This window comes from Podarcis liolepis, assembly GCF_965112155.1.
Source record: "Podarcis liolepis genome assembly, chromosome: 8".
NCBI classification, from domain to species: Eukaryota; Metazoa; Chordata; class Lepidosauria; order Squamata; family Lacertidae; genus Podarcis; species Podarcis liolepis.
The window spans coordinates 36,845,883-36,990,061 of NC_139560.1; the positions used below are offsets into that span (position 1 = coordinate 36,845,883).

At 41.9% G+C, this 144,179-nt stretch overlaps 1 protein-coding gene and 1 long non-coding RNA gene across 9 annotated transcripts; one reads left to right on the forward strand and one right to left on the reverse strand.

The window, feature by feature from the left end:
* Positions 1 to 15,042: 15,042 nt before the first annotated feature.
* Positions 15,043 to 58,120, forward strand: CA8 (carbonic anhydrase 8). Of its 7 annotated transcripts, none has more exons than XR_014529342.1 (10): positions 15,043 to 15,306; positions 18,214 to 18,405; positions 21,855 to 21,979; positions 43,593 to 43,688; positions 48,173 to 48,235; positions 48,520 to 48,568; positions 49,228 to 49,340; positions 53,043 to 53,210; positions 55,155 to 55,844; positions 55,877 to 57,122. XR_014529342.1 is itself a non-coding variant. In XM_083518008.1 (9 exons), exons 1-8 carry the CDS (start codon positions 15,231 to 15,233, stop codon positions 53,175 to 53,177), a joined length of 849 nt encoding a protein of 282 aa, XP_083374134.1. In that variant the 5' UTR covers positions 15,062 to 15,230; the 3' UTR covers positions 53,178 to 53,210; positions 55,155 to 57,122. The 7 variants fall into 7 exon arrangements, 4 of the variants coding, with proteins under 4 accessions (XP_083374136.1, XP_083374134.1, XP_083374135.1 ...); XR_014529344.1 differs by lacking the exon at positions 55,155 to 55,844 and adding an exon at positions 57,481 to 58,120 and having other exon boundaries at positions 15,059 to 15,306; positions 56,760 to 57,238; XM_083518008.1 differs by having other exon boundaries at positions 15,062 to 15,306; positions 55,155 to 57,122.
* On the reverse strand, positions 15,835 to 55,221 carry LOC310713625. Of its 2 annotated transcripts, none has more exons than XR_014529354.1 (4): positions 55,131 to 55,221; positions 51,081 to 51,243; positions 40,360 to 40,500; positions 15,835 to 15,923 (listed from the first exon to the last, which is right to left on the reverse strand). It is a non-coding gene; the product is annotated as an uncharacterized lncRNA (long non-coding RNA). The 2 variants fall into 2 exon arrangements; XR_014529355.1 differs by lacking the exon at positions 15,835 to 15,923 and adding an exon at positions 36,995 to 37,020.
* Positions 58,121 to 144,179: the final 86,059 nt, after the last annotated feature.

Below are 144,179 nucleotides of genomic sequence, written 5' to 3' on the forward strand. Positions count from 1 at the left end.
GACAGGGAGAAGTTCAGACTCAGAGGCTGAAGCAGAGGAAGGTGGTCAAGAGGCTGCTGAAGAATCGAGGGTGTGTCCCTCTCCTGTTGTGACAAGCTCTCCTCCCCCTGGGCTTCAAGAACGTGCAGAATAATGAGGAGAGCAGAACGGAGGCGCAAACCATCCTCATGCCTTTTCCCCAAACTTTCAGATAACCCATCTAAGCTTTCCTGGCACCTCTGAGCTGAGCTGGCAGGAAGCCTCAGGTGGAGGTCCAGGTGCAGTTCACCCTTGAGTTCCTTAACTGCCACATCTGCCTGAAATGCAGGTCTAGGATGTGATCTTCACTGGGCACCAGTCTTCCACTTTTGTGCCAACAATGCCAGCTACTTATTGTTCTTCTTCCTTTCCAAGGGCTGGTGGCACCCCAGGTAGGTCTGACTTCCCCATGCCACCTCTGCACATTCCTCAATGTGATCCAGGCTATGGCGACATCAGTTCAAGGCCATGTGGTTTGTGTTCTCAATCTGTGGCTGTTTGTCTACAGCATTTGCCATGTCTCGGCCAAGTTCGTTTCACAGCCCTGCTGCAGTCTTGCTGGGTGAAAGGTGAGTGATTCTTTTATAAAACTGCTTTTATCTTGTACTGAATGTCAATTGTGTGCTAGGTGTTGGTACACAAACGATTTATATATGAATACTGAGCACACACCCACACTCTAATAGCGCAGAAGCAATTTCTAACTAAACAGAAGCACAAACAGCTAAACAAGCATTGCAATGTGAACTGGCAAACTTGCCTTTTTTCCGAAAAACAAGCTTGAATGTGAGTTGTTCTCTGGAGTGTGCTTATGGGGGAGGAATAATCCTCCAAAAATAAAAATAGAAACCTCTGGCACCACTGCACACTAAAAAAACTAATTCCCAGTCAAGTGCACAATTGTGCATATAGGGATTAAGAAGTGGTTGACAATCTGGCTACAAGTTTATTTAAACTTGCTTCTGCCCTCTTAGTCTCTACTGAAAACTTTGTTGGTGTGGGGCACAGAATACGTTGGAGGCTGTAGGGCAAGGATAGGAAAACTGTGGCCATCCATATGCTTCTAGACGACAACTACATTAGCACCAGCTATCTTGGTCTACATTCAGGGATGATGGGAGTTCCACTCCAGCAACATCTGGCGGGCCACTGCTTCTCAATTCCCGGTGTAGCGACATTAGTGATAGACAGCTTTCTGAAGGAGCCCTTCCCTCACTTGAGTGCCTTCTTCACCATTTTATTCCACCCACTGTGGACTCACACCAACCCTGCTTATATATTTTTGTTTATTTGCATGTGCCATTAAACCTTATAGTATGGTGATTTCATTCAGCCCTGTGAAATATGTAAATTAGGAGCTCAGATCTGTGAGTTTTTACAATTTCCACATCTTAAGATGCAAGCAGCGTGTTTTGACAAGGCACGCTGAACATTAGACACACTGTTTTCTTTTGCCTCAGCACACTACAAGAAAAGCAGTGTGTGAAATTAGTGCTTCAAAACAACAAGAAACGGAACAGGCAGGCTTGCAAATGTCAATTTCTCAAAGCTTTCATCACTATTTAGTACAGAATTGTAGCGTAGTTCTCACAGGCAACATGACTGTGGGTATGCTATAGGTGTGTAGAAAGCATCCAGACAGGCAGGACCTCTGCTCAGGCTGCACCCTAAATGACATATATCACACTCTTCCTACCATCCTGTCCCCACCCAGATGGCTATTGGAAAAGCACAGACTAAGTAGCCCCAAAAGGTGAAACACCTGTTGGTTCTTCGCAGCTAATGTTTTATGCTCCCCATTTTACAAGGAGCAGGATGGTTCAAGAAGCAGATTTTTTCAACTTCCATTTCATTATGAGAAGAGAATACAGTAGTACCTCGGGTTAAGAACTCAATTCATTCCAGAATTGTCTGTAACCTGAAGCATCTGTAACCTGAGGTACCACTGTACTGGAATACAATAGTGCTGTTTGTAACATCTGTTACAGAGCTCAGGGGAGGAGACAAGGATTAGCGGAGTAGTGTTAAGTCTTCAAACCAGTGTCAGTTTTTGCCAAAGCAAACAATAAGAGTGTGCACCAACCACAGTGTAGGGTTTAGACTCATCTTTGTCACTTCATGGAGCACTCCAGTTTGGTCTGAGGTGTTTTGAAGTCTGCCCGGGGCCTACGTGAGCCTACTTCATTTCTCAATACGACCTCTGCCACCTTTGGCTGTTGAGAAATCAAAAATAGCTATAATGTTTTTCCTTTTGGCAGAAGATGATAAAATTTGCAGGCAGTGTCTCCCCTTCTAAATACTTGATTTTCCTTTAAGGGTAGTCTATGCAGTGTAAAAAAAAAAAAGAGAGAGAGAGAGAAATAAAAGAAATAACTTAACCTCCCCATGTGTCTTGTGAGCAATTGGTCTGTAAGGTGCCCCTGGAAAAGAAATCTGTCAAATTGCAAGCAGATAGGTCCACAAGCATTTGAACTCAGTTTATTTGGGGTTAGGAGGAACTCAGAGAAATTCACAGTCTGGGTGAAGTCATCCCCCCTTGACTACAAGCCAGGGCTATTAGTTGCAAAGGAGTTCCCCCTCCTGCCTTCTGGTTCTTGTGTTTTCCTTAAACTCCAGATGTAGGTATTAATTTTGCAAAGTTGCTTCCTCCTCCACCCCATTCACACTCTGGTCTTTCCCTCACACAATAAGCTTATAAACTTAGAGACATTGTTTCCCTTTTAGTAGACAGTTGTCTGTAGCTTTTTGGAAAAAAAAGCAAAACGGATTGCCTAAATCACCACAAAGTGCTTCAGGACTTTTCCTGCTTCAACTAGTGAAAAAGCATAAAGATCCTGCTTTGTCTTGGGCCATCCCAAAATCCCTCTGCCTCAGTGCAGGATTTATTTGAATCCTCTATACATCCCTAGTAAACAACATACCCTTGGATCTCCTCAGGCTTCTCCTTGATGGATAGTTGTAAAACACCCCCATGTTTCCTCCATCTTTGCTTTCAGAAACTACAAATTGTATTTCTCCAGCTTCCACTCAAGCAGCTAAGGTGTGCTTGGTAGCTATAAGCTAAAAGAAACTGTTATGTACTGAGAACAATAGGATCCAAATTGCAGCAGTCTGATTAGTCCTAGAACAATAGGATTCAGAATGCAGCAGTCTGATTGGTCCTAGAACAATGCAGCAGTATGATTGGTTGGCAGGAACCACCCAATCCTGCTCCAGATTGAAGTGAATCCACAACCTGATTGGCTTACAGTAGAATTCCGGAATTAGCCAATCATGTGCAGCCCATTGTGTAAATAATGTATATAAAGCAGATACTGTGAGGGGACTTGCATTCATTCCTCCTCACCACCATGAGCTGAATAAAGAGCATGAAATCACTTTGCGACTCTGAGTATATTTCACTGGCGACGAAGGTGGGATCCCGCTGAGCTGACTGCCACACACAGCACCGCAGCACCGCCACCTGCCGCACCGCTGCCTCGCACCGTGTATCCAGGCTTCAGCTCCGGGACACAAGGAACTCAGAATGGCAGCCAACAGCAACTTCTCGCCATTCAACCCAGCATCTGGAGACTGGGAAGCATACGCCTCCCGTTTCACCTTCCTCCTAGAAGCCAAAGGGGTCACCGACGAAGAAGACGCCAAGAAGAGGGCGATATTCTTCAGCGTCTGCGGAGAGGAGACGTTTGAAATCGCCCGGGCTCTCCTTGCGCCTGAAGACGTCGCTACTGTTCCATACAAAACAATAATGGAACAGCTGAAGGGGCACTTTTCGCCGCAGCCCTCAGTGGTGGCTCGTCGAAATGCCTTCTACGCAAAGCGACAAGCCCCTGGGGAAACCATAACTGGGTTTGTGACCTCTCTCCGCCAAGCCGCCCGGTTCTGCAACTTCTCAGAGCTGGAGAACATGCTTCGTGACCGCCTCGTTGGTGGCCTGAAGGATGAGAAGCTGCAACGACGCCTCTACGCCAAGAAGGACCTAACGTTCCAGGTCGCTCTGGAGGAGGCCCTGGCAACGGAAGCTGCCGAGAGGTCGACGCAAGAGGCACGGCCGAGCCTGCCATCCCAACCGAGGGTCCACCACGAAGACCTCACCGACGACTCAGGATCTGACAGGGAGGAGGTGCACCGAGTACAGCAGCGCACTCAAGCAGCGCACAAACCACAGCTGCCTCGACGAGAAGGAGGGAACTGCGCAAGCTGCGGGGAGAGTCACGAGAGGAGGACCTGCCGTTTCCGCAACGCAGAGTGCAGGCAGTGCAGAAAATTGGGACACATTGCCCGGGTGTGTCGGGCTCGGCCCACCCGACACCAGGCATCAGATGACCAACCCAAGAGCCCCAGGTCCCGGGGCCCAACGCACCAAGGCAACTCGACGGAGCTCACGGACTGCCAGGTATACCAGTTGCCCCACCCTAATGTAGAGAAAATTTATGTAGAGGTACAGATAGAGGGGGCCCCATGCCGCATGGAGCTTGACACGGGTTCAACTCTATCCATAATCTCGGCAAAGACCTTAAGGAAACTGTGTCCTACTGGGGGTCCCAAACTCAGGCCGGCCCCATTCACCCTACGGGACTTCCAGAAACGTAAGGTCCCCACAATGGGGGTGGGGACCTTCAGGGTGCAATACCGAGGGCGGACGCGGCAACTGGACTTGCTTGTGGTCAAGGGCCCCTACATTAGCTTACTGGGATTGGCATGGTTTGGACCACTGGGGCTAGCTGTCACCGGGGTGAACCACACTAGCTTACAAGTGGACGTGGACGCCATATGCAAGGAATTTCCAGGGGTTTTCGACGGGAAATTGGGACAGTATACGGGCCCCCCCATTGCGCTACAGCTTGACCCCGCAGTACGACCGGTCAGGCTCAAGGCCCGCCGGGTCCCGTTCGCCTTGAAACCCCGTATAGACGAGGAATTGGACCGACTCGTGGAGCAAGGAGTGCTGGAGCCGGTGCCTAATGCCCCCTGGGAAACTCCAATCGTCACACCTGTCAAGCCTAATGGTTCGGTCCGCATCTGCGCAGACTACAAATGTACCATAAACAAGGCCCTCACGGCCCACGCATACCCAGTGCCAGTGGTCAGCCATGTCCTTGCCACCCTGGCTGGGTCGAAAATTTTTGGCAAGCTGGACTTGGCCCAAGCATATCAACAGCTGCCAGTAGATGAGGCCACAGCAGAGGCACAGACGATTGTGACGCACAGAGGAGCGTTCAGGGTAAAGCGGCTGCAATTCGGGGTCAGCGTGGCACCAGGCATATTCCAGAATCTAATGGACTCTCTCCTTAAAGGGATTCCTGGTGTCACCCCCTTCTTCGATGATGTGTTGATTGCCGGGCCCACACCAGAGGAGTTTGAGGACCGCCTCCGCACCGTTCTGCACCGTTTCCAGACGGCGGGTCTCAAGGTGAAGCGGGAAAAATGTCTACTAGGAGTGCCTCAGGTGGACTTTCTGGGATTTATGGTGGACGCAGAAGGGGTCCACCCGACTGGGGACAAGGTACGGGCTATCTGTGATGCCCCAGCGCCCAAGAGCAAGACTGAACTTCAGGCCTTCTTGGGACTATTGAACTTTTACCATTCCTTCCTTCCCCACAAGGCGGCGGTAGCGGAGCCCCTACACAGACTCCTGGACAAGCGGGCCCCTTGGGTGTGGGGCCAGCGCCAGGAGGCCGCATTCCAGGCAGTCAAGGACTTGCTTGTCTCAAACTCTGTCTTGGCACACTTCGACGAGAGGCTGCCGGTGGTGCTAGCATGCGACGCCTCACCCTATGGCATTGGCGCTGTCCTGGGGCACCAACTCCCGGATGGAAGAGAGGTACCGGTGGCGTACTTTTCCCAGACACTCAACGCAACCGAGCGGAACTACTCGCAAATTGACAAGGAGGGTCTGGCAATCGTGAAGGGAGTAAAAAAATTCCATGATTTCTTGTACGGGCGGCCCTTCACCGTGGTGACTGACCACAAGCCGTTGCTTGGCTTGTTTGCTCCCGAAAAGCAGACCCCCCAAGTGCTGTCTCCTCGCGTCCTCAGGTGGTCAATTTTCCTTGCTAGCTACCAGTATGCACTGATTCACCGACCTGGGAAGGCGATGGGCCATGCGGACGCCCTCAGCAGGCTACCACTACCGGAAACAGGCCCCGACCCAGCACCTGCACAAGAGGTTATGAGCCTGGAGCTGCTTCCCGACCGCCCCATTCAGGCACAAGAAGTTGCACACCATTCCAAGAAAGATAGGGTCATCTCCCGGGTCCTGGACTGGGTGTGGAGGGGATGGCCCAGCAGCAGCCCCGGGCCAGAATTCGCCGGCTACACAACCCGCAAACATGAACTGTCGGCCCACAAGGGGTGCCTGTTATGGGGAAGCAGAGTCGTTGTTCCCCAGCCCCTCCGCAAAAGGGTCCTCACAGCCCTACACGAGACACATCCAGGGGTAGTAAGAATGAAGGCCCTTGCCAGGAGTTATGTGTGGTGGCCGGGGATTGATGGAGAGATAGAGGCCTGGGTCAAACACTGCCAGGCCTGCCAAGAATCCCGCCCAGATCCCCCAAGGGCCCCAGTCCAGTCCTGGGAGTCTGCCCGAGCACCATGGTCACGCCTGCATGTGGATTTCGCTGGCCCCTTTCAGGGGAAAACATTCTTCATAGTGGTGGACTCCTACACCAAATGGCTGGAAGTCGCACTGGTACCGTCCACTTCCACGTCCGCAGCCATCCGTGTACTACGCAGGCTGTTTGCAACCCACGGGCTCCCTGACACTCTCGTCTCAGACAACGGGACTGCATTTACGTCAGGAGAGTTCCAAACCTTCACAGCACAGAACGCCATCCGCCACATCCGTTCGGCGCCGTTCCACCCTGCCACCAATGGCCAAGCAGAACGCATGGTGCGGACCACCAAGGACACCCTCCGCCGCATGACGCAAGGGGACTGGGAGTACCGCCTTGCCACATTCCTTCTAGCACAGCATAGCACCCCCAGCTCAACGACTGGCCGGAGCCCCGCTGAACTACTAATGGGTCGGCGCCTTGCAATCAGATTGGACCGCCTTCACCCCGATAGAGCTCAGGATGAGGTAGTGGTGGGGGAAGGCAGGAACCCCCGGACCTTCGAGGCCCAGGACCCAGTGTACGCAAAGAATTTTGGGGCAGGCCCAGCATGGGTACCCGCCACAGTCACCAGGGTCACTGGCCCAGTGTCGTACGAGGTGCTAACGGATGGGGGGCAATGCTGGCGGCGCCACTGCGACCAGATACGGCGACGATTCCCGGGAGAAACCCAGGAGGAGGACAGGTCAGAGGAGTCCCAAGGGAACAGCGGGGCAGTGAGGCCCATAGAGCAGGAGGGGCCAGCAGGAGAGGCAGAATCAGTAAATACAGAGAGGACCCGTGAGGCCGAAAGGACACCTGAACCAGAACCACGACTGAGCGAGCCGGTTGCACCAGACCAAACAACCCCATCACAGCCAGCATCCTTGGAACACGAGCCAGAACCTGGAGCCCGGTCCAGGGAACACCCCAGGCCGCAACGCACACGTAGGCTGCCGGCATACCTTGAGGACTATGAATGCGACCTCCCGGGCAGGACTGGAACTTAGAGGGGAGGGGTGTTATGTACTGAGAACAATAGGATCCAAATTGCAGCAGTCTGATTAGTCCTAGAACAATAGGATTCAGAATGCAGCAGTCTGATTGGTCCTAGAACAATGCAGCAGTATGATTGGTTGGCAGGAACCACCCAATCCTGCTCCAGATTGAAGTGAATCCACAACCTGATTGGCTTACAGTAGAATTCCGGAATTAGCCAATCATGTGCAGCCCATTGTGTAAATAATGTATATAAAGCAGATACTGTGAGGGGACTTGCATTCATTCCTCCTCACCACCATGAGCTGAATAAAGAGCATGAAATCACTTTGCGACTCTGAGTATATTTCAGAAACCCACTATTGCTTGTTTAACCAAGCCTTTTGTAGTCATCAGTTCCCCATGAACTGACCCTTTTAGCCAGTCAGATCTGCAGAAAGCCCAGAGAAAAGGTAATAGCCTCACTTCAGATTGCCATAGTAATCAAAGTCTTGAGCCTGGCTGAGAACAAAGTGACCCTAGTGGACAGACAGTGTATGGCAGGGGAGTGACAGGTGATAAGAAGTTCAACAGCCCTGGTCCTTGTCCCCATTTGTATTTTAAGACACCTGTCTCACATTCCAGCCCTCCCGCCCCGCCCGCCCGCCTATGACTGGGGGAAAGCTGCATTTAAAGACATGGGTCTGCCACTGTCATGTGTCCCCTAACAACAACTCAGGGTGGGGGAGGGCAAGCATCGACAAAAATAAAACAGGTCATTCACATGCCTATTCATTCCTAGAAATACAGTAACAGATTTGTGGGTTTGTGTTCTGCACTGCTCACACAGATGCTAACAACAATTAAACTATGTTTCCATAGTAGGTTTCTTTGCTTTGTTTTACAGATAAAGAAATTTTACAGACTAACATTTCACCCATTCGTAATCTTGGCTAGCTTGGCAAAGTCTATCAGCACTATGATTACCCCACCCTCCATTAAAGTTTTTTGTGGTTTTTTTTTTTAAGAAAATGCGAGAGAGAGAGAGAGAGAGAGAGAGAGAGAGAGAGAGAGAATGCAGCAGAAAGAAAACAGCTTCAATGAACATTGCCATTTCTTATATTTGTGGCACATGGCTCTTTCTGCCTTTATAGGGGTGTTTTACTGCATTGCCCTTCAGAAAGCTAAGATTTCATTTCAAATTTGTCAACAAGAAGGTTTAATGTCACTTTGGAACTCTGTTCATTAGGGTTTTTTATATTACTTATAAATGCTGAGTACATTAATGTTTTGGAATATAACATCTCATCATCACACAGGCAAATGAAAAGAACCCAAATAAGACTCTCAGTACTTGCAGTTGCTCTAAATTTAAAGCCAGTTAACAAGCTAGAACATGAACAATTAATTATAAATGTTAGCAATAATATCCAGCACTTTAGTATTTTAGAGTGCTCAGAGGTACCAACTAAAATGGAATTTTAAATGCTATACCAATTTACTTTGTTAAAAATCCAAGAATTGGGGATTGAAGTATGAAGAAATGGTGTGCCAGACCAGCTGCAGGATATTCTGCCTCCCTGTTCTACAATCTTCTGTTTAGCATTTTGAGTTGTGCAGAAGCAATTTGTGTTTCACTGATGAAGCAGATGGTCCTCTATAATGATGATCAGGTTCAGAAGTAACACTAAAACATGAATAGGAAACCTGTGGCTTTTCAGAAGTTAGTTTATTACAGCTGCCATCATCCTTGACTATTGGGAATAACAAGAATGAGAGTCTGATAACACTTGGGACAGGTGGGCGTGGGTAATCTTTAGTAATAAAGGTAAAGGGACCCCTGACCATTAGGTCCAGTCGTGGCCAACTCTGGGGTTGCGGTGCTCATCTCGCTTTACTGGCTGAGGGAGCCGGCGTACAGCTTCCAGGTCATGTGGCCAGCAGGACTAAGCCACTTCTGGTGAACCAGAGCAGCGCACGGAAATGCCGTTTACCTTCCCGCCGGAGCAGTACCTATTTATTTACTTGCACTTTGACGTGCTTTCGAACTGCTAGGTTGGCAGGAGCTGGGACCAAGCAACGGGAGCTCACCCCGCCGCGGGGATTCGAATCACTGACCTTCTGATCGGCAAGCCCTAGGCTCTGTGGTTTAGACCACAGCGCCACCCGCGTCCCTAATCTTTAGTAATATGGGGCCCTAAAAAGGTAAAGGACCCCTGACAGTTAAGTCCAGTCACAAACGACTCTGGGGTTGTGGCGCTTATCTCGCTTTACTGGCTGAGGGGGCTGACGTTTGTCTGCAGTTTTTCCAGGTCATGTGGCCAGCATGACTATGCCGCTTCTGGCGAAACCAGAGCAGTGCACGAAAATGTCGTTTACCTTCCCGCTGGAGCTGGACTGAGCAACGGGAGCTCACCCTGTCGCGGGGATTCGAACTGCTGACCTTCCGATCGGCAAGACCAAGGCTCAGTGGTTTAGACCACAGCGCCACCCGCGTCCCTAATATGGGGCCCTATGTGAGGCCAAAATTTTGTGCCCCCAAATAGATCTTCTCAGTTTTGTTCAGCGCCCTGTGTGGGGGAACCGCCTGCACTGCCCTAAATCTGGCGTTGCACCTGAAGAACCACAGGTTCCCCAGCCCTGAGCTAAACCATCGTTTAATGCTGTATGTGTGAGCCTGCTCCCCAATCCCATCTCCTTCAGTGTAGATACAAAGAGGAGATGGGAAGCCTCCACTTCTGCTTTAAACTAACCATTTTGTTGTTGTGTTCAAACTAAAAGCTGTGGTTAGTTTTAACTGAGGTTTATCTGAACAAGGCAGGATCTTGGTTTGGTCTTGGCTTGTTCTAGCAAACCATAGTTCAGATGAAACAACGTTTGCTAGCTTAAAATGGGAGCAGATGGTTCTGATCTCCTACATGCAGAGGAGGAAAAGAGTAGTGGGGGAAACAGAAGAGACTGGGGGTCATGTACATAACATTAAACTGGTTTATCACTGCATATCATTATATGTCCAAGGGCAACTTTTGCACATTAGCAAACAGCCCGATGAGGCAGAAAATGCTTCATTTCAGCTAGGTGGGCCTGATCAGCTTTATACATTACTGTGAAGAACATCATATCTCTATGCTCCCAAGTAATGTCTGAGGAAGCAGGCACCACTGTGAGCTAAATGTCTCCCAATGGAGAAGTGCAAGCCACAACCGGTTCTTACTCAGAAGCATGAAAAGTTGCGTCGCTTTTCGATGCTTCTGTGTTATGTCCTAATAAGCAATATTTACAGGTACTTGATGGGGCATCTCACCCTTGTTCTCACTACCTGTGTTATACCCAAAGTATTTTCCTCTCTTAATATGTTCAACAAGTGGGTTTCCTTCATTAAAAATGGTCAGAGACCATGGCAACTTCGCCATCGCTCTGGGACCCGTTCTGGGGGCTGGGAAGCTCGGGCTTCCCCCACCCCCAGCCCCGCAAGCTCCGAGAGCGATGGCGAAGCTGCGCGCAACTTCGCCATCGCTCTCGGACCCGTTCTGGGGGCTGGGGTCGGGGGAAGCTCGGGCTTCCCCAGCCCCACAAGCTCCAGGAGCAATGGCGAGGTTGCGCAACTTTGCCTTCGCTCCCGGACCGCCAGCCCTGAGGCTAAAAACGAAGCCAGGACAGCGAGCAGGATCCATCCCGCTCGCTGTCATGGCTTCTTTGCTCTTTGGGGCTGGGGGGGAAAAATAATTTCCCCCCTTTTATTCCCCCCCCCCCCAAATAAGTGCGTCCTATGGGCTGGTGTGCCCTATAGGGCAAAAAATACGGAAAGTATTACGTAAACAGACAAAACAGGAGGCAGGCTAGGCAATAATTAATTCTAATATTTGAAATTCATTATTTCATTGGTTTTAAAAACTGCACTTATATTATGTGACCTTTTACTCCAGCCCTTGTTTGTTCACATGAATCTTTAGCTCACTCAGTTACTTTAGGTAATATTTAATTTCTGACCCCACCACAATAAATAAAAAGACCAACTGAAGCCAAGAGTGTCCCAAATGACCTGATTAGTCTCCCTAATTCTTTCAGGAATCCCTTCTGGCTTTCAACCTGATTAAGATTAGGTGAATGATCTTTCAGCACCTCATGACTGCAGTTTTTGTTTAGAAAATCTCATTCTATTCCTTTTATTGAGTTTGAGTTATGGTAAAGGCCATAGCTTAGTGATAAAGCACATATTTTTATTGGAAAAAGGTCTCCAGGTAGGACTGGTGACTCCTGCCTGAAACCTAGGGCAGGTGCTACCTCCAGACAGCATAGACAAGTTACGTGGACCAATGGTCTGATCTGGTACAAGGCAGATCCTGCATCTTTACTACAAAGACATCATGGATGAAATTCAGCATCATGCTATGACAGACATTCCAGCATTTCAGTTTTCCAAACAGAATGATCCTCGCTCTCTTCCCCCTGTGTGTCGTTCTGTGGTTTCTACTGACCCCTGAGCCAATTTAGTGGAAGCCTCTGCACAGGGCTTCCACTGATGGAGCTTGTTTGGTTAATCCTGCTCCATACTGCTATTTCATACCCCTTGTTGTGTGTCAGCCCCTTCCCTTGCTCTGCGTTACAAAGTTCTTGTTTCCTCTTTTGTTTTCCTCTTTGGCTAAATATTTTAGAAAGTCTTTCAACTATCTTGCCAAACTGAATTTTGTTGTAGCTGTAATTTCCCCCCTCCCATAGTGTTCTTCAGATTTAGCATTTCCTTGTTAAACATGGAACTGAATCACTGCTTGTATATATGCATATTGGTAGGTCATCACACACACTATAAAGCAATGGATGTATCCTTCATATTTGATAGCCACCAGGATTACTAGGCTGAGTCTACTAACCAGCAGTCAAACAATGTAAAGATAGCCTAGGGGTGTTTAAAGATAGCCTAGGGGGTAACAGATGCCCCCTTTTCCCCTTTAGAAAAGTAGCTTTGATCGACTGGGATCATGTGGGTCAAGCAGGGAAGATTCACAACCATATGTCTATTCCAAAACTTCCCCTAGTGACTCTCTACCCTTAATGTTCAAAATGAGTGCTTTGTGCAGGCAGTAACACTTCTGAAACCTCTTGGGAGAGCAAAAAAGGGCAATTTGGAGAAGGGTGTTGAGATAATTAAACACTGTTTCTCTCACATACGTAATTCCTCTACTCCCAACCATCTCCTCTCAGAGCTGCTTTTCTTAAAAACAAGTAAAAGTGATGGGTATCTACTATACATAAGTGTACACATTGTGTAACCCATGCTGGTGGGCAGTACAATAAAATTCCCCCTGAGTTCTGGCCCAGAGACAACCTTGAATAAGCAATGTTACCTTCTTTATTATGGAAAACCCCTATTATATAAGGTATGCATTTCTGTTTTTGTTTTTCTGAAAAGTTAATCTTTCCCCCAAGCTTTGTTTACACAGCCTCACTGCCCTTGTGGCCATGTAGACTTATAGTTGGGCACATCCTTGTTTAAAGCAAATGTAGAAAGAGGAATAACCTTCTGGTCCCCAAAGGGTCAAATTAGATTCAGCACATTGACTCACTTCAGAGTCTTGCTCGTTGATCAAAGAACAAACAACAAAGGTCCTGCAAAAAGAAGCTTGTGTTGACATTTCTGTTTCAGGGTTTGGTGTTCTTTGTCTTCTTCCTCTTTGCACCTTCCTCTAATAAAAATGTACAAGCACAAAATGTAGTTCATAATTTGTTCTCCTGTTTCTGAGCACCTTCTGCAGCTGTGTATAATGTGTCTACAATTTTCACTGCCAAGATGCACACTAAGGGAAACTTTGGAAGTCACTCAGGACACTATGCATCACTGCTACGAAACAGCCATGTTGAAATCCACTTTTAAATGATGTTTGTGGCATGTGTAAAGAACTACAGGCAGGGCTTTTTGAAGGGTTCAGCTGGGCTAGTTCAGTACATCAGATTGTGTATGGCAAGCAATGTTGATCTGTTCCACAATAGGTTGACTAATCAGTGGCTTCAGGATAGGCCCACTACCTGCATATTTTATTTACTGTTGCTACTAGGAACTTCTCCTAAATTTCCAGTTTCGTTCCAAGGCATGCACAGCCTAAGATATGGTTGTTAAGGTGTTTTCTTATAAAATTAACCCGAGAAGTCATCCTGCTCTCCACAGTGATCATTACAGGCTGGAGGTTTAGGATAATTGGTACCTAAGTAAAGTCCTGTCAAATTGGACATGCATTTGAGTGTGGCAATTGAGTTATAAGACAATGAGCATATGTCTTGTTCATTCATTCTGATATGTTTGTAGAGCCTTTACACATGTCTTCCTACTAGTCGTTCATTCACCCCACACTTTTTAGTGCATTTTCCAAATGGCAAAAAGTCATGTTTTTTAAAAAAATTAATTTGTTGCAGCACGGTTTTAATCCATTTTTATTACACAAACATAAACTTCAGATATGTACTTGAACCCCTCCCTCAAAACAATGAGAGTCTGGAATGCTTAGTAATAGCATTCTAGGGCATGAAAAAGAAGTAGTCTTCCTTTCTTAAAATGCAAGTGAGTCTAAATCAAGACAGAGCGCTAGGGGCTCTCCAGCATACAGAGTAAAAGTGCTACTCTGGAGTCATGTGGTCAGTGCTTTGGTCATTGTGCCCCGGGACTTTGCAACATATCTTTCACCAGTCTTTCCACATAGCAATACAGTGGTACCTTGGGTTACATACACTTCAGGTTACATACGCTTCAGGTTACACACTCCGCTAACCCAGAAATAGTGCTTCAGGTTAAGAACTTTGCTTCAGGATAAGAACAGAAATCGGGCTCTGGCGGCGCGGCGGCAGCAGCAGGAGCCCCCATTATCTAAAGTGGTGCTTCAGGTTAAAAACAGTTTCAGGTTAAGAACAGACCTCTGGAACGAATTAAGTACTTAACCCGAGGTACCACTGTACTTTGTTCTTTGAACAGATGCATTCTAACATGGGACAGTTCCTGCTCAAATGTCGGCTTAGCTACAAGTCTAGACACAGCTGGACACACACGTCACAGTTCTCCAGTGAGTTGGTTTCAAACAGGGAAGTTGTGGCCCTTCAGATGTTGTTGGCTACAACTCCCATCCTCCCTCTCCATTGGCCATGCAGGCAGGGGCTGATTTGAGTTGAACTCCAAAAACATTTGGGTCCTCACCCCTGTTTTAGAGGCTCCTGGAGGCAAACAAATCCCTTCACCTTGTAGAGCATCTATCTTTCTTCACAGCCTAATTGTTTGCCTTAAATGCCTGGATTTGATTGCTCCACCTACCCACCCATCCCTGTACTGTATTATATTTCATTAACCCATATCATACACTGACTAATAATACCATCACATTTCAGGATTCTCTAGAAATGTATATAAAAGTGACAGGGGCCAAACAAACATCAACCAAGCTTCCTGACTCTCGTATGTGTTTCTCACATGCAGTCATAGACGAGCTGTTCTCCAGTGCAAGTCTCCAGCTCCTGCTTTGCACACACACACACACACACACACACACACACACACACACACAGAGCCTGGCTGCCTGCAGAGAGCAGACTTCCGCAAGGCAGCCTTCCAGAGACAGCCAGAGTGCTCAGAGGGACGGAGCTGCTGGAGAGCGCCTGGGAATGGCTGACAGCTACATTGAGGAATCGGATCTCTTTCCTGAGAAAGAGGAGACTTTGGAGTGGGGTTATGAAGAAGGTAAGGAGGTTGGGGCTTGAAACTGTGAGCTGCTAGGTGGGCTGAGCGAGTGAAGCATTTTCATTGTGTGCCTGAGTGTGCGTGTGTGAGAGAGAAAACTTAAATATAAAGTTCACATTTACTCTTGTCACCAATACGCCTTGGAAGGTGTCATTTTAGCACATTGTGTTTCAATGTGCAAACTATCAGGTTAAGAAAAGCATGTTATTTAATTTTAGGTTAAAAAAACCCCAACCAACACAAAACAGAAACTCTAGAACTGCTTCAGCAGTAAGCCCTTCTCTTTCCGAAGGCAAAGATGCAGCATTTCCACAAATAAGTTGCACATTCCCTCGCTGTGTTTGAAAGTCAAACACTGTAGCTCTGACAGCGCCACTGGCTGTACACACAAAAAGCTGGGTTGCTTTTGTTGCTTTTTACTGTCCAGTGAGCACAGACTGAGGGAAATCAAAAGGGATTTCTAATCTCCTCTCACATTTGATAATCCAAGCTGAATTTAATAACATGGGTACAGAAATGTTTATGGCTAGGACTCACAAATGGCAGCAATGTGTAAATGAAGCAGACAGTTACAGTTGCATATTTAGTTGTGGAAATGATGGTCTTGTGACAGAAGGCTAAGAAAAACAAAAATTGCTGGTTAGATGTGTTAGCCCACTAGCGGGGGATCCTAAAAGATAGCAAGTTAGCAAGTTAGTAATACCTCTTTATTAAAGCCAACTAAACCTTCACGAAGTAGTGGGTGAACTTTCAAGCTTACGGAGTGTGTGTGTGTGTGTGGGGGTATGGGTATTACCCGCAGTGTTGCTTGGATATGGTGAAAAGATCCAAGTCTACAGTTTCTATGATGAAGTGAAGATGTTATGAAAACTTAATGAGATTAGATTGTGTTAAGCAAAATCAAGATCTTGGGTGCAAGCATAGTCCGACATTTTCTTCAATCCGAAGAAGCATTCTGGTGAACACAGATACTTGCTTATTTGCTTCATGATGTTTTATTTGAAACTGATTTTGTCTCAGCAAAAGTTTCTCTTCAAAACCAGAACTGGGTTTCCATGATTTGGGCTTAACTGAATCAGATGCTGGTTGAAAAGACATTGCTGTCCAGTTCAGAGGGGTCAGTGATCATGGCAAGCATTTTACATTTGCTTCTTGGAATATAGAAATGTTAATTTCTTTTTTCAAATATATTTTGTCCCCTAATGAAACTTCTTTGGCATGTCTCACAGCCACCTGGACCAAATTAACTGTGCCCTTTCATTTAATGTGCATGTTTTAAAAAAATATGAACGGCAGGAGCTGGGCTGGGCTGGGCTGGGGGATGATAAATATCAGGACTGCAGTTGATAGGTAGGAGAGAATAACCTGATGAAAATTGCTCTTTGAAGTTTCTGTTTTCATGGCAAATGTAAATTTCCTCCTAATGCAAACAGCAGCTTTCAATGAGTGTTTTCCCATCAGGACTACAGCAGGGGAGGAGAGCGTTAAAATCCACCTCCCTATCTGTTGTGGATCTTATTACTTTTAGCACCCTAACAGTTTTAAAATATAGGCGCAGTAAATGTAAAGATTCACTTAACTAGTAGTGGCTAGGGTGGTGCTGCAGAACCACCCTCCTAACACTGTCATTACTGCCATTTATTTGGATGATGCGGGGAGGCAGGGGACAAGATGTCAGGGCTGTGTTGGCACTGATGGAGTAAATCCTGCACTCCTGCAAATGTGCCCACAAAGCTCCGAACGTCACCACTACCCTGCCGCACCAGTGACACTAGGGTCAGGAGGCCAACAACGCTCCCCGCTATGAGGACAGATTCTGCATTTAATATCCTAGATATAGATATGGATGATATAGATATATAGGTAAAGGACCCCTGACAGTTAAGTCCAGTCACGAATGACTCTGGGTTTGCGGCGCTCATCTCGCTTTGCTGGCCGAGGGAGACGAAGTTTGTCCGCAGACAGTTTTTCTGAGTCATGTGGTCAGCATGACTAAGCCACTTCCGGCGAAACCAGAGCACATGGAAATGGCATTTACCTTCCTGCCGGAGCGATACCTATTTATCTACTTGCACTTTGACGTGCTTTCGAATTGCTAGGTTGGCAGGATCTGTGACCGAGCAATGGGAGCTCACTCACTGGCGGAGCTTCATGCTCCGGCCCCGAGGGGGCAGAGAGCAGGCGGAAGCAGGGTGTGCGGCCGCAGGGGTGTGGTGCCCAGCATGGGAGGGGGCAGCCACGATGGCACCCTGCCGGGATTGCGCTGCCAAGGGCAGTGCATCCCCCCCCCACTCCTCTTCCTCCACCAGTGAGCTCACCCTGTCATGGGGATTCGAGCCCTAGGCTCAGTGGTTTAGACCACAGAGCAACCCGTGTCCCCTAATATCATATATAGTTTGGCCCTGAGCCTAGGACTTGCTGATCAGAAGGTCGGCAGTTCGAATCACCGCGACTGGGTGAGCTCCCATTGCTCAGTCCCTGCTCCTGCCCACCTAACAGTTCAAAAGCACATCAAAGTGCAAGTAGATAAATAGGTACCGCTCCAGCGGGAAGGTAAACGGCGTTTCCATGTGCTGCTCTGGTTTGCCAGAAGCGGTTTAGTCATGCTGGGCACATGACCTGGAAGCTGTACGCCGGCTCCCTCGGCCAATAAAGCGAGATGAGCGCCGCAACCCCAGAGTCGGCCACGACTGGACCTAATGGTCAGGGGTCCCTTTACCTTTACTATTTTGTACTTTGGACATCTAGAAGGAACAGGAAGATTTGGGCGAATCCTTTTAAGAGTTTTAAGAAACTTGCATCAGCATAAGGAAGTAGACGGAATATATTTTAGGGCTCATGATTCGAAGAGCATATAGAAATAGTTTAATTTTTAATTTCAAACAAGTATGTTTTCTTTTGTCCTAGGGGTTGAGTGGGGATTAGTCTTTCCCGATGCTAATGGAGAATATCAGTCTCCTATTAACCTGAATTCAAGAGAAGCAAAATTTGACCCCTTGTTGTTGGAAGTACGTTTATCACCAAACTATGTTGTGTGCCGTGACTGTGAGGTCATCAATGATGGACACTCGGTTCAGATCCTCTTAAAGTCCAAATCAGGTATGCTTTCCTATTCTTTATTGTTTGCTTTGGGATATGTCCAAACCATCATTGCTGTCACATTTTAAAATTATGCTATCCTTATCAACAACAAAAAGCAGACAGTTTCATACACATTAGCTCAATATTCTCACAAGCACCCTGTAAGGTCGGTGTTATTATCCCCATATTACAGGTGTGAAGACTGAGGCTGAGAATGGCTTGCCTAAGGCCACCTAGCAAGTCTACAGCTGAGGTGAGCATTGAACAAGGGACTGACTGACATGCTTCACACTCTTAGCTACTTCAGACACAGGCTCCCGTTCCATTTCATTTTTTTACCTTCATTGTGCAAGTCATAAACCACAGACATACCCTTCTTTTTTCTTTATTGAAAAACTCTCAGAGAAAACTCTGGATGCTTGTTTGTAACATAAAAATGGTCAGATACAAGTCATAAGACTGTGAAGAAGGTCCCAGAAGCGTTCAAGCAAGGAGTGTAATACTTCAAGCATATGTGTTTTCAGCCACTTTCTGCCTGCCTTCCTCTGGTTCAGACACATAAAATAGGGAGAAATAATGCTAGAATTGGCTTCTAACCAACAGAATTGTAATAATCTGTAACAGTGATGGAAACTGGCTTGGCAAAAATGGGCAACACTTAAGATTCCCTCTCCATGTTCTTGGGTCTTCGCGTGCATGTCCCATCCCCAAATTTAAAATTGTCTCTATGGTTGTTTTTTTTTACTTCTATTAAAAAGAGAATTCTCCAACTTGCCACTATATGCTGACATACGACACCAGCATCAAGAACAATAGGAAGAAAGCCTTTTATTTATCATATTCTTGGCAGTGTCTAAATGCTACGAAGCAGCTGGGAGACCACAAGGAAAGTTCTCACTGTGTCTCTAGCTGGCTGGTCAGCAGGAAATATTTGTCAATGGACCCGTACCGGATGCTTGCAACTCTTAGGTTGGGAAGAACACAGGAAGGCGGCTCAGTCCTTTGGTCTATCCAGCTCAGTATTGTCTGCACTTACCAGAAGCAGTTATCCAGATTTTCAGGCAGGGGACATTCAAGGATTGAACCCAGTACCTTCTGCATAGCTCTACCTACTGCTGAGCTATGGCCCTTGCCCACCTGCAGTCCCTACCTGCAGGCTCACAATTGAATAGACATGATACCAAGGGGAAAAGGAATGGGAGGGAAGAGGAAAACCTTTGGTGCAGCTGCTCCTTCAGTGGCCAATGGATAAAGCCAGTTCAGTCTCTCTTCCCCTTGCCAATTTTTTTCCTGAGAGGCAGAGGGTGCTGATGTTACAAGAGCCCTTTATCCCACAGTTGCTGGTGGGGGTATTTGAGGGAGGCTCCCTTTCTGCTGCTCTTCTTAGAGCCACTTAAAATATTCTGCAGAAGTGACAGGAGAGGAAGTACAGTTGACTTGTGCTTCATCTGCCCACACTTGCAGGCCATGTCCAAATTGGAGAAAAGCATCTAACTCGTATGGGAAAATATCTTCAAATTCAGGGCAGAATGCACATCCTCAGGGATGCACATAGATTTTCCCCTAGCAATATTATCTGGAAGCATAGCAGATCATCCTTCTCTTACTTTATGTGGAAAATGTCTGAAATGGTCCATGGTATTTCAATATCAGGAAGAGGGCTATAAAAATCACTAACTTTTTCACTGCTGCTAGTATCTCATGGGAAAAAACCTAACATTTCAGACATTCCTCACTGAAAATGTCCTTACTGCACCTCTAGAACTGATCATTCATGTACAGTATATATCTACTTTTCAGCAGAGATCAAACCATGAATAGATAATATGGGTAGAGTTAACTTTTAATAGCAAAAGAGATGTGTTATATGGTTAAAGGTGGAAATGTGCATATTTTGTCAATATATTCTATGCATGTTCTGGAGGAGTAGCCTTATTACAGTGAAGCAGATGAAGAGTCTTATAGCACCTAAAAGACTATCTGATTTGCTGCAACGTAAGTATTTGACAATGAAAGCCAGTATCCAGCAGTTCCTGCTGCAATAAACGAGTTAGTCTTTGAGGTGCTATAGAACTTCCTTTACCAGTTTGGAAATTTGCATTCAGTTTTCAAAGGGAGAAAAACTATGAAGAGGAAGCTGACTGTCAGCCTTAAAGGTAGCAGTTTTATATACAGGATCCAAGAGAGTCTCGTGTTTTGCCACAGACTCTGCCAGTTTCTGTAACCAGGGGAACACAGGATCACTAATTGCTCATGTAATGGCTTTTCTATAGACCATCCTCTGAGTCCCAGCTCTGAATCTACCGGAAGCCGTCCTGGAAGAAGTGTTTCTAACATGGGACTCATAAAATACCCATTAGAATTGAGAGAAGTTCTTCATAGCCCTATCCCTACTGAGTCTACAGGCATGTGGCAAAATAATGTCTTTTGAAAAGTCAGCCTTGGGAGATCTTCCTTACTTTCTCTGCTCTGAAAGGACTGAATCAACTCTCTGCAGAACGTCATGGTTACTTTTCTATTATCATCCATTCGTATCCCTTCCTTCTGCATATCTCATTACAATCTGTGTCAGTCAAACCTGGGTCACTTTGGTGCTTTTATGTAGACATGTAAAAAACCCACAGTGTTCTTGGCAATATTCCAAATATATAATGCTGTGACTTGTAGATCCAGGCCATATCATTGTAGATCATTCACTCAGTGTTCTAGTTCTTGTATAAATTATATGCAGATATATATTTTGATTTTCTTCATCTGGGCTCTGACATTTGGATATCCTGGGTTTGTGAAAGATTAGCAAGTTTATACTTTTTTAAAAAAGTGAGGCCATAGAATAATAGATAGTTTATTTCATGCCTTAGATGATATTGCTGAGGATTCAAGCTTATCTTATCTATCTATGTCTGTCAGTTAGGACAAGCTGTTAGTTTGTTAGCTGTTATGGGCCCAATTCAGATGAGCATGGATGCAGCACCCATGTTCAGAGCGACCCTGCCAGGCTCAATAGACACATGTTTTCTCCCGACATGCTGGATGGGGAAAACAGGGCTCCATTAATCTCTTTAATGCATACAGGTGCTGTGCCTGCACTTGACTAGACTTGGCCCATATATGACTAAAATGGTTGGGAATTTGTTTTGTTTTTTCATGTTCAGCTTCCTCACAACAAACGTAAGTTACATAGTATGCACAGAACTTCATCAGCTAGTAAAGATGCAGGCCTGATGTATGGATATATACACATTCACACCTAGAAGGGATAAATACAGACAAGCAAATTTATCTTCATGAAAACTGCTCTGCCTCATCAAATTAAGAACGCAACAAGAAGTGTGCAGCCGTGGAGCACAGTTTGTCACATGTGACCTCTCTCTCATTCTCACTAACTATTGTTCTGTTGGCTGAGAAAATCTTCAAAAAATGGCAGGCTATGAATGTCACCTGCTATTATTTGTGTTCTTTTGCAGCGTTAGCAGGAGGACCCTTGCCTCGGGGGCATGAATTTGAACTGCACGATGTCCGGTTTCATTGGGGGAGAGAAAATCAGCGTGGCTCTGAACACACTGTTAATTTCAAAGCTTTCCCCATGGAGGTAAGAGTGGTCTTGCCCTTATCTAGCCTTACACTTTTCCTGTGAATTTGAAACTAATGTCTAAAAACCTGTTGGTTTGATTTTAACTCTGCAGCTTATTGATTTATAGTCACTTTTAAAGGCTGTCATCTTAAGTATGCATTGGGAACTTATAATTAACATGTATAGCATTGTGCCTCTGGTGCAAATTCTACTGCATGATTAATCGGTCATAAAGTTAACCTTCAGCACTATTAACTTCTGCATTAATAATATTCAAACAACCTCTGCTAAACTTAGCATTTCCTTGACTACTAGCTGGAACATGGGCAGAGGCACACAGCTTTCACTACTTAAAAGCAAGGTCTTGAATGGTACTGATCCACAGTGGGTTTCCAGTTTTTAGTGAAAAACAGGTATAGGGTTACTGCAGTCCACAATGTGAGCCATGTGCGGTAGTCCAACTCCATGCGTACATTTACGGTGCTAGTTGGTGATATTCAAGTGTTTCCTCATGCTATGCAGTTAATCTTTTTATATTATAAAAGCTCTTTCAGTGCATATTTGTTTGGCTTTAAATATTTTCATGCTATTTATCTTAATCCCCTTAGAAGCTTGAAAACAAATTTCCTTGCCATTTTAATTCTTTGTGGGATTTGTTACGAAGCACTGAGCTGCTGCGATAAAGGCTTGTTTTTAAGTACTATGCCAAAAGGATTTTGGGCCCACTTCAGACATTAGCTCTGCTCTGTCACTAAAAGGGAAACATTAAAACAGTTGAAAATCTGCACAAAACCTTGAGCAGTTAATTGAGAAAATTAAAAGTGGGAAGGGCCAGTTCTGTTCCTTTAGAACGTCAGGAATTTCATCGTCATTTGTTCTGAAAATGAGCATAAATCACAGTGCAGAGGTCTACTCAGTTGTAAATCCCATTGAGGTCTAGGTAAGTGTGCCTACTCAGAAGTAAGTCTTATTGAATTCAGTGGTGCTTACTTCCAGGTATATGGTGTTAAGATCACATCCTTGGTGTATGAACTCCCTCGGAGCCAGTGTGGTATAGTGGTTAAGAGCGGTAGACTCGTAATCTGGTGAACTGGGTTTGCTTCCCTGCTCTTCCACATGCAGCTGCTGGGTCACCTTGGGCCAGTCACACTTCTCTGAAGTCTCTCAGCCTCACTCACCTCACAGAGTGTTTGTTGTGGGGGAGGAAGGGAAAGGAGATTGTTAGCTGCTTTGAGACTCCTTAAGGGGAGTGAAAAGCAGGATATCAAGTCCAAACTCCTCCTCCTCCTCCTCTAAACATGCATTTTAGGGGAAAACTTTTCTACTGGAACTAAGGAAGTTAAACACAATTTGAATCTTTGTATGATTGTTGTGCAACAATCTGAAAGCACAAGGCAGGCGTTCTCTTACAGAGTTAAGTTCAGAACTGTTTTGTCTGCTCTCGAGCCACAGGTTGCTTCCGGGTGACCTGTTTATTGAGCTTCATTCTGATTTGCTTGTGTGGAAGCTACACAACTTCCCATCAATCGTTATCCCACATTTACTAGTCATGTATGTTCCAATGGGATCAATGGGAGAGGATGCTATTTCTTTTGGCCCAAACATTCTGAATCTTCTGGAGCACATGAGATCTTGCCTCAAATTGGCCGTGATGCTAATGCTGCTTCTCAACTGGTGGTGGAGGTGGCGGGGCTGGCAATGCAGGCAGCAGTGGCAAGATGGCATTTCCCGTTTCGGCTCAAGTGGTGAAACAGGATGCCCTGCTGATCTCAATGGGCACCAGCCCCCATTGCCTAATAATATGAAAGAGAAAACATGCCCTTTAAAAACTGCATGCATAAGGTGGAGTAGCACGATTGGCTTTGGATCTCTGCAACCTATAAATTGCACGTTATCATCACCTACCTCTCAGTGTATACAGTAGACTCATAATATACATGTAGGTGTGTACTCATTAATTTCATAACTTATGAACCTCGGGTCTTCATGTATTTCTGTCTCCTCTAGTTGTACAAAAAATAAAAAGAACATTAGCTTAATTTACAGAATTAAATTTCTAGCTAATACAGCGTAATGTTAAAATACATTTTTAAAATCCTTTTTTTTTTGCCTTGGAAACCTGGAATATATTTTAAAGACTGGAATATATTTTAAAGACTGACAATGAATAATCTGGATAAAGTTTTAAGGAGAAAGCTAATCATGTGGTACAAAAAGAGATTTAGCTAAATCTGTGAACAGCTTTAAGACGGGAACCACAGGCTTTAGCTACTGAATGATGTTAGATATCTAAATCTACTGAAGCCAATGGAGCAAATGACAAAAGATTCTAGCTTTGCATATTCACTTGCTTTTTCATTTTAGTTTCTGCCAGAAAGCTGCAGAATACCAAAAATATATCCGTATAGAAACATTGAGAAGAATGTTATTATTATTATTTCCAATACTTGGAGGAGCTCAATACTGCCAAGTTCCATGTTATTTTTCATTTGTAAAATGAGAATAAAACAACATCCTGTATCTTTAAGTGAAACAATGTAATTTCATTCTTCCTGCATATCTGGGAAACTGGTACTCAAGGTTAGGACTTTTTGGTTCATGGCTTAACAGATTAGCTAACTGGAGGTTTCCAGTATGACCTCTGGAAACTGACATGCTCAAAATTAATTATTGCGTTGTCTTTTGACCAAATCTCCTTATGCAATTCAGAAGTTGTTCTTGGATGTCTTTGTTAACATTCAGTAAAATCTTCACAAAAATGCTCTGGACAGCTGCAGCCAGGCATGGTATACCAGAGGTACGCTGAAGGTAGATTGGAATTTCCTGGTAGACCTCTGGATGACTTGCAGGGAATAGTCAAGGGTTTCTGATTCCCAGTTGCTTGCTCATAGCCACAACTAAAAAAGCTCAGCCCTCTCCACAAAAATCAGCTTGCTGAGAAAGAATGCTTTACTCCTTTGCCCCACTATGGTCCCAATCAAAACTGGGACCCCCAGTGCCTGCTAGTTGCTCCAGGAGGAAAGCTTCCATTCAATGAAAGCTTCCCCCCTGGAAAAATAGCAAAAGCTTGGTGTCCAAATTCAGATTCGAACGGGGGGGGGGGCAAAGGGTTAAAGCTCCTCTCCTCCCCAGGCCATTGTCCCTTTCCCATCCCACCCTCCACCCCTGTTGAAAGGCATTTTTAAAGTCACTAATGTAAGGGCTCATGACACACTTAATACCCCATCTTGTTTGACCCTTAGAGCAGGCATAGAGAACAGCGCAACAGCAGATGTTTCACAGTCTTATGTTCACAGTTGTTAAATGCATTCAATGTTTTCCTAGTAGCAGATTGTAGAGAATGGTAAATTTGTATGCTTTATAAAATTGAAGTCTTATCCTTAACCTTCTGTCACAGAATGAAACGTGTGTGTGTGTGTGTGTGTGTGTGTGTGTGTGTGTGGGAGGGAAGCAGTTGATACCACCCTTAAATACAAAGAAGAGGCATGAGAGCGTAGCAGTTATTTTATTATCTGTTGATAAGGTCTTCAGAATATTGGGTTTGTTTGATCAGGTTTTATTTGATGCAAGTGGTACATTCGCAGGGCCTGAGATGGACTTTGGTTTCAGGTAATTGAGTAATGAGGGTACTGAATACTGCAGCTGCTAATTAACTAAGACATATTAACGACACATATTACTTGCAGATAGAACACTTAACAACTTGGTGCTGCACTGCTGTCATGACCTGGGGCATGTTCAAAAACTGGTCTCCTTTCCTGGGAAATGTTGCAGGAAAAGCTAGGGTGGCCTCAAAAGCTAAGTCATCATCCAAAGAAGAGGACAAGGAGTATACAGATATGTATAATGTGTGTATATATATATATATATATATATATATATATATATATATATGCATCGATGCTAATTTAAAATACTTCAAATAATATTTTAAATAGCAGTATAATAGCATAGTGAAAAAGGCCACGAATTAGGAACCCATCTGCACTATACATTTAAAGCAGTATTATACCACTCAAAGCAGTATCGAACCCTATGGAAGTAAGCAGATCACAGAAGAGCTGAAAGTGAAAAGACGTATCATTTTAAGGCTCCAGGTTCTCCATATTTTCCAGAGCTATTTCTTTGCATAGATATAGACAGATGCTGCAAACCTACAGAGGCACACAGAACAAACAACAGATCCTTCTAACTGCTCTACGGCTACTTTTGAAACAATAACATTAGAATTTTGATTGGAAGTGGTGTTTTTCTTTTGATCTGTTCTGCACATAAATGTAAGACAAGAGAGTGAGAGTGATGCAATTTAAATCTAACACAACAATATTGCCACAGCTAGGCTGCTGAAATATTACAGGGATCTGCAGAGCAGAGATTTAAGGTGGTACTCTCACTGCCCCTCTTTCCCCTCTTCTCAACTTTTTGTGGCACCTCGGATTTCTAAGCAAAACCAGAATAAAAGGGTTTGTGTGTAGGGATTAAAAGGGGTTTGTGGATGAATGAGTCATCTATCCTTCCTTCCTCCAAGTCAGGGCAGCAGGGCAACGGGGATACGTGAATGCAGCTAGTGAAGTGTGCAGACTGGCATGAAAGCATAACCTCTCTGTGATGCACATTCAAAGAGGAAGCCTTTGGTGGTTGGCTGCCCTTCCAGAGGGACTGATTGTTAGGAGTAGGCTTCGTATCCTATCGCCATGCTCAGCGTTATTCCTCTTACATTAGCCGAGGCAGCAATGGGTCTGAAGATAAAGAAAGCAGTGGTGCGTAGCTTCTCATAAGAAGCCACATGGCTTCTGATTGCCTTCCAGAAGTGGATAAGGTGACATGAGACGTTTCATGCTTTGCTGAAAATTAACAGTGTGCTACAAAAGTAGCCGGAACAGATCTACCCCAGGGTGCTTTATTCATTAGACCATGTTGCCTAAGTCAAAAGCATGGTCTCTAATCTCATATTCATGAAAAATAAAATTCCCTCCTGCTACATAGTTTGCTAGGCTGAAAATTCTTTTCCAGCATTACATGGAAGTCCCATTAGGTGTGTGCTGTACAAATTAAGCTGATCCACCCTCAGGAAATGGGAGCTGAGGAAAGGAAACAGATCTTAGGTAGTGCCAGAGAACTGAGACTCTGGAAACCTGTTCCCTGACAAGGTACCTAGTCTGGACTAGCCTGGACTAGCATACAACAGTTTACCATATTAAATCTCTGTCCTTGTGGGAAGTTCTTCTGATAATGCCATACTACTTAAAAAAAAAATTATTCTGTTTGGTTTGAAATGAGGTTACTAACATGTACACTCTTTGATTAAAGTAAAGATATCCCACTTCTACTTTATCTTCCACAATTGTTTCCCTGCACCAGAACTTTTGTTGTTGCTGTTGCAGTTGTTAACATTGTACATAGAACTTTTCCTGAAATGTTAAGAAGAGCGAATGGATCAGGTCAGTTTATTTCTTGAAATCTTTTGAATTTCAGGCAAGCATTCTGTCTGACCATTTGCTCCAAATTCACAACAAATCTTAACTTCATTGCCTGTAAAACTGTTGCAGCTGCTCTGTGGATAGGAATGTGCCCCATTCAATTAAGCATGAAATAATTCCAGTGGTCTCTGAGATTTCCATATCATTAACTATTCATCGTTTCCCCAAAACGAATGTTCTGAACAAACACTGATTTGGCACTATCCCATCAACAAATCCATTCTCTCAAACTGGCCATTTTTCCTATTCAGAGCTTTCCTGCTTTTGCCCACTTTATCATTCCAGACATATAATCAGCTTCATCTCACCGAGTTGCTGCTATGTTTACTGCAATAACATTTCACTGTTAGTTTGAGGCTTGTCTATTGTATTTGCTTGCTATCTCTCATTTCAAGTTGTAAGCTCACTCATGCCTGGCATTTCTGGGTGTGCGCTGCTATCTTTCATAATTTGGCATGTCATGGGCTTAGATCATTATACACGGCTGGGCTTACTTTTCAAGGGGATTTACTCCCAGGTAAGTGGGACGCAGGTGGCGCTGTGGTCTAAACCACAGAGCCTAGGGCTTGCCGATCAGAAGGTCGGCAGTTCGAATCCCTGCGATGGAGTGAGCTCCCGTTCCTCAGTCACTGCTCCTGCCAAACTAGCAGTTTGAAAGCACATCAAAGTGCAAGTAGATAAATAGGTTCTCTGGCAGGAAGGTAAACGGCGTTTCTGTGCGCTGCTCTGGTTCGCCAGAAGTGGCTTAGTCATGCTGGCCACATGACCCGCAAGCTGTCTTCGGATAAACGCCAGCTCCCTTGGCCTATAGAGTAAGATGAGCGTGCAACGCCAGAGTCATCCGCGACTGGACCTAATGGTCAGGGGTACCTTTACCTTTACCTTTAAGTGGGTAAATAGAACTGCAGCCTAAACAGAGTGATCTTTAGCAGGATTTCGTTATAAGTCCTTTGAAAATGGATAGCTTTTATATTCAATGGGGATCCTTTTCCTGAAAAGCTTTCAGTGAGCCAGGAGGCTGAGAACTTGTGGTTCTTTAAGGCAATTATTGGAAAGGGTTTTTGTGGAAGGGGATGGCGACAACCTAGGGGCCACCCCCTCTCCTTACTGCATAGTTGGCACTGAAGCTCGATGCTGCCGTGCCAGAGAGGAACTGGCTGTGAAGCACGCTGCTCAGTCAGCTCCAAACTGGTGAGACACTGTATGCATCTGCTTTATTGTAATGTTTAACTTTTTGTGAGCTGTCTTGGGAGACAAAGTATAAATAAACTGAATAAAATGCATAGCTCTGAGGATGAGCCCCAAAGTGCTGTAGGCTGGCAGGACTGATTGCACAGTAAGCTAGCCATGTACATGAGCAGTAGAGTTTTATCAGAGTTACTTGATCCATCTCTAAGGATGGGGGGAGAAAGTGAAGAACACCGCCTTTCTTCTGCATCAATAGTTTTAACTGTTTCTAATATTCTGTTCTTTTGGGAAGGCTTTGTTCATGTGCATTCCTCGTGACAGTTTGGGGAAAGGTTTGTATATCCTTTTTTAAAAAAATCTATTTTTTTAAAGTGTGAACAATTTTTTGTTCATACCTAACAACTCTTCAAAGGGCTCCTCCATGCTGGTGGTTTTTTGGGTGTGTGTGAGAATTTGGCAACATGTCATTGATGTACATGTGCATTGATGTGCATTAATGGTGGGATTATACTGGACCGTCCACAAATCATTCCGTTAAATTGTTCTGCAATGCTTCCCCAATGAGACAGCATTATTGCTGTCTGGAGGAGGAGCACCATTGTGCTACAGCACAACGAAAGTGGGACAAAAGCACACCCCGAAAATATCTGTGGTATGAAAAGTCGCAGAGTTTCAGCAACGATTGGGAACAAAGCAGCATGTCTACTCTGAAACTTTTATTAGCCAAAAAAGTATTGAAAATAGGATTGCCTAGAATCCACAGGGATGCTCACCACTTCGGAGAGAAATGATGGTGCAACAGAGGAGGTTAGTAGTTCCTGACTGGCAAGGCAAAACTTTGGAGATGGAGTCAAGGTGTTGGTTCAGGATGACCAACTGTGCCCCTGAAGCTGGGGTCAAACATTCAAGTTGTTTTAGTGAGGTCTTGGAGCAACTGGTTGAATTTCTGGCAGGGATACATAGTCATTGACTGGAGGCCTCACTGCTTGACATTTAAAGGGCTGGAACCTTCTTTTGTCATTCTATTGAGGTGGGGAGCTGTGCGGTTCCCATCTCAGGGCTCTCTGGAGCCCCTAAGGCGTCTGTGGACCAGCTCATCAGAGTCTGGTGGCACCAATGTCTCCTCATGGCTCAGAGGAAGGGAGGCAGGCTCTGGTGCCTGCAGACCCACATTGTACAAACCAGGGGGTGGATCCATTTCCTCCTCAGAGCTGCAGCAGTTGAAAGACAGTGCCTCCAAGGAGTCCTGGTCAATGGCCATGACAATGAGCACCTGTACTCATTCAGGATTTGAGCAGAAGCTTGAAATAAATGGAAGCCATGGTGGCATAATATCTTTTGAAAAATTGCCCATAGACTCAATAAATGGCAATTATTTGGAATCAAAGAGACACTTTGCCAGGAATCCAGCTGTAAGGTGGGATGGAGTCAGTCAACCTACTACCCAGAACACTGAAATGTTCAGATCAAAGATTTAGATTGCATAGGATTTTGTTTTCATGAAGTGCATTGAGGTTCAGAGCGGAACAAATTGTCCAGAGTTTAAATAAGATGATTTAGTACCGCTTACGGTAATTCCTTAGGATGACATGGGCTGGAATCTCCATTGTCCAATCAAGCAAAAACCATTCAAATCCTGCTACTTTGAGATGACTATATAAGAATACTTAGATTTAATCAGGTGTTGAACCATGATTCCTTTAATTTCTTTTTCAGTTATTACCACTAACACTAAGATCCATATAATATGTAAGAAATTTCCAATGGTTTTACAGACTGGCAGTGTGATATTATGCTGCCAGTTCAGCTGCTACACTTCAGGGAGGAACTTTGCCCAGTTGCAAGTTACATACAGTGGGCAGAACCCTACAGTTTTTCTCCACTTGCTTGTTGAAAATGCTTTGCTGCGATGCCTTTTCACTGGCACAGTGCAGGCAAGTTCTGGGAAAGTTGCCATGTAATTATCTATTGCAGCTAACAGAACAAAGATTCCCATGGCCAGCTGGGAAAACTAACTAATTTATTGCAGCTTGAACTTTTGTAGAGTCTACAATCAGATGCATCATGCATGGAGGCAGGGGTGCTCCAGTGGCTTTTGGAAAGTTGTAAGGAACTGTTGTTGGCGCTGCAGCTTCCTTCCTTGTCCCATTTCCATGCTCATCTGTGCCATGTAGTTACTTAGATGGACTGCTGCTATAGTAATGCTTGTGGCTACAGCTACACCAGTCTTCTTCTTTAGGGATCACTCGTAGCTGAGTAAGATTGTCTTCCATAAACACAGTTTTAACAGTGAGTCCGTAAGTGACTGTGGAGGCCAATTCTGGATCCACACGTCCTTCCACAGTGGAGGCATAGGTTTCCAGGTGGGAGTTGATGATGGTGAGGGTTTGCCAAGCATGCCTTCTCCCTTTCGTCCTGAGTTTGAGCATCTTCAAAGCCCACGACACCTTTAATAAAGGCTGTTCTCCAACTGGAGCGCTCACAGGCCAGTGTTTCCCAGTTGTTGGTGTTTATACTACATTTTTTAAGATTTACCTTGAGAGAGTCTTTGAACCTCTTATGTTGACCACCAGCATTACGCTTACCAATTTTAAGTTGGGAGTAGTGTAGTTGCTTTGGAAGATGATAATCAGGCATCCGCACAACATGGCCAGTCCAACGAAGTTGATGTTGAAGAATCATTGCTTCAACACTGGTGATCTTTGCTTCTTTCAGTACACTGGCATTAGTTCGTATGTCTTCCCATGTGATGTGTAAAATTTTTCAGAGACACCGTTGATGGACTCTTTCAAGGAGCTGGAGATGACATTTATTAGTGGTCCATGTTTCACAGGCATACAGGAAGGTTGGTAGTAAACAAGCATTTGGTATCCCTGCAAATGTCCTGGTCCTCAAACACTCTGCACTTCAGTCGGGAGAAAGCTGCACTCGCAGAGCTCAGGCGATGCTGGATTTCAGCATCAATGTCTGCCCTTGTGGAAAGATAACTGTCCACATAGGAGAAGTGACCAACATTTTCCAACGTTACACCAGTGTAGGAGGGATAGGGCATATGAACACACAAGAAGCTGCTTTAATCAGACTATTTGCCCAAGCCTGCCGGTAGTTCAGCCTTACCATAAGCCTGACAAAGACCAACATCCTGGGTCAGCACGCTGCCATCACTCCACACACCAGCACTGGTGACCACACGCATGAGGTGGTAGATGATTTTGTCTAATTAGGTTCCACCATAACCAGCAACCTCTCCATTGATGCCAAGCTGGCCAAGTGTTTTGGTAAGGCAGTTACAGCAATGGCTCACCTCTCCAAAAGGGTATGGGAAGAATGTAATGCTAACATCCAATACTAAAATGAAAGTCTATCAGACCTGTGTGTTGAGTATGCTGCTTTATGGAAGTGAGCCATGGGCAACTAACAACTGCTGCGAGCGATGCCTCAGTGCCTTCCATATGTACAGCTTTAGGAAGATTTTGGGTATCACATGGCAGGAAAAAGTCTCAAATGCAGATGTGCGCTCCCAAGCCCACATTCCCAACACTCCTGTCTCAGCGACATCTACACTGGCTTAGTTATGTCCACAGAATAGAAGATGGCAGGATCCCCAAGGATGTGCTCTATGGGGAACTGGCTTCAAGCACCAGGCTTGTTGGCAGACCAACTCTGTTCTACAAAGATGTCTGCAAACAAGACATGAAGGGTGACAACATCAACACTATCATGTGGGAATCCCTTGCAGGCAGCTACAGTGCTTGGAGACAGATACTCAGATTGTGTATCCACAGCAGTGACCAGAGGAGGAATGACCACTGAGAGAAGTGCAGAGAGAACAAGCATCTGCCCCAGCTTCAACAAAACATGTCTCTTCTGTATTGGTCTCTATAGCCAAAGTGAGCACTGGAACTCTTCAATGATTTGACTTCATCCCCAAATGTGCACTCCTCCATTTTCTCCCAAGACAGGCAGATGCTAGCTATAAGGCCTACTATTATCTACCTAGTGTCCCACAGAGAACTTTCCCAATTTTACTGCATTTCAGCTGGAGAGATAATGGACTGAACTTATGAATACAAAGCACATGGTCTACACTTAAGCTATGAGTCCATCACAGCTTAGGAGCTTTGCTGATAATTGGATTCTGTACTTCACCAAAATGAAGGGTCAGGTTACCCAATGGTTATTCTTTCCCCATTTCATAGACCATATGGGCTTCAGTCACAGCCCCCTCTAATGCAACAGAGTCAGTTTTGCTCCCACACCCTGTAAAATATCTGCTGCCATGAAGAAAGGAGAACAGGAAAGACAGCCTACATTTCCCCCAGATTTGCATTTGTTCAGTTTTATTTCTCTTTGGCTAAATTTCACTTTTAAAACATGCATCTTTAGTTCTGCTGAACTCTTGCCCCTTGCCATTCTCCATTTGCTCTTTGATGCAAAATGCTTTTTGTTTTGTTTTGGGCAATGCCAAAATACCACTACACTGTTTTCTTAAGCAGCCCACATACTGATTCTATGAATTTTAATTCTGTTCCTTTCCTCCTCCAGGCGGTTAATGGCTAACATATATTGTTTTAAATCACCTTTATTGAAATTGAATGCTCTAGTATCACCAAGTCAGAATGAACTCCTATGAAGATATGGAGCTCAGTTATCATATCAGGATCCTTAGTGGCTTTCTCAATTGATATAGATAAGTTTTCAACTTGGTACTAATGTAGATTCTTGTAAATTACTAGATGTTATTTTTATTTATAGAAGCTGGTTTTCCAACTTTACATTTTGCTAAAATGTTAAGTAGTTTATAATAGCTATTGATCAACAGATATAGCTTCCCACCATTGCTTCTTTTAGGCTAAATAGCAAAGGCTTTTAAAATCACTGTAGCATTTGTAGGTTCAAGAGGTCATCTAGGTATTACTACTATGCTGAAATCAACTCCTATATTTGGCTCAATAAGCCCCAAAGGTCTCCAAAATGACTTACAATTAAAAACATACCATAGAAAAAATACTGTAACAGAAAACACTAACAGTTCCTACAACATATAAAAAACAATACAACCCCCCCCCCCCAAAGCAATGAGAAGCTCTGACAGCACACTAACAATAAAACAAAAACAACAGTATTTCAAAGTCCTGGGGGAAAGGTAAGATTTTATTTGGCACCAAAAACCTGTTAAAGCTGGACAGCTAAGTCCAGTCGCAGACGACTCTGGGGTTGCGGCGCTCATCTCGCTTTACAGGCCGAGGGAGCCGGTGTTTGTCCGCAGACAGTTTTGCCAGGTCATGTGCCCAGCATGACTAAGCCACTTCTGGCGCAAAGGAACACCAAAACCAGAGCAGTGCACAGAAACGCCGTTTACATTCCCGCCGGAGCGTTACCTATTTATCTACTTACACTTTGACGTGCTTTCGAATACTAGGTTGGCAGGAGCAGGGACCGAGCAACGGGAGCTCACCCTGTTTTGGGGATTCGAACTGCTGACCTTCTGATCGGCAAGCGCAAGAGGCTCTGTGGTTTAGACCACAGCGCCACCTGCGTCCCCTGTGAGGATCGAACTCACGACCCCTAGTTTACAAGACCAGTGCTCTAACCACTGAGCTATGGAGCCACCCATACATGCTGTTAGTGCCCTCCAAAACTCACTGGGGAGAGTATTTCACAGACAGGGAGCTACAGCTGAGGTGGGACCTCTGATGACAATCTAAGGGTTTAGGTAGGTTCATATTAGCACACCATTAAAGTCACTTGTATGCCATGTATTCCCAATTCAACACCTTAACTTACAAAAAACCCAGCCTTATTAGCTCAAATAATAATGCCTATAGTATTAGCATTTATGCATCTACTTAAAATTTATCTGTTCACCTAAGCTTTCCCTGAGGGGTGATCTAGTTACGTTGCTGTATTAATCTGATCCAGTGTTTACATGTGTTTTGTATTTGTTTTATGAATGCAATTGATTTTATGCTGTTCACTGCCACAATTCCCCCCCCCCTTAATGTTGGCAGCACAGAATTTTAAATAAAGAAATTAGAAAACAGAGTGTAAGGCAGGAATGGTGAACCTGTGGCCCTCCAGCTGTTGTTGGACTCCGACTCTAATAAACAAAGCTGGCTGGGGCTGATGGGAGTTGTCAGAACAACATCTGAAGAGCCACAATGTCTCTATCCCTGGTGTAATGATATATACCACAGAATAAATTTACAAACATATTTGTCCAGGTGTGTTTCAGATCTTCCCTATACATTAAAGCACATCTAAGAATCCTGGGAGTTGTAGTTCTTGTTTGTTAAGGGTGCTGGCCAAATGTATTTCTGTAAGGACAAAACTACAGTTCCCAGAATTCTTTGAGAAATGTCATGTGTTTTAAAAGTGCATTGGATGTTCTTTAAATTTTTGTTATGGATCTACCCATCATTTAAACGTATGATGCAAAAGGTAGAAAAATGTTTTGGAGCATCCAGAATTTTGTCATCCTACTTCACAATGGTGTATTTCTCAATTACTGCTTCTTCCTACACCTATAGAACTAAGGCTATAGGTGTAAGTAGGCATACGCAAACTCGGCCCTCCAGATGTCTTGGGACTACAATTCCCATCATCCCTAGCTAACAGGACCAGTGGTCTGGGATGATGGGAATTGTAGTCTCAAAGCATCTGGAGGGTCGAGTTTGCCTATGCCTGGTTTAAGTGTATACATCATACGTTTAAAGCACATCACTTCCCCCAAAGAACCCTGGGAACCATAGTTCCAAACACCCTTAACAAACTACTGCTTCCAGGACTCGGGGGGGGGGAGTCATGTGCTTTAAATGTGCTTTAAAATGAATGCTGAAGGAAATGTGCTTCTAGGAAGAGGAAGGACCTACCATCTGAATCCCTCTACTAGTCTTGGTTTCATGCAATGGGTGCTGAGACCTCTGCTCTAAGCCTCTTCAGTCTGTCTGGACTAATGGCGTGGAATTGCCACAGACTTCCTGTGATGTGCTGGCGTCTGGTGCCCAGATCCAGGGTCACTGTGTCCTTACCAGTTTCTTATACTTCTAGCAAATGATGTGAACTGACCTTTCAAAGGGGGTGGGAGAGAAACAGCTGAACTTATTGAGTCAGCTTCCTACCATAGTTTCTGTTTCATGTCCTGCTCATATACCATAAATGTGATGAAAACTCCTTGAGCTTGGGCCTGAATATGTATACCTCTGGGATTCTTAAAGAAGAGGTAAGCACCAGGACCCCCTGGAGAAGCCCCCCCCCCAGCTTCTTGCCTCCTACTGGCCTTTCCTCCAATACTCATTTTTTCCAGGAAAGGAAAAGGAGGAAGCAAACAAATGAGAAGCAAATGTCTACCCAGGTCTTTTTTTCTTTTTTGGCCTGGGGCTCCTTGGTGGTGGTGATAGTGGGCTGTTTGTCTTCTACCTGTGTTTTTTCTTTCCTTTTGTGTTTTTGCCTGCGGCAATTTCGATTCAAATGTCTCCATTTGAATTGCATCAATGGGGAAAAAAAATCTGCACCCCTTAAAACCATTGTCAGGGACAAATGTCCACACCTAGCGAAAGGGATCGTGAACCTTTGTCCCACACTGTGTGGTTTTCTTTGTGGTAGGCCCTTTCTGTGCACTACTCTGAGCAATCCAGTGTCAAAGCTTTTGAAAGAGAGACCTTATTTGGCTGTACTAACTTGTCCAAAGCTCCCATGATCTCTGGCTGCCTGCAGATTACCGTACTCTGCACCAGGCCCGTGCAAAGCTTGTCTGAGGCCCAAGGAAGGAGTCTTGTTTGAATGCAGTTATAAACTCAAACAGAAAAGCAGCCGGTTAATGGCAGGACCCCCATGGGCTTAGCCCTCTGAGGCCCAGGGCAAGTGTACCTAGGCCTGCTTTGCACTGCCAGGAGATTTCCATCTCCTGCTTGGTGAAGCTGTCCTTTGAGGTGGTAGATCAAATTCAGATTGGCCTGGAAAGGAAGCAAGGCTTTTCCTGCTTTCAGGGGAGAAATGCTTCCACTTGCTTCCAGTCCAATGCAGTGTGAGAGATGAGTGGCTCATCTTTCCCTGGGTACAATCCCTAATTGCAGAGCTAAGTATCAACCTTCTTGCCTTAGTATGCAAATTGCAATATGCTTACATTTGTTTGGGGTGCTGTAGTAAGAGGAAACGAGCTGTGGCTTTTTCACAGGGCATTGCTACATAGAAGCTTGTCACAAATGATGTACTTTTCAAGAATGACGGAAGGAAATGAGAGAGGCGGGGTTCATATTGACCTCATTGCTCTTTGGAGGATATGGTCAGCTAGGAACAGTTTGGAGGAACAAGAGAACTACGTTTCAATCTTCAGTTTGTATTCCTGGATGTCTGAGTTCAGGCACCTGGCTGAGCTTCTTGGTGTGTATTCTGGTAACAGGGTTAAAGTGCATGCTCTTAGATCTTAATATAATATTTCTGTTCTCTGAACTCACAACCTTTGCAAGCCCCACATTAAAAAAATGAAACTTATTTTTCAAAAGCAAATACTGTCTAAATAAGCTTTGTTTTAAATGAGAAAAACTTCCCCTGAAACTTCATCAGTAGTACTGACAGTCCATTTAAAGAACTGCTTTTCTCCAGGCCATTTTCTTTTGATATTGAAAATAATTGTTCTGGTATTCCAAAATACAGAGCCCTTCTAAATGGCTCATCGGATATTGCAAGCAGGTAAGTGGGAGCAGCATTTTTAAACTTGCCATCTTTTCAGAGGGTAAATCCAGATTAAATGGGGGGGGGGGGATGCAGGCTGGCATTTGGATGCCAATGCACCCACAGAAATTCTGCCAAAACACAAAAAACCCTTTCATGCATGAGCAGCACTGATCCTCCAATAAATACTCATGTGGAAGCACCCATAAAAGTCTGAAGTCATAGAACTGTAGAGTTGGAAGAGGTCCCCAAGGGTCATCTAGTCCAACCCCCTGCAATGTAGGAATCTCAACTAAAGCATCCATGACAAATGACCGCCCAACCTTAAAAGGAAGGATTAAAAACCTTCAAGGGAGGAGAGTCCATAATCTCCCCAGGGAACTATGCTATTTGCATGTAATTTTTCTAAAGAAGAAACATTTCCCCCCTTCCTACATTTCCAATTTTGAAATGGAAATTTTCCAATTTCATACCAGCCACAACTGGGATATTTAGTTGCTTAAAATTTCTTATTTCCCTGTATTTTAAACACAAACAACTGTATGGCATAGAAGACCCTCTCTCAAATATTGTAACCATTTTCTGTAAATGTTTGCTGATCCAGCCAAATATTTTTTCCAGAACCCAATCCACTTCTACTTGAAATAATTCAGTAGCACAATAGCTGTGTGGCTTTTTGTGTATGTTTTTGTTCCTTAGTAACTTTGGAGCTACTGTAAATCAAAGTCTTAGACTGAGCAACTTGTACATAACCTTCACTTGTTTTCCTGGTATCTCTGGCTTGTTTGCACTGTGAATGATGGATGACCCAGTGCAACATAATGGCTAATTCCAGGAATCTGAGTCTGCTATTTGAAAAGATGCATGTTCATATTCACATCAGTTATTGATGTTTACTAGCCATACAGTCAAATCAGTGCAATATGTATATGTGTGTATTATATGTGCATAATATAAGTGTATTATATCTCCATGCATCCATGTTGCCCTCCCCCCATCTATTCAAAGATGAATTGGATGATTTCATGAACAGCTGCAACAGGTTAAATATTGCTGTGAATTTCAGAAGCGCTGTACAGCTTAATTATCTAACAGACCCACTATCTAAAAAGAGGTGTTAGGCTAAGCTGTAGTGTCTGACAACCCCTAGAGCTGGTAGGGTGGCCTGTGCCCAAAGTGGCCATGTAGGCAGGGCCAATGGGGTCACATGGGCAGGCCAAAGTTCTGGTTTTCTTCCCATTCTCATTCTATGCAAAGGTGTAGACACTACAGCCCTTAGTGCCTAACTCACCTGAAAAATGTCCAACCTTAACTATTTGAAAATGATTCATAGATGGTACCTAACTCTGAGTAGGTTGGCTATGATATATAAAGTACCATCAGATATGTGTTGGACATGTAAAGAAAAGGAGGGGGCCTTTTTTCATATGTGGTAGACATGTAAAAAAGTAAAAGAATATTGGGAAATGATTTATAATGAGTTGGAAAAAATGTTTACAATTACCCTCCCCAAAAGACCAGAGTCCGTTTTAGTAGGAATAACCCTGACAGAAATTCCTAGGTGTCAGAAAAGCTTATTTATGTATGTAACAACAGTGGTCTGTGTTTTGTTAGCCCCCAAATGGAAAATAAGCGAAATAACCCAGACAAAGAGGATTGGCAACTTAAGATGTTAGGTTATGCAGAACTTACAGGTTTAACACATAGAATAAAAGAACAAGAAGAACTTATGTTTAAAGAAGAGTGGAAAACACTTACTGAATATATGGAAAATAATGATCTCTCTCTCTCTCTCTCTCTCTCTCTGTGTGTGTGTGTGTGTGTCCAACCTTGGTTTAGAAGTGGTCCCTGCTGTCACAATGTCTAGTATGGGATAATGTTGCAATAACCATATATTACTCAGAAGTAAGCCCAATTAAATTCCATGGGGATAGGTCCCAGATAGGACTGGAGCCTGAACTGGTTAGTCTTAAAGCTGCCACACAGAACTATTTAACAAAGTCCCCTCTAAACTTTTATTCCTCCTGCCACCAACTTACTCGCTTCTATGCCTTCTTTCCAGAATGTGGGGTGATAGTAAATGGATTAGAGTGCAGGAGGACAGGGTTAAAATCACCACTCATTTATGAAATCTTCCTGGGTGACCTTGGGCTATTCCCTGTCAGCCTAGGTCTCAGGGTTGTGAGGGTAAAATGTGAAAGAGAAGAGTCATGAATGCCAACGTAAGGTCCTTCAAGGACAGAAATGAAATGGTTTAATTGGCGAACATATGTCCTCAAAAAATATTGCCTTACTGGCAAAATGAAGAATTAGCAAGGGGCCAATCACTCTGCTGGAGTTAGCAGAAGACCTCTCAAGGCCACGGATGACAAGAAAGATGCAGCAGAATTAATATCAGTAGGAAGAGGACCAAATGTTCCAAGTATGATTGGATATGCACACACCCAACCAACAGAACTTTATGTGCATGAAAGGAAACCAGGCTTGCTTGTTTTTAGTTGGTTCAATGCGGAATAACTGGCCATGGGAGGGTAGCAACATGGACAAGCCAGTTACATTGAGTCTGTTCATTTATTAACTACATTTATATCACTTCCCAAAACAGGAATTCTCTGGGTGTGTCCCAAAGCAAAGCAAAACAGTTAAAACTGTAAATTAAAATCAAAGTGACAACCAGTGCCCATCTCAGTACAACGTTACCTGCTTAAAGCAAAGCTAAGAAACAACAGGATCCATATAGTGACTAGCGCTTCCCAAACCAGCAGCAGGAGTGCCCTGGATGCAGATTAAACAGGACAGTGGATACAGAGCCTTACTCTCAAGTTTTTGAGGAGTATTATAAGTACGTTTTGTGTTTCAGGTTAAAAGATAAAATGTGATTGCCCTGCACAAAATAGTTAGGCTCTTTTTAATGGGGAGTAGAATATTCTCTCTCATTTATGGAGCACACACACAAACATACTTTTCTTTTAAGAATCCTAAAATAACTCCCAGATATATATTAGTTTTGGGGACTTCAGTGCGGGGGTGGGGAGGGAGTCTGCTTCAGATCCTTACCTCTCAAATGTGACCCGTCAAGAAAGTCATGGCAGCTCCATCCAAGAGGTGGCAATGAGACTCAGGAAAGTGGTCACTCTAAACTTAGTTATTATCCATTGGAGCATTGTTACAGCCGCTGGTGGCAAGGTATATGTTGACCTTAACAAGATAACAATAGGAGCGGAACTGAGCATTGTTTTCCCAATAGGGTCAGTAGCTAAAACGTTAACTCTTTAATTCAATGAGTTTCTTTCCATACATGGAGTTTCTTTTTCGGGCTGTATATACTGTATTATGCTCATCAGGCGGCATGAGTGCCCTCTTGTGGCGATCAAGAGCAAAAGCAATCGATAAAAGGCACAATCCTAGACAATCCATTCATTCAGCATTAATCTTGATTTCTTTGTACCAAGTTTCCAGGAGATTAGATGCAGGTTGCTTCCAGATGGACCTACTTATTAAGCATACATCCTGATTTCTTTTTGACTATTTAATAAGCATTCATTCCAAATCATTTGCAGAGAGGTCATATGACGGTCATGCCCACCTCTTAGGCCACATGCACACCATACATTTAAAGCACTATGATACCACTTTAAACAGCCATGGCTTCCCCCAAATTATACTGGGAATTACAAATCCCAGAATTCTCTGTGAAGAGAGTTAAATCGCTCTGCACATTGCTCTGGGATGGGAATTGTAGCACCTTTAAACTGCAGTTTGTAGGATTCCCTATGACACTGAAAGCAGTATAATTGTGCTTTAAATGTGTAGTGCAGATGTGACTGACATTGCATATCCTACACTTTCCAGTTCATTTCCCCATTACTTTCCTTGTCTGATTTGGGAGCAGAGGAGAAACTGGGTTTGTTCTGCAAGAGCACCAAATCAACCGTAATTGTGCAACCTAAATTTGCCATTTTGTCTTGGGGCACCCATCACACATAGACTTCAATATCCCGTCTGAATAATGTGGTTTCATTTCTATTGCTTTTCCTGTAGAAGAGACTGGGGCTGAAATGTCAACATAGGATTTGGTATTTAAATGGATCATTTAACATTAGTCAAAGGTAGAATTAAGCATGCTTGTAAAATTGACGAACAACTGAAAAGAGCGAAGTATAACAGCATAATTTGCTTCTTCATATTCATTCAACATGCCACACTTTCTGAATACCAAGCTGGGTAATAAGTACCTGATGTTTAATTGTATATTGTTTAATCTGAAGATATATATATATATATAACAAAAGGAAAGCATACTATGATTACAGGTGAAGATTTTTCAGTGTCCAGCACTTAACTAGCTGGTGGCGAGTAGGGCCAGCCCAAGACATTTTGGTGCCTGAGGTGAACCACAAAATGGCGTCCCTCTCTCTGCCAGGAAAGTAGGGGCAAGTGAAGAAATACATCAGGAACGGGGGGGAGGGGGGAATAATGATCTATACAGTGGTATCTCAGGTTACATACGATTCAGGTTACAGACTCCGCTAACCCAGAAATAGTACCTCATGTTTAGAGAAAACTTTACCTCAGGATGAGAACAGAAATCATACTCTGGTGGCGGCGGCAGCGGCAGCGGGAGGCCCCATTAGCTAAAGTGGTGCTTCAGGTTAAGAACAGTTTCAGGTTAAGAACAGACCTCCAGAACGAATTAAGTTCTTAACCCGAGGTACCACTGTATTGGGATCTGTGGCCCCTGTTGCCTAAGGTGGTTGCCTGAGGCAGTTGCCTCACCTTGCCTTTATGGGTGGGTCAGCCCTGGTGGCGAGTGCTTTAGAATTAGACACTTAAATTTTGGAAGCTTGGGTTTCACTATTCATTTTTCATCTTGTAACATATACTTGATTAAGACACTTAACATACCTTTATCACATGTTAACAAGACTTGCAAAAGATTATTGCAAATTCTGAGAGTGGATGCAGTGATATACTCTTCCGGCCTCTGGTAGGCAGCAGCAGGGCTTAATGGCATGAGGGAGCCATTCCTGCATATGGACGCTTGCCTCTCACCCTGGGCAAGGCTCAAGGGGGAGGAATGGGGCAGATAAGATCTGCGCGTTAGCTGCCAGCTACTGTCAGTGGGAATACAACTGAGAAAGCCCTAAACACTCTAGGGCTGGATCCATACTCACTCTTTAAATGTTCTTAGAATGATATATTTTTTATATCACTTTAAAACATAAGGGCATTTGTTTTCACTTCCTTTTCTACAAGGTCTACCCACTTATTTGACGGGGCAAGCTCTGCAGCACCCTCTGGTGTCACATTCTGATAACACATCATTAACATTTTATAGAACATTACAGTGGTACCTCAGGTTACATACACTTCAGGTTACAGACTCCGCTAACCCAGAAATAATACCTCAGGTTAAGAACTTTGCTTCAGGATGAGAACAGAAATTGGGCTCCGGCGGCGCGGCATCAGTGGGAGGCCCCATTAGCTAAAGTGGTGCTTCAGGTTAAGAACAGTTTCAGGTTAAGAACGGACCTCCGGAACGAATTAAGTACTTAACCCGAGGTACCACTGTAAGTGGCTATATCAGGGGCCAGCAAACTTTTTCAGCAGGGGGCCGGTCCACTGTCCCTCAGACTTTGTGGGGGCCCGGAATATATTTTGAAAAAAATACATGAATGAATTCCTATGCCCCATAAATAACCCAGAGATGCATTTTAAATTAAAGGACACATTCTACCCATGTAAAAACACGCTGATTCCCAGACTGTCCGTGGGCTGGATTTAGAAGGCGATTGGGCCGTATCCGGCCCTCGGGCCTTAGTTTGTCTACCCATGGGCTATATCATAACCCTTTAAAACTCAGTTTTAGTGTTAAAAACCATGTGTAGAGGAGTCCCAGGGCTAGGGTATCTGAAGGATGTCCTTTTTCTATGTAAACTTGGCCAAATTTACTGATATTATTAGAAGGCCTGCTATAGCTTCCCATTCCCTTTTGTGCTACTAGACAAGGACTTTTCTGACGCAGCACCCCAAATTCCAAAAGAGCAATCTGGCGCAAACTCCCTTTTTTCAAGTGCAGTGGGGAAATAATATTTTCCCGTAAGGAGCGTGCTGATTTATTATGGCTTTTACAGTGTTTGCTTGGGTTTGGGTTTTTTTAGTATGTTTGATGATGCTATATTACTGTTCCTATGTGATAGTTTTAAAATTTGTTTTGTGAACCATTTTGGAAATTCCTCTGCTAAGATAGGACAAAAATATTGTAACTCCCTCTCTGTTTCTCTCCCTAGCTCCATCTAGTTCACTGGAACTCCACAATGTACCACAACATTGATGAAGCAGTGGGGAAGAAGAACGGCATAGCCATTATTGCTTTATTTGTGCAGGTAACTTTCTACTGTCTTTGTCTTTGTCATAATCATTATCATAATTAAATTCATTAGATGCTTTTTTGCCACGGGCAGCTCATGACCATTTATCATGACTATTTCTTGTAAACGCTGTGTTCAAAAAATGTCATAATGTGTGCAGTAGAATATTTTGAAATACTAGGTTTAAGAGAAGAAAGAGAAAGGCATTCTGAACATAGTCAAACTTAGGTTATAAATTGTCCCTGGAAATGAAAATGATTATGTGGGATTATTAGTGGGCTGGTGAGAAAATAACATTTTTTTTTATTTTGTAGTGGGCATTAGAACAAGTCTACACTTTAGAAAGATCAAAATGGATCAGATTTAATGACTTGGTTAAAGAAACTTAGGATTTGCAGTGATAATCAGAACAGGAATAATGCAATGAATGAATGAATGAATGAATGAATGAATGAATGAAGGCAGCAATTCCCATTCTGATCTGTTTTCATCTCCATCAGCACTGTTTCCATTCCACTGCACTTTGGGTTCTGCCAAATACTGTGTTAATCATCTTGCTGTCTGCTATTTAATGTAAGTTGGATGACTTGTGTAACTATTTATGTAACTTCCTTTCATTTCCACGTAAAGGAAATGCCAAAATGTTTTTTAAGTCATTAATTACGTATTGTATGTGTACTAACAAGGATGATGTGAACTACTACCAATCGCTGAAGAGACTTCTGTTCCTGACCACAGACAAACATGAAAACTGATGCCAATTTCCCTTTCTCTTTCCATTTTTCCCCAGAATTCTCCAACATTCCTAAGTGAGAATGGTGTTTTATATTAAGATATAAATTGCCGATCTAAATTCAACTTTACACAAAATATGCTGCTTATCTATTTAAGTGCTTGGAATATATACAGAGAAAGAATGGTTTGATTATGTCAAAGTGAAAGGGATGTGGGCAGTGCTTTTTTTCCTTAAAAAAATGTTTAGGGGTACTCACATTTTCCTACTCATATTGAAATACTGCTCCTCAATGAGGCCAAACTTAGATTCAGAAAATGTTTAGGGGTATGCGTCCCCTGCGTCCCCCTAGAAAAAAGCACTGGATTTGAGTGTAGTGGTTGTCTGGGGTTTCTGTGGAAAAACAACTTTACTGCAGAAGAATTCACGAGTGTTTATTGCTTTAAGTACTAGGCAAATGCTCCTTTATGAACCATATTTGTGCACCATGACCCTAACTATGTTTATGTGGAAGTAAGCCCTACTGATTTCAATTTACTTCCAAGTAAGTATGCTTAAGGACGCGGGTGGCGCTGTGGGTTAAACCACAGAGCCTAGCACTTGCTGATCAGAAGGTTGGCAGTTCGAATCCCCGCGACGGGGTGAGCTCCCATTGCTCGGTCCCTGCTCCTGCCAACCTAGCAGTTCGAAAGCACCTCAAAGTGCAAGTAGATAAATAGGTACTGCTCCGGCGGGAAGGTAAACGGTGTTTCCGTGCACTGCTCTGGTTTTCCAGAAGCAGTTTAGTCATGCTGGCCACATGACCCGGAAGCTGTACGCCGGCTCCCTCGGCCAGTAAAGTGAGATGAGCGCCGCAACCCCAAAGTCAGCCATGACTGGACCTAATGGTCAGGGGTCCTTTACCTTTACTTAAGTATGCTTAGGATTGCAGTTTTAGCCAGAACAAATTACCTTGTACGCTATGGAAGCAGAGTTGCCAAAGAAGACTGCACAAATCTAAGACTTCTATGAAGCCCAAACAGGTGGTTAGGCTACCCCTCTGCCCTTCACATATTTTGAGCTTCAATTCCCATCAGCCCAAGCCAGCAAGAACACGTTGATGCCGGTTGATGGGAGTTGTAGTCTCAAATATCCAGGGGGCACCAGGTTGGTGAAGGCTGCCTTTTCATAAGTAGTTGTGCCATTTCAATATTGTATGGATGGAGTGGGGAAAGTTGTCCTTCACGTTTCAAATTGATTCTGGGTTAGGTTTTTATTTATTTTTTTGCTTCTATTAATTTGTCAGGTTTTATAATATGATTATAAATGCCTCCAAGACTGTTTGAATGTAAAAGTGTATTGATTATGGTCCTGATGCAGAAATAGGACCGTTAAAAATAATGGAAGCAGCTCTCAGTTCACTCGGTTTTGTATCCTAGAGGACTGTTCCATAATTGCTTCTGAAGCAGCCTTCCAATTTCAGCAGAACTAACCTTGGAGTTACTCAGAAAGTTATGTAAAATTGTTAAATAAAACTCTTTAGCTTAATAATCTCTCTCCACTTTTTCAATTCAATTTAATCAAGGCGCTCCCACCCACCCCTTTTTTCTTTTTTGCGTTGCTCAGTATTTTTATTTTAATTGAAAATGTTTCTGCACTGCATCCTTAAACTGGATGGAGAGTTGGGTGCCCTTTGCTTAATGGCCTACTAGAAGAAAGCCAACTTCACTCAGTGGATTTCATCCAGCTGTAGTTGTCCTGTTTCAATCCCCAGCATCTCCAGGCAGGGCTAGGAGACATCTCTGCCTGAAATCCTGGGGAGCTGCTGATGTCAGTCAGTGTAGACAGAACTGAGCAAGATGGAGTAGTGGTGTCACTCAGTACATTGAAATATTCAAGGAATAGCTTTTTTATCAAGCAGCTGAAAAATGAGGAATATTGGTCAACACTGCACAAAATTAGAATTTCTTCTGGCCAATGAAAACAAAGGCATTCCTGGCACCATGGCTACTTTTGCCTTGACAGCCGCAAAACAATGACAGATCTATTACAATTCTCGTAAATGGATAGTAATCAAGAAGCAAGCTCTTAAAGAACTTTCTGTGTACGTTTCAAAGTTGCTGTTTGTGTCTCTGTTCCCTGATCGCTGAGATTTATTTATTGCTTAAGTGGTTACTTTGGTCTGACATTTTTCTTGTTATGGCCTATGGCTTAAAGCAAATCTGATGCTAAGCTGAACAGATGGCAATATGCATTGGTACGTCTGCACTGGCAACACATGTATAAAGTTGTTTAACCATACGGATCCCTCTTGCTGGGTTGGGGTGAATGTTTTGACACTTGAAATGCTTCTAAACATGTTGTTTGAATTTGGCATCTGAAACAAATTTATCTAAAGTAACAGAAATCTTCTGACAAGAGTCCCGTGTACCCTGCAATGTTGAGATGGGAGTTTCCTCCATTTACTTTATCATGAGGGGTGAGGGAAGGCTTGGCACATTTGAGTTTTCTTAGTTTCTAATTTTTATCAATCTTAAATTCAGTTCTCCACATTTGTCCAGCAAGTTGTGAATTTTTCTTTTTTAAAAATCCTGAAGGATTTCTCCTAATAACCACAGTTCTGGATGCAGTTTTGACCAACATACACATTTTTGCAAGCAATTCCCCCTAACATAATGCATTTCTGTAAGTTATTTTCAGCAATGCATTCATTTTTATTTACATTTCCCCCTGATTTACACATGTTCATAAGTGTTGTTGGGTTGGAGAATTACACTGCAAAATTCTGATAAGTGCAACTGCTGACGAATGTCTTTGATATGGTTCTCATATTATTTTTTGAAAGTGCAAATTGGACAAATTCAGTTTTAAATGTGAACTGATTGAAGTTCTCCTCCAACCCTACTCATGAGTTATGGAAGCCCCATATGTACACAGGACCCCCTGCAACATGACTGAAGTGACTGAAGGGCTGGCTTCCTGGCCTTCTCCGGATATATGGTATAAGGCAGCTTTCAGTGAAACCATACTGACCTCTTCAGTCACAATGAACCAGCTCTCTGTAAAGACTTCTAGCTCTCAAAAACCCGAGTGAGGTGTATGGTGTTGGCATGCACATTATCCTCATGGTTCATAGCATATGGTCTTCAGCTACCTGTGTAGTAGTTAGTTGTGCTAGTTGTGTAGTAGGTTATATCAGATTTGAACTGGGGCTCAAACTCTGCAGTGAGGCTCCCTAAGGTAATCTTGGGCTAGTCACCTAAGGTGGTTGTGAGGATAAGATGGGGAGCGTGGGGAGGATATATATATATGCCACCTTGAACTGCTCAGAGGAAGGGCAGGATACAGTGCCAGGAGTAAAATAATTTACTCTTGCCCTCTTTGTAATGTGCAGATCCACTCAGAACAAGAGGAGCCAAAGATCTGAACTTTATCCGTGTACTTTTGGGAGATGAGCAAATGATAACCTTGCTCTCTATGTCACGCAATGATGCTTGATTATGACATAACATATGATAATTACTGAAACATTAAGGCAAAAATAGGCAAGTTGGCTTATCCTGAAGTTTGATAGCTTGGTACTCGTGTTTTTATCTTGTCCACTCTATTTACCTTTTTGTCAATTACTTCATTCTGCATCTTTGCTTGAACGTCATGCAAAAGGTCATCCAATTTGGTGGAAATGAATACGGAACTGACGTCACTTGTTGAGAACTTTGAAACCTGTGTTTCATCAGAGGAGGGAATACTGTGTGTTTATCTTTATTTATTGTGCATTATGTTTCAGATAGGAAAAGAGCATTCAGGCCTGAAGGCTGTTACTGAAATTCTGCAAGACATCCAATATAAGGTAAAGCTGTTAATTCTGCTTTCTAAAAATGTTTTGAAATGAACTAAGTATGATAGCTGCAGGCTACATTTGAGTTCTCTGATTTATTAAGTAGCTTAGCTATATCCAACATAGGCGGCATCATTTTGTAAAAATAGAAACACTTAAAAAAAAAAGAGAGAGAGAGAGAGTTTGATAAATAATTTATCTTATAATTTGGTATTTTTATTAGATAGTCAATTGTTTCAAAATCTGCTCTCTCTTAAAAACAAGAGAGACAAGACTGATTTCTGTTAAATTTTCAGGGAAAGTCCAAGACAATACCGTGTTTTAATCCCAACACATTATTACCAGGTAAGTGCTTATTTGTATGCCACAAAACCATGCATGTACAAAAGACTACAGAGGCCAAGAGTGGTGCTGCCAGTGCCTGCAGCCAGACCCTGAAAGCTTTGATAGAGGCAAACCCATGGCTGTACCATGGCTGCTCTAGGCATGTTTCCTCTTTAGAAGGTAGTTACCTGGCCATGGAATGCGCCTTGCACAATGATGGCAGCAAGTGAGGAGCACAGGCTGACCCTCATATTTGACATGCTCAGACAGCCTGGATTTGGGGAAATCTGGGCTTTACTAGGAAAGCACTTGGTATGGTATGGTATGGTGTTGCACAGAGAGACACATAAACTGAGAAGGGGCATGCTAGTGAAAGCCCTTGCTGGTAGTCCGTGACGAGAGGAGAGTATCCCATGCCAGTGGGGATTGCAGCCCATCTTAGACCCTTCTTGGGAAAAGCATTCAGATGCAGTTTGCTGCAGTCTGATGTTCCATTCAACATCTCTTTGCAGGGATGTAGTTTGGGGATGAAGTGCCTGCAGCAAAGTTTTCCAACATGCTCCCCGCTGGCTGCACCTGGCACAGCTCTAGACTGAAGATAGGATCATGCCCTTGATTTTAAAAAGAAAGATGGAGCATAATGGCAGGTTTTCAAACCAATCTCTTCCATTTAATTTCAGACCCCCTGCTACGAGATTACTGGGTGTACGAAGGCTCTCTCACGGTTCCCCCCTGCAGCGAAGGTGTTACATGGATCTTATTTAGATATCCTTTAACTGTATCCCAACTTCAGGTAATGGCTGTGCTTAATAATGACCTTAGAATGTAATTCCGACTGAAAGGTTATAGCGTGCAAAATATATTGCAGGGCAGGATACCGGCTTCATCTTGAAGATCTCATTAGATCAGTTGGAGCATGGCTTTTAAAATAAAGGTTAAATCTTTTGTGTCACTGAAAGCAATAGAAAGGTCAGAAATGGGGGAAAAAAGAACTCTGTTGACTTTTATTCTATGCGCCATATATATATATAATGTGTGTGTGTGTGTGTGTGTGTGTGAAAGACAAAAAAAAATATCACAGAGTAAAAAAGAAATGTAGCCCTTTGTCATCGTCTGCCTTTAAATAATTACTGCTAGTTGTTTGAACAAAGGCACACAATAGCTCTGTTTGTGCAGTGAGGGTTCCTGTGGGTACTGAACATGCCCGCCTGCTTACGTCTGAGACACACACACACACCCCCCCGCAGACACAGGGCTCCTGTTCTATTGGGGATGCATTATGCAACATATAGTATTGACAAAGTAATAGTACATTAGTGGTAGATTTCTTCAGCTTTACTTTGTTCTGCAACACTTCCGCAATCCTACCAGAGGGGCTGTAGCGCAACAAAACCAAAATTAAACCAGGATATTTGAGGTATACAAAGCTATGGGATTTCAGCAGGGTGCTACAAGAAATGAGCCAATGTGAAACGAAGCAGTGTGACCACCCCAAAACCTTTGCTGGCATGTGTGTGTGAGTGCTTCTACATTAAGCATTTAACTTCCAATGGTATCCTGCAACCTGCTGCACTTTGGGTGGGTGCAGCAGAGGCCCCCATGGGGGTGGCCAGTGTGGTCACTGGACGAAGGGGACTAGGCTAGTCCCCTAAATTTTCCCCTTGTGTCTCCTTCCCAAAGCCCAGGAAGCTTCTGCCTGGCTTAGAGAGGCAGGCGCAAGTCTCTGATGGGTACAAGAGCTGTCCTGCCATCTTCCCAAAGCCCATCTGGCTTTTGGAAGGAGGTGGTGGGGGGGGGGTTCAGACATCCTGTCAGAGCCCTGGCAGCTCCTTCACAAAGCCCGGGAAGCTTCTGCCTGGCTTAGGGAGGGAGATATGACGCTCACGTTCATGACGTCAGGACGTCACAACATCCTACTCATGACACCGACCCCCCATGCCCCTTGCAAGCTAGCACCTCTGGCCCTAACTGTTCCCCTACGAAAAATTTCACCGCATGCCACTGGTGGTGGAGTCCCCTCATCAGAAGAACCCAGTGAAGGGGCACGTCTGCCAGATCCTCCCCCTGCTAACCACCTTAGGATTTCTCTGCCCATTTATGTTCTGTTACGGTTGTCCGGAGTAAACAGTTGCTAAGTATATCTGGTATTCACTTCTCCTACTGAAGTAAGGACTGAGAAGTGCTTCCCACTGAATGATGTTGAGTCTCTCCCTTATCGAAAACATCATTAAAATAAAGCTTTTGTTACAAGTGTGAGGCACTCTATTCAACATGCATTTATTTGAAGGTCTCCTAGTACTACTCAGAAATACTGCAACTGTGATGGAGCTTTTTTCTCATCTCATTTTTGTTTGCTTTATCTCTCCAAGACTCCAAAGATTGAAACTTTTGAAGTGTGTTGGAGAAATCACTTTTTCCTAAACTGCAATGACATCAAACTATCTTAGTGAAGTTTCAGTTCAGGTTTCATTTGAACCATGTTACCTCTCTGTAAGATACTCAAGATCTTACTGTTCTTCTGTAAGATACTTACGTTTTCAGGGAAACTTTTTTTTTCTTAATCCACTTAAATAGACATAAAATCAATGAACATCTTCACAATCTGAACTTTCCCTTTTAAGTATCTCCCAAGAACCTCCATCATCTTCCTTCCTTTCATCTCCTCTATGAAAGCTGCTCCATTCTGCCTTTCAAAGCTAAAAAGAAACAATATGGATTTCAAAAGCACTACTCTGAGGAACAATAATCTTAGAAAACCAAGCTGTTCATCAAATAAACAAGTGTATTGAAAGAAGTCAGTTTTGAAGTAAATGGCAACCACAATTATAGTTATTTTCTGAAATGTCGTTGTCCTTGCACTGTACCAATGTGAAGATAAATCTTGAGTTGAATCTGATCCTACACTGACTTGCACACAGAGAAGCCTCCTGTCCCTGTTCTTAAACCTTGGCAATATTTTCTATGAGGAGTAAAATTTGTCATCTGGGTAAGGGCAAGAACAGATTGTTGTTGTTGTTGTGTTTAAAGCATGGGGGTGTGAACGTACGTCCTGTGGAATATATGATACACCTTATGGAAATGCTATCTATTTTAGGGGTGATTTCCCCCCTTAATTTTGGGTTCAAAAAAATAGGGGTTGTCTTATACATGGGGACTTCTTATACATGGAAAAATACGGTACAGTTGTACCTTGGTTGTCAAACAGAATGCATTCCAGAAGTCCATTCGACTTCTGAAAACGTTCGACAACCAAGGCGCAGCTTCCGATTGGCTGCAGGAGCTTTCTGTACTCAATTGGAAGCTGTGGAAGCCGCATCAGATGTTCAGGTTCCAAAGAACGTTTGCAAACTGGAACACTCGCTTCCGGGTTTGTGGAGTTCAGGAACCAAAACATTCGAGCTGCAAGGTGTTCGAGATCCAAGGTACGCCTGTACTTGCTTAGCATATAACCCACATTTTCATAAAAATATATCAAGAAGGTGTAAACCTAATAAGAATAAAATCAGGAAAAACTGCATTAAAATATAATTGAAACATTAATAAGAACCAAGTGGTTAAAAAAAGAAAATTCATATTGCAGAGGTTTGTCTAAGCAATATATATTTAACATCTCAGCTATTGTGTGGATCCCAAAGCAAATGGCTCATTATGTAGTGGGAGCTTTGGGAGAAAGAAGCTTAAGGAAGAGCTTAGTAGCAAATCACATGCTTTGTATGCCGGAAGTGCCAGGGTCATTTCCTGGCCTTTCCAAGCAAAGTGTGGAAGGGAAACACATCAGAAGCCCTGGCAAGCTGCTGCTCATCAGTGTAAAGAAGTTGTTGTTGTTCCTGTTGCTTCTATACAACCTGGCTTCCCATAGGAACCCAGGGCAGTGAACATCATAAAAACAATCCATGAAAATGTGTTACAATACCACAAAACAGAAAAAAAATCCATATGCTAAAAGAATACCACCAGTTGAAATTGCAGTCAACACTCATGTCTCAAAGGCCCAGGAGAACAGATATGTTTTTCATTTGTGTTTAAAAGCCTGTATGGGGGCAGACGTACCTTCCCGGGGAGGGAGTTCCACAAGCTGGGCATTATCACAAAGAATGCCCTGCCAAAATGCGGCAAGGCAACTTGTGGGATCTACTTTGTTTTTTTTAGAACCCTGAGATCTGCCAACCACAGTCTGGCGCAAAAGACACAAGGCACTTAAAGAATTCTGGGCCCAGGAATTAGTACCAGCACTGAACTGATGTCACAGTCCTTCCATATGAAAACTCACTTGTAATCAAAACCCTGCTTTCTACAGGATTTGGAGTAGGAATGTGTAGGGATTATAATAAGATTCCTGATTTTATAAGGTTTTCTAAAAAAGAAAAGAAAAGCCATAGCACAAATAGTAGAATGGTGGGATATAGTTTAGAGAGAGAGAAAAATAAACAGTATTAACATTTCCTTACAATGGAGCTGATGTATAAAACAACAACTGTTTCCTTGTTTTTATTAGATAGAAGAGTTTCGAAGACTGAGGACACATGTTAAAGGTGCAGAACTGCTAGAAGGCAGCGATGGAACACTAGGAGATAACTTTAGACCCACACAGCCACTAAGTGACAGAGTCATAAGGGCTGCCTTCCAGTAGCAAAGACAAATAATGGAAATAATCATAATGTAGGTAAGTAAAAACAAAATAGAAAGGGACATGTGGGAGTGGAGACCAAATGCAAAGGGTGCAGAATTCTTTAAGGTTTGTGTCCAACTTAGATTTTGGGCAGGTGTAGTTTGCCTCCATCCTTACAGGACAAGCTACACCTGTCAAAACTCACTCTTCCACACAACTGTTGAAGGCCTACAGATAGAGGAGTGCTGTCTCCCTTATCATGAGCAGAGAAGAAAAGAGAGAGTCGTGCATGGCATAGAAATAGCAGTGTTTCTTGCATTGGCACTCAGTTAAATGTGAGTCCCACATCTGAAAACTTTGCAGATGACTGCATAAGCCAAGGAACCACTGCCCTCTCTTCCTGATTTTTTGCTTGTTCTCCCGTTGTGTGCCTACCCTTCACCATATTGGAATTTCAATTATATAGTACTCTTCTGCAGTTCCACAATATAATTACTTTGTTTTTGGAAGGAGTGATTTCAAATGCATCTGGATTCCTGCATAGAGATTACTTGAGGGGGAAGTCACAGACATACTCATGTAAATTTTATTTGTGAGAGAATGAATAATGTCCTAAGGCCACTGCCGGTAATTCAAATATCAGTAGCACCAAAGTTATTTGAGAAGATGACTTTGAATTTTAAGCATGCAAGAGTTACTTCTAAAAAGTATTGATCTGAAATGGCAAATCTCTTTCAATACATTTAACAGCATCTAAAAATAACTATTGGGAACAGCTTTGTCAACCTGCCCCTAATTTATAAGGTAATGCTTAGATCCAAAACAATATAAGTGGGTATTCACTGAAAGGTTGAGCCAATTAAATAATTTAGGAATTTAGAATCAAAAGAATGTGTTTTGCCACACATTATTTTATCCCACACAGCAATTTAGTATCCTTCGGATCCTGTTAATCTTTGGTTCCCTTCATCCCTGACTGACCACAATAAGCACCACATTGACAGGCGCATTGTGGTCAGCTTCCCAAACCAGGTAGAGATTAAATAATACAGGACACGGGTGTGGGTAGAAACAGGCCACAATATTTATTGACCAAAGTGAGGTAAACGGGGGTTGGCATGGCACTGGGTCAGGATTCATTAACCCCCTAAGATCTGAAGCTGGGGGATGCTGTGCGAGTTGACCAGCGTACAGGGGCCCAATGTGCTGCACATCATGTGACTGGAATCCTGCTAGTAACCTGAGATGAATGGCGCTCTCTTTGGCCTGGACAGAGCTCAGTTGGAGAGCTGGTGTGCCCAACTCAAGACCACTTAAGAGGGCCTTGAGATCCTACTCAATGCCATTTAAGCCCAAGTTATGATCAACAGCTATGTAGATGATGCCTAACAGTCACCTGCTAGCCATTGAAAGAAACTTCTCAACTTGAAGGCTAATTGTGGTTCAAGAGTAAGATTACTTTCCAGCTCTGTTAAGTAGCAGCCACTCAATGCCTCAATGGAAGACTTTAAAACCGAGGACCTCTGCCTGTGTGTGTGTGTGTGTGTAGGCTAGGAAAACCCACCTCCAGCCACAAGGTGAGGGACGACTAGAATGGCCCCAAGATCTTGCTGGCCATGCAAGAGGAGGAAGCCCCACAAGATCCCAGGGAGTATTGGTCCTTCCCTTGGCCATGGTTATGTCACAATGCTGGGCCAACATTAATGCTGAGAAACTGGTAAAAAGTGTGCACCAATAGTAATCAATACAATATTAAAGTATTCATGTTGTGTCATGACAGAGCTCTTCATAGTGATCTTGAGTTAGGGGATCCTGCCCTGGGGATTCTGTGTCCCCTAGATTTACCTAAACAGATCAGTGGGCAGTACACCTCAAAGGCAGCACTTTCCAGGAGGACATGCTGCTGCACTCTGTTCTCAAGAGCAGTCAACCAGATCTTTCCAGCAGGGATTCTGAATCAACACACCAACTCACCTATTACTGTTTGTTCCCCTGTAGGCTCTCCAGTAAAGATGACTGGATGTGGAACATTAGGCCATTCATCAATGTCACAGAGCTAGGATGCAATCTGGAACACACTGTTCCTTTCAACCTCAGCTTAGACAGCCTTCAGATTGCACTGAACTCAGATGAATTTTAGCCTTTATTGGAGCAACTTCTGTTACCTGTGAAGCTGTTCTAAGTTTGGCAGACCTTTGGTACCCTTCTACACTACTTGCTCAGTTCCAATTACAAATTTCCACCACCTGCTGGTAACCTCAAGCACCTGAGTCAGTCATCAATGGCCTAGCCCAGGATCTAGAAGTTGTCCACTGCATCTGGAATAGGACATCTTGTGCCTGGTTGAATACATGATTATTACTTTTGCTGGAGGAGAGCTGAAGGAAAATGTATCTTGGAATCTGTTCCCATATAGGAAGAGTCCAAGTAGTTATTGTATCCTTCTCAAGTGTTATTTCATTTATGTTACTGTCTATTTTACTTCTGCAATCAAATAATGGAAGAATAGGCCTGAAGGTAATTTGAGGCATCTACAGGTATGCAGAAAGCGAGGCGTCACTACACCCCAGAAAAACATTTGCCATTTTTTTGTCACACATAGCTAACCCATTCTAGGGCCCATCTGCACTATACATTTAAAGCAGTACTGTACCACTTTATGGTTTTCCCCAAAGAATCCTCAAAACTGTAAGGTTGCTAAGGGTTCTAAGAGTTGCTAGGAAACCCCTATTCCCCTCAGAGAGCAACAATCCCCAGAAGTCCCTGGGGAAGAGGGGTTGATTGTTACTGTATTTTTCCATGTATAACACGACCCCATGTATAAGACTACAGTATTTTTGGGAGCCCAAAATTTAAAAAATTAAAAATTAAGGAAGTTGTTGAATATAAGATGAACCCCATTTTATTACTAAAAATTTTAAGAAAAAAAGGTTGCCTTATACATGGAAAAATACAGTAAACTACTTTGAAATTTCAGCTCTGTGAGGGGAACGGGAATCTCCAAGAACTCTCACCATCCGTAATAAACTACAGTCATGACTGTTTAGGTGGTATAATACATCTTTTAAACTATTTTGCAGATGAGACCCTAACATCCTCTTGAAAATAAGAGTTGAAAAGTGCATAGTAAAACCTGTGTAATGCTGGTAAATATATGACTCCCTCTGTATCCTACACATTTTGAAGTGATTTACGATTCATATGCTTTGATAAACAATTATACATGATACAGTATATCCCTGTGAAATAAGATTGAATTAAATAAGTTGATTTCTGCTGGCTTGATGTTTTCTAAGAGTCCTTGATGTTTCGAGTCGATATGTATTTATTCTATCCTGATTACTAGAAGCCTTTGTGGATTTCTGAGCCATACTAAGGAGTGGCCTGAGGGAGAGGAATATAACGTTTTAGAATTCTGTCCTTTTCCAATATGTTAACTCAGTAGCTGGAATGGTCTTCCATAAGTCATTCTTCTCTCTTTCCTGTTTTTTTATTTAATAATGTAAACATAAGCCTATTTGAAAATATGAATATTAATTTATTGAAAGTAATGAAGAAATAACAATGAGGGAAAGTCAGTATTTCTTTATTTCCAGAATCTAGAGATCAGACGGACTCTACCAAAGGGATCAGATGTGCTCCTGCCAATATGAAGAGGCCTGACAGGAAAGATAAGAGACAGAGAATAAAGAATTCTCTAACACGAAGAAGAGAAAAATAGGACTTAGGAAGTAACAAATCTCACTCTCAGAATATTGAAAAAACATGAGCCCCTTTGAACTTGCTTCAACGTAATCTGTCCACAATATGTATTAGTACTAATTATTTGAAATATTGTTTACTGATCAGCATGCACTATAGAAAGAAGAGTATGCATCTCTATGCCAACCAAATCATAATTACATTTAAACAGCATTGCAAATGATGAGGACTGTTTTTCCCTCGATTAAACTTATTAATAACAAATGCTACATTCATTGGTTTTCCAGAAATTTCCTGGGTTTTCAGCCAATAGTTTCACAATTACATTTTTGGAAGCTGTAGAATAATCTCCAGTTAAAAGTAAAACAGACAATACAGTGGTACCTCAGGTTAAGTACTTAATGCGTTCCAGAGGTCCGTACTTAGCCTGAAACTGTTCTTAACCTGAAGCACCACTTTAGCTAATAGGGCCTCCTGCTGCTGCCGCACCGCCGGAGCCTGATTTCTGTTCTCATCTTGAAGCAAAGTTCTTAAACTGAAGCACTATTTCTGGGTTAGTGGAGTCTGTAACCTGAAGCGTATGTAACCTGAAGCGTATGTAACCTGAGGTACCACTGTATAGTAATGTATTGATGGAACCCTGAGCTTCCAATATTCTGTAAGCTTTTTCTGACAGGGTTATGCTAATATTTAATTCAAATGAATGTCATTCAAGTCAGGACATCACACAGGCCTTTAATATTTATTTATTGTATTTATATGTTACGTTTTCTCTAAAGGTGCATACACACACAGTTTTCTTCCCCTTCTGTTATATTCTCACAACAACCTTTTGAGGTAGTTGCAAAGAAAGCACAGAGCAGGCCTAATATCACCCAGGAGTAGGAATTTGAACCCGGGTCTTCTCTGTCCTAGTCCAACACTCTAATCATTGCACCACACTGGTTCTCATCAAATATAACCTGTGCTATAATATAGGTGGAACATAAATAAACAAACCAACAAAAATAAATAACATGAATATCCATATCCAAAATCAACACCTAATCTTGGGATGTGTTTATTTGATAATTTCCAATAAAACTTTTTCCTAAAGCATTTCTAATTTTCATATTAAGATTTGTTTTTATATTGAGGCTTTTACCTTTAAGGAAAACTATAGGTCACACATTTCTTTTCAATTAACCTAATTTATAATTAACACGAAAAGCTGTTTGTGTCGCCTCCTGTTCAACACAGCTATAATAAATGCAATAAAACACACTTTCACATGGTTCCTTATAGTTATGTTTCATTTCTTTAATACAGTGGGTATATTTCACATGCTGGTACAGCTTAATTTCATTTCTGAACGAATATTCTGCTTGAACAAGTGAAAAGGGTATAATGTGTAAATTCAATTAAAGAGTAATTAGCTACTCAATCACTCTTACATCACACTTGGGACTGGCTAAGAAAGAAAAAAGCCACTGTTCACAAGTATATGGGAGAGCAGTGTGTTAATTAGTTTAGTGCTAATTGAAGCTGAGAAAGTATGTGACTGCCATGAGATAGATTTTAGCAAAAGCTGTCATAACAACAGTGCTTCAGTTTATTTCTGCATATTGTAACATGGAACTTTCACAGTAAGCCACAGCCCAAATTAAACTATGTGTTTTCATCTTCTCTGAGGAGTGCTTGCTTGGGGTGTGTGTGTGTTTGTGTGTGTGTGTGTGTGTGTTTGTGTGTGTGTGTGTGTGTGTGTGCGTGCGCGCGTGTGTGTAAACTGTGCTCTCTTAAATCAGTACTGTACTAATTTTCTCATTTAGTCAATAGCCAAACAATGAGCCAAAGATTCCTGTAATTGTATCCTATTATTTACAAGAGATGAGCCTGATTCACTGAAGGTGACTTGTGATTTATGCAACTGAGATCCAACACAGCTCAGAATTTTAACTTCTATTAATATGACCCTTAATACAGTTCATTCTTATTATTTATTAGACTTATTAGCTGCCTGTTATCTAAAAGGTTTCAAAGCAACTTGTAATATACCATGGCGAGGGGGAATAATATATAATATCAACATTTTCATGCAGCACCGACAATTCATTCACAAACACCACATATCTACCCCGTATAACAGTCACATGAAGCTTTGGAAGCTAACAGCAGAACAAAACCAGCTTAGTCCCTCAAAGGCCTGGGAAGTGGTTAAATGGTTCTTTATCTCATTGTTTCACTGGTAATTCTTTGAGGACCGCAGGTGTGATTCTGCTTGACTTAGTCAAGTGCCTAGCAATGGCCTGTGATGCAATCACCTATTTGGCTACATGGGTAGAGGAAAAAAATCACTCACACTGAAAGGTGGCTTGCACTTTCAAAGCAAATTTTGCCAATCATCTGTTGGGTGGCTACATAGGTGCAGTTGCACCCAGTTGTACCTTGTCAAAATATTATAGTACAGACTTGTTTTGGACATTGTTATGGAAAACTGATACATGAGTCACTTAGCTGGGGAAACCCAGCCAGATGGGCGGGGTATAAATAATAAAATTATTATTATTATTATTATTATTATTATTATTATTATTATTATTATAGCTGAAGTGCTGTTAGTAAAGTCTGAAGCCAGTATGTATACTATGCCAAAAGGGCCTGGCAAAAGTACCAACAGCTGATAATTCAGAGCATGGAGAAGACTGCGATAATAATATGGAAAGTACAGTGGTACCTCGGGTTACATACGCTTCAGGTTACATTCGCTTCAGGTTACAGACTCCCCTAACCCAGAAATAGTACCTTGGGTTAAGAACTTTGCTTCAGGATGAGAACAGAAATCGTGCTCCGGCAGCACGGAGGCAGCGGGAGGCCCCATTAGCTAAAGTGGTGCTTCAGGTTAAGAACAGTTTCAGGTTAAGAATGGACCTCCGGAACAAATTAAGGTCTTAACCCGAGGTACCACTGTACAATGTAAGTTTGATATGGAAGAATAATTTCTAAATCTAAGAGCTCGATCCATGTCCTGCAGGTGTAGGGAGGAAGAAATCAACAGTAGGGGAATATCACACATGGAAAAGCTACAAGCATGAGTGGGAAGTAATTGGTTAGTGATGGATCATTCTGTAGGTTTGGATATAACACAGGACACTGGAGGTTATAATTAGAGGCTAGCAGAAAAAAGCAAAACCAGACTTCTGATCATGGAAGCAATCAAGAACTTCTAGAATGTGAGCTACTGAAGAGATCCTGTAAGTTATAGAGAGGAACTGGGGACAGCTCACACTCCAAAGGTGGGGCAACAACCATCAGACATACTCAAATTAATACTTGTGAGATGCTCAGGAAAAAGAGTTTAGGCAATCAGTGAGCTCACAGGTGACCTTGAAGGCAGTGCAAGCAAGTGTGAAACATCTATTCAGTAAAAGTGAGAGCTGCAGTAAAAGTCAGTGAACAACAAACATCTTCACAGTTCTGATGATAAAAAATAGCAATTAGCAAAAACTCTGTGCAAGACTGAAAATAAAAGACATCAGTTGACAAGACATCTGTGGAAATCTGACTACATGTGCAAAATGCAAGGCTGCTTTCTCCATAATGCTAATTAACCATTCCATAATCATTAGAGTTTGGTGCAGCTTTCCAATTATAAGCTAGGATGGTTTTTTGTGTGTGTGCAGCAACTAAGAAAATCTTCAACAATAGCTTCAGATTCCAAATAATTCAGAAGTAAAGTTAACACGTCAAATCAAAGCCTTATACCAGTTAGACTATGTAGACTATGTGTGCCATGAAAGGCTGACTTTTTTCAGCTATTCAGTCTACCCCACTGCTGTTTTGAAGGTGCTGCTGGTGGAGAAAGATTCAAGAAGCATGGAGCCCTGCAAAGGAGAGAAGGGGAAGGGGAAGTTCTACTGTGTAAATGGAAGTCTGCTTCAGGTGTGGAACAGCAGTGTTGGACGCAGCGAAGTCCCACTTCATTTTGGGACTTACTCCCAAGAGTAACTTCTTGTGAAAGGAGAGCATGCTGCTTAAGATAATCTCTGTGCATTTGCTCTTACATGCTTATAATATTCTTGGTGCAGAATTAATATCAATAAAGAACACTATTAAACAGACTGATATAATCTATAGTTGCAGCTGGGAAGTTACCAAGGAATTATGGGTGGCTATTCCTGACTCACCCCAGGAGTGATAGATCATTTGCTTTAGGAGCTGTGGGGATCTCATTGTCCTCTATGTGCACTAAATGTATCATATTCAATGGGAACTTTAAACAACTGGACTCCTATTAGCTTTTTCCTTTTTACTTCATGAAGGGAAACTTGGTATTATAGTTGTATACAGAGGATTTGTTCAAAGCAAAAACTGTGGGAATTTCCAAAGTTCTGTGCACCTTTCAAGACATTGCTGTTTTCTGTTTCTGTACAAAACATAAGACTTTTAGGTTACATTTGGAAAGAAAGTACGCAACTGATTGAAAGTAATAAAATCCACAGTGCACAGAGTGAGGCAACTCGATGAAAATGTCAGGGATAAGTGAGACTTGTTCTAACTAGTTCCACTCCATTAGCATTAGTGGATTTTCTCCTGATTTACACTGCTGAGAGAGAGGAGAGTCAGGCCCACCATACTATTGAAGAATATATCGAGAAACCTCCACCCCTGCTGTCATGAAACTCCTTTCAGTTTTCACTGTCTCCCTGGCTGGACATAAACAGTCTTTCAGGCTCACTGTGGAATTTCAGTAACATAATTGTTCCATTCTCTTTTCAGAGAGGGGGAAGACAATGCCCCCACAGTGCCTTTGGATGAGAAATGGAAACGTTTGAGGCTGCAGCTTCAGTCTCGCCACAAAGCCTGCTTTGTCTGCCTTCATCTAATTCAGCCTTGATAGACAGCTATGACAGTTGCCCTGTCCACACGGTCCAGTGACATTCTGGGAATGAGCTTTATATTACAAGGAGAAAACACATTAAAACTCCCAACTAGCTAGTCTTAACTTTTTATTGCTCATGACATCCAGGTTTTGCACTGCACTACTCTATAGTAGTCTGCAACTCCCAGCATGTTTGGTGGGGAAATTATGAGTGTAAACAACACACCTCAAAGGGATTGTATAAATAATGGCAGCTCTCAACATCTTTTTTTAGTATCCTCCTCTCTTGCATCATTCTAGTATAAAAGGTGCAGATGCTCCATCATCATCATCATCATCATCATCATCATCATCATCTGCCTACCTTTTCTCCTGACAGGACCCTAATTAATGGAAGGCAACTTGTACTCATTGACGTGATCTAAATGGAAGCCCCTTCTGCAAACAGAGCAAAATGACAGATCCAAACCACTGACTGCTTTTATATCCAGTGAAAAGTGATGCTGCAAAAAAGGAAGCTCTAACCACCACAAAGAGATTTAAAATGCTGGCTAGGCAAACCTTATGGCAGGCCATACTTTTGTCCAGATTTGTCCCCTGCAGAGAGAGCCAATGTGGTGCCTTTTAGAAGCTGCTCTTCAACTTTCAACATCCCAGACCATAGTTGGGACTGATGGGAGTTGTAGTTCAACAGTATCTGGTGAGTACCATAGTGGCTATCCTGCCTGGCAGTGGCTTTCCCGAGTCTCAGACAAAAATCTTTCCCAGCACCTGTAGCATATTCCTTTTAACCGGAGATGCCAGTAATTGAACCTGGAAACTTCTGCAGCTGAATCACTGAATTAGGGTCCTTTCTCAAATGAGAACAAAATTTATTTACAGTTTAGATCTTGACTTATATATCTGGGTACATAGTTCAGTTCACTGCTATTCTTTGCCACACTGCACAGATTTGACTGCACAACTGCAAAATATTAGTGCAGAACTTACACCTCCTCTTTTGAAGCAGCTAGGCTATTGGGTAGGGGATGAAGTCAAAGGCCTGGATATAGTGGCCAAAGCTGTTTCAGCAACAACAATGCAATCCTCTACATATTTACACAGACACAAGACTACAGTCGTACCTTGGTTTACAAACAGCTTAGTTCTCGAATGTTTTGGCTTCTGAACATCACAAACACGGAAGTGACTGTTCTGGTTTGTGAACCATTTTTGGAAGTCAAACATTTGATGTGGCTTCTGCAGCTTCCGATTGAGTGCAGGAAGCTCCTGCAGATAATCAGAAACCGTGTCTTGGTTTTCAAACGTTTTCGGAAGTTGGATTCCATTCAAGAAGCAAGGTACAACTGTACTGAGTTCAATGGGTTCAATGGGACTTAACTCCCAGGCAAGAGCATATAAGATTGTAGCCAAAAACATTATAGGAGTTGGCCAGAGATATCCCCTTCATCACAGGGAATATTAAGATTATATTATTGAGATTGGAAACCATATAAATAATATTTTTGTGATTGTGAAACAAAGGGATAGCTGGTAAGACCAAGTTATAATGAAATGCAAAAATAATAAAAATATCCTGAGGCTCACCATTCATGAAGACATCTGTAATGGTTATATATCTCCCACCTTTGCAATAGTCATTGATGCTAAACATCATATGACCTGCAAGTATGACATTCAGTAACACACATCAAGCTCTCTTACTGTCTGAAAATTTGCAAATACCCTATTGGAGAAAAGCATGGGAGGTGATGTGTATGTGTGGGTGTGTTTTTACAGGATGAGAGGGGAATAAACTAAAACAGCTCCTCCCCTTCCACTCATGGTAGCCTATACTGGATAGAACCCATTCTAGGAATGGAAGGAAAATTTACATGAAAATAAGGACTCTTCCATCTGCTGTATACACTTTTACATTTATATTTATGTAAATGTATATAACATGTAGAAACAGGTAACAGTATATGGATGGCAACATTTTTCTTTATTTCTGCTGTGTTCTTTGAAATGTAGTTCTGAAGACAGATCCAAAGCACCCCATCCCCCAGCTATGCTTTGGGCAACCAGAGGTTTTTTACACTTGGCGTAATCTTACCTAATCAAGTTTTCGTGACGCCACTTCCATTTAATCTTAAAACCTATTACAAAGACTGGGGCTTTTATCCAGCAACATCTTTCTCTGTCCCTGACCCCATCCCTTTGTTTTGTTTCCAGTTAACATGAAGCCTGACAAAGAGTTCTGACTTTTCAGTTAATCCCAATAAAAGGTGTTTAGGAAGTTTATTGTGGTAATAAATCAAGACGGAATAAGGTAGCCACAGTGACAAAGTCATGCAAATGTAAGAAAATTCTGTTGCATTTTCCACAAACGTAGAAAGCTTGCCTTGTACCAGGGTTGAGCTAAGCCTAAGATTGTAGGCTCAGGCTCTTTGGCATCTTAGGCCAACACCATCATTGGCTCCATCATACTTTCAACTGGGTTTGCGAGGCATTGAACTCGGGACCTGTTGTTGTTATTTTTGGAGTATTTATGCTGCCTACTAACTGAAGTTCTTGAAGTAGCTTATAATGTAGTTTAAATGCAATATAATAGGCAATGATACAATAGTAACTGGAGTTGGGCAAAGGTTCCACCTTAGGCTTTAGATGTTCCAGCTGCCACTCTGCATCTGAACATCAGGGCCTGGAACAGAGTGTTGAAGCAGCCTGGTGATAGCTCTCCATAGGCCAAAGTTTCCCTCCCTGGGCTACTGCTGATGTCTCCCATAGCCTCTGAACCTGGGGGCAGATGCAGGAGGTTCTGGGGCAGCAAAGATGTTAGAAGTTCCCATCTCAGCCCTTAGATGTCCCGACTGCCATTCTTCTGCAGGATTTTTGGCCTCAGCAGGTCAACAAGGAAATAAATCAAGCTCAGACATGGCTGCCTAAGCAGCTGCATGTTAATTCTTCACAGGCTCTTTAAGCATCCAAATGCCCCATTATCATTTTCTCATTTTTTAAAAAGAGACAATTTGTACTCCTGAAACCTTCAGGATATTCTTGTAAATAGGCTAGGACATTATTCTTTTAATAAAAATATGGTCATTTCAATTCAGGAAGGAAGATCCATAGACTGGGCTAGGCTGCCAGGGTTACAAGTGATGCAGAGGCAAATGTCTAACTGGATATGTATTGGGGTAGCACAATATTCATAAGGGTCCAGCATTTGTTGACTCAAGAAAATGTAACTTGATTCAGGACAGATGGCAGGGAACAAGGCTTTTTTCTTTAAAAGGGGGCATTTTTAAAGGAAACATTGAGAACAGTTATCTCAGATAGCAGACCATGTGTGTAGCATCCTGTGGGTTGGGGAAGGGTACTCACTGTGTGAGGAAACCTTGCAATGAGTCTGCCCAAATACTAGGAAGCAGCATTAATCAAGATAACATCAAAAACTAGATTTATTAGTACAGAGTAATATTCAGCATAGGAGCCTGGACTTATAGGGAAGTCTAAGGTTCTAACCAGTTCCCTCTTAACTATGGAGGGAACCACACCCACCGTAGGGTTGCCATATGTCCACATTTTTGTCAACATAACTGAAAAATCTCAGCTTTGGGAATTTTCTTTAAAAAGCTCTGGATTTTCACTACTTGAAATATGGCAACCCAAGTTACAGACCAAGCATGCTTCTTAAAGAGTCTGTATTGTGGATGTGCATCCTTGTCCCAGGAGCTTTTCATTATCATGCATAACCAGCACTGGATCTGGGCCAATGTGCTCAAAATTAATGCTTGGGTAGTAATTGTGGGTTGTTGTTTTTTAAATACACATGTTGATCAACTACCTTTTCTCACTGTGCAACTTTCAGCATTGGAAATTACAGTGTTAAGGTAATAGCTGAAACTACAATAAACACAGGAAAGGAGCACAGGAAAGGAAAATAATGGTTTCTTTAAAGGGGAGACGTTACGTCATTTACTCTGCATCATATTCTCCATCTCATAGCCAAGATACTCAAGCGCAGTCTTAGATAAGAAGCATGTTTTATTTGGGGAATAAATATCTATTTAAATTATTTAACACAATTCTATACTACCCTCCATTAAAATAAATAAACGAGTTCCAGGGTAGTTTACAGGCAATGTAATCCAATCTCTATAAGATCAATACATGAAAACCACAATATTGGCAAGATCTAAAACAAAAGACAAAGAGTTTTTTATTCATAAACAGCAAGTGTGTTGGTAAATAAGTAGGTCTTTTAACAGGAACCTGGCATGTGAGAATCCCACATGTGCAATTTTAATTTATTTGTTTTCACATAGCTATACTACTGTTTTGGGAAAGATTGAGGGCACAAGGAGAAGGGGACGACAAAGGACAAGATGGTTGGACAGTGTTTTTGAAGCTACCAGCATGAGTTTGACCAAACTGCGGGAGGCAGTGGAAGACCGAAGTGCCTGGCGTGCTCTGGTCCATGGGGTCACGAAGAGTCGGACACAACTAAACCACTAAACAACAACAACATACTACTGTTGTCCTGTCCATGCCACTAAGCGTTCTTGCCCCTCACCTCAATAATTCCTCTTTCACCCTTCACTACCTTTTCCTGTTCAGACCCTGCATGCTGATATTTCTGAGTCTGAGCCATGGACATTTAAGCTACCGTATTTTTCGCTCCATAAGACGCACCAAACCATAAGACGCACCTAGTTTTTGGAGGAGGAAAACAAGAAAAAAAAATTCTGAATCCCAGAAGCCAGAACAGCAAGAGGGATCGCTGCGCAGCGATCCCTCTTGCTGTTCTGGCTTCTGGGATAGCTGCGCAGCCTGCATTCACTCCATAAGACGCACACACATTTCCCCTTACTTTTCAGGAGGGAAAAAGTGAGTCTTATAGTGCAAAAAACGGTATTTCTTTTTCACAGGAAGTATGCAAGAGCAAACATTAACAGCCCTTAGTTATCATGTTTCAAATTGGGCACAATGGAAGCTTGTGCTTTTTTTGGGTGTGGTGCTTTAAAAAAACACAGATACAGAGGTATTGTACAACAGTTATATTTAGCTTGCACAAGACCTTTGTATTAAAACCATCTATACCTGGGTTCTGAAGGGACTGCATCAAAGGGAAAAAAACCCTCTATAGCTTCAAATGTATCAAGGTGCATGTTTACTTTCATACAACTAAATATAGGGCGCACTCTCCAGCAGATTCAGTTTTTATAATGATGGAAGATTTAAATTTTGGAGCAAAAGATGACTTCTGGAAAATAAAAAATAGTTACTTATTTCCACAGTTAAAGAAATCAGATTCCTGTTTCATGTCTCCTGGATCCTGTGGTTCTTTTAAGCCTTTCATACACATGGAAGAAGGCATCCGAAAGGATGCTTGTGTTGGATTAAGCCACTTCTTCAGCTAAATATCCAGGAAACGGGGTATATATAGAAGCCAATCACCAGCAGAGAATATATTTTATGAGAGTTTCATAAACCCTGCCTTCTTCAGTGCATTCCTTTGCTGTGATATCTTTACACCACACCCACCTACACACCCTGTAATTACTGTGAGTGGATGAGTGACTTTAAAAGAACATAGAAAGTTTCTTAATCCTTGACTCACAGCAGTGGCTTTAAGATTCACAGAAATGGAAGCTGAAAAGACATACTGATTCCTCTTCTGTTTAAAGGTGATACTCAATTATTTGAGAACAAATAACCCAGACAGCTAATGCATTTGATTCCTGTTGGCATTAATGGAAGTCGGTGGGAGCAGGATCCAATGTGAAGTTTTCTACACAAACCTGGTTACAGCAACCAAAGGGTATAGATGTGCAGAAAAACATGTGTTGCTTCTGTTCAGTTCAGTAGTGCTTGTGATATGTTCCTGAGATTATTTGAGGAATTGGAACCAAGCTTCTACTTTCTGTCATCAACATTTGCTATGCATGCAGGAGCATGCAGGTGTATGGACTTCAAACATGACCTTAGACACACACTCATAAGAGGTGGGAACATTTGCAGGAGAAGCAATCAAGTGCTGTTCTAAAGTGGGGCTACCTAACCCTTATTTAGTCCCCCAAACATATAATCATACAGTGGTGCCTCGCAAGACGAAATTAATTCGTTCCGCAAGTTTTTTCTTCTTGCGAGTTTTTTGTCTTGCGAAGCACGGTTTCCCATAGGAATGCATTGAAAATCAATCAATGCGTTCCTATGGAGACCGTCCGGGGACAGAGGGGAAACGCCGCTCTGTCCCCTCTTTTGAAGCAAGGGGCGGAGGGGAAAAGATCGCTTCTCCCCGTTGCTGCCCCTTGGTTCAAAAGGGGTCCGGGGAGAGAGGGGAAGGCTCGCGCGCCTTCCCCTCTGTCCCCGGAGATTGCGGGGCTGGCAACGGGGAGAACTGATTTTCTCCCCGCCGCCCCTTGCTTCAAAAGAGGTCCGGGGACAGCGGGGAAGACACGCTGCGCTTCCCCGCTATTTCCGGAGCTTGCGGGGCAAGCTTTGTTTTGCGAAGCAAGCCCATAGGGAAATTCGTCTTGCGAAGCAACTCGAAAACGAAAAAACCTTTCGTCTTGCGAGTTTTTCGTCTCGCGAGGCGTTCGTCTTGCGGGGCACCACTGTACAAGGCTTATTTAAAAAGTGAGATTTTCCATTACAAGAAAGCAAACATTTGTTAAAGGAGTGGCAACCAATGTGGAACAGCATGTAGAAATACATGGAAATCACGAGTGCCTAACACACTCACCATTTATTTAAATGAAATACTCTAATCTACAAGAAAAGAGAGTGAGTGAGCATAATGTGAGTTCTGAACTCTGAAAATAGGGACAGGAGCAAGGTTATACCTTTCTCAGCTTGTATTAGAGTGATCCTGCACTTGGATGAATAAAAACAACCAGGACCCAAAGTTAGATTTCTGTAGTTGTGAGAGTTAAATTATCCTTCTAAACCTTCAGGCAATAGAGCCTTTACCCATTTATTGGTCTGATGTCCAGGGAAGCATTACAGTTGTTCTTGAGAGCGGTGTGGAGAAAGTGGAAGATTGTTAGAGGCACAATGTGATTAACTGAAGCCTTAAATGGGATTTTAGATCTCATAGCTATGCGTGTAAAATGGGAGGGGGAGATTTTAATTTATACATTGCAGGTGATGTGATATTGCACCTGCAAAGAGGCTTCCGGTGATCTGCGCAGACCAACCACATCATGTGCTTGCAGCAGCCATGTGAACTAGCTAGTCCTTGCTTATTTAGTCAGTGCTTGACCATGGCACCTGCTGGAGATCCATCCCAACATTTACCTTCCCCCATGGACTGAAGTAAAAGTGCCATGGGCACACCTTACACCACCTTGTCCTGGTCACTAGAAGTAAGCCATCAGCCTCCTTCTTTGTGGTCAAGAAAACCTGTCCCAGAACTTGCTTTAGCCCTTGGCATGGGAGTAGGTGAGTGCAGGGAAGGACCCTCCATGGCAGCCTCAACCAGCCTCTGAAAAATATCCGCCTGCTGCTTTCTTTTATGCTTAAGACATGTAGCAGAATAGAACCATTTGCTCATTCAATGGGTCATGTATAAATTGTTCTTAAGGAGCTCTTCACCAACGTCCACCTTCTGGTCGGCTTAAAATACATAAAACTGGCCTGAGGGAAGGGAGCCCACACTTCCTTAGCAAATCATTAGTTGCATTTTTACTGGGCTTTCTGCTTTGCAACTTATTTTTGGGCAGAATAAATTGGTGTTTGTTGCAAATTGTCTTTTCTTATGCAAGTTACTCAAAAAAAGTTGTCTGGCTGGATGTATAGAAATGTAGCAAATGAACAGTCAACCAAACAAACTCCAAAGACCTATTCTAATTTTTGACAAGTATGGGTCTATTACAAACACAGAGAATACACCACATTTACTGTAACAGCACTGTAAAATGAAATATGTTGGAGAGGACACACAAAGACTCTTCTTGCCAAGGACAACTCCATTAAGCTTAACTGTGCATTTATATCGTGTGTTGATTTCAGTGAGATACAAGTATGCCTATCTTGCTCTGGATAGTGTCTGTTGTCTTCATTAGAAGTGAGTAGGCATAACTGAAAGGTTGGTGCCAAAAGTGATTAGTAGATCATATCCATAACTCATCTTAACACAATAATACTACTGACTGTTGACATGTCCCATGGGTCAGGGGGCTGGTGGGCAATGCATGTAATGTGTACACAGATACTCAGAGGCGCATGGAGAATCAAGCCTGCTATCTTGGCATTTGACTGCTCCAGGTGTGAGGCGTATATTTTAGAAAAGAATGTCCGTGACTCTCCCAAATGCCATCTGTTAGATACAAAAGAGAGATCTGTTCTATTTCATTGCAGTGTGTACTGCTGGTATCTTTTTGGATTATTTCTTCTAGCTCTGAATTTCCAGTCACCCCTCGTACCCTGCTCTTTGTCTGGCCCAATTCCAACTGACTCTAGCTATAGAGGCTGGCAAGGCTGCTCCAAACTCTTTCTCTGCCTGATGCAAAATACAAGTTTCCTACTTCCCATCCCTTCAATTTCATGTACAGCAGTCAGCCAGACTTGACAGATGACTTCCTTCAGTAGAGGGAATGGCCAGGGAGCTCAAGGGAAAGGCTGGAGTGGTGGTTGCTGCTTCCCCCCTGCACCTGCTACCTGAGGACATTGCCTCCCTCTGCCTAATCAATCCTGGAGGTGCTCAACATGCCTGGAAACCACCTGCTACTTCCTTGAAGGCCAGATTTCTTACTTTCTCTGGTCCACTTCCACCTGGTTTGGGGACTATAGCTACCAATGATGCTGCCAATTAATTAATGAATTATTTCATTTATTTATTCAATGCAATTGCGTGCATTTTTCAAAAATACAAATTGCTTGTGCAGGGCCCCTTGATCCAGATTGCGACACAAAATCTTGCCCGCATGGTTCCTATCTGGATTGGGGACCCTGTAATTTGCATGGAAAAAATACCTCCCACTGAAGTAAAGAAGATGATTATTTTTTCTCATGCACTGAGTGGATTGGGGTGTTGAGCTGGATCATAACCACTGCAGGGATGTAGTAAATGCTTTTAAAAATATTTTTCAAGATGCACTTTAATGTAAATACTTTGCCAAGCTGGCTTTGATACAAAATTAAATTACAAAACAAGCTCCCTACACTGATTTCTCAATCTGGATCAGGCCCTTTGCATTGGCCATTTGTGTGTGAAAGAAAAACAACCTGTGCATTTAAAGACATAGCTAATGAAACATGTGATTTGGCCCTAAGACAGTGCCACCTTCATCCTCTGAAGAAATTACCTACTTAGATGATGTAACTCGTTTCAAAATTATGTTCACATATGACATAAGACTGCTCATGTCAGTACAGTAAAAGTACATATACAATTCAAGCCCATAAAAGTCTTATGTGTTTTAAAGAGGATGTACTTGCCACTTTTGCCTCCCCCATTATCTTTAAAACATATAAATATATATACTTTTACTGACATGAGCAGTCTCACTGCTGACCTGCACCTGGTGATGACAATATTACGTTTAAGAAAATACCTGAGTCTCTTTTCCAATTTAGAATGCAGATTTCTTGGTTACTCAGTTGCTAATAGAGAACTTGCCAATGTTGTTTCTCTCTATGAAACAGCAGCATGCAATATCAGACCTGTGGAGTGATAGTGCCATCAGCTGTCCTGAAACTACATAGCAAACAAACACTTGCATATCTGCTGAAAGCATTCCTATGTGTTGTAGGGCAGCTGTCCTTCTGGCGCTTTGGGTGGCTTGTGAAATCTCTGTTTCCCATACACACAGCAAAGCCAATGTTAAAGAAAAGGTAACACAAATGCATTTAGAGCATTAGGTCAGCAAACAGAAAGACAGGCATTTCCATATGTTGCCACCAGAGGATGTACAAAGCACACACATTGCTGGACCAACATCTAAACAAAAATTAAGCCTGATCTCCCAGAGGTACTATATTTCTAAAGGGATGAAAAATGTCTAAAATAGTCCATAAAAAAGAACATGCTGGGGAGAGATATTTACTAAGTTAATTTACTAATGCATTTACCCCACAGTTTCTGTTAGCCAAAGAGTAAATAAGTATTAGTTAAGCTGTTTTGATGAGATACACTGCTAATGGAGATCAGAAGCAGTCCACCTTTAACAATATTCCGGGTAAACAGAGCACTCATATTGTTCTAATACAGAAGACAGATGAAAAAGCTGTAGCAAATTAAGAAGACATGTGAATAAAAAGATATGTACAGGACAACATATTTATTTTCCTCTTCCATTCCTTTCCTTCTCCTTTTGTTGTTTGCTACTCTTCTCTCTCCCTTCCATTGGCTCCTTTGTTGTGGAAACACCAGTGTGGAAACTTAGGGTGATACCCAACATTGTGCCAGCAAATGGGGCAGGATTTCCCCCTTCTTGCCCCTGCAGCTGCCTGTGTGCCCCTAAAACCTGCTCTAAAGGGTTCCTCAGCTAGGGGTGGATGAATCTGTCAATTTTGGCTTCTCTCAGGTCTTCATTTTTCCATTCTTAAGTTTAGTTCTCTAAATTTCCACATCCTTTTATAATTGTTTTTAAGAAAACCTTCTCACAAAATGTGTTAGCATTTCAGGTCCCTTCTTCACTTCAACCAGTACTTCAACCAGGGCCATGTCATTTTAAGCAGCCATGGCTCCCCTCCCCACAAAAACCCTTAAGGGCTCTGAGAGTTGTTAGGGTACTCCTATTCCACTCCCAGAGATACAATTCTTAAATTGGTTTAACAACCAATTCCTCTTCCCAAAGAACTCTGGGAACTGAAGCTGTTAACTTTTTTTACACATTTGTTGTTCTTTAGTCATTTAGTTGTGTCAGACTCTTCGTGGCCCCATGGACCAGGCACTCCTGTCTTCCACTGCCTTCCACAGTTTGGTCAGACTCATGTTGGTAGCTTTGAGAACACTGTCCATCCGCCCCGTTCTCCTTGTGCCCTCAATCTTTCCCAATATCAGGGTCTTTTCCAGGGTCTTCTACACATATTTTTATGCAATTTCCCCATTCATACCCAAGTTTGCCAGGAAATTTGCTCTAACATATTACAGTGGATGCTCGGGTTGTGAACATGATCCATGCGGGAAGCACATTCACAACCCGCAGCGCCGCATCTGCGCATGCGCAGGTTGTGATTCGGAGCTTCTGCACATCCGCAAGCACCAAAACCCAGAAATAACCCATTCTGGTACTTCCAGGTTCGGCAAGATATGCAACCCGAAATTGTGCAACCCGAAGCGTCTGTAACCCGAGGCATGACTGTACATTATCAAAATAATAAATACATGTTTTATACACATCTCAACCTAGTACATGCATTTTTGGACACTATTTGACCAGAGAACTGTGTTGCAGAATTCGGAGAAGTGAAAATTTCAAAGGATGGCTGTGCTTTGTTCTTAGGTAGCTTTGCCTTTAAATGCAAACTGGGCCAAATTCCTCCCCAATCCCTACACTCCACCTTCCACCCTCCACAGTAGATGTTAGTTGTACAGCGAGGGGCTGCAGAAGCAGGATGACACCTAGAGAGTGTAAGAACTCAAGGAGAGAGTCTCTTTTTAAAACTGTGTGCACTCTCTCCCCTCTGGTCCCGCCAATGTGTGTGCATGCAAACAGTGTTGAAAGACCTGTATAATACTAGATTGTAAAAAAATGACTCGCCAATCTATGCAAAATGGCTTTTTGAAAAGAGCAAGTGTGTTTATTGTAGATTTCACGGTAATAGTTAAAACATGTATCTCACACTATGCGGATAGCTAATGTCCTCCAGATTTCTGGACTACAGTACAAGTTCCATCAGGCAGCATGACTCACTGGAGTTGTAATGCAACAACTTCTGAAGGGAACCATGTTGGATATCGCTATCTCTACAAAGAGAAACATCAAAGAATACTGACTGGGCTGCTCCTGTGTCAGCAAGGTAGACTTCCTTTGAAAAGCTACATATTACCTCCTAAGATGGTCAATTTTTCTTAAGAGAACTGCATGTTTTATGTGGAGGCTGTGCATACATATTATGGAAACATATAATTTCTTCTCTTACTTTACTGTATGTACCTGCTTGTGTGTTTTGTTCAGTATGACTGAACAAAGACATATTACTGTTGGGCTGCATGATCTAAGAGGTGTCACCTCTTACAGTACCACTGAAGATGATAGGTCATGTTCTGGCATCCTCGGTTGTTTCACCAGTGCCCCTAAAGCAGATCACCCAAAACAACTTGTTGTTTGTGTATTTGCTTTCCATTCTAAACCCTATTGCAGAATGAATAAAAGACACAAAAACACCACTTGGCCACCTCAAAAGTAAGCTATGTGCAGCGAAAACACTGTATCCAACCCATTAAAAACCACAATTTCCCCCTCTGCTCTTTGAATAATTTTTGAATGCAGATTATTTTCTTATTAGTTGTTGGAGAAGGGTTGGGAGAAACACAAGACACCCCCCCCCCCCACAACTGAGCTTCAAGCACTCCTCATATTTAATTTGGAAAGGTGAAGATATGGTGTCAATGACATTATGATCAGTCTGGAAGACAATCTTACTCAGCTATGAGTGATTGCTGAAAAAGAAGAAAGAATGTCAGTCTCAAATCTGCTTCATCATAGCCACCATGGCAGAGCTGGAGAAACAGTTGCCCTCTAGATGTTGCTAGGCTACAACTACCATCATCCCCACTATTGACCATGCTAGATGGGGCTGATGGGAATTGGAGTCCAACAGCATCTGGAGGGCTGCAGGGTCCCCACGCTTGCACTATGCTTATCATATATTCTATGCAGTTCTCTGACTTCCCTGTCCTTAGAGTAGATCTATGCAGCCACTGCTTTAGTTTTGTTGTTGGAGACTTACATAAATATGAGAAACTGCTCCACTCAGTTTTGTGAGTAACGTGGCTTAGAGACATGAAGTGAGTCTGTGTATTGAGGTATACTGAGGGTGAAGGACAGATCATAAAAAGGGAAATCAATGTGGCAATTCACATGTTGGAGTGAATGCGTGTAAAAGAAAAGAACTGGGCTGTGATTGCTGCCCGGTAATGTTTTGGAGAGAAATCAACAATATATTTTTCAGCTAATACAGGCACAATTCATGGTCCTTTCTGTATGTTGTGATGCAAACACAGAGAAAGTTATGCAGGGATTGTGAGGCTTTCTACAACAGAGACTCCTTATCTTGTAAACAGTTAATAAAGTATATTTTATGTTTATCTTATGTTATCCTGTATTCTGCATGTTATTAATCTAAGAATAATACATGATACCAGAAGTGGTCAGGTGTGAGTTGGACAGACTGCACTGAGCAACAAGGAAGGTGGAAAAGATACAAAAGACCAGGAATAGAGGATGCTAAAGAAAAATAGATGGAACAACCCAGAACTCCAACACCTCTTTCTTTCTCCAGAAATGCACCAGAAAGCTGGAAAAGGTTCAGACAAGAATTTGACCTCTTTATGAAAGCAAATGGAGCTACAAAGAAAGATGGTGAGCAGAAAGTAGCTATTTTTCTAAATATTGCTGGGTCAGAAGCATTAGATGCTCTGCTCTGCTGCCCAGGAGGACTCCCCTGTGTGAGTGCCTGAGGGCCCTGCTCCTTCTTGCCACTTACCACCTGGCCCAGGGAGGGCCTGACAGGCCTCACAAGGACTGCTCCTGCCACTTACTATCTGGCCCAGGGTGGGGCCTCACAAGGATGGTTGTTGCCACTGATGCTGCTACTGCCCAGGAGGACCCGGAGGGGTGCAGAGTTCTTTTTAACATTTTTTTAAAAAAATATTTTCCTTTCCCTTTAGATTTTTTTATATATGGGGGTGGGATGGATGTTTGGGTGGGCTTGGGAATTTGTTAGATTTTGATGAATTTGTAATTTTTGCAGTTTTTATTTGTATTGTTTTATTGTTTTCTGGGTTGTTTTTGTTTTTTGTTTTTATTGTTTTAAGGTTTTATTGTTTTAGGCTGCGAAAGAATAACATTAATTGCCATCAATGGAGGTTACTATGAGGCCTGGGATTGCTACCATGGAGGGGCGAGGGAGGGCTTTTTCGGCTGTGGCTCCGATCTGGTGGAACTCTCTGTCACAAGAGACCAGGGCCTGCAAGACAGAGTTGTTCCACCAGGCCTTTGGCCTGACTCCCTCCCTCGGCAATCTTCGCGGAGCTCTGGCCCAATGGTTGCCAGTGGCTTGAATTAATTAATTTTATAATGAATGATTTTAGAATGTTGTTTATGCTGTACTTTTGTACTGTTTTATTGTTGTTAGCCGCCCTGAGCCCGGCTTCGGCTGGGGAGGGCGGGATATAAATAAAATTTATTATTATCATTATTATTATTAACAGTTTGCAACTGAGTGAATTATGAGACTGCGTTACTTACAGAGATTTCAGGAATATTGCACTCCTAAATTAAATGAAACCTTTGAGAGATACCAGTTTCATATGAGAGCACAGAAGGATAGGGAAACATTTGAATCCTTTATTACACATCTTAGACTGTTAAGCAAGACATGTAATTTTGGAGGACTTGCAGATTCACTCATTAGGGAGCAAGTTGTCATTGGAATTCAGGCTTCAAACCTAAGAAAAAGATTTCTTGAAGAATCTGACTTAACTTTGAAAAAAGAAATCAGAATTTGCCACACACAGGGCCAGGTCCTTGAAGGAAAGCAAGAAAATGCAACTGTGTACTGAATCAGACAATATTCGAACCAAAGGGGCAAAGATGGGCTATTCCAGTGTGAACTGTTGTTTGGGAGAAAGCTAAGAACCAGATTGCCTGGTTACTTGGACACAGACTTGAGGCACAAAGATTATGTAAATTCATGGAGGGGGGAAGAGAATTCCAGACAGAAATTCTATTATGATAGAGGTTTCAGTGACCTCAAATCTTTCCAACAGAGTGACAGTATATGTATATACAGTGGAAAAATGTGGGCATAGAAGGCTGTGGTTACTTGAGAAATAGCTTCTTGGTCTTATGAGGCGATGACTGAAGGAGGCCAAAAACATAGGAGAAACAGAAGAGATTTTCAACTGATTTGTAAACAGGAGCAAAAAACAGTGTTGGCTGCAGATACAGCAAAATCAGAAGAGTTTGGTGGTGATCAAAGGCATCAGGCAGCAGAAGTGACCAACTGCAAGCAAGAAGCTGAAATACTAACTATACCTCATAGCTCTACAAGGCTGAGGAAGCCAACCTAGAAGCTAATAGAGAACTGTTGACTGACACATTCCTTTTTGGAGGAAGTGGGTGTCAAGGAGGGGATCACTTTCCCAAGTCCTCCCTCCAGGCTACTAATCAATCACATGCAGGCACCGAACGGGTTATCAGGCTTTATTGGCTTCTTCTCTGGCACCAGCTATAGAACATCAAACAGCAAGTCTAATACATTGTGTGTTCTCTCCCTCCCCCTACAGGTTAACTCAAAGGGGCTGGGGAATGCTGGCAGCCAGTCAGCCCCATCACATGCTCCCACTTTGGGGACTAATTGTTACCACCTGCCTGAGGGGCCCCACCCAGTGATACTTGCTCACAGGATCACTACTTCATGATAGTGGGTTCCTCACTTTAAGTGGGTTTTGCCTAAGTGCATCACATGAGATGAGAAGGGGCCTCTGGGTAGCAGAATGATTCAGCAACAGAGAAGCTCTGGCTTTCTATAACAGAGACTTCTCATCTTGTAAACAGTTAATAAGTCTTACATTTAAACAGTCTTACATTTATGGACATCCTGTACTCTGCAAGTTATTACTCTAACAATAACACAGGGATTTTGTCTATTGTGATTAAAACTGCAAAGATCATGGAGGCCAGAACTGAACCATGTTATTGAAATAATCAAACAACTTCCAAAAAGTGTTTCTGAAAAATTGCTAAATTAAAGACATACTTATGATATCATCAGGAACATCATATTTTATTTTGTAACATCTACACGGTTTGCCCCATTCAGAAGTCTGCTTAATCATAATAATTGGAACTGCCCAATGCAATTAGCCCGAAGTGAAAGTGTTGCCATTATATTAGGCTGTTTAACTTTGAATGTCCCTGCATGAATAAGTAAACACCGAACAACTCAGTGGGTTGGAAAGCTAGAGATTTCAGGTGAAACAAAATAAGCTTTGGCAAAGGGAGCTGCTTTCTTGCAGCAAATGAATGGCCTTTATACTAAAATGAACTTTCACAGATTTTACTTATTCACTTTCAATTCCTAACTAATCACCTTGATCAATGTAAGCAATGTATTTTATCATTTATCTTCGTCAACATCATTAAGCCCACTTTTGGTGCTTATATTGTATTTTTGTTTTAACAATATTTTAGTTAACTATTCGGAGTTGCTAGATAAAAAGATAAGCTATGTAGAAGCAAGAAAGCACGCAAACAAACCAAACAAAAAAGCAACAGCCTTTTTAGAGGCTTCTTATGTTACAATCTTATATAAACTTACCTGGGAGGAAGTCCCACAGAACTGAGTAAGGGCTTGTCCACACTTCCTCTTGTCCTGCTGCTTCTCTCCAGGAAATTCTTCAAAGGTCAGATGCATATGCTTTTCCATGCAACAGTAACAAAACACAAGCAATAAAACTTAGGTTCCAAAATGGTAAATGTTTCTAAATTATTTCCATAGAAACACAAAGATGGCTTGCTTAAATCACAGTCTAAGCTTAGAGAATTCAGCTTAGACCTCCTTACTGGTAGGGTTCACATGGTGGAATGGGAAGAACAATGGCTCTTCCTTCCAAGGTGAGAAGGAGTGGCTTACCTAAGCCTGGCAGGACAACTTACTCTATGGTCTTAACCCCTTCATGCATTAATCCAAGTTAAACATGTTGGTTATATGAGGCTGCTTATCCCACAAAGTATCCATCTAAAAACAAATGACCAACTCAAGCCCTTTGTCTATTCACATGTGCAGTCAAAAGCATTTGATCAGTGAACCCAATAATAATAATAATTCATGCAGCTGATCAACTAAGATTTCTTTAGTCAAGTTACCACCCTAATATACCCTAGCAGCACGCAAGTTGATCCATACATCAGGAGCAGTTTTTCACGCTGATCTTCAAAAGACTTGCCATGAAATGTTTGATCTGATGTTTTTCTGTTTTTGTGTAATAACAGAGAAATACCTCCCTTCCCCTCCCCCTTCTCCCACTCTTGAAGTCCCTGAAAAAATTGTTACACATGGCAGCTTTCAATTATAGTTATAGCATTCTGCTTTCTGTAATGGACATCTCCCCAGCCAATTTCTGGGGAGTAACTTAATCCACAAGTTTCCTTATTTGACTAGGACTTTTTGAGCTTTTTCTCAGCACAGGGCTGACAGAAACCTGTCTTGTTACTTGAGTCTTTGTAACACATTTCCCAGTTAAGTTGTAAATCCAAATGAGATTTTATGACAGAACTCTGGAGCATCAGGTTGATCTAAGATACAGTACTTGCTTGAAGACTTTCAAAATATAAAACAATGGAATATAAAGCAATATCCATTTCTGGTCTGGACAGGAAAAAGTTCTATTCCAAAAAATGTTCATGGTACTCTTTAATATAAAAGCAGCTCTCTTCTGCTCAACCTAGCAATTTGAAAATCTAAGAGATAAGAAGAGCATTTATGTCAAGCATGTTTAAAAATAAGATGTTCAGTCATTATGGCCACCCAAAATCTACTGCCTTAGATTTGTGGTCTGAAAGTCACAAACCCAGTAATGTTCCAACCTTGAAAACTGGGCTCATCCTGCTTCCAGTAAAGTCGATTAGAGTTTCCGCATTGAAATAAATAGGATTTCAGTAAGTTTTTTTATGGTAGCTTCATAGGAGTTTTTATAAGCCAAAAACCTTCTGCTTTCAAGAGACTAAATATTTCCATCTGCACTCAGCTGTCCGCCACATCTCCAGGAAAGAATTATAAGGAAAACTCAAGCATGTCAATAAATGTATCTCCGTAGTGGGACCTGGTTCTGAAAATGTGAAGGAAGGGTTTTACTGAATTGCATGTGCTCTCTATAATAAGCATCTTATTTCAAAGTCTTATGTCCTAGTTATGAATTTTACTGCTGATGAATGGACTCCAGAGATATGTTGGTGCCTTACTGACTACATGGGTGGAGGGGTCTTCTCGCACAGAGTTATTTGTGGTATCAGGGTCTCAAGGCTGGATTAGCCATTAAGCAATTTGTGCTTAATACAAGTATGAACCCATCCCATTAAGAGCCTTCTTTTAGAGTAATTGGGATGTGGGTGGCGCTGTGGTCTAAACCACTGAGCCTCTTGGGCTTGCTGATCAGAAGGTCGGTGGTTTGAATCCCCATGACAGGGTGAACTCCATTGCTCGGTCCCAGCTCCTGCCAACCTAGCAGTTCAAAAACACGTCAAAGTGCAAGTAGACAAATAGGTACCGCTCCGGCAGGAAGGTAAATGGTGTTTCCGTATGCTGCTCTGGTTTTGGTGCTCCGTTGCACCAGAAGCAGCTTAGTCATGCTGGCCACATGACCTGGAAAAACTGTCTGCAGACAAACGCTGGCTCCCTTGGCCTGTAAAGTGAGATGAGCACCACAACCCCAGGGTCATCTGCGACTGGACTTAACTGTCGGGGTCCTCTACCTTTACCTTTTTTTAAAGCGTAATTATCTTTGAATGGCTGTGACTGGAGATAATTCTTCATCTATAGCGGAATTTTATTATAAAAAGTCAGGATGATATCTACATCGTATATTATACAGCTATGAGAAATATAAAGTCACACCAATTCTGGGCAAGACAAACTTAACAAAACAAGAGTATATTTTATTTATTTTTCTTTGTTTTACATATAGGAAATCAAGGTTGTCAAAATGATGGAAGAACAAAACTCTTACATGTTCATTCATAAGTAAGCTACACTGTGTTCAATAGGACCTGCACCCTGGATCAGTTTTTATTATTGTGGTCTGAGGATGTAGAAAAGAAGTGCAGTCAACCACCTATTCTCTTGACCCTTGCCCATCCTGGCTTCTTAAAGCTTGCTGTAAGGGAGTGTCTGTGTGGGTCTAGGGAGTGATCAAAGTTTCATTGGAGGATGGAGAGGTACTATCCACCTTGAAAGAGGTGATGGTACATTCCCTCCATAAGAAGGTCTCCCTGGACCCAGAAGTGTTGAACAACTATTATCAAGTGGCTAATATCCCCATTTTGGGGGCGGGGATTGAGAAGGTGGTGGTGGTGGTCCAGTTTCAGGCAAAACTGATCCAGGATAGAGTTTTTCTCTTTTTCTTAGGATTTTTTCTCTTTTTCGTTTGCTGGGATAAGTCCCACCCCCCCCTAAAGACACTTGTTTTGCTTTTAAGACTGAAGCTAACTATTGTGTGCAATTTCATACCTAGATTTAAAATAAAACTTAATAATGGATATGTGCACCCCATATAATCCCATCTTCACACTACATCTCAGAACTGTAGCTGTAGAGCTATGATGATGATGATGATGATGATAATAATAATAATAATAATAATAATAATAATACTCTCAAATATATTGACCATAATGGGTTAATATTTATAACTGAAAAAAGATCTTTTTACTTTTATCTCAGTTTCTACCCAATGTATTTCAGCAATAAACAGCTATTTTCTTATTCCACAATAAAAGGGAGTCAGAGACATACCCAGAGGTTCCACTTTAGGAACAATTGCTATGCGGAAATTCACTTATCCAAACGTGAGGAATTAGCATTTTTTACTTCCTTGATTGCCTTTGCTGGTTGGCTGAGGAATGGAGGCAGGGAGGGTGTCAGGCACTGGCAAAGAGCAGCCTGAAAATATTTCAGACCATCATTTTATTCTGCAAGATGCAGCAATCAAACGGCAATATCACACAGAAATACTGGATCCACAAAAACATTGGGTGTTTTTGCAAGTGTGCACACTGCAAAGGCAGTGTGGACGGCTCCAGGAGAATGGTGGGAAGACAGAAGGTTTGCTGAAAGAACAGTACTGATAAATGCATAATAACTTTAAAGCACTTTGCATACTGAGAAGCAATATAAAATGCTAAAATAACAATAATGAATATATAGGAAAGTATGAAGAGCCAAAGCATTTTATACTAAATTTAGACAGATCTTTACGGTCTAGGAACTGGTATTTCCATTGTGAAATTTTAAGTTAATTTTGCCAGCAAATCCATAGTTTCAAATGGGCTTCTGGGCATTCAGCCCTTCTAGATTAAAATAAGAGATCCGAATAGTGTGTATTTAGAATTCTGCAGTATATTAAGTATCTTCCAAGCACAACTTAAAGCTTATTATGCCCTTTACGTTTTCCTATGAAGTTCATTGTTGTCATAGTAATTCTGTCTCACTTTGGATGAAGAATGTATTTCATTTATTTGGGAATTACTAAGGTTTGAGGTACAGTGAAGTGGTTAAATAATTGCCAAGTCACCATAAAGACATGACTCTGTTTAATGTGCACAATCTTAAATCCATTCAACTACAAGCCAAGCAGAACTAATCAAAATATTGAAGATAGGTCCTTACTGCCAAGCATCTCTTCAGCATTTGCCATTCCAGGCATTTACAAGACCAGAATACGAGTTATTTTATAGCAAGGGAATTGGATTTTTGTGTGTGTGCGTGTGCATGAAATAAGCCATAGCTTAAATGAAACAAAATAAAAATCTTCTAATATAATACTACAGAGTTAGAGGCTTGAGTTCTTTTTATTAAAAAGTTAATATAGCCAAAAGGAAAAGCTACTCTAATCTTGAGGCTCCCCACCATTCTATATTTCATGTTAACTATACTGTTACACCTTAAGTACCACATTCTGCTAGACCTAGTCTAGTATGAATATGAAAAAGAGAGATAAAGAAATGCTTGTTCAAAATTTGGAAATTTCACAATCACAATTAGATTTTTCTCAATTGGAATGGTAGTATCTGTGTGTCTGTTTATTTGTGTTTTTGTGTTTATTTGCATTACTTGGGAATAATCTATGACAATTTTGATTGTTCTGGGGAAGAGAATGATTGGCATGAGTGTATGGCAGGGGCAACCAATATGAACTCCACACCCATCACCTGGCTGGGCTGATGCTGTTCAACAGCATCTGAAGGACACCATATTGGCTACTTCTAGAATTCCACACAAATATTCCAGAATTTTCTCCACAGCATGTCTAGAAAATTGTTGTTAGCCTTCAGCCCAGAAATATGGGATTGCCAGTCTGGGAAAGCTAGAATGATTAGGAAAGTGATGGGTATGAGGATGAGAAAGCATCCTTTTGGTCACTGAGTAAATAGTATCTGCTAAGAGCACAGCCTTTTCAGTGGTGGTCCTGCAATGTCTGAATGTCCTTCCCCAGGAAATCTACCTTCCTTCTTTTCTTGTCGTTTTCATTTCATCAGGCCTTGGAGCTAAGCCTTTTGATTGGCTCATACCATTCCTTTCTGGTTTGATTTTAAGGATGGGTTTTGTTTTGTTTTTACATTCATTTTAATCCATCATTGGTATATAAATATTGTTACTAAATAAATGAAGAACAGTGCCTTAGATGAAGAGTGTACTTTCCTAGCTGTTCCAGACAGCTGTTCCAGTAAAACTCAACTCTTGTGCATCTAACGCAAAACAGAAACAAAGGAAGAGAATGATGGTTTAGAGCTTATAATGGTCCATATTTGGCTTCCTTCTTGTGGTAGATGACCCCAAGTCAACAGATTCTACCTGCTTCAAGGTAGGCAGAGAACCCTGACAAACAGCTGATATTCAGCCACCTTCACATCAGCCAAGAAAGCATTGTCCTTGAAGCGGAATATCTGTAGCCATGAAGAGACCTAATGATATTGCTGCTGGGGGAGGTTGGCCTTAAAACATGACTCATCTGTATAATTCTATGGAATATTTTAACTTTCTGCCCTGTGTCTCTTAACTGTTAAAACAAATTTTGGATTGCATGTCTTTCCAACTACTGTAACCTCACATATGAATTTCATTTGCTGTCAGTGATGCCTTGCCATTATGTGGCCCTTCTAATAAAGATTTCTTGGGGCGCTTTAACATTTCCCCATAATACATGTATGTCAGAATCCACAATGATGCCCTTCTATTTTGCTTCTAATAAAAACATGAAACATTGAAAGCACAGCTGATGGCTGGAGATCCATGCTCTCCTAACTGCCGGTCTTATTTAACTCCCTTCTTCAGAGGTTTCCTATGAATGCTCTTTCTCCTAAATGAGAAGTCTCCGAATATGTCGTCTTCTTCTTCTTCTTCTTCTTCTTCTTCTTCTTCTTCTTCTTCTTCGGTCACTCGTAGCCGAGTAAGATTGTCTTCCATAAACACGGTTTTAACAATGAGTCTGTAAGTGACTGTGGAGGCCAATTCTGGATCCACATGTCCTTCCATAGTGGGGACATTGGTTTCTGGGCGGGAGTTGATCACGGTGTGGATTTGCCTATATGTAAATGCTGCTTGTTTAGAATGCTAATCAAAACAAAATGGAAGAAGCTACTTTCTTGGCTTGTTGGGCAAAATGTGCTGCTTCCTTAAGAATGGGCTCCTTTGGCATCATGTTGAAAGGTAGGAACATATCACTAAGAAAAAGGCCTGTATCTCCTTCTCATCATAAGCTTCATTAGTGTGGAATAAATAGTTGATTCATAAGAGATGGATCACATTTCGATAGGATCAGAGTCATACTGGAATATGCATAAACAACCTTTCCCTCAGAAGCAGTTCCGTGACCGGAAGTAACTTTGGTGTTATCGGACTTGTAAGCTGTAGCATTGTTTGATGGAGCTCTACTCTGTTAATAACAGGATCAACACTGAAAAGCATCAATATTGCTGCCATTCCTGGCAGGCACTGGAGTATTATGCACCCAGATTGGAGTTGCTATCTCATTGTGCAGATGCAGAGACCCGGATAATGTCCAGTTATTGAGACCCTGCAGTAGGAGGACAATGTTCTATTCATGGGCTCTGCAGAGCAAGGTCAGAGAATGAAACCTGAACTAAGTGTAAAGCTCAAATTAGTTTTGATGAGGACCTCCCTGTGTTGAAGGGTTTGGAAAGATGGGCCCTTTCCCAGAGCTGCCTGCCAAAAATGTGGCCGACTCACCTGAATACACGTAACGGGATTATTACAGACAATATACTTGGAGAGTCAGTGTAAAGCTTGCAAGAAGGATTTTTTTTTTTTTAAAAAAAAAGGTGATCAGGCTCAATTTCCTATTTCTGGAAACACAGTAGCAGCTCTATCAGTCCTTTTATAGCAGGACCACTATTTTAGGAGATCCTTTGGAGGCTGGCGATAGAAAGAGACACAATAATATTTATGCATGGTTGGCTGGCTAAAACTATATTTACATGAATTTAAAAGTTGGAGCTGACAGATATAATCACGTACACACACACCCCTTAACATTGCTGACACCCTGTGGTCCTTCTTAATAGCTCTTCTTTATGTAACCGCAGCTTGCAGAAACAAATTTAGAAAACTCTTTTTTTATTATTATTTTGCAGAAGGCATAAAATAGAAACCATGTCATCAGCATTGGTTATCAGGAATAATACTAGACAACCATTCTGTACCATTAGGCTTCTGCAAAATTTTCATATAAATTGAAAATAAACCTATTCTAAACCATTTCTGAAAACATTCTTATTTCATGGGAAGGCCAGTCCCAGAGCTACTATATTTTTGCATAATAATATTATCACATTGTGAAGAAAGTGTGACTTGGATAGACTTTTGTCACTCAGGGGAAAAACTGTCTGCATTTCCTCAATGCATGATGGTCATACTTAGAGAGAGGTAGCCGGGTGGGAGAGAGAATCAGAAAAAGGCCTAAATACAAATTTCTAAATATAAAGTTGCATATCTAGGTGACCTTACCTATAACACAATTTCAATGTTATTAGTGGTGGTGGGGACCCTCAATTTCAATGTTGTTAGTGAGGTTAGAAGTGCTTGTTTATTATGGTTGATGTCTGTAGGCTATGCAGCTTCATTTACAGTCCCTCGGACAGAAATGTGTTGAACTCTGTTTTCAATATGCAACTTTTGGATAATGTTATTAGTAATTGCTTTTTAATACAGAGCCTGCTTTGCACTAAAACAGTCACCAAGATCCAGATGGAAGCAACCTCAGTCCAATTCACCTTTTCTTTCTTTCCCCTGGATTTTTCTTTAAAATAACTCTTCAATGGCTTTAGATTATATATTAAGACACACTTACTTTCATCCCCTCCCCATAATATACCTTTTCCAGGCATGCAAATGCCAGCCATCAAATTTGCAGATGCAGTTAGTGCTTTCAAATGCCCTGGATATAAAAGTGGAGAGTCTACATGGAACAGGAGGCCATCGTTGACTTTCAGCAGTTGTGTTTTCACAATGATCACTGACACAGGGTTCCTGGAAGGATCCATATTGTGTGGTCCTCAGCTCCCTGATCTTTATGCCACTCTTACTCCCCTGCCAGTTTTCACACCACTTCGAGAAGGTACACAGGCATTATTTCATCAGCACCACCACCTTCACCATCACAACCACTATCATGTTTCTTTAAGATTGTATCACTTTTCTGACACAGATAAGCAAATATATACTGCCCCCCTATCTGTCCGCCTTCAACACCACACCAACCTCATTTTCAACCTGAAGCATTTTAACAAGGGCACTTACAAATATAAACATAGCCATGTTCTTGGTGCTACCTTTCTCTCTAGTTTCAGCTTGTGTTTATTTTAACATTTTCAATGCTGCTTTTCATTTGTGACAGTAGCAAAGCAGTTCACGATACAAAAACCCCAAAAAACTTTAAAAACTCTGTAACACCAAAATTATCAGTTAAACTGTCACAAAAACTAAAGCACCCAGGATCGGTAGTAGTGGTCAAGCAAACTCAGGTAAAGAGATGGATTGGAAAAAGTACCCCTAAGTAGGTGCCCATCTAATTTCCAGTATCCATGAATTATATTCATTTCATAATTGGCAGCTTCATAACTGGTGCAGAAGATTATTGGAGGGGAGGGGGAACCCTACTTAACCACAGAGTGCCACACAAATAGTCCCAATAGCAAAAAATACACCAACTTGAGAGTTTTAGTTTATTTATTTTCATTTATTTATTGAATTTATATACTGCCCTATACTCAGAGGTCTCAGGGCGGTTCACAGAAAAGATCACAATATATAAAATCAAAATAAGAACAATAATCCCCCCCCTAACAGCCACATTTTAAAAGGGTATAGGATGTCAATCAAGTCAACCAAAGGCCTGGTTAAAAAGGAACATTTTTGCCTGGCGCCTAAAGGTATATAATGAAGGCACCAGGAAAACCTCTCTGGGGAGAGCATTCCACAGACAGGGAGCCACGGAAGAAAAGGCCCTTTCTCATGCTTCCACCCTCTAGACCTCTTGAGGAGGAGGCACACGAAGAATGGCCTCAGAAGATGATCTCAGGGTCTGGGTGGGTTCATATGGAAAGAGGCGGTCCTTGAGGTATTGCGGTCCTGAGCCATTTAAGGCTTTATAGGTCAAAAGCAGCACTGTGAATTGAGCCCAGAAGCTAATTGGTAGCCAGTACAGTCAGACAAGGATCAGTGTAATATGCTCAAACCGTCTTGCACCAGAGCAATCTGGTGAGTTCATAACCGATAAACACCTGAACAAGATGTACACCATAACATTCCCATCTCCAGTGACAGCTGCAACCGGGATGGACTACAGCTCAGTTGTTGGATATCCAACTTTGCATATAGAAAGTCCCAGGTACAATCTTTGGCACCTCCAGATAGGACTGGGAATGTCCTCAGTCTGAAACCCTGGAGAGCTGCTGCCAATCGGTGTAGACAATATTCAGCTAGATAGACCAGTAGTCTGACTGTGTATAAAGCTGCATCCTGTGATCCCAACGCCAGCTGTGCTATCAGGATATGCTCCAGCTCACCTAAACATCCCTGGATGTTGTGGTCGGCCCCATTTATACACGTCCCTGCAGAAACGCTTCCAAGCCTGACCAGTCACAGTCATGCACATCATGTTGATGAACTTGTATTTTTCTCTCAGATGTGCTCTGTTCTCCCGCCCTTTCTCCTGCACAAAGAGAACGAAAATATTAACAAAAGGCAAATGAAACAAGGGTTTTATACAGATCTGTACAAAAGTATGCAGACATGATTCATAACCAGGAACTAACCTGCTTGCCTGCCATTATTTTAGGAAGGTTTCTCAGTAGGTATTTAATGAGCCTTATATGCTATCTCCAACCAGCTTGAAGAGGAATTATGTCTGAAACAGGTGATCGCAAAAGCTGTGGCCTAGTGATGATACCAACATGCACGGAACATGGATGCCTGTTGATCTCTGTACATGTACACAGTACAGTAATGTCTGCAGCAGCAATCTATTCTTCCCCAGTAGCTATTTGGTTGTGGTAGCCAACACGTACATAGGCCCATCCTATATGGGTGTTGTTTGATGATGGCAGCTGTGGATTGCAGCTTCCTTGGCCACCTTTTGTTTATTTTGAAGTATTTACCTTGCATTTTGGTAAAACAAAAGTTAACAAAAACGCTCTCAAAGCAAATATCAATAATAAGACAGTCTTTGTCCTTGGGCTTACAATCTAAAAGTCATGGTATGAAAGGAAGAGGGAGCAGGTTGGAATAGGGGGAAAGCAAACTCAGACAGTAGTTCTTAGTTACAGAATTCTTGTAATGACCAGTTGGAATGGAATAATGTTCAAGGAAAGGAGGAGCCAAAACTGCTGATCTTTCAGAATAACTGGTGGAGAGACCCTGCAGTCTGTCCATCTGCTAGTGTTTTGTGCAATTAAATCATGAACACAGCAAAGGTAAGCTATTTGAACCTTGCTGTGAGTTTCTTTGCCTCGACTGATATCTGAAAGAGCTCTCCATCTGACCACTGCTGAATTTAAAGAATTATATGGATGTGCATAACATGTTAGAGACTGTACACCAGAGCTTTCTTAATGATTGATAGAAATGCATTAATCTATCATTTCTCTATTGGCTTTGGTATTTCATTTTCTTTCTTTTTAGACATTTTGAATACAAAAGTATGCTAGAGCATCACTTTATTATTTACTTGAATATTTATGTACCTCTTTTATTCCATGGGCAAAGAGAATCTGGCTCACAGTTGATGTAAACGTATTTCTGACCCTTTCTGTGACGTTATTTCAACTGGTATCAGCTGAAGGTTCAGACGAGAAAAAGACCTCCAAACCTGAGCATCCATTGATTGGCCCCTCTGTATTTTCTAGAGTAGGTAATCCAATTGATTTGCCTTATTGATCTTAATATTTTAGTAGATCTGAAGGAGACCTGCAGAACCAAAACATAGTGTCTAAGACATATGTGTTTCCTTTCCACAGAGTACCAACAGAATACAATACCTAATTAAATTTTGTTCAGTGATAATGGGTACTACCAACAGCAAGAATATACCGGTAATCATTATTAGCTAAAGGGAACTAGTGAGAAAGAAGTGCTATCATGTACACTATGGTTGAGGCCTTGAAAAGAGTTGTGGCTGTAAAATCAATCTAACATACCAGCAAGCAAATAGACTGCCAAAGTATCCTTTGTCCATTTAATTTGGCATTACAGACAAACCTCAGTTCTCAAAGGGCTCCGTTTTTTAGCCTTTCAGCTCCTGAACGCTGAAAACCTGGAGGTAAATGCTCCAGTTTCCAAATGTTTTTTGGAACCCGAAAGTTCGACACGGCTTCTGCTTGAGTGCAAGAAGCTCTTGTAACTAATTGGAAGCCACGCCTCGGTTGTTGAATGTTTCAGAACGGTCTTCCGGAATGGATTACGTTCGACAACTGAGGTTTGACTGTATATGAGAATCTGCCCTTCTCCACCTGAGGTTGCTGTAATTAAGGTGGTAGCTAGGGATGAGATTCAGTCCCACAGTCCAAACAAATGATCAATGACATCAGTAATAGTGTCAATAATTTGTGTTGTGGTGGTTGTGTGTGTGCATGTGTGTAGATTCTAGATGCAGATTCACCCCCCCAGCACCATTTTGAGAACCCTGTGGTACATTGAGAAGGGCAAGACCTTGCATAGGATTTCTGAGTTCAGTCTGCCCCTCCACTGAATGCTCATCTCCATAGTAGAGTATCATGATTTAAGTTTCTGACATTCCAATGAAAGGGACTTGGAATTTCTTGTATGAACTGGAGCTTCAGTGCCAGAGGTACCTGAGCATCTCTACTACGCTGTGCAAATCCTTTATTTTACTCTGAATCCAGTTTCAATTCATTTACATTAGAATGCAATGTGAAAATGGCATTCATTCAGCAGGTATTTTTCTTAAAAAATAGTACTCCTAAAACTTTTAAACCTTGTAGATCAATAAAAAAGGGCTATGTGAACATAGCTTCCTAACATTCTCAATACTATTTGCAGAGAGCGAGATTCAGGGGTGGGAATACATTTTGCCAAATATTCTCTGGAGTGGACAGAAATTGTTCAAAGGCTTGGGAGCAGCATGAAGAAAGAAAAAAGTTCAAAATTTTGTATGTGTGTGTGTGGGGGGGGGGATTCAAAGTAATTTCGGCTGAGACTGAAAAGAAAACCCACTCTAACCCCCTTGATATGAGGAGCAAAAGTCCCCCAACTACTCTCAAAATATGAACAAATGGCAATATTGTCCTATGGGGAAGAACTTTCTGTATTGATCAATTATTTCTCAGCTTGAAATGTGCTACTACTGTACATCTACTTGATTATGAGCCTTGTTAGCACATCCCCAGTTGATTCAACTTGAGTGCTTCTGACATTAGCAAAGTTACTCACATATTCCACCAAGCAGCAGGGAAAAGCTTGCTAATGAAGAAATAACAAGTTGAAGATTTGAATAAATATATAGCTGATTGCAGGGAGGCAGAGTTAATTTTTTGTTTTTATGCTGGCAACTAAGAAAACACGGTTAAGATGGTTGCTTGCACCCTCTGAAAATATGTTCTTGTGGTGTTACTTTTCCTGTGCCACAGGGCAGTTTCATTTCCTGATTCTATTATATACTAAGTGGCCACCTGAACCTGCCAATGAACTTGTTCCATTGTGTTTTTCTATTTTTAATCCTGAAAGAGTAAACACATTTCTCATCAGATGTGTTACAGACTGCTATACATTGCCGAGATTTATGAAGGTGCCACTGGGTTATTACAGAGCCATTCATTTATAAATAAGTGTCCATTCGGAAAGGAAGCCAGAAATGATAGCAGCATTTTCCATCATTTCAAAAATCTATATTAAAAAAATGATGCACTTTTTACGGTGGCAACAGCTCTATTGCTGTAATTTGGACTTCATGCTTTTCGATGTCTGTATGCTTCCAGACCTAATGTATGATTCAGGTACAAAAAAAAGAAAAAGGGCGAAAAAGATGATACATTAGATCCTTAAGAACACAGGCGGCAAAAATGAATGTAACGGCTGTTTCAATATTCATTTATGAAAGGTGGAATGCATTCAGCAAGCCTTGCTCACTCCCCATCATCGAAGCTGCAAATAAATACTGCATTTTGGATTTCAGGAACCCTTTGTGAACTTCTCTGTGAAATAACTTCTTCCACATGTTTTTCAGATGACACACTGGTTTCCCCCCCCTGGGAATAGTAGCAGCTTTCCATAGAGATGACAGTGATTCCCCACCCTTCACCAGAATGCTACTGCAAGGTGGGTTACTGTAATATGAAACACAACATTAAGGGTGTGCCATCATGAGTGTATCCAGCTCACTTGTGGGAGTGCCCACTTGCTTGCCCAATTCCATTGCTTGGGACGAGAGCGAAGCAAATGACTGTGCCCACCCCACTCTTCAAAAGAGGAGCCCAGGTTATGTGTCAGGTGTTGAGACAATGTTTTAGCTTGTGCCTAGTCATGTATTTTAGAACTCTGCTTTTGAACTTATGGACTGTAACCTGTGTTACAGATCTTGTTTAAGAAGTAGATTCGGAAACCCCCCAACCCACTCTAGTGCTCTCTGCTGTACTTACTGTAATTGTAAGTGATAAAGGCTATGACTGTTAAGTTGTGGGTGAACATATCAGACGACACAGCGATTCTTCAAACAGCTCTTGTTTATTCAGAGGCCAGAACAGAACTGAGCTGAAGGGTTCAGTCAGCCTGCTTATGTAGAGCTCCAGTACACATAATTGTAACAACTTTCTAAAACTATCCAATCACTGAACGTCATTTTCAATCCTTTATTTGCATAACTATCTACAGTATCCCCCTGCTGGCCCAGGGTGAGAACTTCAGTACATAACAATGACAGTATTATTCGCAATACTAGTGTTAGTCTCTTTCTTCCCATACGCAGTTGTTTGCCCTGAGAAAAATGCACCAGGGGAATCTATGAAAATACAGTGTTGGCATGCAACTGATCCAGCAAAAGCTGCAGTGCAGGCAGGCTTTGATTTCTTTGCTGAAGTGCATCCTACAGGTGTAAAACTGTGCTACAAACTTCTGCATGAGGGACCCGAATCCATGTTGGATCAGCTGCCAAATATGATACCAAATAGATAAATGTCAGCTTTATGCAAGATCCAGTTCCATGGGTTCCTTCACAGATGTTTAACACCAATCTGTTTAACAAGCACCTGTATTCAGATTGCCATGTATATCTCTGGGTTGAGTTCCTAGTTACAAAAGTCAAGCAAACACAGGATAATTACTGTTGTAAGCTTCATGTACTTTATATAATCTGAGCATCAGATGAATGCATGTGCTATTTTGTACCTTCAAGATTGCTGTTAAACAAAAAGCCAAATGTCATATTTTTGACAAGTGTTTGGGTCTTTATTTTGCCTTGAATTCAGTGAAAGGGTCAAAAAGAAGACCTGGATGCATCAGTCATCACTGCAGAGTTTCTTGTTTCCATTCAGAAAAAAATTAATGGGATGTCTGGAAGGTTTGTAGTCTTTTGTTTTCCAAATGATATTAAACACTTGAGATGGTATCTTGGAGTGGTAGATGACTGCATACATAGATTAGGGAGGATGCCTAGCCCTGCTTAAATAAGATATTGTTCATTCTTGATCTGCAAGTTTAAAATAAAATTGCTTATTCCCCAAACACACAGCTGAAAAATGCTGTAGGCTGCAATCCTATGCACACTTGTGTGAGAGTAAATCCAAAGGAACTCAATCTGGTGGTGCAAGACACCCTGAATTCTTAATTAAGGTTGGGATATATTAGGATGTGCATTATGGTGTAGTCAGAGGTGTGGTGGATCCCCAATAAGCCTCTGTTGTTAGCAGATATGACAGCTAATTAAGTCAGGCAGAAGTCTTAAATTATGACCCCTCCTTAATCCTAGAAAATGAATATGAGTTAGGTGCTAATTAAGTCAGGAGAGCTTCCTGGAGATGGTAGTATGGGCTAACAATTAGGAAGTTCAGAGCATCAAAGAGACTAAGTGTGAAAAGTGTAAATTGAATAGACATCCTCCCTCAGGGGACAAAAAGTCAAGGATTTAGACCAGTGTGCTTGACTTAACAGGGATGTAAGCTGGAGAGGGGGCAGGGCCTGGTGCTTGCTGTGCCTTTGGGTGCAAGGCTACGGCTATGGAAGAAGCAGGGACCTTTTGGGGTGCCCATGCTGTGAGCTCCTCCATCTAAGTTCAGGTTGCATATATATGTGTGTGTAAATAAACCATATATCATAAAGACAATACAGTCTCCGCTGTGCCTCATTTGTCCAAAAGGAAACACAGACCCTTCGTTAAGGCATGCTTGCAAGTCCTGGAATCTCACCCAGCTTGTGGAGAATGGGATGGCAAATAACAGTAGGATGTACTTTCAAGTAGACATGCCTAAGAATGTGTTGGTAGTTATAATAATGTCCAAAAAGAAGATCTTTATTTATTTCCATTGACATCTTAGGCTTAGTAAGGCAAAACTTGCTTACTGCAAATGCAAGAATTTACACCAGGCATCACAAGTAAAAAAGTTGACAATATAGAAACCATTGTTTCCCCTTTCATGTCATTACCCCCACTCGCGTTTTGCATGGGTTAATCTCCATACACCTTCACATTGCTCTCAAAAAACAGATTTAATGCTTTGTTGAAGATCAGACCAATGAATGGATAATTTCTCTATTGCCTACTGGATTAGGAGAACTGAACTCTCATGGGCACTGAAATCTTGATCCTAATTTTGGGTCCTGATCTCCTTTCATTCATCCAAGCACAGGATTGCTCTAATGAGGAACTGAGAAAAGTATGTTTCTTCCCATCCTCTTTTTTTAGAATTCCTTGCTAACATTATGCTCATTCACTTTGTTTCCTTGTAGATTTGGATCTTTCCTCTATTTCCCACTGCCTGCTGAGTTCTACAAGGGCAGCACAGTGAGATCCATGAGGAGGAAGCAGACAGACAGGGCCACTCTTTGCACTGGTTGAAAGTAAGCAGGTAGACAGGTGAGGGATGGCTGATGGAAGATGGAGGTTTGGTCTAACATACCAGTCTCCACTGAATGGGCTAGATGAAATACATCTCAATGACAGGTGTGGATAGCTCATCCGGTAGAGCACAAGCTTCTTAATGTCATGGTCATGAGTTCAAGCCCCACATTGGACAAAAGATTCCAGCAATGCAGGGGTTGGACTAAATGACCCTCATGGTCCCTTCCAACTCTACAATTATATGATTCTAAACAAAAAACAAGTTTGTATTGTGGAAAATCAGACTAACCAGAAATAAAAAAAACAGCTTATGAACTGGAAATAACAGCTGATCTGTAAAAACTGTGTGGTTCCTGGTTGTGCTTCACTTGTACACAGACTGGTGGATCAGACTCTTTCTGGGGCTGCTTTCTCCAAGTTGGCACCCTCCAGATGTTTTGGACTACAACTCCATCAGCCCCAATCAGCTTGGCCAATGGCCAAGGATGATGGGAGTTATAGTCCAAAATTTCTGGAGAACATCAGGTTAGGGAATGCTATATATTCATTTAAGTACCTGACTTTGCTGGTAGCAACATTGATCATGTAGGTCTGGAAGTTGGTGCTGTTTGGGGACAACTGACAAGGCTAGGCTCCATTGCCAGAGCAAGGGGACAAGAGGTAACTTTGAGATGACTTTCATGCTCTGTTGCTTACAAAGCAGAATTCATAACCAGGCTCAAAGCCCACCCTTTTAGTTCCCTTGGAGTACTTTCATATACAAAGTTAGTACAGGTGCTAGTAAGAAGATAACATGATGGAACTCACTAGTCTACCTAAGCTGCATATTTCTACTTACTTTGACATACTCCCATTGATTCCTGAATAAATGATAAAACTATCAAAGCTGGCCAGATACCAGAATGCATTGTGTACCAGGGCCATATTTTATTGTACTTGGAGACACCATAGATTTCAAAGTCTGTCTTTCTCTGGATCTGCAATCTTTGCTCTCATCCCACAACAGACTGCAAATGGTTATTTGCCTGTATTCAGCGATCCAACCTTCACACACTTGAAATTACAACCAGCTAGCTCTAGCTCTGTTCATTTAACTCCCATTACCTAATACTTCCATTAAAAGGACATACTTAATAAGATTAGCAGTACAATCTGTGACTTTAAATCCACTGGGGAGTAAATAACAAAGACCCCAGCCAATGTAATGGCTCTTCTACATACTCGACTCTTAGATGTCTGCGTCCCTTCTGAAGTGGCATAAACAAAGAGCAGAAACATGGCCACAGCTGCCCGAAAGCAGGAGCATTTACTGTGCCTTGAAAGTTGGCCCCAGATGTTTCCAAGCATTGGCTCAAAAACTACACGGCACCTGGGATTTATTTAGTTTGTAATGTCCATAAAATTAAACCAATTAAATTAGTTGTAATTTACTGTAGTAGTTTTTTAAGTACATGAAGCAAAAGCATGCCTCTGTTGAGGTCAATGGAATCCTTGCTGTTGAACGAAGGATTTATTGTGGAAAGGCATTTGGTGTAGAACCTACATGATTACAGGATTGGAGCTCCATCCATCTGAAACCCAAGCTACCTACAGCTCAGTTCTGAGAACTATGGGTGGGTCTTCTCATGTGGAGCTTGCTCATCAACTACCAGTCCCCTGGAAGAAAATGTGCCTTCTGGGTGCAAATGACCCCCATGGGCTGTACAGTCTTAAGCAGTTGAACTTTTCACAGAAGCCTCGTTCAGGAATTCAGAGGAACAGATGGGGGTGCAAGCTGTGTAGAAGCACAAGGATGTGCAGGTTGGTTGCACCTCATTGTCATCACCTACTTCTTCATGCCCTCTCTTGAGCTTTCATACAGTGAGCACAAAGGTCTGCAGGAGATTCTAATATCGGAATCTGCAACCAGGAACATGCAGAATTCATGATGAAAGGGAGGGTTCTAACCATGTCTGACTGAATATGGTCAGAATCTCACTGCAGATCTTTGTTCTCAATGTGCAAAACTTTTGCAGAGGATGAAGCAGAATTAGTGGACATAGGGTTGTTTGTTATAAGGACAGCATGCGTGCCCTACATGGTTTGAGCCCTCACAATTTCTTTTGAGTGCCTTAAGACATTTGAGCTATTACCCTCCCCCCCACCTTTTTAAAGAGTGTTATACTGTTGGGATACAGAATAAAATCCCCATCACCTCCTATATAAATCAAAACAGGTTCACACACACACAGTTATACACACATACTTTACTATCACAATATTCTTAGTTGCCCATCTTGGAAAGGTACAGAGGAACTACACCCACCCACACACCAAAGCTCAGAGCTTCCTTCCTTAACATATATTTTAAAGGTGCAAAACAAAGAAAACAGAATGATATTAATCAGGGAAGTGATTTTCATATAGAGTAGGAAACAATGTTTACACTGCAAGATGGGAGGAGCGACCCATGGAACAAAGGACTACTATTTCATTCATAGATGATAAATACTGGAGTCTGGGAAAAGAAAGGGAGGTTTACTTCTCACTGTCTATCCTTCAGATTTACAAGGTCGTAACATATGGATAAGAGTGAACTGTTACTTTCTTGTTAATTGCTTCTCAACAGGGAAGAGGGGCCTCATTGGGGAAAGTCAATGTGAGTCCCTCAGCAAAAATGGCACACAGATTCCTATAAAATGTTCATATTCTAATTTATGTGCATGAAACACATTTATAAATAATTGCTATAATCTAAATAAACTTATTAGAGTAGGTAAAACTCAACAGGTGATCTGTGTGGCTGCTCAGTTTGCTGTCCAAGTGCTGATTGTTGAGTGACAACTTCAAGGCCTCTGCTGTTAATTCTTATGGATATCCTTAAACTGAACTTGAACAAGAAAACTGCAGACCTTCAGACACAGAGAACTGTCCTTTGACAGCCAATGAAATAGAGGGCTGCCTCTGTAAAGTAGGACACAGGGCCACCCTATTGGTGGGAGCCTTTTGAGCAATGACAGTGTCTCTACATTCAATCATATCAAGTTCTTACTCTTTCACTGAAGAAATGAGTTGTGCATCAATCATATATGTGAGAGTTATAATTGTAAAGAAAAGGCAGTGGCTGTGTACGCATCCCTCAGATGATGTGTGTGGGTGAGTAATGCAGTTCTGAAAGCAAAAACCTCATAGAAACATCATCGTATTTAAAATTATACGAACTGTAACCACACAGCTTGTTTATTTTTCACCTGTCACTGAGAAGCTTCTCAACCAACCACATGTTTCAGGAGGCATTGATGGGACTAAATATGGTCAGTTTTTATCATTTATTATTTTGTGATAGCACAGAAAGGCCAAGAGAGGTGCCAGGATCTGGAGTCAGGCATGGGTCAACAACAAAACACTAAAGCACCTCATTGTTCTGCCCGGACACTGAAGTCCAGTGCCGAGGGCTTTCTGGCGGTTCTCTCGCTGCAAGAAGCCAAGTTACAGGGAACCAGGCAGAGGGCTTTCTCGGTGGTGGCACCTACCCTGTGGAATGCCCTCCCACCAGATGTCAAAGAGAAAAACAACTACCAGACTTTTAGAAGACATCTGAAGGCAGCCCTGTTTAGGGAAGCTTTTAATGTTTGACAGACTATTGTATTTTAATATTTTGTCGGAAGCCACCCAGAGTAACAAAACAGCTCGGTCCTAGTGGTCACAGCAACTCTTCGCAGTAGATCTTGCCCCAATGAAGCTGTGTGAGGACTGAAGGTCCCCACCTTCCCACTGCTCTCTAAGGCTCCTCCCCCTGATTCCTTCCCCAGCGGCCCAAGGCTTTGTTGTCTTGCCTCTAATCACTCCACCCTCTTCATTTCTCTGTGTGTTCTGGGAGACTGGAGGGAGAGGAGCTAGTTGCAGCAGGAGGGGAAGATTCCCTAGATTCTTCAGCAGACTGTCTCATCTCTGTCTCCTGGCCCCCTTCTTCTCCTGCTTCTGAGTCTGGAGTGGCCTCTTCCTTCTCATTAAAGCCTCACTAAACCTCTTCAGCTTCCAAACCTCATCCTCCCTGTCTGCTCCCTTTTCTCCCTCTGACCACTCACCATCATCCCACCACCAGTTCCCTGGCTCTGAGCTTTCTTCCCTGGGGGTTCCCCAGCTGGTGCCTCCTACTAGCCCTCTGCATCCAGCCAGTCCATGACATTACGACTATTTCCATCAAAAGAATATAAATCATGTCTTTTAAAAACATATGATAGTTCCACTTTTCAGAAATCCATTTAGTGGCAATTGAAGGAATACATTTCATTGTCAATTGCAATTTCTCAGCAGCCAGATTTCTGAATGTAAACACAAGAAATATTTGAATAAGGAATATATGAAAAACATCTTTTTTCAGCTAGAAATCAAGACTTATCCCTTCAGCATATTACTGATCAGTAGTACCGTTCAAGAGTAATTTGAACCCATTTTTGTATTATTTGTACAAATAACATGCATTTTCTCACCCTGCCATCTGGTGTCTGGTGGTAAGATGCTCATGGATGTTTGGTCTATTCGGAGCAAAGGACAATAATTATTGTCTTTATATTATGGAAACAATAGCCTGGGCACAATTATATAGGATGCACAGCAATAGTTAATGGCCCTTCTTTAGCGTTTATGTTACTAAGGGATGGTAACGTGTAGACACATTGAAATTAATGAGCATGACTCAGCTAGTGGCATTAATCTAGCCTTGACCCAAATTAAATTTCAATAGCTAATACTTCATTTGGCCAAATAAGTGCAATCTTCATGTCGTCTGAAGTGGACACAGAATTGCTCAAGAACTTCCACTTCTGGTTTGCGTTTTGCATGAGAAGCCTATAGAGTTGCAACATTCTGAAGTTGTTCCTGTTAATAACCTAACCAGATATGGAGGCCTGGTCTGAGACCAAGGATGGCTACAAATCTTTCCTCTTAAATCAGCCCACATGGCCTAGTAATAGACATCACTGGGGGAGCAAAGGCAATTTCTGGAAAACACTGCAGGGACAAGACATTTCTCTTCTGAATATAATAATAGATACACCCATTTTGTATCTTTCTTAGAAAATAATATCATAGTTATGTTCAGTCCCATAAAAAGCCTCTCGATTTTATGGCACTATCTGCACAAAACAAGTCATTTAGATATTATAACAGTATTTTATATTATACCTTATACCAAAGGCTCTTTTGCCATAATAGCAGAAAAGCACAATATCGGGTTCATGAAATAAATACTGGTTTTAAAAAATTCTGCACCCTTGTTGTATTGTTGATGGTAACCAAAGCCCCCCATTTCAGTTCCTGGAATTGTTGCAAATTACTTTTAACATACTATATATTTCAATAATATCTAGTTAAGATTTTATGGTGACATTTTAGTCTAAAATATGATGTACTGTTTTTTCCATGTTTTCATAAAACATTACCGTGGGTGAGATTTTCACATTAACTACAATTGCAGGAATGACTGATGTTCAAATCTAAAGACAATTTCTGTCATTATTAAACTTCATTATAAAATAACGTACGTGGGTGGAATTGCGGTTTGATGCTTTTGTAATTTGCTCTACCTTTCCCAATGTACTTTTCAGTTACATTAACTGAATCATTTCATCTTACGAATGCAAAGATGAAGGAGAAGAACAAAAACATACCCATTAACTGAAGCAGTGCAAATGTGCATCGTTAATGGAAACCATTTTGACATATTGTGTTTGATTCCATGGTGTATCTACTCAAACAATTTCAATGGCATATTAAAACAAAATGCTACATTGTGCTGTTCACTAAGAATGCAAGTAATAGACTTCAAAAATTACTTTTCAGCTGAAACTGTTGGAAATGAAGAAATGTTTTACATTATGAAAAGCTAATGCTAGCAAAGGGGAAAAATAGGCTGGAATGAAAATTTGGGCTTGGAGGGTTTTGTAGTTGTTGTTTTCGTGAAGAACAAACGCTACATACAGTGGCAGAGTTTGCTTCAGAAGGAACACACTAGCATCTATTCAGTAATAATTAATTCATTGATTTTCTTACAATTAAAGCTTTCTTGGTGGGAGGCCACACTAAGTAATTTGACAGTATTCGCTCTGGCAGAGCCAAAAGCTAATTGCATTTAAGCATCGTGATGTTTCAGGACCGCTGTTTCAAGCATGTCTCCACCGTAATTCTAATGCATACTTTGTTCTAGAAACAAATCTGGCAGCGTAGCAAATATAACGGGACAGTGCATAAATAAGGTTGATGGTGAAAGTATTTCCAGCTGAAAGCTCCTGTTGCTGAAGTTTCACATTTGACATTTCATAGAGCTGCCATTCTTCCAGTCCCTTAAAAAAAGTCTTTATAACCACTCCTCTGTGATATAAGTAGAGCTCTCGAGGCAGCTAACACTGGAATGCATTTGTGGAAGGGGGTAGTTCTACATATATGTTTCAGCTAAAGGCTAGTTTTGGCATTTCGATGAGATCTGGGCTAGGGAATTTTATTTTAGATTTGCAACTGAGTGTTCATTTGATGGATGAACTGCAACCTTCTCTGGGCTGATCCAGTGCAACAAAGAGCTTAAGCTATACTTGCTTGCGCTGTTTGTCTGTCTGAATTGCTGGAACAGCCCATTAGCCCAGGGGATGTCTGTCATGATACTATGATTAATATGCAACCACCAGTGAAAAACTAGCTGTAATATCCCTAAATGTAGCCCTTGAGGAGCTCTGCACAAAAATGATGCTTACAGACTTTTATTTTATAAGGACAAGAAAGAAGTAAATAAGCTGTCATCATTTTCTCTATCTTCCAAAATACTTGAGTCCAAACATACCATTTCAAGCAAATCAAATACTATCAATAAAACATACATATTACAGACCACAACAACTTCTTTTGTTGTTAAGCTGATACAGCTCTGCTGGTTTGTAGTCTATAGAAAAACAGCTTGAACAATACAGAAGCACATTCATTCCTCAGGCTTCAAACCTGTGCACACCTATTAAGGAGTAAGGGTGCCTCTACACTAGGTATTTTGTGGGGAATTGCCATGCTTCATTCAATCACTTTTTATGCAACATCCATATAATGCCATCATCCATGTATTGTCATCCTGTATTTTCCCTGTGGTGCTTCCATCTTTTTTTTCAGATTGCAGAAAATCCAACTTTTTTCACTGGAACAGGAGACTAGCATGATATCTGCAGTAGGGTGGAACTTTGACATCAGGAAAGTTGACCTGCCCCAGCTCGTCACACATTCATTATACTGTAACAATTGTGGTGAGCAGCATTTCATGACCTTGTTTTTGGTTTTTCCCAGTCAATCTTTCAATGATTATTAAAATGTTTTACCGGCCATTTAAATAAAAGAGAAAAGAGATGTACAATATTGCAACACCATAATGCTGTAACATCTTTGGAGTATGGTGTTACAGTGCAATCACACCTTAATAAACAAATGTTATAGCAGTTACAGCACTATAGCAGACTATAGCCATAAAAGTGCTTCAGCAATATTTGAAAACAATATAAAATGATACCCACAAGTGTTATAATGACTATGTGCTGAGCATGGGCCCACCCAGTATGGACAAAATACAGTGGGATGCACACAGAGATAAACAGACAATAACATTGATAGTGTAGAACAGTGTTTCCCAACCTTTTTTGGGCAAAGGCACACTTGTTTCATGAAAAAAATCTCGAGGCACACCACCATGTGGGGCACGTTACAGCCCCGTGACGTCAGCGCGCAGTGTCACGCCGGGAGGGACGCACGAAAGTGTAAGTTTCAATTTTCCCCCTCCCCCTTGCCTTCCTTCTGTGCCAACCGCCAAAAAGCCAAGAATCGCGGGACCGCTGGCGGAGGGGGGGAGGGCGTAGAAAGTCACCTGGGTCCTATTGTTTATAACAACTATACACAATCTGGTCACGAATACCCTTTTCTTGGGTAAGGTGGTGGAGGGGGTAATACCCAAGCAGCTTCTGGAGAATATGAATTACTTGGATCTGTTTCAATCTGCATTCAGGTGCAGTTTTGGAACTGAATGGAAGACCTGTATAGCAGGACAGGGGAAGTGCGAGTCTGCTTTTTCTAGGAGCACTTTTTACCAACTACTTCTGGAATATCAACTACGGTTGTTCTTGGACAAGAGTAGTCTGCCCATGGTGATTCTTGCATTGGTAACCTCAAGACTTAATTATTGCAACATATTCTATTTGGCGCTACACTTGGGCCTCGTCCAGCTGATGCAAAACACTGCAGCTAGACTGTTAATGGGCACAGACTATCACCAGAACATAACTCCAGTGCTCCAAAGACTGCACTGGCTGTCCATAGATTACTGGGTCATGTTCAATTATTTGTATTATTTTGTATTAATTTATAAGGCCCTACTTTGGGTGTATGGGGTGTTAGGGGAAGGGTAGTACCTCTGGTGGGGGAAATGTCACGCTCCTTCCGGGGTAGTTTGTCCACCTTTGCTCCCCACCCTGCACTCAGCTCTCACCTGCAGCTCCTAGAAGCTGTCAGCATGTGACAGCGGCCACAGCCTGGGAACGGCTTTGACTGGCTGGGTAGTCATTGGGTTTCAAACCCTTGCAGGTGAAGACAAGCTCCAGCGGATTGAGTGGATAAGATCAATAGTGGGTCCAATGGTCAAGAAGAGGGTTACAGCACATGCTGTAGAGGGAAATGAGGGGCAGATGGGACTCATCAATCTGGGAAGGCAACCCATGATGGAGAAGAACTCTGGTCATAAACCTTGACTGCCTTGTGGCTATACTCATTCATGAGAAAGGCTTCAGGAGTAAACCCTGAAGAAAATTCCATGCCTGCTGATTCGGGAGAAAAAAAGGCATATTGTCTGGGCAGCCCAGGACCTCCAATACACTGCCCAGGCTTACACTCCAGAGAAGTCACTACGGTGCTAACACAGCAAAAACAATGTGTGAGGCAGCAGTTATGAGTTACTGACCTCTGCAGCCACAGCAGTCACTGTGATTCTCCAGTAAGGTAAAGGTAAAGGGACCCCTGACCATTAGGTCCAGTCGTGACAGACTCTGGGGTTGCGCGCTCATCTCACTCTATAGGCCGAGGGAGCCGGCGTTTGTCTGCAGACAACTTCCGGGTCATGCGGCCAGCATGACTAAGCCGCTTCTGGCGAACCAGAGCAGCACATGGAAACGCTGTTTACCCTCCCGCTGGAGCGGTACCTATTTATTTACTTGCACCTTGATGTCCTTTCGAACTGCTAGGTTGGCAGGAGCAGGGACCAAGCAATGGGAGCTTACCCTACTGCGGGGATTCGAACTGCCGACCTTCTGATTGGCAAGTCCTAGGCTCTGTGGTTTAACCCACAGCGCCACCCGCGTCCCTGATTCTCCAGTAGTTTCACTTAAACCACTCTGGAGGCACACTTCATTGTCTCTCAAAACAGACTGATGCCAACAACAAAATACTTCAAGGACTGCCTAACCCCTTATATCCCTGCCCAGTCACAGACATCTTTGAGGAGAGTCACTGTTAATGGTCCCCCATGACTTGGATTCATGGCTGGTACCAATCAGGATCCATGCATTTAGTATTATGAAGCTCCCTTCTAGTTGAGGTCAGACTGGTTCCCTCCCAACAGAACTTCAAGCAGTCATTTTAACTGAAGTTTGATTTTGTAGTGTTAACTGATTTTTGTTTTTTTGTTTTTTTGTGTGTTGTATCTTTCTAAACCACTTAGAGACTACTGTATTTAGGTACTATATAATATCAATCAATTATTTAATCATGGAAACATCTAACATTTTGAGATATACAATCATAGCTGAGTTTAGCAACGCACTACACCGTTGTGTACTAGTGGGTGCCTGTCCTGGCTCCCAACTGATCTTCTGGAATTGTAGTATAGGAGTTGGAGGAGATGGATTTGAGTGTCAGTGGAGATCGGGACAGGGTTGACAGAATGTATGAGGTAAGTATTATGATGGGAGGAAAGTGAGGTGTGGACAGGAGAATGGTGAAGACAGGAGGCAATTCTACTTATATAGTTTATTGTGCTGTACATGTTGAGAAGACTGTATAAACATAATATGTTAAAATGTGAATAGAATCTGGAGTTCCTGATCAGAATTAGTGTTGGTTTTCTGTACCTCAATGTTTCCATGGTTTCAGTGCAGAAAAATTCTCTGCAGATACCAAATGAAGTTACATGTCACAGGGCTGAAGGGATAATTTCTGTCTAAATACATTTTTGATGAAGCTGTTAGTGACCTGGAACAGAGTTAAGAAATAAATATGCCATCCTCAGATTTGTGGGATAATGAGTGGCCTTTGAATGCTAAAAGAAATATAAACATTAATATAGTCCCTTGAGGAAAGAATTAAAATAAATCAATTAACCTTTTGATATAGCGGACAAATGATCTGTTGGATCCTGCAGACTATTAGAGTGTAACTTATGGTTTTAGCAGTAATTAGGAAAATCATTAGCAACACCTAGATTATGTAAAGGCAAATAGGAACAACAACAACAACCCCTACCCATTGCAATTTTACAAACTACTTGTTTCCTTAGACAAACATTCAAATTCAGATCACCATGCCAATACAGAAGACTGGGTACATTAATTCAGTGCAAATATTAGTTTAGTTCTACCAAGCATAGCTCAGAAAATCACAGACATTTTCTCCAGACCCTCATTGTTGTTGTTTAGTCATTTAGTAATGTCCGACTATTCGTGACCCCATGGACCAGAGCACGCCAGGCACTCCTGTCTTCCACTGCCTCCCGCAGTTTGGTCAAACTCATGTTCGTAGCTTCGAGAGCACTGTCCAACCATCTTGTCCTCTGTCATCCCCTTCTCCTTGTGCCCTCCATCTTTCCCAACATCAGGGTCTTTTCCAGGGAGTCTTCTCTTCTCATGAGGTGGCCAAAGTATTGGAGCCTCAGCTTCAGGATCTGTTCTTCCAGTGAGCACTCAGGGCTGATTTCCTTAAGAATGGATAGATTTGATCTTCTTGCAGTCCATGGGACTCTCAAGAGTCTCCTCCCGCACCATAATTCAAAAGCATCAATTCTTTGGCGATCAGCCTTCTCCAGACCCTCATATTCAACTCCAAAGAAACAATTCCCTCACCAGACTTTGACCCACATAGCTCCAGTTCCAGCCATAGGGAGCCTCATCAGTATTTGGTCCATCATCCTTATCCTACTCAACTATATTGCCCTGCACCATATGTACCTGTCTCAATCAGGCGGGGCTAGATGTCTCCACAGCTGCCACCTGTGGCAATTAGGGCTCCTAATATGGTCAATCAAGCCACATCTGGGCCACCTTCAAGGGCAAGAGTGCTCCTGCAAGGACTCACAGGAAGGGTTGGCTGCTCAAAGCCAAAGCTACACCTCAATTTTTCTTGCGCATTTTCCACTACATTAGGAATGGGGAAGGAAGAAGAAGAAGAGGAGTTTGGATTTGATATCCCGCTTTATCACTACCCGAAGGAATCTAAAAGCGGCTAACATTCTCCTTTCCCTTCCTCCCCCACAACAAACACTCTGTGAGGTGAGTGGGGCTGAGAGACTTCAGAGAAGTGTGACTAGCCCAAGGTCACCCAGCAGCTGCATGTGGAGGAGCGGAGACGCGAACCCGGTTCACCAGATTACGAGTCTATCGCTCTTAACCACTACACCACAGGGATTTGATTAATGTCACATTTAAAGGCTAACCTACCAAATTCACACTTTCTGAAATAATGTGTGAATTGAACTTCTCCAAATTTTGCAGTGCAAGTTCTCTAGCTTGGTAATGTTTACAAAATGCACATATCACGGTAAAAGGTATATATTCGGCAAAATTGCATACAAAGATATTTGCAAAAATGCATTGCATTAGAATAAAGCTGGTTGGCAAAAAACATGCATATTAGGCAAAATTGCTTACCGAAATGTACTTATAAGGAGAAATTTGCACTAAAATGCTGGTGAATATTCTTGAGTATTTTTTTTTAATTGCAGAATACTGCAGAAAGGTGGAAAGCTGACTGGGAAAATGAGATACAGAGAGAACCAAAAGTGGCATATCCACCCATCCCTATCTGCTCAGCCCAGTAATTTGCTTTCATTACCAGAACTGAATGTTCAGCTTTTAACACAACAATGCCTGTTCCCTTTCTATACTTGCTGGGTCTCATTCCACCTAAAGCTCCTTCCTCAACTGTACCCTTTTCATCAAAGGCTGAAGAGAGTTTGGTTCCAACGAAGGCTCCTCTCCTCCAGGGTATCTTAGCCACTTTCCACTGAATAGTGATCAAATAGGTTCTTCCACAGAGGTTGGAGAGTTTCAAATGGTAAAAGAACGCCATGTTAATCACATCATTAACTCTTCATGGCTGTTGTTTTTAAGATAGCAGCCTGGGGAGGGGGACACACAAAATGGTTCAGGCTGTTACATGAGGTTAGGGAGGGCTTTAACCTTTCAGTGGTGTCATAGTCCCAAGCAAGGGTGCCAATTTGATTAAAATTTGGGGGGGGGGAGGGGGGAGGCCCAGGTAAGCCACCCTCTGCATAATCTATCACAAGATGCAGTACACACACACCATTTGAATGGTAAAGACCATGATCTTTGGGGACTCCCAGCCCCCTCAAATATTTTATTAGAGGGGGGGTGATGGGACGTTGGCCCCTAGGAGTTGGCTCCTATGGTTCCAAGCCAAAATCACCCCCTGCACCTGCTATTTATCCTGGAAGGAAAGCTTTCGTTGGTACCATTGTCAAATTTCCACCCAGGAGAAGGAGCAGACTCATCTTCCCTGCACGTGATTAGTATCAGGAGCATAGCTGGGGCAAAGGATAAATGATGATGGTGTTGATGATTTATATTTGTTAGTTACTTTATCTTGCCCGGAGTGACACAAAGCGACTTCCAACCAACCAACCAGACAACGAATTCAACATAGATACATTAAAACCAAGAGGTAAGAGAAATACCCCAGAGTCAATTCCTTATGTCTCTAGAAAAAGAATCCTATCTGAAACACTGGACAGCTGTGACCAGACTGTGTCAAACTATTGAGCTCTGTATTGACTGTGTAGGCAATACAGAGCTCAATAGTTTGAGTAGGCATAAGGTAGCTTCCTATGTTCTTAGCTTGAAGTTCAGGCATGCTTCCCATGGCCCCTTGTAAAGTCTACTTCCCCCCACCCACTTGCCCCCGGTACAGCAGGGATAGGTAGAAGGTAGATCATGATTTATGTAGACCTTTGGGTGATTTGCAGGGGCTCAGCAAGGGTTTCTGACTGCCAGTCATTTCATAATAGCAACAGCAAAACAACTTTCCCCACGTGAATTAGGCTGATGAAGTGGACTGTGAGATCACTGCAGATCTGATGCTGAAAACAAAATCCTTCAGGCATCCTGCTTATTCATTCTAACTGGGTGTCCCTTGCAGCTGGCTGTGACTGGTAGAACTTGGTGGATCTTGGGGGTCTAGTAAAGGCAATAATCTAGATCCAGCAACTCTGAAGTCTGCCTGCCTCTGCCATATTGGATTCCCCCCTATGGTGCTGATATCTAATTTCCATCTGCAGCATGGGATGAGAACAGCAATCAATGGGATTTGCTTAGGAGAAATAAGTCCAATTGAAGACAGTGGCAGTTACTTGCAAATAAAGGTGCCAAGGATTGGGCTGTTTTAAGTACTGCCATCTGAACGCTCTGAAGTAGTATATAAATGTTAAGTGTTATTAAGTGAGCAAACTAGAAGCAGAATTTATTTGCTCTGTTTCTTTCCATACTTCATCATGATCAGTGTAGGAATGATGTTGCACTAAATGTACTGCAACAAGAGTAGGAAGAGAGGGCTTTTTCCATTTAATAAAAGGACTGTTGAAGTCAGTGTAATGGCTTATTTAAAAGAAGCGTTCATACAATATAAGTGAAGAGCAATTACAGAGAAATGCTTATTTTCTTGCAAGTTAGAATGTTTGTAGAGCACCACAAAGTACAAAATAGGGCTCTTAATCTTGTTGGTTATCTTGGAAGCTTCAGTATTTTTTTTAAAGTATATAAATATGTAAGTACTATTCATTTTAGAGGGGAATATTAGAATGCTGTAAAATTCCCTTTTCATTTCAGCCTGTTGTAAATAAACTGAACCTTTACAGTAGGTTTTTGTCAGGCTCCCAGAAAGACAATTTTATTTTATAGCACATCCTAGACTGACAGCCAGAAACTGTTCTGCACCACCTCAGTACAAACAAAATTAGCTTCTCACAATATTTTTGCAGATGTTAAAGGTCATTAATAGAATGAAACCAGATGACTAAAGCAATACATTTGGAATGATTGGGTTTTATTTTTCTCCCTAGCTTAAAGACACAGAGTCCCCTTTTCATGACTACTTGGCTGCATTTCAATTTTTTTTATTAAAAAAAAAGCCATTTAATGGTTTCCAAAACCATAAAAGTAAAAGTGTTGGTATATGTATATCTTGGCTTATATAGTCTTCCTTGTGTGACAGTTCAGGGATTTTTACAGGGATGGATATAATATTAACTGTTCAGACAACACACTGCTTTAACAATTGCTCAATCTCTATATTCTTACCAAGGTCAAATGTTCTTCAGTGATCCAATCAAACAGTGTGATCCCTGGGATACTACTCAATGTAAAATTAAAGGAGAAAATCTATTTCAAAACAAGGAATTTCCATTTATGTAATTGTGCAATTGGGTTAATTGTTGCAGTTGTAATGACTTAAGGCTTTCACAGAAATTCCAGATTCAAAACCTGCTTAAATCAGTGTCAGTTATTTTAACTATATTTGCTAATTTGCAAAAAATAAAATAAAAAAACATTTCCCCTGCTCTAGTGATTTCTCGTGTGGCTTCTGATAAACGTATGAAGGTGCCCCTCACAAGGTCTTTCAACTAAGATGGGTGAAAGGAATGTGATTGTCTTCTCAGGTGATCCTTCCGGTACCCTGGACCCAAGTTGTTCAGGGCTTTGTATATCAATATAAGAACCTTGAATGTGGCCCAGTAGCACATGAGAAGCTGGTGTTGTTTTTTTTGAAGAAGCATCACATGCTGCTGGCTGTTTGCCTCCAACAGCAGGTTCAAATTCAGTTTATTGGCACTCACTCAGCCCACCACTGCATTAAGGCACTTGTCTAGGATGTGTGCAGCCACTGCTGATTCAGAGGTCAAGAAAAAACAGAACAGTGCATGTCATTGGTATACTGGTGGCACTATGCTCCAAAACGTCTGATGACTGCTCCCAGCAGCTTGATGTTGATGTTAAATAGCATTGGGTGCAAAAGGGTGCCCTGCGCAACATGGGGAAGCATGACCCTACTATTTCTATTACAGTTTTTCCTGCTCCTCCCTATATAACCAGTTCCTGAAAGCAACAACTGGAGATGTTTGCTTGGTCCCTTGCCAGTTGTGCAGCTGAAATGAAGAAAGTTAACCAAGAGTGGCCTTTTGTGCGAAATTACTATGAGCTCCATTCAGTTCTCGTTCTGAAAACAAATTTGGTATGTTCAGAATGTGCTTACAGACACCCCTCAGAAGTTGTGGTTTATAGATAGTTGGATGCTAGTAAAAAAGCAAAGTAGCTCCAACAAGGCTGAAGTCTGCCCATGCCTGGGATGATTCCATTTTCTGAAAAGAAATAAGGCCAGCATTCTATGTTCCATATTGTCTATGTACAACAACTGGAGAGAATTATTCCAATAATATTAAGATACTTTTGTACTCAAGTGTGACTGACTAGATAGGACAGCTTTTGTAGGGGGGGGGGAATTCTAGTCTCTAATTATCCAGATCAGTGGATATTAAAATTGGGAAAAGGGAAAGGGCTCCTGGAATAATTGAAAGTGATTTCCCTTTTTGCTTTGCTTTCTCTTTACATTTATCTGGAAGGACTGTGTAATGTTTGAATTGTGAGTAGCTCTGACAAACATCTGGGTTTTAGTGTAGATTTCACAATGGATGGGAAAACCAGGGGAAGATACATCAATTTAAAAGACTGGCAGCCAAATTCTACACAATGGTACCTGGGTGTAAGCCCTGCTGAGTTTAATGAGACATATTTGGAAATATGTATGTGTAGGACTCCAGACATGATTACATCATGGAATCATAGAATTGTAGAGTTGGAAGGGACCCCAAGGGTCATCTAGCCCAACCCCCTGCAATGCAGGAATCTCAGCTAAAGCATCCATGAGAGATGGGCATCCAACATCTGATTAAAAATCTCCAAGGTAGGAGAGTCCACAACCTCCTGAGGGGCCCTGCAACATTTACAAAGAAAAAGATATACAAAAGATATGCAATATATACAATGTGTTGCAAAATTCCTACCCCCATACAAAAACATTTTGTAAACTACAGTGGTACCTCGGTTTTCAAACGTCTCGGAAGTCAAACATTTTTATTTTCAAACGCCGAAAACCTGGAAGTAACTGCCTCGGTTTTCGAATGCTTTTCGGATGTTGAACATACCACGCGGCTTCCGTATTGAGTTTTCCATAAGTGAATGCTTCCAGAAGTAAATGCTTTGGTTTTCGAACGTTTCGGAAGTTGAACGGTCTTGAACAGATTATGTTGAAAAACTGAGGTACCACTCTATTTTGTAACAAGTCAGGAGCACCACACCTTAAAGAGGTACCAAGTCTGCTGTGGTAGCACTATGCACCAATGTATCCTGCAGCAAGCATGTGAAATGTGAAGATAATCATGTACATGCACCAGGGGGCAAGCCAATTAGGGCTGGCAGTGGTGTGTTGTAGTTTTGCTTGTTTTGATAAATGTAAGCTGTGCAAAGAAACTTATATCATGCAGTACAAAACATAAGCAATATAATCACATTCAACCATACATAAAATGAATAGCAGCATTAAAAAGCTGAGTCAAAATCTATTAGCAGACAACTGAAATAAGTAAGTCTTAATCACTCTGTGAAATACAAATGACAATGGAGGCAGGGAGGTCTTCCTTGGAAGAACCCCATAGCTTAGGTGCCTCTACGGAGAAGGCCCTATCTGTTATACTTGTCTGCCTGCCAAACTTTGGTGGTGACAAGCAGGTTGAAACTTCCTAGATATTCTTCGTTTTAGAAAAGCTATGGAAATGTATGTCAGACAATTACCTCTTATTATTTTGAAAGCAAAGGGATTTGTGACTTTGGCATGCATGCAGACCCAGACCACCTGTGAGGTGGGGTGAGGCAGCCATACCCTCCAACATTTCTCTGATGAAAATGGGGATGTCCTATTCAATAATGATAATAATAATAATAATAATAATAATAATAATAATTATTATTTCATTATTTATGCCCCACCTGTCTGACTGAGTGGTCCCAGCCACTCTGGGCAGCTTCCAACCTATATAAAAACATACTAAAATTATGCAGGGCTGCCTTCTGATGTCTTCTAAAGGTTGTATAGTTACTTCTCTCCTTGGCTTGGGTGTCACATAACTCATTTCTCCAATGAAAATAGGGACGTCCTGAGAAAAATTAGGACATTCTGGGATGAGATCAGAAACTGGGATGGCTTCTGTAAATCTGGGATTGTCCCTGGAGCGTAGGGACATTTGGAGGGTCTGGGCAACTGCCATAGGTGGCAAACCCACAAGAGGGGCACCCCACCCATGCCACCATTTCCGCTGCTGTCAGAATGCCTACCTCTTACCAAGTTTCAGCGAGAGGGGAATGTCCTAGTGGGTAGTTTTGCTGCTCCTCTTCCCCTCTCCTGGAGCACGGAAGATGAGTGGCAAGGCCTTGCGGATTGCTCTTCCTCTTGCCAAGTTCTGCAAAAGGTGGGGGAAGTGGTGGGGTGGGGGGTGGTACAAGTCCCTCCCCCGAGGAACAGTCACAAGGGATCTAAAGCAGGAAAGAGAGTGATTTCGCCCCCCCTTGCCATTTTGCTTAAATAGCATCCCTTAGCATGCAAAACATCTGATAATAACTTCACAAAAGACTTCCAGATGTTTTCCATCTTTTTAATTTATTATGTATTCCATTTTCATTGCTATGATAAATATGTGTTAAAAACCAAGTTTACTAATTTGTCAATAATAATTTGTTTTGCTTCCCTTATTCTCAAGACAACAATTTGTATCCCAAATGATAGGTGTTGCATACTTTACAGATTGTGGCTAATATGTATATTATAGATGTATGAACAGGACTCCACTAATGAATTGTCAAATGAAGAAATAGCTGGATGTAGACAGACTGAATATACCTCATTTCCTTAGATGGTTCACTGCATATTACTTTGTGAGGGATATACCAATTATTATTTTGTTAGTGTCAGGATTATTTAGCTTACAAAGGAGATCAGTGTGAACTCATTCAGCAAATATAGTAGAAAGAAACTGTTTACACATCGTGATGAGTTCCAATTAAAGAACATGCAAATAATTGAGATAATTCAGAATTAAAACACTATGTGAATAATCCAGGAATTACATGGGAAAGTATATTATGTGTGATTGGAAACTTAATTGAATACAAGGTGCGAACTACTTCACGGCAATCTTGAGTGAACTAGGATGCAAATATCCTTGTACATTTTTATGAATAAATATTTTAAGGCAAAAAATTGCAAGTAGTTTCCTTTAGTTAGCAATAGCATAATTTTACACGATTAGCCCAGTCCAAACCCAAGATCTGGTATCTGAAATAGGCAAATCTTGGGCTGTCCTGGCTGAGCTGGGGCAGAACTCTCTCATCCCAGATTAGATGGGGCATTGCTGCTGTAATTTCCTGATCCTGGCTCAGCTATCCAAAACTTCTTTTGGGTCAGTCACATGACCTGACAACTGGGCAGAATGTACACTGACAAAAACAGTGCTCTAAGTCAAATTCTGCCAGGCTAAGGCCAGCTCAGCAGTAGCCCCACTTCTGAATGGAGTTTGGACTAAGGCATATTCCACTTGCGCAATTTACCCTGGCATAAATTATACTGGCTTCCTATATTGATCTGTATGCACTTGAAATCTTGTGGAATGTAGTGGAGCTAGAAAATTTGCCCCCCGATGCTCTGATCCCTGTGGCAGATAGCTTCTTGAAATGCATGTTCTGATGGTGAAGTTAAGCATGCTACATTTGGCTGATACCCTCTAGATCAGTGGTGTCCAAACTTTTTTCAAAGAGGGCCAGATTTGATTGCTTTTTCTAAATTGCCATTTGAAACCAGCCTGGGGGCCGCAAGTGGCCCCCGGGCCAGACTTTGGACATACCTGCTCTAGATATTTTGGACTACAATTTCCATCACCCCTGACCATTGACCATACTCGCTTGGACTGATGGGTGTTGCACTTCCCCAAATCTGGAGGGCAACAGGATGGGGGAAGGCTGTATTACATCATCAAGGATGCTCCAAAGAATCCTTCTCTTGCCTGTTGCTCCTCTTGTCTGAAATACATTCTGACACTTAAGCTGGGTTTGAACCCCTCCTTCTTGCTTCCCTACTCTTATGACCATTTCAGCTATTCCACATTACAGGTACCTAGAAGCTACTGAAATGCACTTCCCAGACATGGCAAAATGGCTACATCATGCTTGTATGGTGGATGGCCCTTGTAGTAGGGCATGAGACTCTTAATCTCAGGATTGGGGGGTTCGAGCCCCAGATTGGGCAAAAAAGATTCCTGCATTGCAGGGGTTGGACTAGACAGTCCCTTCCAACTCTACAATTCAATGATTCAATGAAACTGCTTCTGCATGTTTGCCAGAAGGAGAAAGCTTCCACTTATGTCAATGGGACATTCCCTCTCAGGGCTAATAGCAGCCAAAGGAGAGGGGGCTTCACTGCAGTTCCAGCAGTCGGGAAGGGTTAAATGTTCCCTCATTGTCAACTGCAATCTTTGGGCTCCCCTACAGTGGATGAAATTATAAAAAAATATTTTAGATTATTAATAAAAAAATACCATACATGCCAACTGCTTTCATGCCCAGCTGGACCTTAGAGTAAAAGCCCCACCTGCCCTATTGAATGGCCAAGGAAATGCTATATTGCAGAAAGTGACCTGTATATCATCTCAACAGTTAACCTATATTCTACAGAGCTGAAACTTGCATGTTTCCAATATTTAAAGATGCTATTTATTCTGAGAGTTAACAAGAATGTTTTTCATCAATACACATGACTTTCCATGTAACTTGCTCAATAATATATATGCTTTTCAAACAGACTGTCAACAGCTTTACTGTGGAGACTTTTTTCCAATTGATTCTAGTACGAATCCTTCAGAATCACAAGCAAAGCAGCTGGAATCACCATCTGAGCATCCCTTCATTTGCATTCAAAGCATTTATTCACTTAAGAGCTTGGAAGGAGCTAAAAGAGAAGAGGAGGGAAAATCTAATAAAGAAAACACAGTAGTGGGCTTGGTCACAGCACTACACTTTGGTAGCACTGTATGCTACTAGTGGTACTGGAATGATGTCTGGTAGCAGTGGATCTCTGTTTTCCAGGAATACTTACTTTTCACTTGTTGAGGGTGGATAAAGGAAAAACCTCATTTCCTGAGTTGCATCAGGAGGTCTTATAAGGAGAAAACATTTGACAACTCGAAGGGCTGTAACTGACTGGTGAGCACCAGCTGGGAAGACATTTCATTCATTCAAGAAATTTCTATCTTGCCGTTCAAGTCTATGGAACCAAGATGGAATCTCAGGGGAAAGCATAGCTACGAAATTTGCTTGCGTTTTGAGCAAGTTGGTCTGTTTATGGAAGGTATCCATCAGTGGAGGAGGTGAGAGTCAATTCTCAGCAATTCTCTCTTCCTCTGGATTCCTTAGACGAGAAGTGGGGGGGGGGGGTTGTGTGTTTTTTGGCAGGTGGGGGTTTGCTGGAAATTGTCTCTTTCCCATTTCCATTCCTCCCATCATCATAGGAGAGAGCTCTGCATGCCACCCATTATCTTTTCCTCTCTGCTTCCATGACTCATCTGAGTTCAGCCACTAATTACCTAATCATCACAACACATGTGATTGCAACTGTCTTTAAACATATTGTTTTGGACAAGCAAAAAGAAAAGAAAAAAGACTAACCACTGTACTAAATCAAGACTGCGCAACACAACACATGCACACAGCACTTACAGTGCAAATACATGCACTGTAAATGTTGGTTAGTGTTTGGAAGAGGCTAATGCAACATGTCAGTGTTCCTGGAAACAGCAGACAACAAGGCAGAGTGCTTTCACACTTCCTTGATAGGATTTATGAAGGCCTTAACCAACATAACAGCAGTGACTCTGAATGCTGCTTGCTGACTTTCATCATACAGTGCACCCCATACAAAGAAAGACAATGAACCTGGCTCTGGCTAACTGATCCTCTCTTCAAGTGAGCAAACACAGCGCTCAGCAAGGATTGTATCAGAAACAGTGTCTGTTCCGCAGCAGATTATAGAAGCAAAAAATAATTCCGCTCTCAGCATGAGGCAGCTGGAAAAGAAGTGGTGTTGGAAATTCTCAGGACAGGGAAGGGCACAAAATTCAGTCCTGAAAGTAGCTACTTCTCCAGATAATGTCTAACTGATTGATTGATTGATTGATTGGCTGCATTTATGTACCACCTTCCTGCCAAGACAACCAAGGCAGCTCACAATTTTAACATCCTAAAGCAAACAGTTTAATAAAGCAAATCTAGAGCAGTGGAGTCCTCTCAGGCCAACTATTGACACAAGTGCTGAGGTGTGGGGTTTCTTGCTTCTGCCTCCCCTCAGGATGCACAGGTCTTAAGTAGTCCATGGGAAGGTGGGGTGGGCTTGGCCCTACAGTTCTGTCAGGCCTTGGCACAGTGACAGGAAATAATTGAATAAATAGAATCATACCAGGAAACGGCAGGAGAGAGCTGAAGAATCCTTGTGACTCATGATAAGACCTTCCCTGAAGCCCAAAGAGGGCATCAGCATGGGCAGAAGAAGCCCTGAAGAGACTTGAGGCGCAGTGTGGCTTTGTTTAGGCTGCTCAGCCTCCCTGCCTAACAGCTGATGTGTGGGGTACTGCAGCAGCCACCACACCACTTTATTGCACATTCTCCAGCTTCCTGCTAGCCCCAGAGGTTGAATTCTAGTTGAATAGCAGGTGTGCAGAGTGGAGCAGGGGGGAGGGGCTCTGCCTCCCTTCAATCAGTGAAGAGCCTGGGCACCCTCAAAATTCCTCAGCAGCCATTCATACACACTGCAGGGCATGCTCACATCATGCACACCAGCCACAGGGTGTCTGCACGATACATCCAAACTCCCCACAGGGTACACCTGTGACAGCAGCATGTCATAGGACATGTGTACACAGCATGAGCACACCACGAGGCATGTTGATGTCATGCACACACATTGTGGCCCTGGGCCCCCTCAATCGCAGGGGCAAGGCAGTACGTATGTTGAAGTGACAGTTGTATGGAGAGAGAGCTGGAGAGCAGGAAAAAAGGGTGTTTAGAGGTTTTTTAGAGGGGGGTCCCCATTTTGCATGATTTCACTTATATGCACCGGGCTGCAATGTAACCCCTGTGCAAATGGGGAAACACCTGCACTTAACTCCCAGACCTTTTATCGCCTCTGCACATGTCATTCATCTAAAGATTTATGGGCAAGAGTCACAAGCCTCATGTCCACCTTAATTTCCTCCCGGAATTTCCCCCACCAGCTCTATTCCCTTCTTCTCAATTTTCTGCCATTTCTGATACAATTGTTACACAGTGTACTGTGATTCTGTGAATGGAACAGGCATATGGAGCTGTGGAAGGCAGGAGTAAGTACTAAGTGTTGAAGACTTACGCCTAATTCGCAGGTCTGAAAGACCATTACCATCTTGGTAATATTCTAGTACACCAGTCACGGAAAATTGCTGATGTGTTAAGCAAACTAAACCTGATGGATGCTAACCCTATAGACACACCAATGACGACAGAACAAAGGAAACAGGAAACCAGTGAACGTCACATCCCGTCTCCCTTTCCCGTGGGAACCCAACAGTAACTGAACTGTGTAATGAAAACATAGTCTTGTGACTATCAGCTGCTGCTCAGTGAGGGAAACAGAAACCAGCACTAAGGAGCGGGCATGGTGTATAGGAATAATAACAACAACTATATTAATTTTGGCTGTAAGAGCCTGCTTTTGGGTTTGTGGGCCCATGCCCCATTTTAAGCACCTTATCTGCTGGCACAGCAATTCTTAGGATGGAGCAGTAATTACTTAAATAAATCATAAGACAGAGAAAGAGAGAGAGAGAGTCTATTAGTAGCCAATGTGCCTTCTCCCAGAACCCACATTTGTGCAATGAAAACAAAAAGCAATACCAGAACGTTCCCATTAAGGTAGCATTTGTGCAACATGAGTCTTAATGAATGCTTTCAATAAAAGGTCTTATTTGCTCACTCTGTAAGCGAACAGTATTCCACTTTGCTAGGATTAGGAATAAAACCCAAACAAATACTCCTTTTCTCTCTTGCTCTATCCACATATATATATGCTACAAGACAGGCCATCTTGCCAAATGTCATCCTGCTAAAAAAACAAGTTAATGCTACAACATCAGAGTGATCAAGTTGTCAGTTTGTATGAAATGGAGCTTCATGCAAAAGGCACTGTTTGGAAGTAACTCTGTACCAATTAGAAAAGACTGAATCAGAGTGCTGTCGTTTCACATTTCTAAATGTTAATGATTTAACTCCAGGAATATGAGGAGGGGGGTTGTTTAATATAAGAAAAAGATTGAAATTCTTCATATCATTTATATAACTCATGATCAAAATGAGACCAAAATGGTTTCCTGTACCCCATTTCAGATGAACTGAAATGCAAAAGGTAATTGACAATGCTACCTCTGAAAAGATCAAAGGTACAGTTATCTGTGTGCAGCGATTCAATTTGATATAGCAAGATTGCTAGTCAGAAAAGATCATTAATTTTTTTTATTGGCAAACTTCTCTGTTGAAGGAAGGAGAAAAAAAACCTCCAGAACATACTTTGATAATTCTATGTTTCTCAGTCTCAGGAAGGTTGGAAATTATTATATTGATTTAATTTCCTTTGAATAATTTTGCTATTTGGTGGGTATTATTTGAAATCTGAGTTGTGGAGTAAAAACAGAAGCCTCAAACCATATAAAGTTTTAAGACCCCTTCATACATATATAAAAAAAGAACATGTGAGGACTTCAACTGAGCAAGTGATGGGAGCAGATCCAACCCATCTTCCTTCACTGAGTGGAAGGGTTGGATAATGCAGCTTTCATGAACAGTCCACTGAATACACTTAAAAGTACTTTACAGACTTTCCGTCTCAACATAGAAAATTTGGGAGAGAGCAGGTGCATGCAAATATATTGTGGGCAGGGCCAGTGCATTTGACCCCATCCTCTTCACAGTTTCAGTCCCCAATGCATTACTTTAGAATCCAGTATGGTGTAGTGGTTAAGAGCGGTAGTCTCGTAATCTGGTGAACCGGGTTCATGTCCCCGCTCCTCCACATGCAGCTGCTGGGTGACCTTGTCACACTTCTCTGAAGTCTCTCAGCCCCACTCACCTCACAGAGTGTTTGTTGTGGAGGAGGAAGGGAAAGGAGAATGTTAGCCGCTTTGAGACTCCTTGGGGTAATGATAAAGCAGGATATCAAATCCAAACTCTTATTTTTTAGAATCCCTGAGAAAGGATTTTGTCCTGACTAATTTAAGCCCTATTGCTTCAGAAGGGACTTTAAACTTACAGAATTTGGTTGCATCGAACCCAAAATATTTTGTACGTTCAGATAAATCACCTGTTATTATTCTTAATTTGATTTATTACCTGCCCTTTGCCATAAAGGTATAGCCAGGGTGGGATAGAACAATGTAAATATACAACATTAAACTAACTTAAACAAATAATTGATAGTCAAGATGGATAGATATATGTCAATGGCCAGGGTAAATTATTTCAAAGTACAGTGGTACCTTGGGTTACAGACACTTCAGGTTACAGACATTTCAGGTTACAGACTCCGCTAACCCAGAAATAGTACTTCGGGTTAAGAACTTTGCTTCAGGATGGGAACAGAAATCACGCAGCGGCATTGGGAGGCCCCATTAGCTAAAGTGTTACCTCAGGTTAAGAACAGTTTTAGGTTAAGAACGGACCTCCAGAACGAATGAAGTTCTTAACCCAAGGTACCACTGTATAGGATCTGCAAAATGTTTTTCAAGTGTCACACTTCATTGTGCTATAATTTTTGTTATCCAGACAGCTCAAGAAAATGTAAAACCTCTCTCTCTCTCTCTCTCTCTCTCTCTCTCTCTCTCTCTCTCTCTCTGTATGTATATGAGGGGTGGGGAATCAGAGGCCCTGCAGATGTTGCTGGACTACAGTTCCTATCATCCCTGACCATTGACGGTGTGGACCGCTGATGGGAGTTGGAGTGCAGTAGCATTTGGAGGGCCACACATTCCACAGCTATGCTGTACATACCACAACTTTGTTTATCCTCCAAATTGTAATTGTGTCAGAACTGTGAAGCTTTTTTCTTGCAATAGCTCATTAACAACGAAATGAGTAAAAGAAACAGAAAGTAACACCTCAGTTCTAAATGCTATATGTTAGTTCCTCTTGACAACTCCGTGTAAACCTATAATAACCTCATATTTTTCAGAGGTGTCATTGTTGGTACAGTCATTAGCAGTGCTTTCCCCCCTAGGTGCCTAATACTCACCATGTTCCTTTCCACCCACCTTTTCTCTCTCTCATACACACAATCTCTCCTGTCCCCCCTCAATTAATTAAAGCCCCTCTTTGCGCCCCTTCCCCTTCTTCAACCTCGCCCCCACCCTGCCCTGTCTGCTCTTCACACCCACCCAGCATCCTACCCTCCCTCATCTCCTTCTCCCCCCTTCCGCTCCTCCCAGCCACCAGCAACACCACCTGCGCTTGTCTCTATGGCTTGCTCCAGCCACAAAATGGAGGACAGCGGCGCTAGCAGCAGAGGCAGCTGCCTCCTCCCCCTTCTCTCTCTCTCTCCCCCTCTCCCTCTCCCCATTCTTGCAGGCATGAAAAGAGCAAGCAGAGATGAAAGGGAAGTGGTGCTTGTGCCCGCCTGGCCACTCATGCGGCAGTGAGGCAGTGGCACAACAGCATGTCCAGGGGGAGAGTGTGCACTGCAGGCAGCTGAGGGGGAGCGGTGCAACCTGTTGACTGGGAGTGGCTACTGGAAGTGGCTTCCTTTTCCTCACCGCCGCCTCAGCCTGCTGCTTTTCACAAACCCCCTTTGCTTGCTTGCTCTCCCAGTCCTCTGTTTACCTTATCACAAGATTTGAAAAGAAAAATAAGGCACTTTGTAACCTTGAGTACCGCCAGAAAAAAAAAAGCATCGGACATTATACAGTAAGCTGGCTTTACTTGGAGTACAGTTTGTATGGTACTAGCCTCTCATTTCATAAGAAGGAAAAATCTTAAATCTTGACATTTCCAAAACACACTGTAAAAATGGATGAAGATCCCAGTTTTAAAAATTCACTCTGGTTTTGTTGGGCAATGTTTCTTGGAAATGCTCAGTTGATGGATCTGTCGCACACCAGAAAATGACACCTTTTCAAAACACTGTATTTTATTTTGGGAAAACAGAGAAGTACAAGGTTATGGCTCTGTAATCTGGTATTAAACTAGAGCATCAAACCCAGTGCGCAAGAAAAGACTACTGGGAGATGTCTACAACTGATCTCCCCGCCTTGTGAGGCTTAAGATTACATAAACACGTTCTCTTTCATTTAACCTCCTCAAAGCCTGTCTCTTTGAATCAGAACTCATGTTGGCCACTCCAAATTATTGAGACACAACTTATCTACAATAGACTGCTCCAAAGATTACTGACAAATTATAAGCAATTTCAGCTGCCTGTAAATGTTTCCTGTGGATCATTTTGACTGACCTTGAGATCAACCTTAAGCAACATGGATATTTGTCTTTTCATATATTTCCCCAGTGGATATGAATATCAGTTGTATTAAAAATGATGGATGGTGGCAATTTCCTATTAATTTCGATTAAAAAAAAACCTTTAACACTTTTGATGTTGACCACCAAAAAAGAATGACTGTATTTCAGGTGAATGTTTTGTCTGGCAGACTTTGTGTAAACAAGGTTTGAATGATCGCTTTGAATAGTTGGGGAGGTGGGGAGCACCATTGGCAATTGTCCTAGAATTACAAATAGTTTGAGAAGGCAATGAAATCACCTATTCAACAGAAGCGATTACCAGACACTAGGAGGAAAAAGAAATGCCTTCTTTCTTTCCCCCTAAAAAGAGTGAACCCAATTGATACATCCTCCTAAGAAACCTGAGTTTGCAACATGTGTATGATAGAATTGATGCTATTTGAAAATAAAATGGCATTCACAATTTTTTTCAGTGCTCTTCAGCTTTGTTCACATGCTGGACAAAGGGATGTGGCAGGAGAGTTGCAGTTCTTTATCCCTAACACACCTGATCTACCTACTCCCAGAGCTACCTTGCCTCAGCATGTACATAACGTGAACTGATATGCATTCCTTATATAAATATTATATATGCTTATTAAATATAGGCCTAGCCCAGACCTTATTCAGGGACAGAAGGGATAGAGTTCAAGATTGTGCTATGAAAAACAGTTCCCTATGTTCAAGCGTTTCATTTTGCCAAATGGAACAATCCCCTCATTCTCCTTCTGCACAGTTCTGGGGCTTCTCCTGACCTGCATCAGAGCCAATTGACCAAAAGGCTCCACAGGCCAAGTCTGGCTGGTGGCTCATCTGAAAACAGAGCATGGAGACATGGTGGAGGATGCCTAGGATTCATTGGACAAACACACTAGCAAGCATGGTGGGAGTATACTGACCACACTGAGAACCAGTGTGGCATAGTGGTTAGAGTGGCAGACTAGGACCTTAGAGAGCAGAATTCAAATCCTCACTCAGCCAAAAAGAGTACTGGGTGACATTGGGCTAGTCACTGTCTCTCAGTTTAATCTATCTCACATGGTTGTGAGCTCAATAGGGAAGAAGACCCATGCATCCCACTTTGGGCCCCTTGGAGAAAAGCTGAGGTGTCAATTTAATCAGAAATAACAGTAAAATAAATTTCCCTCCATTGAATCCAGTGGGATTGAACAAGGGCAGGGCCTGATGCTGAGAGCTGGAGGATCCCTGCCTGTATGCAAATACTTCTTGATTGTTTTGGGTACATTTATATTGAAGACTAAACTGAGTATTATTATGCAGAACTAAAATATTCAATCTATGCTTTATATTTCCACCCCTCCTGGGGTTGATTTACAGTGCATTTATTATTTCAGAGGTTAATGACAACTGATGCTCCAAGCTTGTCATGGATCTTTGTAGTTTTATGTAGCTAATAGCAATGGCTATGAAATAAGCGCTCGCTCTCTCTCTCTTTCATAAAAAGCTTCTTTTAAGCCTGAAGGCACAGTCTGTGATAAAATAAATGTTACAGACATAAAGCCCCAATAGGCAGGCCCAGAGTCATTGTGATGTATCTTGATAGTCTCTCAGTTACCTCTAATTCAGATATATTCATATACAAATATAAATGTACCACCTTCCCCAGAGCTTCAACCAGATATCGGAGAGTCAAGCTGGGTTCTTTCCCTTCTATGCATCATCATCAGTAATAAACTCTCTGCAGGCCAGATGAAGGCCTCAGGCCAGGTAATTGGAATATAACATTTTTGATAGCACATAAAAATGAATAGTATCTAGCTCATTTTCTCCTACCTGGGTTACTCAGCAACTAAGAAGACAAATCTCTTAAATGAAAGGGAAGGGGGGGCACACAATGCAGAAGGAAAAAGGGGTGCAATTTAAGAAATTGTGCTGCCTCTGAGGTCCAAACCATTTCTATATGATATACTATAGCATGGCATAGTGTAATAGTACCAAATGCCTTTTTCTAAGTTTCTCTGACTTGTGGGACTTTTGCCACACTGCACCCATTCCCCAGCCACACTACATCTCCCCAGACCACACCTCTAATCAATTCTGCTTTTCACCACCCTTGGGTGCTTTTATTCGGCTGGGGTATGTCCCTAACTCTGACAGTGTTTGCCTGGTCCTAGTGAGGGGTATGTGAGAGAGTGTGTAGAAACCAGCCTACCATACAAAAGTAAGCTTTACAATTGTTCCTCTGCCAACTTTTGCCTGTGGCCACCGACACCTGGAAATGCGGCCTCTGGATGCTTGTCCAGAAGTAATGAATCCTCAGGGTGCCCCACCCCATAACAGCAGCAAATAGTACGCTACAGTATGAGAACTTCCCTTCCATTGCATGATCCAGAAATTTCGTGCCCTGCATCACCAAGCTGCAAGTGATCAGTTCAAAAGTGGCAAGGTGCTATGACAGGTAGAAGTGTGAGCTATTTAAGAGTGCCTCATCCAGAATACTGCACATAAACACTTGTGTGAGACTTGGCATTTACTAAAGTTGTAAGGAATCCTGACTACTAATATGTATTCAACTTCCATGTTGTACCTCTGCACTCCTGACCTTTGCCTGGTGGTGTTTCTCTTGATACCGCTGCCAACTGTGTTAATCTTTATGGCTATAGTTATATTAGAATAATAATGGGAATAATGTCCTCACTAGATGTCTTTTTCCTTGGGCAGCTATGTACTGACTTAGAAGCTATCCAGCCTTTCCAAATAGCATGATTGTTTCAAGCTCAATGAGACAAGTTACAATGAGACAGAGGATGAAGCCTTAGCATGAAGACACGTTAATATTTTTAAAACCATTGCAGAAGTGGCTTGATACCATCTTTGAGCCCTGAAAACAAGCACAGACATTCTTCCTGAAACAAGTTCTGGGGTAAAATTATATGATTTTTCATATTTCATGCTTGTTGGGCATGATGGTACCTATTGGCTACCTCCTGTGAGATCACCAGCATGCTACAAGTACCAATTCCTGGAGCAGTTTCCCTCTAGTTTTTTTGTTTTTAATTATCATAGCCTATATCTGTGTTGGATTTGAAATGGTTTTTATATAAGAAATTATTGAACTGTATCCAACACGATAGCTCTGCTAACCTACTGTTGTTAAGTCGCTTTGAGTTGTTTCATAGAAAGTAATTCATAAATGGAAGTAATTAATTAATTAATTAAAACAAATATTTTTGCAACTTGATCCCCACCTTTCCAAATATGAAGGTGAATGTGTATGCAGAGAAATGCCTCTTAGGTAGGCTGCATTGCCATCATTTCACATCACTTGCTAGCAAGACATGCAGGTATAGAAGAAGCGCAAGAGTAGCTGGACATTTTGGGGAAGTTTTGCCATTTACTCAGTGGAACAGGTGTATACCTTTTCATTTGGAACCAGCTTTCTTGTTCAGCCTAGTAATCCATTTCAGTAAATGCTTCTTTCCAGCTGTGTCAGGTTTTGCCCCCACCCTCACAGATGCTTGTCTAGGACTGCATGCTTACTGAGTTGTAGAGAGAGGTCTAGGTACTGAATCCCATGTGCCAAACTCAGAATTTGCCTATAATACCAAAACACACAAAGGCTTAAACCTGTCTACTTGATTGCAGTTACATTACATGCATCTGCATTCTAAATAAGGGTTTTTTAATATAGGAGTCTGATGCAATAAAGTGCCATTCATGTTTGTAATTTAGTTCTAACAACATTAATATTTATAGCAAGAAATACAGCTGATATACGTTTACCCAGAATTACATGCTACACTTTTCTTCCCAGCCAGAGAAACCACAAATCAACCAGTATTCCCCCCCAACCCCCCTCTGAGCAGCTTCCTCACAATTCTTCCATAGGCCATGCTAAGTTAATATATCAGTAGAACAAAGCTGGGCTTTATGATGCTATCCAGACACATAGAGTCTTTTGGAACAAAACAGAAATGAAGCCTGGTGTGTTATCTGGCAGCAACTCATAGTAACTGTTCAGTTTTCAGCGGACATAATTTTTTTGACAGAGCCAAAGAAATCTTATGAAAATAATCCTGCCATATTCTTGTTAGAATGTAACACAGCAGCCTCTGAGAGTTCAAACATAATGTTGCGCGCCACCCCAATCTCTGAGCGGTGTGAGATTTCAGGGGTACCAGGCACACTTAACCAGGGTCTATGTTTCCTTTAGGACACCGAGGCACAGCAGAGACTGTGTTGTCTTTATGACATGTGGTTTATTAACACATATATACAATCTAAGGCCTACATGGAGAAGTCCACATCATTACTCCCCAAGACGTTTCTGTTCCTCTCTGAACTGCAGCTTTGCAGCTTAACAGCAAAAAGTACCGTACTGTCTCTCTTGTTAAGTGCAGTTGTTTAATTGTACATTGAAATGGAAAACAACTCTGTGTATGTCTGTATGCATATTGCTGAAAGCATGGTATGGAAAGTTCCATCGAGCTAAACAAAAGTTCAATACTTAGTTGAGAATGTATCTTTGCTAGCTCTCACAGGGCTACTTAGATCACATTGCAGATCTTCATTTTGGGTGTGTTAGTTGGTCTTGCTCTGAAGCATCCGAGAAGAAAGGACATGTGCTTAATCTCTCTCCAGGAAAACAGCCCTCGGGCTAATGGAGGCTGTTTGGAGAGACAGAGCTTTTGCTTTTTACCTCTGGATTGAAGAAATTAATATTTCTAAGATGTTTTGCCTGTGCATGATATTACACAACTATTTGGCTGTAACATTATTTGTTTTATATCTGTTTTGAAGCAAGCTCTGACTTCATTTTAACATACAAGTTCTAATTATATCCCAACTTTAACTAAACCCAGGCATTTAGCACCTTCAAACTTATAACAGTATATAAAATAAAGGGAGGTTGAATATTATTATTATTTTGCTGAACAAATGTGAGGAAATTAAATGGATTGTACCTATGAAAGCTGTTTGAACATCTATCCTGTTCATATTACTAACTTATTTAGAGCAAATATTTTGGAACCAATAAAACTCTAGTTATAGAAAACAAGGTGGTGATTAGACCAGCTATCCCTAGTATTATAATGCAACCCTTTATTTACCTAAACTTCTCCCTGCTTCCATTTATCCAGATAATATTTTGGAAAAATTGGAAGTTGCCAAATACTGCGAGATAGATACCTGGTTGGCTGTTGTATGTAAAGCAGGAACAAATGTCTTGGGAAGGCAGGATAAGCTGTAGCTGAACATTAAACAAATATACATTCTTCTAGTGCTCATTTCCCCCTCGAGTTTATATTGGACTTCAGCTTACATGCTCATGCAATAATAAGCAATAGTACCATTTTTAAAATAACATTTTGTAATAAGCAAGGAGCCAAGGATTAAATGCTGGTTACTGAAAATTTCATAACAATTTTTATATTGCCTATTTCCACACACGTACACCATGCAATAATGTGTGTGTGTGTAAAGTTATTACCTTATGAAAAGAAACATTTCTTTGCATACCCAGAGGATGGAAAGAGGAAGGCAGTATTTTGTGTGGCCCAGCTACCTTGCGCATGTCAACATTTGCCACTTAGGACTGGCTCAGACGTTATAGTCTTGGTCCAATAAACCTTCTATCAGATCAGATTTCAGGGCAGTGTAAAACTAATGTAAAAGCATGCAATGTACACTGAGATATTGCATTCGCTTTAGCATGCCTGGGTAGATAAGTATTTCTTAACCTAGTGCCTGGGTTGTTGGTTTTTTGGGTTGTTTTTTTTTTGGTAAAGTAGGCACCAGATGCCCTTCTCCTGGGAGGATATTCAAAAGTCAGGACACCATCACTGGGAAAGGGTTAAGCACACTTACATTAAAGAAAGTACTGTTGGATCTCCTGGCTTGAATTTTCTGACTTGCAGATGGAGCTACAGAGAAAGGTGGAGTGCAAAAGTAAGAAACCCAGTGAATCTCTCCTGATGCTATGAAGGGGCACCTGCTGTTTCCTATCTGTGGAGAAACTTCACTTGAAGTGAGACATCCGGGGTAGGAATGTGTGTGGTGGCTTGGATGCACTCAACACTGTGCATCCAACCACTGTGAAAGTGGATTGGTGGATCCTAGCCACCCTTCCAATGTGTCACTGATGCCAATGATTTCTCTCCAGATGCTCCCTTGGTTCTCCTAACATCCAGTTTATGCTTTCATGCCTTTATCAGAGGCAGCAGGACTCGGGATCAGAGTAATTAACAGAGTGCCTTTGATCTTTTCCAGAGAGACAGGGTCAGTATTTCTTTCCTCTGTAGACACCAGACCAAAAATACCTCACCTTGGCATTCACCTAATTTGTGATCTATTTGTTGTGGTGTCTTCCTATCCTCACTCTTGATCCCTGGTCTTTGAATCACCTGCAGGTGTGTGTTCGCTATTATTATTAATAACTGAGCACTGATATATGTTTTTGTATGTATGTGGTTTTTTTTTGAAGTGATGCCCTATACTTAGAGCACCTGCCCATGCATTTCAGGTTTCAGCCTGTGACAGGAAAGTAGCTCTCTTTCCCTATGCCAAAATATAGGATGAGCATTAAGGTTTGCATTGATAAAAGTACAAATCTTTTAGCCACAGATTGTATGTTTATTTCAACGAAGACTAGAAGGAATGCTGGTTTGTATGAGGAGTTGCTGTAGCTTAGTATTGAAGTGAATAGTTCTTATGGTTGAAATGCCAGTTCAGTCCCTAGCAGCACAAGATGTAAAGGAATACCTACCCATATCTATAGCCTGATTACCCATATAAAACTTTGGAGGTGGGGCTGCAGAGGTGACAGGACCAGATAAACAGTAGAGGAGGGGAACCCCCCATCTTTTCTCTGCTCCAAATGGCTTCCCTCAAGTAGCTTGAACCCATATGAGGTTTCAGACATGTCCTTGCCCTTGTCAGCATGGACCAGGAACCCCACAGAGAAGAAAGCAGCTGATGGGGAAGTCATACGGAGCAGAAGAACAGGAAGTGGGGAAAGGGTTAAGCACTACCTACCCCCTCTGCCTCTTAAGCTCTGAATAAAGATCCTGACATTGCTCCTATGTTGTTGTGTTTGGGATCTGAGTATTTGCTCTCTCCCTTGCTTTTTTTGTAAATTGTAACCTTTTCTCCATAGAATATTAGATTTGACATTTATTATTTCCAGAATCAAAATGTCTCTTTGTCATTATCCAAGTAATATCCGTTTCCCGTCAAACAACAGGCCTATATATATATAGAGAGAGAGAGAGAGAGAGAGAAATCATGTTCTTTTTCTGACTCCATGGTGAGTCACTGCTATCATTAGTTGTACATGCACATTTATCAATCTATATTCCTGAGTCATGAATATTGAAAAACAGCAAAGTCAAATATGGCAAAAGAGTGGCTGGGGAAACCCAGCCAGATTGTGTGTGTGTGTGTGTGTGTGTGTGTGTATGTATTTGTTATTGTTATTAATGTTTGGAGGAAACGTGACTGAACATGAGCTAGAAGCCAGTTGAAGGCCTATTCCATGGTAATGGAGACAGCAAAGAAATTATTTTTCTCTGCCACCCTTGCAACTGCACAGAGTCATCTAATGGAGCTATTATGGGTGGTCAATGGCCTATTGTCCATAATATGACAATTCAGACAACTGGATAGCAAAGAATTTGCATGACACTTCACAGACAAAATCACTTGGACTAGCTCTGACTTGTGTGGTAAGAATTCACTTACACCACCTTGTTTGTTACCCATGTGAGGGACCACCTTTTAAATAAACCACAGAACCAAAGAAACTATGGTATTTCAAGTCCAGTATCCAGATTCAGGGACCTGACATTTATTATAGCGATTGCAATAAGACAGAGCTCACTCAACTCAATGTGCCAGTTAAAGTGCCTCAAGGCACTTCAGAACAAAAGCTTATATAGTTGTTCAAACACAGCAAACAAAGAGTCATAAAACATCTTCACATACATTAAGAAAGGCTACAGGCCATGGAATAGAAGACATGTCATCTTCCTGGTGTCCACTTCCTCCACTATCACCTTGGGGTTGACCAGAAGTGTGTAAGTCTTTTGCCCATTTTCGGTATCAGATGTCCCACGTTGTCCTGGCAACCTAGATGATGTCTTTACTGACATTCCTCCATCTATCTTTCAGGAAACTTCCAAGGATTTCTGATTGACACCCTGTTGCTATGTCTCATAACTGACATATGAAAACATCCTGCCATTTGTGCCACTTTCAGCGTCAGAGAAAGATGAATGGAATGCAACTTATGTTGGGGTTCCTGGATGAGACAGATTAGTTAGATTCATCTCAGGTCTGGTTATGGAATAGACACTACTTTGGTCACCTTGGTAAATGATCTACACTGGGAATTGGACAGAGGGAATGTACCTCTGTTGGTTCTGCTGGACCTCTCAGCAGCTTTTGATACCATCAACCATGGCATGCTTCTGGACTGCATGTCTAGGATGAGGCTTGGGGGCAGTATTTTACAGTGACTCTGGTCGGTCTTGGAGAGGCGAGTGTGGTGCCAGCAGATTCCTTTTTAACGCTGTGGCCATTGACATGTGGGGTCCCTCAGAGCTCCATCTTCTCCCCCATGCCATTTAACATATACATGAAAGCACTGAGAAAAATCATCCTGATTTAGGGGGTGTGGTGCCATCAGTATGTTGATAGAAGAAGAAGAAGAGTTTGGATTTGATATCCCGCCTTTCACTCCCTTTAAGGAGTCTCAAAGCGGCTAACATTCTCCTTTCCCTTCCTCCCCCACAACAAACACTCTGTGAGGTGAGTGGGGCTGAGAGACTTCAAAGAAGTGTGACTAGCCCAAGGTCACCCAGCAGCTGCATGTGGAGGAGCAGAGACGCGAACCCGGTTCCCCAGATTACGAGACTACCGCTCTTAACCACTACACCACACTGGCTCTATCAAAATTTCCCTTTCACATATATTTTATTTTTATTTGTAAACATTTTTGGGGGAGTGATTCCCTATTGTTTGTAAGGGGCAGGGGGAAAGGTAAGAGATTTCAGGGTAACAAGATTTTTGGGTGAAGCCATAATCCTTATTTGCACAAAACTGTTCACCAGAACTTTCCTGTGAAATGAGCAGTTCTGCATAGGTCAAAATTATGCCTAGTGTTACAGACACAAAGTTGACTAAATGATATACCATCAATTTGTAAATCTTTTTAGTACTTTTCATTTCATGATCAAGAACTTTGGGACATAAGATGAACTAGAATACAGGATTACTGTATTTGGAATGTGGAATGTACGGTAATTTCACACTTGTTCACTTTAGCTCATTTCATATGGAACTGTATTCCATAGCACTTTTTTTTCAGCCATGCCAAATTCTCATTAAAAGTGAATAATGGGTAGTTAGTGGGAGTTTTCTTATTATTATTGATCCATTTGAGCCAGTTAGGGCATTCAGGAATCCTGCTTCCTCTCTCCCAGGTATTGATAATATCTGCAGGTATTATCTCATCCATGATCAAGCTTTGCTTCCACTGATAGGGTATGTTAGGTGAATCTTACCCAGAAGGTTAAACTCAGTATTCCTCCCATCTGCAACTTCTCAATAATCTGTGAAAGTGGAGGCGTTATAATGCTTACTGTGTTCATGCGAGGTTACCGATTACTACCTGCCCACATGGGTACAGATATGATAGGATATGATATGGTAAACTTTTATGCATCTGTTGATTTGACTCCCAGCTATGTGTATCAACCCTACATCATTCAGATGTGGAGGGAGGGGGGCAAAAAAGAAAGGGAAATAAAACAATTTTTTTTATTTTTTTTAAAAAATCAAAAGGTGATGCAAAAATGCTAAATTAAATAAAGCTATAGAAAATAATGATGTGATGGAGTAGAATGAGCACAACCATGGATTGTAGTTTGCCTTGGGCAGTTAAAAGGCTTGGAGCCAGCTCAGGGTATAAAGTCACATTAGCATTAGATAGCAACTTGCAGGTGCTCACATCATATATTTTCATTATCTTAGCCTTTAGCTCTTGTATTCCAGAACTGCCATGTCTTTTGAAATGTGTTTACGACTTAGGAAGTACATCCTACTGTTGGTTACAGTACTTTTTATAATAAGCACATTTCTGATAACTGGCTATTTTTGTTTGTTTGTTTGCTGGAATGAATACTAATAAGAGGGCCATCTTATCCAGTTGTCTAAATAATGAGCATGACTGAAAAGTAATTTATAACAATGTGTTATAGATTGGATGGGATTATAACATGTTTTTATTATGTGACTTGATGACGTGACTGAAAGGTAGTAACTAAAATACCCATATTAAAAAACCCAAACACATGTCTGCACTCTCTTCTCTTTCTCAAAAGTGCATCCCTTTCTGTTGTCGCATGCCACCACCACCTCTGAGTGGTGCAAGATTCTGGGAGTTCCAGATGCATACATAGGATTTGTGTTTCCTTTTGGAAATGAGGCACGGCAGAGACTGTGTCGTCTTTAGGATAAATGGTATATTTACACATATATACAACCTGAGCTTTTGATAGAAGGGTTCACAGTACCAACACCCCAAGACAGCCTTGCTACACTGATAGCCACAGCCTTTGGTTAAAGCAGAAATTAGTCATGGCTTTCTCTCTGCTTTTCCAGTTTGCAGCTTCTTCCAGTAGGTCACATCACAGCCAACCTTTCCCTCAAAACTCCTGCTTTGTCCTACTAACTATCTAAGAGAGGGAAGGGGAACACCCATTTATTATCTGGCACAGATACCCCTTTCCTTGGTTTTCTTAATGGCCCATCACCCAGGCTAGATTGGCTATTCCAGCAATTGAATCCATACTGGACCCAGGAATTAGAAGGGGGTCCAGGCATTCTGCCTACCCCCCCCCCACATCAAAATAAGATTATGCCATTCTGAGACATTAGTCTGAAAGTCAGTGAAGGGAAATTTTACAGAAAAAGTTGTTTGTGTGTATGTTTGCATTTGTGTCATTATTCAATGCTCACAAAGTTGTTCATTTTACACGAAGGAATGTCAAATCTGTTTTAAATATTGTTATAGGATTGGTGGGGACAGGTTGGATGATGTCTGAGTGTCCCAACCAAACCCGTGATTGTGTTTCCATAAGATTGTGTGTGAAGAAACAGGTAGATGGCAAACTTTCATGTAATATTGCGGGACAGCAGTCTGTACAGTTTAGAAATCATTTACATTTTGCCTTTTAACCTAACCCTCTAGTAGTCAAAATATAGCAATTCAATCAGCCAAATTAAAAAGGCGAATCAAAGAATACAATAAAATATCAAAACAGATAAAATACAATATCAGCATGAAAAATGTGAATACATCAAATGGGGGTACAGTGATCCCACAGGGGTAAACAAAAACAAAAAACCCCCAGAGTGCTCAGACACTGTCAGACTAGACTAAATTCATAATGTCAGCTTTTAAACAAAATTGAGATGCCTAATATTAAAAACAGGAAAAGGGCCTGCATGAATAACAAAATGGTCTTCACTTGCTGCCCCAGAGATGTCAGCATAGGTGTCAGGCAGGCCTCTTCAGGCCCTCTCTCTCCTTGTCACCCTTTGTACTTCAGATGGACGGAGCCCTCATAGCAGGGTCTCCACTAATGATCTTAGGTTAGGGGGGAAGGGAAATTCTTTGGAACATTGCAGTCCCAAGCTATGAAGGACTTCATACACCAAAACCAGCGCTTTGAATTGGTCCCACTTTTATAGGATTGCACTCCAGTTCTTAAACTTCAACTAAAAAACTGTGAAACAGCTCTAAACGAAAACATGAAATGTGCCAGGTGGGGCTGGGGAAGATGTAATGAGTATATTGTTTTGACACATTTGTTTTCCTGTTACAAAAGGCATTCATAATTTCCTGTTTGACGTGATCTCAGCATCCAGTAAAAAGCTGAGGATTTTTCATCCTTCTGACAGGACTCCATTAATAAAACAACAATCTTTTGTGTGTAGTAATCTTTAATCTTATTTTGTCACACACTTCTCAGTAGCATTTCCCCTCGTTTTACAGTATAATTTATGGCACCGAAACAACTCCCTGCCCTGAAAAAGGTCAGTCTGTCAAGGTTTGCTTGTCTTTGAGGAAAAGTAATAGAGCATTATTTATGAAGCAAAAAATACGCTTCAATACTTTAATCAATCAGAAAGATCCTTGGACTATTGTATCTTTTGCACACGCACACACACACAAATAAGCAAAGGATACATCAACCTTGCATTCTGTTTTATGTTACAAAGGGTCTTTACCTTTTATGTCTCCTTCACCTTTTGTATTTGCTGCAATATGAAAAATAGAAAGCTGATGATGTCTGATATATGGGAGCAATTTGTAAATTATGAGTGCACAGCCAATCTTTTTCAAAGATCACACAGTCTTTGGACAGATTAACTAGACCTATCGAGAAAGCTCAGCATATTAAATTCAACACTGGGGAGCAGGGTGGGAGTGGGGAGTAGGAAGGGGAAATGAGGAGGACAATGCAACTGAAACAACAGCAAATGGAGGAAACTGCAAAAGGCTCAAAGACTATTATCTTAGAAGGTTGCTCACAACATTCAGAAACATTGGGTAGATTTAAGACATGCTCATCATGAGCTCAAGATGCTATATGGGGAAACAAATTGCTAGTCAATTAGCAGAAACAATCACACTTAATGGGTAGACAAATCCTACACTTGCATTATGCTAGAGTTGTAGATAACGGCAGTGGAACATTTGCAAAAGCATAGGAGGGGAGAGGAGGGGGAAACATTCAGCCCAAAAATACAAAAAGAGTGGGGAAATGACAGGTACTTCTCCCCGCCCCATGTACCTGGAAATACTACTGGTGGCCACCAATGAGGGACTTCTGTGGCATCTCCCACACACTGAGGGAGCCAATCCACACAGACCGAGCTGGGCACAAATCTGTCACATTTCCTCCCTGACAACACAGAAGAAACACAGAAAACAATGCAGCAGCCACAGCCGAGATAGTCCTGTGGTGCAGTTTGTTAAAGCAGCCCAAAGCACATTCTGGAGGTAGCTGGTTTGCATCCTCCAACTGGTAAAACCTTTCTCCCTTCCATAACATTAGACATAAACCTAAGTAGAAGAAACAAGCAAGGCAGCCACATGCTTGAGAAGCTCTTGCTCAACTCCACACAGAGAAAAACAATTTTTCTTCCCCCACCTTGTCAATGGAAGAACGACATACAACCAGAAAGCAGCCACAAGAACATGAATTCTGTGGTGCAGTCTCCTTCAGTATGCTTCAGTTCAGGTCTGTTTGCTCTCTGGTCAAACAATCAAGGAACTAGCCTTCATATAAAGTTATTTTAATATCTAGCAATTATGACTGATAGCTAGGGAATGAATCTGGATTTTAGTGTTTACCAGATCTTGTTTCCGGACATCAATTCATTAGTGATCCCTACTAACACTTTCTTTTTTAGTTTCTGGGCATTGTTCAGAGTGCTGGACATCATTCTGAGGTTTCCTGCAATATTCACTAGGCATTTTTATTCTCACCGGTTGCGTATGTTCAGCCCATTGGTTGAAGGAAGGTTGTGTTCAGCAAGCGCATGCTCAGTCCTGGTAGCTGCAAGTGGAATCCCTCGTTCGCCTCCCCCCTCCCATTGCAGCATTCAAAGGAATCCCAGTGTGATGTCATCAAAATTCTCTTTTCTTCAGGTGTTTACAATCAACAGGCAGATGCACTCATTTATTATTCTTATTCTTATTCTTATTCTTATTCTTATTCTTATTCTTATTATTTGTCACCTAGCCTTCGCCCTAAGATCCCAGGGTGAGTTACAACATTAAAACATAACATCAAAACAACCTATTGGTAATCCTAAAAGAAAAGGAGGTGGGAGGAAAAACTGGAAATTGTGGCAAATTAGAGACATTGCAGTTGGGAATAGAGGATAAACTCTGTTCACTGAGCATTTCAATGTGGACCTACCCAATCTGCAGTTCACAAAACAATATGTGAATCAAAATGCAGCTATCCTTAGAAATTCTCCAGATTTTGCAATGCACCAAAAATGTCCAAAAAGGTATATATTAAGGGAATGTGTGCATAAAATGCACATTGTAGTAAAATTCAAAAGATGTATATGATCTGAAAACAGTGAAAACAACATACAAAAATGCATTGTTTTAGGCAAGATTGCTTGCTGAAATTTGTATTTTGGGAGAAATATGCACTACAGTGTGGGTGAATTTTCACGAGAACCTTAAAAAAGGGGCAAACTGAAGATGGGAAAAATGAGAAACCGAGAGAAGTCAACATTGACATATCTGTCCACCCTTCGTTGCAACTGCAAAAATGATTTTATAAGTATTCAAAGTTGTAAGGGGGCTAAGAATGTGGAACAGCAGCAGGATGGGAAATATGCTTAATCTCCACTAATTTCTTTGCCAAACCAAAATAAATGCCCCACAATTGTGTAAGAACATTTTTCTTGATTTGCTTGTAAGAAAATTTGTTTTATCTAGTGGAATTGGGTTTTTTTAAAGACACATTCCAGCTGTAATAGGAACTTTGCCTTTCCAGATTTTATATCGCCATGCCAGGTGACTGTGGAAAGGAGGGTTGTTGTTTTTTTAAGAAAAAAGTCCCTCTCTTTAGTGATAAAGGGGATCTAACAAGAAAGGAGCAGTTGGCTTATACAGTTTCTACTTCTTGCTGCAATCATTGTCTCAGGGATAGATTCATATCCCGCATCATTTTCTGTTACCTTTATGTTTTTTCTTTCAAGAATGAGAAATGAAAATTTTAATGCCTCATATATTTTGTGAATTACTGTAGATGTGTATGCTGTACTGCTTTGATCTTTCCTATATTCTACAGTTTGATTGGATTGTGATGTGAATAGAAAACAGCACAAAACAAATCAGTTTCTGAAAGAAGGATTGTAACAAGGAGTGCGGTGGTGCTGGCCTCCCGAGAGAAATTGTGCTTCTGAGAGATGTCACTGCAGACGGCCTCCCCTCCCCTCCCTGACATGCTCAGGGAAAGAGAGAGAGCCTGGAAAGCTTTCAAGGTGCTGGGTTGCAGCAGTATCTCAGGCAGCACTTTCTGTGTGATCATCCCTCTAGCCCTGCTCTGCAGAAGAAGCAGAACCTCCCAGGTATCTAGCCGGCCTCAGGAAACCTTCCCTGCAGTGTACTCAGTGGTAATTGTGGGCAATGGGCAGAGAAAGTGCCAGTTCACCCAAGTACCTTAGTTTTTTTTTTAAAAAAAAATTAACCAGCACCACCAATACCTTCTTCATTTATCATCATGTCCCATTTGGACATGCACTCAATGCAACTGAGTAGTGACTGGAGGGGGAGACAGGGACTGTGCCTGATAGCCTTCTTTTCATTTCTGTTGGTCGCGTGTCGAGGTCCCCAAGCCTCGGGGTTCCAAATAAAACACAAATTCACACAGAATTTTTGTTTAAGGTTTTTGGCATAATTTTTTAACCAATTTTTTAACCAATGCCTAACCGCAACCTTACAAGTTGTGACGATTTGCTATGCAGTAGGCAAAAACCAAATGGCACCAGCCAATCAGCCAAATGGACAAAATTCCTACCAGGCCCCTGCCCCAATGGCAGACGACCCCATGACAGGCATAGCAAGGTCAACACACAAGACCTAAAATTAGGGAGGGTGGGCGGGTGATCCGGTGCACGCAGAGAAAGAGGAAGCCCCAAGCTGCATGCCCTGCATATGAAACCTCTGATCCCTCCCCCAAATTGGCAACATCGAATTTACCCCAGCAACTCAATAGACCAATAACTGCCAAAGATCATCTATACTTTCCTGCCCGGCAACAGAGGGGTAGCCTGGCAGACCCCACCACAACACGTGCTCTCTTTGAATGAGAACACGCTCTCTCCTGCCAACATCTGTAGAGGCGAGTTTGCTGTATCTGAGTAGGCTCCCATTGCAATGGGGAAGCCTGATCTGCCTGCAACAGGCTTTCCTCTGCAAGGATTTATCTTCAATGCGTGGACAGCAGAGTTGGTGGGAAATGTAGGAAGCTGCCTTGTTCTGGCTGAGACCATTGGTCAATCTAGCTGAGTAATTGTCTACACTGACCAGAAGCAGATCTCCAGGGTTTCTTGGCAGAAATGACTGCCAGAATCCGAGACCAGGGAGAAGAGTTGGTGAAAGAAGATTGGAAGAAATTTAAAGACTATTTACAGAAATATTGTAAAATTAATGAATGTTAGAAGGATGTTGGATAGAAACTAAGGGGTTTCCAGCTGTAATGCTTTAGGAGATACGAAAAAAAGGTTTACAAATGGGCAAAAGCTTAATGGTAAGGATTTGCTGAACTAACAAATTGAAGTGGAATACAAAGAAGGGAGGTATGAGGAGGTCTGGGGAAATAAGTGTAAGGAAGATATGTTATGGAAAATTATCTGTTTTTTAACTGTTTTTATGTTGTATTTTGTATTTTGTTTCTTTTTATTTTTTATTTTCATTGTTATATTTTAAAAACTTTAATAAATAGCTTTTGAAAAAACAACAACAGATCTCCAGGGTTTCAGGCAGCGAGGTTCTCCCAGCCCCACCTGGAAATGCCAGGATTGAAGCTGGGACCTTCTGCATGCAATGCAGATGCTGCAATACTGAGCCATGGCCCTTCACTATAACACAACAGGGGGGAGTGAAGCCAGTTGGTGCAGCTCCACTCTCCCTTCCTCATGGCTGTTAATGTAAATCATGTGGATTGTTGATCATTGGAGTGGACATCCAAATAAGACTTCGTTCTCAAAAAATTAAGTAAGTGGGATTGCAGCATGATGTCTTCCCCTGGTGTTTTCTTTTTTTAACGCTTAACCTGAGGCCCTCCAGATGTTGCTGGAGAACTTCCATCATCCCTACCTTTTGGCCATGCTGCTGGAGCTGAGGAGATTTGCAGTCTCACAACATCTGGAGGGCTATAGGCTTCCCACTCCTCCTTTAAGTTGTCCGAATAGTGGACATTTAAAGGAACATCACCTTCAACATATCATTTCTCACCCCTTAACTTCTTCAGTATATCCTTTCCCATTCCTTAATCTCTCCAAGATAGGCCTTATTGTTGATGCCATTTCCTCTGAAGAGTCACAGCCGACCAGGCAGAGGGATTTATCTCTTCTTATAGCCACTGTTTGGAACACCCTCCCAAGTAAGGTCCCACTAGATTCCATGTCACTCTCTGTGCTTATAGGGCAGCCTTTGCCCTTCAATTTTAGGGAGACTTTTGAGTTCTAGTTGTTTAGTGCAGAGACCAACATGCTGTCCTAGAAATGATGCCAACAACAGCTTCCTTCTGTTGCAGCCAGCATGCTTAATAGTCAAGTTTTAATCCAAAATATCTGGATGGTACTACATCCAAGTTTAATGGAACTGATCCCCCCACCCGCACCCCTTGCTCATCCCTAGGAGCTATTTTTTGTTGTATTTTGCTTATGTTTTGTAATTTATTTCATGTGTTTTATCTTGTAAGATGTTTGGGGATTTTGGCTGGGAAACAAATGAATGAATTGCAAAATGAATAATAAATGAATTATATGAACGCTTTTGAGTGATGATTTATTGTCACAATTCCAATGGGAATCTGGTAATATAATAGCTGGTAGTATCCAAATGAATATTGGTAATAGCTAAAAATGGGAAAATGTAAAAATATTGATTGGGAAGGCTGGGTAAGGAAAATCTGGCAAACAGCACAATTATCTAAATTAACTGAAAGAAGTTTTTTAAAAAAACCAAGATTTGTGAAACTGTGCTGTCCATTTATTGGAGGGACAAGGAAACAGGAAGCTGGGGAGGGAGTTTTGAAAAAAATACAAGTAATGGGAAAATGAAATATTGCTTAAAATGTTTTAGGTAGACCTGTCATCTGATTAGAGTCCCCTCTCCCCAGTTTTACACTGAATAGTTAATCATATTATTTAAATATTTATCATTCACAAACATCAACTTTAATGGCTAGAGTTGCCTAGAGCATGGAAGGAAAAGGAAGAGATAAAAATAACTACATGATGGACAACACCATCTTACTTATCATATTCCCTGGGAGAACAACATGTAAAAGGAAAAACGTTTCTATGTTTTGCTTCAGATTTATACAAGTATATGTAGCTTTTTTGTGTCATGTTGCTCTTACTCTTATTACTATTATTTGTATCTCGTCTTTCAGGAAACAACTCCTTCCAAGGCAGCTTACAAATGCTAAAGCTAATATCGCAATAGGTTAGGCAAGGTTGTGGGCTCTTTATGTCTTCATAAATTGTGCCCTTAACCATGAGGCAAAGCCGGAGGGGAGAGATCTGAGGGTTTGACTGTGGATATTTGTGTATGCTGTCAGTTACAATCCAGAAAAAAATATGTATCCTGCTTGTTAAAATTTTGAGGAAGAGGTGTTTTGTGAAAGTGCCATAAACGTTTTGCCCTCTGTCATCTTTTTGTAACTTCAGCCATTTATTTACTTTTCTGAGGGGGCTGAGTTAAAGTTAGATCTATTGGGATTCATCTGAGCTCTGAAAAGCATACGGAGCTGAAAGAGTAAGTTGGAAAGAACATTACTCTTCCAACTTCCTCCTTCAGTTCTACTTCCTCTTTAAGGAAGAAGAATTGTAACCACACATGGCCACGGGGCAGTGAGATGGGACCTCAATGTGCTTCATGCATACCAGAGAAAGATTCAAGGGCACCATCTCACTCACAGGCACCGTGTTGGCAATCTATGCTTGGGGTCTTGTTCTTGCTCATTTAAGACCACTGGCTTTGATCCTAAGATTAGCTAATTTAAGGAAGCTCACAGAAGAAAACTTTCCCTTTTCCTTTTCCTTCCCCACAAATAGTCACCTACAAACCCTGGAAAGCCTCTTGTGGGGTTGAGAAGCCCTTCTGAACAGGATGAGGAGTAGAAGACTGATGATGGATGGGAGAAACAGCAAAAATCAGCTGAGGTCTTCTCTTCCCAGTTTTGAATGGTCATTCCCCTTCTGTGAAATTCCTCAAGTTAATTAGTTTTAGAATCAAATATAATCTGTTTGGGGGAAATATTGCACTTAGCATTCAGCCTGCCTGGGCTGGTTACACTTACACTGTTAACAAGCTTGCTAGAGCTACATAGATTTGTTACCACATTTGTGCACATAATCTTCAGCTAATGTCACTATAAGAACCTGTTTGCACACATGTCAATTATTTCCAAATTAGTCATCACAGACAAATTATTGCCGGGAGTGGGGAAGATGTTAGTGTCATGTGTTGCCCCTCAAAGCACAGTTCTTTTTGATGGAGGCTAGTCAATCAGCTAAGAGCCATCAAATGTTGAACATGCATGTGCGAATTAGCCTTAAGTTAATGCTAGGTCGTGCACAATTCAGGCTGTGTGGTTTGTTAAATATACTGGCCCATGAGTCATTTACTGCCTACTAACCTACTGCTCAGATTTACCCAGGGAGATGACATTCCTGGAAACCTGTGTGTATTGTTAATAAACTGGTTCTCTTTTTATCAGGCTGCCAGTGCTGAGATAGGAATGTGAATGTTCAAGGAATGAATTACACCTCAAGTATGCTGTCAGCCTTCTCTTCATCCCTGCAGAATTTTGTTGCACCGTCGCTACAGTGTAAACCTCCCCCCACTCTTTTTTGTATTTTCTGCAGCAGTCATTCTGAAACTGTTCGTTTCGTTTTCTGTTGTCTGAAGCAGCAAAACTGGTGCTTGGCTTTTGCTTTGTACCATTCCCTAGCATATTTTGTTTTTAATTAAACAATTTCAGGTTAGACTCTCATCAAAAGGCCTTGTTTCATTTTTATTTTTTAATGCTGATGTACATAAGCTGCCTTTTAGCTGAACTGCTAACAACTCTGCCTTTCGAATTTAGGAAGACACTTTTGATTTTGTATAGAAAATCAAACAGAGCAACTTTGATTAAAAATATCTCTCCCCCCCCCAGTCCACTGCCAGTACAGAATGTTGAACCCTGCTTGTCAGCACATCTCTAGGTTTTCCTCCATCTAATAAGCTAGCTAGGCCTGTGCTGCAAAAGAACATTATAATATTAACAATGCTGCTGGAAAGCTCTCTGCTTTAGAATGAATTAACTTTCACTGCAGTGCAGAAAAACACCAAGTAAAATTGGCTCAACTCTGAATAGTAAGTTTAACCCCTTAGATGCAGCACCAGCTCATAGAAAAAACCTGAATACTAAGTTTAACCCCTTAGATGCAACACAAGCTCATGAAAAAAATCTGGGAGAGAGAGGAGATCCCAGCAGATGTTAGGGATGCCAAAATTATCAACCTTTTAAAGAAAGGGGATAGAACAGATTGCAGAAACTACTGAGGCATCTCTTTATTAGCTGCAGCCACCAAAATTCTTGCAAGGATCTTAGCAAGCCATCTTCTAACTATATCTGAGGCTACCCTTCCTCAATTCCAAAATGGTTTTTGACCTTCTAGGGGGACAGTGGACATGATTTTCACTGCTTGACAGCTTCAAGAAAAAGGCAGAGAGCAAAACCAACCCCTGTATATGGTGTTAATTGACCTGACTAAGGCCTTCAACTTCACCATGATCAACTCCTGCACAGAAACCTTTGTCCCCACTGTGGAAGGAAGTGTGGGTCCAGAATTGGCCTCCACAGTCACCTACAGACACACTATTAAGACTGTATGCATGGAAGACAATCTTGCTTGGCTATGAGTGATCGCCGAAGAGAGAGTTCAGCAGTTCTCAATAGTTCTCGTCAAGCAGCTATTTAAATGTACGGAAATCATGGAATAAGCTCAGTCACAATTTAAAACATTCTGAGCTTTGCGTTAGAAACGTGAGCAGTTTGAAAAGCTGCACAGATACATTGATGCCTTCCTAAAGGATTTTCTGGATCCGCTATTGATTCAGTCTTTCCTCTTGAATCTTTTCCTATGAAACTCTTATTTTGAAATGGAATAGCCACACAGACTTTTTGGTGAATACGCTTTTGATCCCTACCCCCAAAGATAAACTTCAGAAATATCTACCTCTTCAGCATTGCAGTTTTGAAGGCTATAAGCTAGAGATGGATTTAAAGGCACCAACCAGTAAATGCTAGTTACTGGGCCTCAGTTATTTGGTTACACTGCTTTCTGTGGGAGCAAATTTCATAGTTTAACCAATGTCATGAGGGAGGAAGTCCTTTCTTCTGTCTGTCCAGAATCTTCCAACATTCTCCTTCATTGGATGTCCATGAGTTATAGGGTCATGAGACTGGGGTGGGGATTTTCTCTACCCACTTTCACCATGCCAAGCATAATTTTATCAATTTCCATTGTGTTACCTCTTACTTTTTACCTAAGCTAAAAAGTTGCAAATGCTGCCACCTGTCTGCCTGGGGGAGTCGCTCCAACCCCTTCATCCTTTTGGTTGCCCTTTTCTGAATCTTTTCCAAGTCTACAATATCCTTTTTGAAGTGAAGTGACCAGAACAGGACACAGTATTCCAAAGGTGCTTGTATGATAGATTTGTATAATAGACATTATGATATTAGCGGTTTTATTTCCTATTCGTTTCCTAACAACCCCTAGCATGGTTTGATTGAGAGATGGTGACTGGCCAGTTAACATTAAAAAAACCAATGACCAATAGCCACGGTGGAGTTGTTTTATTTTTCTTGCCTCCTATCATCGTAAGTTGTTCAGCCCCCTCAGCAAGCTTTCCACGTTGCAGGGGTTTGGACTATATGACTCTTTGGGTCCCTTCCAGCTCTGTAAGTCTATGATTCTATAATTCGATAAGCTCATGTACTGTACACAATGATTAATTCAACAACAGCAGCAGCAGCAACAACAACAACAACAACAACAACAACAACAACAAATAATAATAATAATGGGTTTCGCCAGCCACTCTGGGCAGCTCCCAACAGAATATTAATAATAAAAAAGCGACAACATCAAACATTAAAAACTTCCCTAAACAGGGCTGCCTTCAAATGTCTTCTAAAAGTCAGATAGTTGTTTATTTCCTTGACATCTGGTGGGAGGGCGTTCCACACGGCAGGCACCACTACAGAGAAGGCCCTCTGCCTGGTTCCCTGTAGCTTCACTTCTTGCAATGAGGGAACCGCCAGAAGGCCCTCAGAGCTGGACATTTCTACCCCAACCTTCACCGTGAATAAACCCAGCATGGAGTACAGCAAGATACAAATATACAGTAGTTCCTTATAACAAATTAAAACACAGTAAGATCTCAAAACCGTCAACTAGCTATTGCAAAGCCAAACCACTAAAAAATATTATTTCAGGATATCAGGACTGTCTACTGTGCTATATTATCCAAGCATCTCAGATACATATAAGCTCAAAAACTCTTCAGTTTAATATCTCCTCAAGTTTGTTAGACTTTTTTAACCATTCCAAATCCCTATCTCCTCCATTTTTCAAATTCACTCCCATTGTCAGGGTAATCAGGAGAAGGTGCTTTGTCTACTTTTTAAGCTACATTTCCCTGCTCTTCTATCTAAACTGTGCTCTCTATATATCAAATGCTCGAGGAGGAAAACACGTCTCCTAAAGTGCTTCTTTCCACTTGATCTATGCTTTGTTGTTAAATTTTATTAACTCAAGTCAATTAAATCAGAAAAGAGTGAAGTGGATACACAAGGTATAGACATGACTGAAAAACGCACTGCATATAGCAAGTTAAATGGTTGCAAAAGAAACTCTGCTTTAGTAATGAATAAACAAATAGAAGAAAAGTAATTCTTTTCCTCACGGGCATTGTTAGCAGGTTGTCTAGGGACCAAGCCAAGACCTTTTGCATCAAGCCTGGGACCTTCTGCCCTTTCCTCCCCCTTCCCCCTCTTAAACGTAATAGCGTTTTCTTTTGCTTAAAGTGAAATTTTCACTCTGAATGTTGCCCTAAATGTTCATTATACGTATAAATTAGCACATGCAAGTTTTGTGGAATTTTGTGTCATGGGCCTATGTCCTGGGTCTTTTAAGGGCTGAACAATGCCTCTGCTTTCTCCCATGCATCTCAGTCTTTTTACCATGGTACGCACAATCTGAGGATCTAACTGCTGAGG

Bases quoted from the DNA above. Each gene is read 5' to 3' on its own strand.
- CA8 (XM_083518008.1), top strand. From the start codon at position 15,231: ATGGCTGACAGCTACATTGAGGAATCGGATCTCTTTCCTGAGAAAGAG. The intron at 43,689-48,172 runs GTAACTTTCTAC...ATTATGTTTCAG, and splicing joins TTATTGCTTTATTTGTGCAG to ATAGGAAAAGAGCATTCAGG. The intron at 48,569-49,227 runs GTAAGTGCTTAT...ATTTAATTTCAG, and splicing joins TCCCAACACATTATTACCAG to ACCCCCTGCTACGAGATTAC.